Source organism: Neovison vison, chromosome 11 (assembly GCF_020171115.1).
Source record: "Neovison vison isolate M4711 chromosome 11, ASM_NN_V1, whole genome shotgun sequence".
Taxonomy (NCBI): domain Eukaryota; kingdom Metazoa; phylum Chordata; class Mammalia; order Carnivora; family Mustelidae; genus Neogale; species Neogale vison.
The window spans coordinates 67,653,592-67,796,289 of record NC_058101.1 but is presented as its reverse complement, the minus strand read 5'-3'; the positions used below and the strand labels follow the sequence as shown (position 1 = coordinate 67,796,289).

The window sequence follows — 142,698 nt, the reverse complement described above, 5'->3', positions numbered from 1 at the left end:
GGAAGCAGCTGGACAGGGGAGCCTGAGGCTGGTGGCTGGTGTACACAGTCGCAGGTGTATACCGTCCAGAGGACGGACTGTCAGGAGGGAACATGAAGAAGTGGGGGGCAAAGGACCGCCCAGCAGCGCCCTGAGGGGTGCAGGCGAAGGTGGAGCGCTGCGGGGAGGGGACTGCGGGGCTGCTGAGCCGGGGCGGGGGTCCAGGGGATGTCCCAAAACTCTGTGGGCAGGCTAGGATAGCCGAGGTCGCAGACCGGGCAGGAGTGGGTTCAAGAGAGAAAGGAGGGGGAAATGGATCACGGGGAGAGGTGCAGCCCAGGCGGGGCGGGGGCGAAGGACTCACTAGGCTTGTTTTCTTCGGAAATTAAAAAAAATCACAGGGGGGCGCCTGGGTGGCTCAGTGGGTTAAGCCGCTGCCTTCGGCTCGGGTCATGATCTCAGGGTCCTGGGATCGAGTCCCGCATCGGGCTCTCTGCTTGGCGGGGAGCCTGCTTCCCTCTCTCTCTCTCTGCCTGCCTCTCCATCTACTTGTGATTTCTCTCTGTCAAATAAATAAATAAAATCTTTTAAAAAAATTTTTAAAAAATTAAAAAAAAATCACAGGGGCGCCTGGGGGCTCCGACAGCCAAGCGGCTGCCTCTTGATCTCCGCTCAGATCTTGGTCTCAGGGTCCTGAGTTCCAGAGAAGAAAAAGAGATCACAGGCTCTTCCCTGGAGAGGAGGCTCCAACTGAGAGGGGAAAGCCGGTGCTCTGGGGACTGGACAGCAGCCCTGGGGGGATGGGGAGAGAGGGAGCTCCTCGATCCCCGCAGTCAAGACCCCCCGCAGCTCCGAGTGCCGCCCCGGGTCCCAGCCCCGACATCCCACGGCCCCTTGGTCCCCTCGGCAGGCGTGCGCGGTCGCGGCAGGAGGTGGAGGGTGTGTTGGGCTCCAAGGTCAGGCTGGACCGTGGGTTGGCCTGAAGAAGACCAGAAGAAGTCCCCCGGGTGCCGGGAGTGCGGGAGAGCCGGAGAGCGCACGCGACGCTGGATCCGCGGGGCTGGAGGCGTTGGAGCCCGGCGCTATTGGAACCCCCGGGACGCAGAGCACCGCATCCTCTCCCTACTAAGCAGGGAGCGCTGGACGAACCTGCGGCGGGGCCGGGAAGAGCGTGCTCCAGAGCCCCGCTGCCTGAGGTCTACCGGCGCCTTGCTTCTGGGTAGGCTGGGTCCCCCTCCGCACGTGGACGAGGCTGTGTGCCTGTGTGCGGAGAGGGTGACCGGCAAATGTCACAAGGGTGAGATGGAGAGGCAAAGAAAAGCCAACGTCGAACACGTCTTCGGTCCTAGGGGCCAGGAAGGCTGCAGCGCAGGGCTCCGCCCCGGGAGCCCCCCCCCCCCGCCACCCCGCCGGGAGGAAGAGCACGGAAACGCGCACGTCCGGGATCGCGGCTTGCAGTCTCCTCGGCCCAGCACCGCCCCACCCCCCTGGAGTCCGCCCTATGGGGAAGAGGAGACAGTGGCAGTCACGAGCACTGCCCCTTCCCTGGGTCGGAAAGGCCGCGTCCAGCCCGCCACAGCAGAGGCGAAGCCCTGCGAAGGGGGGCGGGACGTCGGGGCGCCGCGCTGCCCCGCACGGCTGCTGGGGTCTCCCGCACGCACGCGGCCGGGACGTGGGCTTGGGGCGCCTCCCCCGAGCTGGCTGGCTTTGCAGGGACCCAGGAGACGCCAAGTGGAGCGCGTCCTTTCCAGAGGGGCCGGTCGGGAACCTGAAACCCGCGCGCCTTGGGCGCCTCGGGGGAGCACGCGAGGTTCTTCGCTTCCAACAGCCCTGCGCCTTCACGAGGAAGAAAAGTGCACAGGAAAGCCAAGCGACCCCTCCAAAGTCACACAGCCCGGGAAGGTGGTAGGACCTCAAGGCTGGGAGAGGTGGGGCCAAAGGGGAATGACAAATAGTTGTCCACGCTCCGAGAGGTGTAGAGGAAGGACCCGGCCGGCCGGAGGGCTTCTCCCCGATCCTGAGGGTCAGGGGCGAGGCCGCGCGGGAGTGAGGACCAGAGAGGACCAGTGAGGACCGCCCCACAGTCTGGCTCGCTCCTGGCCCTGATCTCCTCCGAGAAATGCGACTCGACCCCACCGGACCCTAGCGGCCAGCGGGGAGCCTCCCCGGCCCCTGGCGAGCATAGAGCCCCTCCCTCAGGATTGGCCCGAGGGTCACCCCGAGACTGGGCACCGCTGGACGCCAGCAGCAGATTTCCCGCTTCCTCAGCTTTGCTCCTGCCCGCAGTGGCTCTGGAGGTTCTGCCCAGCCGCCGCCTCCTCCCGGCAGCCCTCCGGACTCCAAGGTCGGTGAGCCTGGTGGGGGTTGGAGGTGCAGCCCCCGTCAGGGCTGAGCCCTCAGAGTCTCGGAGCTTCCTCGGTCCCTTTAAACTGGTGGTTCTAGCAATCTGGGGTTCCCATGACAACAACGGCGGATGGGGGACCCGGGCGGGGTCCGGTCGGAGCGCATGCGCGGTGCGCGGCCGACGCAGCACGTCTTCCCGAGTCGCCGGCGCTGCTGTAGCGGGGTCCCTGAACCGCGGTGAGGGCGGGGTGGGGCGTTCGCGGGCCTGGGGGGCGGGTTACGGGGTTCCCTGAACTGGGGTGAGGGTGGAGTGGGGGTGTGTATGAACCCCCGTGAGGACAGGATGGGAGGGTACGCGGGCCCGGAATGGGGCGGGGTAGGGGGGCTGCTGAAGCGGGGTGAGGGGGGTCCGTGAACCACGCTGAGGGCGTGGTGGGAGGGGTTCGCGGGCTCGGGAGATGAGGGCGGGGTAGGGGGGTTCCGGGGCCCGGGGTGGGCGGGGTGTGAGGGGTTCGCGGGCCCGGGGGTGAGGGAGGAGTGGGAGGGTTTCGGGAGTCCCGGGTGGGCGGGGTGGGCGGGGCTCGCGGGCCTGGGAGGTGAGGGCCGGGTGCGGGATCCGTGAACCACGGCGAAGAGTTCGAAGGCCTGGGGGGTGCGGCGGGTGGGGGGGTCCCTGAACCGGGGTGAGGGAGGGGTGGGCGGGGTTCGAGAGGTTCACGGGCCCGGGGGGTCCGGGCGGGGTAGGAACGGGTCCGTGAACCGCGGCGAGGGCTGTGTTGGGGTGCTAGGGGTTCGAGGGCCTGGAGCGGGGGTGCAGGCAGCGTGGGAAGGGGTCCGTGAACCGCGGCGAGGGGTCCGCAGGCCCGGGGGGTTGCTGGCGGGTTAGGGGGTCGGTGAAGCCCACTGAGGGCGCCACTGATCCCCGCGGCTCGCTGCAGGGCGGCCCCGGCTCCCAGTGCTCGGCCATGGCCCCTCCGCCGCTGTGCAGGCTCCCGAGGTCGCTGCCGCCGTGGCTGCTGCTGCTGCTGAGCGTGGCGCTGTTGGGTTTCCAGGCCCGCGCCGAGCCCGCTGCCGGGAACGCGGTCCCCGCGCAGAGTACGTGCGTCGCGGAAGGTTCCCCACGAGGCCCCGATGCCACCGGGGCGTGCGAGAGCTCCGTGCCTCCCTATTGTTCCCAGCACCGACCCTGCACCCCTTCCGCAGTCGGGCTCCCGGGCCGCCCCTTCGGTGGGAGGTGCTGGGGGGGCGCTGGGCTAGGGTGACGTTCCCTCCGCTCTGATGCGCACCCTCGCAGGCCGTCCGTGCGTGGACTGTCACGCATTCGAGTTTATGCAGCGCGCCCTGCAGGACCTTCGGAAGACCGCCTACAGCCTGGACTCGAGGGTGAGCCCCTCTAGCTGGGAGGCAGCTGCCTGGGGGTGGGGGCCAGGACCCAACCTGTGGCACTGGCCGGTGTTCTTCCTGCCCTCATCTGGCTCCAGTGTTCAGAGGGGCATTTCCAGCCCCCTGGAGGGAGGGTGCCCCCTGCCCCAAGGCCAGGACCTGAGAAGGAACCGCCAGTCTCATTCAGCATCCCCCCACAGGGGGCAATGAGGCCCAGCGGCCAGCGGATAGAGGGGTCACTTTCCCTGGGTGAGAAAGGGTTGCGAGGTGGGAAGGGTTGGGCGAGAAAGGACAGCTTGGGCATGGTGGTCTGGGAGACTCCGCATCCCCCAGCCTCACTTGGGGAGGAATGGGTGTGCGCAGAGGGTCACCCCCCAAGTCTAGGAGGAACGCGGAGCCCTCCCACCCTCACCTGCGTCCTCACTGTGCCTTAGCTAAGGGAATTTTCACTTAGAACAGAGATAGGTACTCCTCTCCGGAATGCGGGAGAATCTCCAGAAGTGGAAAGGAGGGAAGACCCTACCCAGGTCCCCTTTCCTGGCCAGCTCCCCAGGGCCCAGATCGAGGTCTGGAGTGCTTCTAGTGTCTGGATCTCATTGAGTCTGAGGCCGGGGCCCTGAGAGGAGCAGCCCCAGCCCATCTTGGGGATGGTGTTTGGGGACCCTGAGAGGCAGCACATGGGTTGAAGAACCACTGGGAAGTAGTCCAGGCTGGGGATGAGCATATGCTGGGTCCGGGACAGGACAGCTGAGCCAGCAGAAACCACAGAGAGTCTAAAGGAAGAACGTGGGGAGGGGAAGAGGCCCCCAGGGTAGCAGAGGGTCTGACCATCAGGGTGTTTGGGGGGTTCTGAGGTTTCAGGAACAGTTGGAGAGGGTACGGCCAGTACCACCTGGAGATGATGTGCCCTCGGGAGCTGGCAGATGGAGTGCCCTGCCCTCACTGCCCCTATTGCTTTGCAGACCGAGGCCCTCCTGCTGCAGGCCGAGCGCCGGGCCCTGTGTGCCTGCTGGCCTGCCGGCCGCTGAGGCCCCTCATACGCCACTATTCCCCCATCAATAAACACGGGCCCCACATGCTGTGTCCTGTCTTCCTGTTCTGGCCACCAGAGCCTATCTGCGTCGCCCCTTGGGGTTCCTGGTGTGGGACTTGGTTTCCCCAGCAGTTCCGTGGGAGCCACACCAGTGCAGATGCTAAGCAGATATGCATGTCTAGCCTGGCATGAGGACCTGTAGCCGCTGGCACTGTGTGGCCCCTGCAAGTCCGTCTTCAGACACCTGCTCGCTTGCCTGCCTGCCCTTTGAGGCCAGGAGAGCAGAGAAGCTGACTTTGCCCCTGGAACAGCTGTGCCAGTGCTGAGTTCCCCTGACTCAGGCTCCTCTGCACTGCGTTGGGCATGGCTGTAGGGGGAGCTCCCTGCAGGCCCCGACCTGGACCCCAATGTCTCCTGGCCTGCGGTGGCTGCCTGGAGAGTCAGGAGGAGCCGGCAGCCAGGGAAGGCTCCTCCAGGAAGGGAGGGCTGGCCGGGTCCCCACAGCCTCCACCCAGCCTGCTGGGGACCTCCTCCAGCCCCAGCCCAGCCCCTGGGCACCAGGGAATAAGAATCTGGGCCCAGATACAAGTGTTGCATCTGTGAGTAACAGGCCGGTACTCATCCAAAGTGTGTGTGTAGCACCGGGCAGGAGGCCTCCTGGGGAGTCAGGTAACCCTCCCTCCGTCCCTCCATTCCTTCCATCAGTGTTTTGTAGTATCCAAGCAATGCTTTGCAACCTCCAGGAGCATGGTGGGGCCATGGCTGGACATGACAGCTGTGGAATACTTGGCCTTTCTGGAGTGTTCCCTGCAGCAGGGCGCTCCTGCTGCTCTTGCAGCAGAGGAGGATCGCCCACCCCCGGCTCACGCACGTTTACCCAGAGACTTCCTCCAGGCCTCAGCCCCACAGCACCTGCCCTGCCCTTGCTCCCACCCTAGGACCCATCCTGTCCTCTGGGCTATTCTGCCTAGAGGCGCCAGGCATGCAGCTTCCGCTCCGCGTGTCTGGACCACGGGGAACAAACCAGTCCTACCTTCGTCGTGGTGGGAGGTTGAGCTAGAGGTTGGCGGTGCGGATTCCTGTGAACTCTAAAGCAGGCCAGAGAGAGAGGAGGGAGTGCTGACGCCATGTGAAGCTCAGACCAGACCTCAGTGCTGGAAGTGAGCGGGGTACGCGATGGCAGGGGTCGGAATTCTGTCCTGGGGCTCCAGAAAGGAGCGGCGGGCGGACCGCGGCAGGTGCCTTCCCTCCCGGGCCCCGCCCCGACGGTGCTGATGTTCCATTGGTTGGCTTCCATCACGTGGCCGTTCCTGGCTGCCGGGGAGGTGGGGCTGGACTGCGTTCTCTGCCTGGGTTGTCCAATATAGCAAATGCAGATCTAGGACCAATGAATACTTTCCCCTAACAAAAGTACAAGTATTGGGGCGCCTGGGTGGCTCTGTGGGTTAAGCCTCTGCCTTCGGCTTACGTCATGATCTCTGGGTTCAGGGATCGAGCCCCGCATCGGACTCTGCTCAGCGGGAAGTCGGCTTCCCCCACTCTCTCTGCCTGCTTTTCTCCCTATTTGGGATCTCTGTGCCAAATAAATAAATAAAATCTTTTTAAAAAATAAAAAAAATTAAGTACAAGAACTTCTGGTGTAAGTACTCATTAGCATAAGTATGTCCCACCAGTATTTAGGATATTTGTACTAAAAATTATTCGCTTATTCAAAAATTAAACTTACCTGGGCACCCCATATTTTAAGGGCAGCCATGAGGCCTGGCACAAAATGGGGTTTCTATTACTCTGAAGGACAGGGATGGCCAAGGGCTTGTTTCAGAAAGCCTCTCATAGGAATATTCTTTGCGGGGAAGTAGGAGCACAAGCTCCCCAGACAGAGCCTGCAGTGGCTGGTGGAGGAGCCCGGATCCTGGCATGCCCGGCCGTGCTAGTGTTGAGGCCGGCCTTAGGCCCTTGAGCAGAGAGGTCTGGAAAGCAACTGGACAGATATGTGTGGAAAAGGGGCCAGAGGGAGAAAGTTAGGAACACAAGTGCTGGCTGAGACCCTTGCAGCCTGGGTGTGGACAGAGCAGAGGTGAGCACTAAGAGGGCAGAGAGGAGGAGTTCGAGAGGAGAGGGAACAGCTGCCAGGCATGAAGAGAGCTGAGGCAGGTGAGGGCTTTGGTTAGGAAGGAGGGGTCATCGTGCCACATGCTGCTGAGGTCAAGAAGGGCCAAGTCCGGACCACTAGGTTTGGCAGCACTGGTCATTGTTGACCTTAAGAACAGGGTTAATTGTGGGAAGGGAGCTAAGCAGTGAATTGGGAATGCATTATCTTTAGGAGAGCTTTAGTTTTTTCTGGACTTGATGTTTGCCTTAATGTTCCCACGCTGTCTGCCTTTATCACATCCTTACCTTCAAGTCACCTCAATGCCTCCTGCCAGGCCCTGGCCCTGCTGCTCCCAGCGAGTTCTGTCCATACTCCCCACTGCCCCTTTCACTCTTCTGGCTTAGAGTCACTTCTTCCTAGACCTCTTGTCATTCTTTCCATATTGCTTGTCCTCAGTATCTTTCTAGAAAACCCAGTGGTGTGTAAACTTTCTGAGCTGGCCTGTCTGAAAATATCTTTTTCTGGCATGTTAAATTCATATCCCCTCTTACCTCCGGGCCTTTGCACAGGCCGTCATCTCTCCAAGGATTTACTCACTTGGCCTCCTCCATGACCCACCTCACTCTTTAGTTCCTTATCCTACCTTGCTTTGTTTGTTTGTTTGTTTATTTGTCCCCAAGGGATACTAGAGCTTTGATCTCCTTTATTTATTTCTGGCTCCTTCCCTGCTGGATTGGAAAGCCTCAGGAGGACAGAGCTTTGTTCTTTTCAGGGCCCAGATAGAGGGTGGGCACTCACTGAGCCTGTGTGGAAGGGAGGGATGAGTGCTTGGTGATGGTCTCTGGGTGAGAAGGTTGAGCAGTTTGGGTCCACCAGCTGCTGGTGGCCAGTGCCTGTCAGGAGCCTTTCTCTCCCACCCCCAGGACACTCTCATGACTGAAGATGGACAGGCTTTAATCAGGAGTCTCAGGCCATTAGCCCAAAACAATAATCTTTATTATATTATCGTTGTTCCCTTCTCTTTTCTCTTTGGACAGCTGCTGTCAGTTGCACACTGGGCCTCCCATCTGGTCTGTTTTTCTTTTTTCTTCCCACCCCCTGGTATTTTGGTTCACTTCTCTGGAGACCCCTTGGTCTTTCTCCAGTGCTCCCACCCACCTCTGTTGCTTCCCAGGCCCCCTGTACTTCAGACCACTGATGAAGTTTGGGTCTCAGTCCCTAGTTCTTCCCCGGAGTGGACAGGTTGGCCCTCGCGGGGTCCTCGGAGGAGAGCCCGTAGGTCTGCCCTGGGATATCCCGTGGGTCCCTTCTTCACCTGGGATGAGGGCTTTTCTACTAACACGCCATCCTGTCTTTGGCACCCACCACTAGCACTGAGCAGGGGAGGCCCAGGGCTCCTAGCCTACTCCAACTTTGGCGTCGGGGAGGGGTCTGGTCTGGTGTACCCGCCCCCCTGCCATGGGCCCAGGCGTAGCTGCGAGCCTGGTACCCAGCCCAGACTGCAGGGGTGTGGGGTAGAACTGCAGGTGGTCAGGGCTGCCCAGGCGACTAGGGTGTGGGTGAGGAGGGGACCCGGAGCAGCAGAAGCCAGAGGAATGCATGCGAGACTGGACCCAGAGAACAGACCGGCCCAGCTTCAGTTTCCTTGTCTGTGAAATGGGTTCCTGATGCAGCAGAGAGTGCAGTGCAGGGGAGGGGACATGGCTTTCATGTCACCAGGGAGGGAACAGGCTCAGTGGCGGGCCTGGGAACCTGCTGCCTGGGCAGACTTCTCTTCCCTTTAAGGTCACCCCCTCTCAGAGCTCTAAAGCCAAGGCTGTGAGGTCACCAACATCTTCCAGGTGGCTGCCCCTGGGGTCTAGCTCTGTCCCTTCCAAGCTGAGTCTGGCTGACTTCCCCCCACCTCCTCCAGGTACTCTCCAGGGCCCTCTAGACCAGGATGCTGCAGTGCTAGGCTAGCCAAGCTATCTTGGGGGGGGGGGGTTCAAGGACTTAGGGCTGAAGGTGAGGTCAGGCCACCTGGAGGAAGGGACCTCTGCAGATGGAGGACCCATCAAAGTCAGGCTGAGTGGAAATGCAGATCTTTCCCTCCATCTATGTGCTTGACTGTTGGGGGCCAGAGGGGGGTAGTCTGGAGCTCAGGGTCTAGGGGTGGGTGGGTCGGGTGGTCTCCAGCAGAGGCTGTGGCCCTCTAGGGTCAGAGCCACTCTGCAGGGAGCAGCCTCTTCACACCCTGCCTGGATCAGAGGTCAGGGATCAGGACACTGCCCAGGAGCTCCTAGATCCTCCACCTGGTCCTCCCTCCTTCTGGCCCCCATCACAGAAAAGCACAATGTTTCCGAATCCCTGATCTGGTGCTCAAGGCCCACATCCAAAGCCCTATCTCCCCTTCGTCTGAAGCCCCCTGACTCCTCCAGGCACTGGAGCCACCCCTCCCCATCACTTGTTTTTCCTGCCTGGACGCCGTGCCTGCTGTTGGCTTTGCTGGGACACGTCTGCTCTCCACCTGGTCAACCTCAGGACCCCGGGAACCGGGTCTGCCACCGCTGGTCAGCGTTCAGGCAGCATGCGGAGTGATTTCTGAATGGATCTGTATGCTCCTTTGAGATTCTCCGTGATTTCACTTTCCTCTCCTGGAAGATGACAGCCAGGCCCCAAACAAATCCTGGCATCTGGGAAATATAGCGCGGGGTGACTTCCCAATTTGGCGGCCCCCTCCCACCATGGTCCTTGCACTGGCGATCCTGGCTGTGGACTAGTTCAGCTCCTGGGTCCGGCGTCCTCCCTACTCTGCCCGGGTCCCTTGATGTGATGCTGGCGAGGGGTCATCCTCTTCCTAGCCTCTAAGTGATGGTAGCTGCCTCTCTGGGCTCCAGGCAGGCAGAGGGTCCTTAGGCCTGGTCCCCTAGGTCTCGACTCCAGCCAAGCAGGTGAACTCAGCTCCAGGCTGCCCTGAGAGGTTACCGCGGGGAATGCGGGGCGATGCGGGGCGACGCGGGGAAGGGGTGCATAGCGGCAGGGGGTTGGGTTCATAAAGTGTTAGGGGAGGGATCTGGGATTACCTGTCCCCTACCCTCACCCTCACGCTCACCCCCCACCCCCGCTCCCGGCCCGCAGCGTCGGTAGGCAGGTAGGGCTCGCGGGTACCCGCAAGACTCAGCAAGAGCATCCCCCCGCCCCGCCCCCCCGCACCTGCACCGAGATCGTGGAGCGCATGCGCGGGCCGGGGAGGGTGGCGGGGGGGGCGAGCCAGGAGGGGTCCTACCGGTCCAGCGCCCCCCGTGTCCGATGCCGGAATTCGGTGTCGGAGCAGAAGGTTGCTGTGCTGCGCCCGGACGCGGGGGGCTGCGGGCGAACTAGGCATCACATTCCGCTGCGACTGCGTACCCGCGCGTCCAGCCCGCGTGGCCCCGGGCGCAGGTTCCCAGGGGCGTCAGGCCGGGGAAGCCGCGGCGCCTCTCCCCGGGGCCCCGGGCCGGCGTAGCGTTCAGACAAAGGGGAGGGAGCTGGAGCTGGAGCTAGTTCGGTGACTGCGCCCGGCGGCCGGCCGGAGAGAAGGAGGACGCGGCGCCGCGGACTGCAGCGGCGCGGCCCCAGGACCCGGTGCTCCCAGGCCCGCGCTGAAGGGTGGAGGTGCGGGGGTGCAACGGCCGGGCGGGAGGCGCCCTGCCGGGACCCCCCACGGAGCGCCCCCTCCGGGCCGGGGACCCCGGTCGCGCTCGTCCCTGGCCACCTCGCGGGGCTCGGCCGCTCCGTCGTGCCCCGGGCTGCCCGCGCCACCCCCACCCAGGCGCCCTCCCGCTGGCCGCCCGCACCCGGCCGCCGCGCAGTGCCCAAGTGTGCCATCGGGCGGGCGCGGAGGCGGCGTCTGCTCCCACCCGCGAGATCACATGGTGACCCTCGGCAGCCAATGCAGTGGACGCTAGGACCCTGCGGGACCCCGGGCGCAGCTACTGCACCGGCGCCGCTGCATTATAAATACTTCTCCAAAATGCGGCGCAGCTCCCTGCGCGCGCCCCGGCCGCCCGCCGCCTCCGCCCCGCGCCCCTGAGCCGTCGCCGCCACCGCCGCCGCCGCCGCCGCCACCGCCGCCGCCGCCGCCACTGCGGGTCCGAGGGCGCCGCGCCCTTGCCCTGGGCCCGGGCTGTGCCCGCCCGCAGCCCGGCCCACGTCCCCGCGCTGCGCCGCCCGGCCGGGTGCATGCATTGTGGGCCTCCCGACATGGTCTGCGAGACGAAGATCGTGGCCGCCGAGGACCATGAGGCGCTGCCGGGGGCCAAGAAGGACGCGCTGCTCGCCGCCGCCGGCGCCATGTGGCCCCCGCTGCCCGCCGCACCCGGGCCGGCCGCAGCTCCCGCCGCGCCCCCGCCCGCGCCCGGCCCCCAGCCCCGCGGCGGCGCTGGGGGCGCGGGGCCGCCGGGGGGGCGCGGCGTGTACATCCGTGAGTTCCGCGCGGCCGAGCAGGAGGCGGCGCGCCGCATCTTCTACGACGGCATCATGGAGCGCATCCCCAACACGGCCTTCCGCGGCCTGCGGCAGCACCCGCGCACACAGCTGCTCTACGCCCTGCTGGCCGGTCAGTGCGCTGGGAGCCCGGCGCGCTCCGCCCGGCCCCTCCGGGAGCAGACGCGCCGGGCGCCCTCGGCCCCGCTCGCCCCCACCTCGGGGCCCGGGCCTGGCAGCGTTCCCGTGCCCGTCCGGGACTCGGCCTGGGAGGGAAGCGGGCCCCCTCGGGGGGCCCCCCTCGCTCGCGCTCCGACGCGCACCCGCGCGCCACCGGCTTTCTGCAGCGGCCTGGGGCGAGGTGGCCAACGGTGGTGGCGTCCGGGCTCCCGGCCAAGGCGCGCCGGGCGGGGGCGTGGGAACAAGCGCCGGCGGAGGGGAGGGGGCTGCGGGCCGGGAGAGGGCCGGGGTCGCCGCCCGCGTCCCCATTCTGTGCTGCCCCGCCGGCCCGGTTCCTTCCCGGGTCATCGCGGGTGGGGGCGGGGTGGCGGCAGGTAGCGCCCGCGGCTGAGGCTCCGCGCCTGGCGCGTGAACTATATATAATCCGCGGGGCGGGGGAGGCTGCCTCGGCTTCTCCAAGTGCTAATTTATGAGGGGAAGACAGCCAGCTCCCCGGGGTGCCGGAGGAGGGCGAGCATCGAGGAGGCAGAGTGAGGGGGCGGAGGGGGGGCAGCCCCCGCAGGGGCTTTGAGGCCTTTCTTCCGAAGCCCCGGAGGGTGGTTGTCCCCATTTCACAGGTGAGGAGCTTGAGGCTGGGGCTTGTTACTTTCCCAAGGTCATGCAGCAAAAGTGACTTGTGCTGTAGGTTTATGGGCTCCGGCAGCCCTGATGAATCTAGAAGCAATCTCCGGCTTCCCTACCCCCTCCCTCCGGACCCTCCTCATAACCCCCGGTGCTGGCCCTGGGGAGAAGTTGGTCCTGGGGCCTTCTGCTGGAAGGTGTCCCTTTCCTCTCCCACTTTTGCAACGGTGAGACAGCCTACAGGGGCCTGGGAGCTTCCCATCTGGCTAGAGTGGCAAGGGTGTATGCTGAGCCCCTTCCAGGGATGGGGGCCCCTCCAACCCTGCCTGGGGCTGTTGCCTCTGGCCATTGAGGGCAGCCGGCCCAGAGGCGCCTGCTGTGCTCAGGACGTTCAGAAGTCCTGTGATGTCAGACTCCCAATCAGCCTGCCTATAGGGTAGCGAGTTTGGGAATAGGGCAAAGCAGCAGGAGCAGGCAGGCTTGCCTAGTGCTCCTCCAGGGGGACAGTCATAGCACCTCTGGCAAGGCCTGTCTGCGCCTGTGTCTGGCTGGCATATTTAGCAGGGAGCTGGCGGGTGGGGGGTCCCCCGGTCAGCCAGGCAGATGTCTGCCGCTCACCGGGCTGTCCTCCCCCTGCAGTGCTGTGTTACGCCCTGACCCGCTCACTGCTGCTGACTTGCCTGGTGCCAGCCGGGCTGCTGGGCCTCCGCTACTACTACAGCCGGAAGGTGGTCCTGGCTTACCTGGACTGCGCCCTGCACACAGACATGGCCGACATTGAGCAGTACTACATGAAGCCTCCGGGTGAGCCTTCCACTCCAGCCCCATCCTGTCCCCTCCCCTCGCTCCTCTTGCCCTCGAGCAGCCCCTCTTGCTGGGGGGCTGCCCTAATCCCAAGCACCTCAGACAGACAGGCCCCGGAGGGCAGGGATGAGGGGGGATGGCCAGGCCTGGGTGGGCCCAGGCTGCTGCACCCCTGGGACTTGCCTTTGGAGTCAGGGAGAGCTCTGGCTGCAGGTTGGAGGTGCAGCAGGTGGGCAGGGCGGGGGGAGTGTCGGCCGAGCTAGGTCCTGGGTGGTGAGGCAAGGCCCCTGAGTGTGCACCCAGACAGACCCTGGGCCTCTGTCCTGCCTCCTGGGAAGAGGGGCTGCCACGTGTCCCGGCTCTGCTCTCCGTACTGATTGTACGTTGCATTTCCCCAGAGCTCTCGGAGGGGCTGGGGTCTGCTGTACTTTGCCAGGGGTCGGGCTGGCCTGGAGTGCCAGGCGCAGAGGGCTTCCTGGTGGGGAGAGGGTTCTGGGGGTTCTCTGAGGGTTGGGAGCCCTGGAAGAGCAGGGGTGTTGAGTCCCCACTTCTGGTCTCAGGGCCACTCAGTGAGGCTGAGGGTCTCGGCCCAGCACCCTGGCCTTCTGTACAAGGAAGGGCTCAGTCTGGTCTGGAGCTGCCTGCAGCTCCTTGGGGGCTGTTCTGGTTGTCCAGGCTGAGCCCAAGGCAGGCCCAGTCCTAGGAGGCTGGATCCCAGGGTTTCTTTACGTCCGGAGCCAGAGAAGGGAGGCTTTGTCTCTGCCCTCTGGGATGTGAGGGTGTCCCAGGTGCCAGAGGGTTCCCAGGCTGGGGAAATGGAACAGTGTGAGCCCCAGCAGTTGGTGAGGGCATAGAGGAGCCTGCTGAGGGCCACAGAAGGACAGCGGGGGACAAGAGAGGCACAGTATACCAGTGCAGGGGTGCCCCACCTTGGCACTGCCGGCTCCCATGCCTGCTGGCTCCCAGGGAGCCGGCCCATCCTGCGTTACCCTGCCTGCCCTCCCATTCCCACCACTGCCAGGCTTTGGCACCTTGGGTTCTCTTTGACCCTCTCATAAGCTTGAACTCAGCTTATCAGCCTCCATGGAGTTGCCAGGGACAGGAGGGAGCGCGAGGGCCAGCCCCACCTCACTGGTGCCCAGGTCCAGACTGCTGAAGCAGCAGGGGGCTCAGGGTGAGGGCCAGGGGGCAGCATGAGGACCCTGCTCTTCCTGGGCTGCAGTCTTCCTGGGTGTGGGGCGGTGCTCGCCCTCCTGGGACGCCTGCTAGGTTGCAGGAAGGTTCCACTGAGGCAGGGAGGCTGGACCACAGCGGCCAGGGCCAGGCTGCTCAGGGTAGGAAGACTTGGTCTGGCCTAGGTGTGTGAGGGGAGCCAGAAACCCTGGATGGAGGGCAGGCCAGCTATTGGGGGGGTCCATTGGGGCAGTGAGCCCTCAGCCACTGCTGAGCTCGGGGTAAATGCCAGGTCTCCAGGTATGGTGGTGAAGGGGACAAGGGCCCTTTCTGCCCAGCTGATGCCGGCAGACAGGACAGTGGGGGACTCTTGGGGGTTGGGTGGAGGGGCAAGGTCATGTGCAGAACCTTGATGGGGGAGAGTATGGCAGCTTAAGGAGAGCAGGTGGGGGTGGTTGGTGGTAAACACTTCTGTGGGGGTTGGAGTGGCCGTGGGAAGGGCGAGTGTAGGTGGGGCTCCTCAGAGCAGGCACCCCTGTTGGCCAGTCTCTGCCTCCTGGGGCCCCTGGGCCTATGGTCAGCAGAGGTGACCAGACTCTCATGCCCTGCAGGCCTCCCCACCCACTTTCATTCTCTCTCTTCTTGCTTCTCTCCTGATCCCCCTTTGGCCATCCTCTTCCTCTCCCTGCCCCGTGTGGGACTGTGATTGGTCCAGGCCTTGGGTGGGGACAGCTGGCCTGGCCACTGGACTCCTGCCCAGGAGAGGCCAGGGTCAGTGGGAGGTATGCAGTGGTGTCCATCTGTCCCCGTTCTCCCCTTGGACCATCCTCGGAGCCTGCCAAGGGCCTGCTTCTGTGCCCCGATCCAAGCAGGCCACGGGGCTCCCAGGCTCCTCCTAACCCAGGAGCGTGGTGGCCACAGGACCTCCTGAAGTCCCTAGGGCATGGCTCCCAGAGGGATCCTGCTGCCCTGGCCTGTCCTCCCAGGCCCCCCGAAGTCCCCATTGTCGGGGTCCTTCTTGAGGTCCGCTCGTGGCACCTCTCTCCAGCTCCCTGGTGTGGATGCATGGGGACAAGTATGGTGGACCCCAAGTGGCTGGGAGCCAGGGCCTGTCCGTGGCCATTCACTGCCCATCCACGCATTGGCTCAGGGGTAGCTGGGCAGAGGAGGGGTCTGCGTGGCTGAGGGTTGCCCAGCTCTTGGCCACTGAGGGAGGGACTCTGGCCCTGTAGCTCTTGTCTGCCTGGCCTCAGGCCCAGGGCAGGGCCTCTGTGGATGACAGGCAGGTTGGGCCCAGCTCTTTCAGCACCGAGGGCCCTGGAGGGGCAGCTTTGTCGTGCCACAGCCCTGACTGCCATGTCCCTGCAGGCTCCTGCTTCTGGGTGGCTGTGCTGGATGGCAACGTGGTGGGCATTGTGGCGGCACGGGCCCACGAGGCAGACAACACGGTGGAGCTGCTGCGTATGTCCGTGGACTCACGTTTCCGTGGCAAGGGCATCGCCAAGGCGCTGGGCCGCAAGGTGCTGGAGTTCGCGCTCGTTCACAACTACTCGGCGGTGGTTTTGGGCACAACGGCCGTCAAGGTGGCCGCACACAAGCTCTACGAGTCGCTGGGCTTCAGACACATGGGCTCGAGTGACCACTACGTGTTGCCCGGCATGACCCTGTCGCTGGCCGAGCGCCTCTTCTTCCAGGTCCGCTACCATCGCTACCGCCTGCAGCTGCGCGAGGAGTGAGCACTGCCTGCCTGCCCGCCGCCCACCTGCCGCCCGGCCACCCCGTCCGCCCGTGCCCGCCTGCCCACCACCCGGGCCCGCTTGCAGGCACTCCCCTTGGCGTTTGTGGTGGGTGTTTCCTTTCCACCATCACGCGGTTCTCCGGCTGGCTTTCTGGGGAGCGTGGGGCCGCAGCTCCTGTGTGACATTCTCGGGACTGGTTGTGTGTAGCCCCGGCCCCACGCCCCTCAGCCCCCAAGCCTGCTGGGGCTGCGTCCTGAAGAGTGACAGCATGGACCGCCACGGGCCCACGTGGCTGTTCAGCCTGCGCGTGGGGCCCCTCCAGGCCCACCGAGCACAGAGCCTCTGTGGCACGGCCCCCACCCGGCAGATCCCCGGCCGCCAGCCAGGCTGTGGCCCCAGGAGACCAGACCTACTGGGCTGGCCGGCCATTGGCCCGCGGGGCACCGAGCTGGCCACGGGCCCCGCTTCGCTCCGTGCATGCTGAGGACATGGCCTGGCTGCCGCATGCCCACGGCCCTCTGCCCCGCCGCCCCCGCTCAGCCTGGGCCGACACCGGGCAGTGCCCCCGCCCAGCCTGCCAGCCAGCCGTGGCCGCCCACCTGCACTTGGGAAGGCTGGCCCTCCTCTCACCACCCCTGCTGCCCCTGCCCCAGCTCTGCTTTGACACCGAGTCACGAGTCACATTTCTTTCCTTTTGGTCCCTGCCCCTCCCCCACCCGGGCTTCACTGATGGCATCATCATCCAGGTGTGGTTCCCGCAGCCACCTGTGGCCCAGCCTGGTCAGGGTCTTTCAGGAGAGCAGGGTGGGGGCGCAGTGGTGCGGTCGCCTACCCCCAGGCCCAGCTGGATGATGGTGGCCTTTCCCAGACCTCCCTGAGGACTGCTCTGCCTCAAGGCTCATGGGCTCTGCCCTGTGAATCTTCCATAAGCCAGGCCGCTGCCCACACCACCGAGCCCACAGCTTCTCCCAGCCTGAAACCGACCTATTTTTTAATAAGTTATTTAGACAGAATAGCACTCTGCATGACTTTAATTCTTGGGACAAAATGGTAGTTGATACCTTAACACGCACGCACACACACACACACACACACACACGTGTGGTCTAGAATATGCACTATTTCTGGCCCAGTTTGGTGGGGGTGGGTGGCCGGGTGAGTAGAGTGTTTCAGATTTTGAAATCTGGAGTGAGACCCTAACATAGCACTCTTTCCCTCAAAGAGCATTTCTGGTGGAGGCTCTGGGCTGCTCCCGTCCAGCCTCGACTTGTGGGACTGAGGTCAGCAATGGCGGCAATTTCCCTGCTGACCCTGGAAGGAGTGAGTGCTGTCCACCTTGGCCAGGAGGCGGGCGTGGCAGCCTGGCTGTGCTCCTGGCCTCTCCTTTCGGGGTGGGCGGTGGCGGTCAGGTGTGGGGTGGCCTGAGTGGGTGGAGGAACGGGGTCGTTGGCAGTGGCCACGTGTCCAGCTTGTGAGCCTGGACCCGGCCGTGGTGGCAGGAGGGCCGTTGGTGCCCACTGAGGCCCCTTTATTTCGGGAGCTGGGAAAGGGGGGATGGCAGGCATTGTGGGCCATGCAGCTGGGTCCCACGTAGGGACACAGAGGGGACATTCTCAGGTGCTTCGGGAACAAGCAAATGTGTGAAGCAAGCCCAGTGTCCCGAGGGGCCTTTCTTGCTGTCTGCAAACGAGATATTCGTAGAACATTGTACAGACCCCGCTCTCCCCTGTACATTTCTCCCTGGTGGCGTCCGGTCCCTTCTTGGGGACGGGGGTTTTGTAGACTGTACAGAAATCGGCACCCTATTTTCTTGCAGCTCTCAGATTTTGTTAATCTGGATTATACAGACAGACGTAAAGTGTTTTAGCAAAATGGAAAACAAACAGTTGTGCCTTTTTCCTCTTTCTGTTTAGTTTGGTTTTGGCTTGGGGTGGCCTTGGCTGGCGTTGGGCGTGTTGGGGGCTGCGGCTGGTCTGAGGCCTGGTGGGGCAGGTAGGACAGGTGGGCGCCACGTGGGCCCAGCCTGGTGGGCAGTGTCTTGTCAGTGGGAGCTTGGGGGTGCTGCGGCTTCCGTTGATCCTGTGCCTTTGGAGCCTGGGGTCCCTGGTGTGGGGACATGTGGGTGGGGGCCAGAGCTGCCAGCATCTGGGTGACATTGGCCAAAGCAGGTGGCCCCAGTTGCTCCTGGGAAGACATGTGGCCCTCCCCTATCCTACTGGTGTCTGTCTGTTCATGTAGGATCTATGGGCTGGGGGGAGGGGCTGCAGTGTCTTTCCCAGTCTGGTGGCCCAGGGTGGCCTGTGGCACCGGCTGGGTGTACCCTGTGCTTGGGACAGGGCCTTTGCCTGGCCCATGTGTGGCTTGGCAGCCCCCAAGATTACCAGGGGAGCAGATCCCCCATCCTTTCCCGGGGCCAGAGGCTGGGCATACTCGTGGGGGATGCCTATCCCTGGCCGGCCACTTCCCTCCAGCCTGGGAGCTAATCCTCCACAAACGTGCACCGAGATGTGAATTTTATACATTTGTAGAAATTCTGATGTTACTACTTCTACCTCTGTGAAGCACCTGCCTGGGTTTCCACTCAGTGGTGTGTCTGGGCAGCTCTCTGCACTGTCAGGCCCTGGGCACACCACCCCCCCACCACTGCTGGCCTCCTGGGCCTCCCCCAGTGGCTCCTGCTGAGGCCTTGGGAAAGCAGGCCCCCAGACATGGCCCCCATGCTCAGGAGACAAGGCTCCTAGGACTTTTGGAAGCCTCTGTTTTTGGATGGGAAAGCGGGAGGTGGAGTGTTCCAGAGTGTTTTTGTTGGATGAGCCTGGAACATAAGCCCAGTGGGTAGCTCCGGGCAGTGGGATGCAGGGCAGCTGAGACCTCTAGCCTCTCGGGATGGCTCAGCGTCACCAGTGTTCCTGGGGCAGCACCCACTGCCCAGGGAAGGGGTCTGAGGAGAGCTGGGGTTGTTTGTGGATGCCGAGGTTGTTCCCCTCTCCCCTGTACCCGCTTCTAGCCAGGCCTCCCATTGCTTCCCTTGAGTGAATAGGGCAGAGAGATGGGCCAGCCTGTCTCAAGGAAGGTGGGGGGTGGCCCTACAGCTGGGCTGAGGACAGGAGGTCCTCAGGCAGCCCCCATTCTGGCCTGGTTGTCCTTCCTCAGAGAAGATCTTTCCAGTGGACAGGCTGGGGGCTGCTCTTCACATGGCTTCCTTGGGAATCTGGCAAGTGCTCAGGAGGCTCTTGCGCCACAGCGAGTCATGCTGGCAGTGTGAGTGCCCACCCCTACCTGCCCCGCCCCCTGCCCCGCTCCTGATTGCCCCTGCCCACCCTGCCCTGTCCCTGCCTACCCCTGCCCTCCTTGCACCCTGGCCTGGCCCTGCCCGCCCTGGCCTGCCCCTGTCTGCCCTAGCCTGCCCCTGCCCACCCTGGCCTGCTGTGGCCCACCTCTGCCCGTCCCTGGCCCGTGCCTGCCCGCCCCTGCCCGCCGTGGCCTGCCCTATGTGGCTTTGAGCCTGGGCCCCTCGCTGGGCTGGGACCAGGTCAGGGGCTAAGCAGCAGAGCCACCCCCCCTGTTTGTGTCCAGGGAATGGCTGACAGTGGTCCTCAAGCCTTGGGAGCCTGGCCCCCATCCCCAGCAGGTGGGCAACATGGACCCTGTGTCCATTTGAAGCTGCTTTCATGACTCTGTTTTGGCCACAGCCGGTGTTCCTGTGCTGGTGGGCCTTTGGCTGAGGCCTTCTGGGGCTTGTGTTCTGGGCTGGGTGTGGGGCAGATCCTGGAATGTTTGCTCTTTGGTGCCGCAGGTGGGGCAGCCCAGGGCCTGGGGTGGGGGAGGAGGGACTCTGACCTGTCATTGTTGGATGTATTTTTTTTTAATAGCAATAATTAGCCATTTTGAAGAAGGGGTGTGTCTGTGTGTGCGTGCCTGTGTGTGCCTGTGTGTGTGCACCATGCACGTGTGCACACATGTGTATGTGTGCTGCGTGTGCGTGTGCACACGTGTGCCCACGCATGCCTGTGTGGACCTGCACATGTGTGCACGCAAGTGTAAGTGCGTGGTGACAGGGAGGGGACCTCCTGCTGCTGCATGCATGGGCCAGCGCTAAGCCCCACGATGAACGGCAGGGTTCCAGCTGGGTGCTCTGCTTCCTTCTCCCAGGCCTGCCCCAGGGCCCAGGGGACCTTGAATGTAGTGCCCCCTACCTCCCGTGGAGGGCGCTGGACAGGTCTGTGGGAAGTGGGGGGCCCGGGATGAGCCTTTGCCTGGGTCTCTGGGTGTGTATGGGGGCTGGCGGGGGGGTGCACACTCAGCCAGACCAGCCGAGATCACACATGATGACGCAGTGTCCCCTGGGTCAGGCTGTTGGACCACAGCTGCTGCGGACGCTGTGTCTTTGGGCGAGCAGAGTGCAGATTGGGTCGTGGTGGTGGGGTACACTTCCTGTGGCTTACTGTCCATGAGCCCATGATTGCGGCAACTGTCCTGAGACCCCTGGGTATGCCATAACCCTCGAGAGGGGCGGAGACAGGCCACCAGGCCAGGGCGGGGTGGGGTCTCCGGCTTCCTGTGGGTGTGTGAGCAGTGGGGGGGCGGTGCTGTGGGCCCGGCTGCCTACTCGGCCCCCAGTGCTGCTGTTTTTCAATAAAACCAGAGTTGATGGAATTGGACTCCTGTGAGTTCTTGAAGCGCCTCCGCGTGGCACTTGGCCAGGAAGGGCTGCTTTTCTGGAGATGCTGGACTCCTCCTCGGGCAGGTGTGGGTGCCGGGTGCCCTCTGGAGCCGAGGCCACTGGCCCTGTGCTGGCCACCTTGGCCGGGCTTCACCTGCCCACTTGGCACCTCCAGGGAGCAACTCAGGTCTGAGGGGCCCAGGCGATGGCAGCAGGCCCACTTCCCTCCTGAGGTCTGTGAGGGAGGATGACATGGGGGGTGGTGCTGGGGACAGTGAGGTGCTGTCCAGCTCCAGACAGCTCCCTGCGGGGGCCTTTCCATTGTGGGAGGAGCAGCCTCTGCTATCCCATCCCCAGGGTCGGCCTCCTCCTGCAGGGAGGGCTTTGGGCAGACCCTAGGATCACTGAAAGCATCGTCTGCGGCCTTGCAGCCTGTGGAGCTGGCTTCTGCGGGCAGCTCACTCTGACCCTCACTACTGGGGGGCACGAGCTGTGTTTGAACATCAGCCTGGGGCCAGTGTGCAGCCCAGCAGTGGCTGTGTCTCTGAGCTGACCACGTAAAGACAGGCCCCCTGTAGGCAAGGCCACCCACACGTACACAGGCACAGGGACGTGCAACACAGGCCCACGGTTGGCATGGAGGGATCCAGCTCTCCAGATTCTAGAACGTTCCATCACACAGTGGTCAGGCCTGGCCATACAGGTGCTCATGCAGCCCATGAAGACAGTGACAATACCTTGAGGCCACAAGAAAAGTAGGGCTGGGCACAGTAAGCAGAGAAGTGGGCTCGGCACAGGAGGCTGAAGCCCAGCCACCGCCTACCTAAGCAGCTCTGGTGCCTGCTGAAGGGGGTGCCTCGCACATGTCCCCCAGCCCAACAGGTGCTGCGTGGGTCCTCAGAACCCAGACAGGGAGGCACGCGGGAGAGGAGACCCTGGGGTGCCTGGATGACCTGGAGGCCGGACCCACAGGGGACCTTTGCAGGGCTGTGCAGGGGAGGCAGCTGAGCAGAGGTGTGGGAATGGCTGGGCACCGACTACCCAAGTGGGCTTGTACAATGATGTAAACTTTCTGTCCCTCCGTGTCCCCACTGTGCAAGGAGGGCCACCGTGAGGCTATTGGGGTGCATGGTCTGGGAGAGCCACTTTGAGAGGAGAGTCAGAGAGCTGGCTGGCTCCCAGGGACTGGTCGGGCCAGCAGGAGGTTCGTGGGAAGGCTGGGGGCACCACGGAGCACTCACTCCAGAGGCCCGGATGGCCTGCCTGGCCTGACAGCACAGAACCCTTGCCCACCCCTCTGTGTTTGTTCTCTGCACCTTGTTGGCCGTCAGCGAGGCCTTGAAGAAAGGGGCTCTCCATGGCTGCGGGGAGCTCTGGCCAGCAAGGGAGGGCCTCCAGGCTGCTGGTAGCTCCTGGGGCACCGGCTAAGTGCTGAGCCGCTGTGGACCTGGTGGAATGCAGCCCGGGCTCTGTGGGAGAAGGGCCGGGAGCCCCCGCTGTGGGCCGGGCAGGCCGCTCCTGTCTCAGCCGCTCAGCTCTGGGCCAAGCAGAGTGGATCGGGGTGTGGGCATGGCATCTCCCATCCACCAGAAGAATTCATTTGCACAGAGACTCGGTCTGCTTTGAAAAGGCTTTTACTCCGGGGGACAGCCCAGGGGGTGAATGTGGCCCTCTCCACCACAGGCTCTCACTGGGAGCCCATGCAAAGCGCCCAGTGCTGACCTTGGGGAAGGCCACACAATGGACTGGTGGAAACCAGTTCTCTCCTCCCACTGTTGCCTGGGGCTACAGACAAAATGAAGGCGAAAAATGCAGGGGTAGGTGCTGACAAGGGGGCTGGCGGTGGCAGGGTGGTTGCTTGGAGACTCAGCAGGACGTGGGCTGGGCTGAGGGCCCGGTGCCCTCCTGCAGCGGCACCAGGTGGCCCCATGACTGGCCAGCACTCAGGCTCACCTTCAGGGGCACCTGTGGGCGGCAGCGGCGGTCAGTTCCAGTCCCAGGCTCGCCCTTCCCCCCACTGCTGGGCAGGGGTCCCCAGCTCCAGGCATCCATTTGGCCCGAAGACGTGATTTGACACAGCCACACACTCACAGGGACAGGCAGACAAGCACCCCCAGACCCTAATACCCCAACTGTGGCTGAGCTGCTCAGCTGACCTGCCCAGGCCTCTGCCAGGGAGCAGGCCTGCAGGTGCCTTAGGAGAAAGATGCCAAACGGGGTCTGGGAGAGCCCTCCCAGGGACCCTAACCCTGAGTGGGAACTTGCCAAGGCCCTGGACCATGGTGCAACAGCTCCCTCTCGACAGGGAGGGAGGACAGGGGCTGCCAGTTGCTGCAGTCTCCTGCCGGCTCTGTTCCCTGCAGGACTGAAGGCGGGGGTTGGGCCTCCGGGAACCACAGGGCAGTGGAGGAGACCAGCAGTCTGGAGTCTCGGGGGCTGCCTGTGCCCTCCATCCTGTCTCTTGGTCCTCTGAGAGCTGGACTCAACTCTTCTGTCTGGTAGGCACTGGCTGTGAGTGGCCAGTTGGAGGGAGCCTGCAGAGCTGCGTGGGACCTGCCTGCCTCCCCGCCCCTTCCCCCTCACCTGCAGCTGCAAGGCCGGCACGTCCTGCAGGGCCTCCATGGTCCCCCTGACTAGAGCTGGAACAGAGGGAAGAGGGGGAGAGGGGTAGCCCCAAGCCCTCTGGACAGAGATGGGGCTGTTATGGGAATGCCTAGGTCCCAGCCCTATCCTGGCCCCCAGGCTCTGCAGTTATTCCCTGAGTCCAGACGGCCAGCCACGCCGGTGGATCCAGCAGCCCTGGCATCACCTATGGCTGGTGCCACTGGCCACACACCCAGCACAAGCCTGATGGCACCTCAGCTGCCCTAGCTGTGGTTGCTGAGCAACTCCCCCCAGCCCCAGGCTCAGCCAGTGGGGGCCTGGGCAGTGGGGGGTACTGGAGGCCTCTAACTCTGTCCAGAGGCTTTGGGGCTGGGAGGAGGAGGGAACGTTGGGCCATCCTGGCTGACACAGAACAGGCAGGAGGACCCATGCTCCCACCAAATGCCCATGAACTTGCATGTGATGGTAAAGCCTGGAAGGTCAGCTGTGTGGTGCTGGTGGGCTGGGCCGGCCGTGTGGTCTCAGTTGCTCTCTAGCCCTAAGACAGGGAGCAGCCCAGGCAAGGGAGGGGTCTGCTGGCTCAATGTTTCTCTGAGTTTGCTCAGAACACTTTGTCTCTTTGATCAACAAATATTTCATTCCATCCTACTAAGTTATCTATAATTTTTGATACAGAGATTGTGACAGAAAGACCCCTTGAAGGAGTGGTTCTCCCCTCTCTGGCTGCGGGCTTAATGGGCCAGCTCCTTGGGGACCCGTCTCTGGGGGTGCCTGGAGTGGGCCAGTGGCTACTGAGGGCAGTGCACCTGAGCTCCGTGACCTTGTTTCTTTCTCTGTGCTGTGTAGATGGTTGGGGGTGGGGGCAGAAGGTTGGGTCAGAGGGTTGCTGGGTCCCTGGGAGGGAAGCATGCACTCCACCCCCAGCCTGGGCCATGCTGGAGAGTGCAGGGGTGTCCAGGTGCTTCCTAAGGGTGGAGGTGGACCCTGGTCCCCTCCCCCAACTGGGGAAATACCAGCTATGCAGGGAACCACCCCACCAAGGGAGGCAGTCCCGATGGTAGGATGGAGTCTGCAGTCTGGGACCGAGGGCCACAAAGCCAACAAGTCCAGAAGGGGAGTCCGTATTATCTAGGAGCCCTGATGCTGAGGCAGGCCCCACAGGGAGAACTAGGGCGTGGCCAGGGTGGGGCAGGTTCACTCAGCACGGGGCAGGGAGGGGCAGCCAGAGTGGCCTTAGCTTTCTGAGAAGTGGAAGGTGCTGTGTGTGGCCGGCTCACCTGCAAACTCAGGAACCTGTGGCTCTTCCACCTCAAACAGCAATTCGTCGTGAAGCTGGGCGACCAGCCTGCAAGACATGGCGGGGGCAGGGAACACCCTGAGCTGTGGCCTCGAGTGGCCACTACGGAAGCCTGTGACACAGGGCACTCCAGACCACATGACTGGGTGGGGCGTGGGACACCCAGCAGGACTGGATGCAAATGTCTCCCCACAGAGTGTAGGCCGGTGGCCCTCAGCACGTCCCTGTTTGGGAGCTTTGAGAGGGCTTTGGGTCAAGTGCCAGGGGCCAGCAGGGGTGCACGTTCTGTGGAAGGTGGGGTCTGGGCTGGCATAGGTGCTCTGGGAGGATGATGCCTGCAGGGGGCTGTGGCCTGGGACAGAGGAAAGTGGCTTGCCCTGTGTACTCAGGGAGGGGAGGCGTGGTGCAGATGACCCACAGGAAGGATGGGAATGTTGGAGGGGGGGACCTGTGTACTCTGCCCTGTGTGTGACTTGCTGAGCCCAGGACTGGGCCTTTGAGGTCAGAGACCACGTCCGAACCTTGTCACTTTGCAGGTGTGGTGTGGGAGGAACAAGGTGGCAGGCAGAGACACTAGGAAAGCTGGGCTGGAGAGATGCACAGAGCTCCCCCAGGTTGGTGGTCCCCTGGACTGCAAGCCCACCTGGGAAAGGGAGCCTCTCTTCCTACTGCGGGGCAGAAGTGAGTGTTGCCCGCAGGTCCAGGGGCCCACAGAGCTTCCTCCCGTCCATCTGTCTGTCTCTGCCTGCAGGGAGAGGATTTGCCCGACCTCCAGGCCGCCCTCTAGAAGCCAGAATGGGTTGGGGGCACGACGGTGGGACCTCCGCTCCCACAGGATCTTCGTGTTCAAGTGGCAGAAACTCTCAGGTTTAGCAGCAGCACAGTTCACACTTCTTGAAGTGACGCCTTGAGTTCTGAGCCGCCAGTGTGGCAGCAACCTAAGAATAGGCCTGAGTCGTTAGTCACTTACACACCGCTCCCACAGCTGCCAGCGACATTCCTGGACTTCCAGCTGGAAACTGGGGCACAAAAATGCAGAGACACCCATGTGGGGTAGCTGAGTGTGTGGGTCAGACCCCGCTGTTTCTGAGCAGTGGCTGCCCGCTGTCCCGCTGTCCTCTCGATGCTCTTGTGAATGAGGGCTGCAGCAGAGGCCGGCCTCCCTGGATGACACCCTGGCCCTGTCAACCCCCTGTCACCACCTGCAGCCTTCCTGCTTGGCCCTTCCCAGCGTCAGGAACAGTCCCATGGCTGCCCAGCCATCTCAGAGCCCAGGCTCATCCAGGCAGCTCCCCACTGTGTGGCTGAGTCTCTTGCCTCTCCTGGATCTCCGACACCTTCTCTGCTCATTCCTGAGGCCGGGAGATGGTGTTGTGCCCCACGGTGGTGAGCCACGCAGGGCCAGGAGACCAGAGGTCAGAGGGCACCCCTGGTGGCCAGCCGATGGCCCTGTCTTCCACATCTTACCGACAGTCCCTGTACTCAAGGGCAAGGGAGGAGGGGAGGGTCTGAGGAGGGAGCCTCCGTCCAGAGGTCCAGAGCAAGAGAACTGGGTGTCTCTCCCAGGCCTCTCGGTGGCAGGGGCAGGGGCACAGCAGGAGCAGAAGGAGCAGCTCTGTGGCTCAGGTGTGGAGGCCCAGCACTGGTCCAGCTCTGTACAGTCTTGGACATGGGTAGGCTCTGGGCCTCGGTTTCCCCTTGTCTATACTCAACGTTTCTGAAGCTTCTTTCTGGTTCTGACGTGTTCTGAATCTTAGAAAAGCCTTTTCACAGAAGCCCCATGTCCTGAGAGGCCAAGACAGGATCCCTGAGAGCTGACAGCTCTGCCAACAACTGGCAGTGGGAAGTTCGGAGGCCTTCTTGCTCTGGGCCCAAGGCTGCAGGCCTGGGGGCAACTGGAGAAGGCTCTCTGGGCACTTGCTCCACTCTGCACAACCACAAGCCTCTGGTGATGCATCTCATGTCCTCACACGTGGCTCATGGTGGCTTATTCTAACCTTGACCCAAAACTTCTCCTGTTGCTCCGGGAAGAACAGAGCAGAGTGGGAAAGGCCCCAGATTCCACACTGAACCGCTTCATGTTCTAACACATCCTATCTGCTATGGGAAGATTTTCCCAGAGACAGTGAAGCCTGAGAGGGGGCAGCGGGGTGCCAAACCCAGAGTGAGAACCATTTGTGCTGAGCTCTGGACTCCTCGAAGAAGATCCCGAGTCCTCACGGACCATCTTCCTTTATCAATCCCACAAAATGCCCAAATGGATCAGATATCTCTGGACTATGATATCACAGAGGCTGAACAACCCTGCAGCCTTCGGTTCCGGCCAAGGTGGTGAGCTACACAGGCTGCTCCAGCCCCTTCTGAAACGGACCCTGTGGAAAGCACACCAGGGAACCTGAGGGGCAGGGGACTGGAGGCCCAACACTCACTGGCCTGCGGAGGGCGGGGGGAGCAGATGGACATGGAGCAGGAGAAACCAAGAGGAAAGATTTCCCATTCTGCTTTCTCACCCCACAACCCCGCCCCTGCCCAGTGGCGGCAGAAACCAGAGACACAGCCCCAGACCCCTGTGCAGGGCCAGGAAACGGAGAGCAACAGATCTGACCCCTGCCCGCCCTCGCTCCTCCCCAGGCCCTGCTGGCAGCCACGGAGGCCCCCTCCTGAGGGTGGTTGGTCAGTGGGAGGCAGTGTCTGGGACAGGGGTTGCAGAAGGAGCTGTTGGGTAGCTCTGTGGGGCTTGGGGACAGTCCTGTCCCCAGTCCTTCACTAGGACACCACCCACGGTCTCTGCTGGGGCCTTTGCCCACTGAAAATTCTGCACAGAATTGCTGGAATTGCCAAAAGAACCCAGGTTCAAATATCAAAATGAACAATATGAAATCTGTGAAGTAGCAGAAGCCTTTTTAAGGAAAGATGAAGGACCTCAGATCAGGATGGAAATCACGCCTTGAGAAGTAGAACAGTATCAAAGCCAAGATGGAACTCAGATGGAGAGGGTCCCGCTGTGCAGGTGACCCCCCCAACCTTGGTCACAAGCTGGAGATGTGGCCACCCAGCCCTGTCACCTGGGAAGGGCCCGTTTGCAGGAACAGGCCTGCTCTGGCCTGGAGCCCACCCCTAGCATGGCAAACACAAGTGCATGGTGCCCAAGCAGGGGTCAGGCCTTCTGGCTCTGACACACTAACTTCTCTAGGGGACTTCCAGAGGAGCGGACAGGAAGGAGTCCCAGGGTTCTGGAGCAGAACCTGCCCCCTGCCACCTGCACTGGTGCCAGGACCTCGGGCGGCTGTGAGGCTGGGCCAGCAGAGCTGGACAGGGGCTCCTTGTCACCCAGCCTCCTGGATGCTCGTCCACGGAGGCAGAGACAGAAACTGGATAGAGCTGTAGACCGGAGGCAGTATAGCCCATGGCTCTGTGGACCGGGCTGGGTCTCCAGCACACTGGGTGGTGGCAGCCATAGGCCCTGGGGGTGGAGTGGAGTGTGTGGCGGAGTGGAGGGCAGTGTCTATGTCCTGACCTTGGGCTGGGCCCGCAGGTGCTCACACACACCTAGGGAGACACATTTCCGCACCAGCTGAACCTGGCGAGACTTCCTCATGCCTGCAGGTGGGTGGCCCCTTGATACTGCAGCGGCCGTGAGCTGGCTCCTGGGCACTTCGCTCAGCCCAAGCTGGGAGGCAGGCGCTGCCCTGGGAGTGCTGAGAGGAACCGAGGCTTGGGGGCCCCCTCTCCTTGGGGTTCATAGGAAGTGGAAGGCATTGCTTTGCTCCTGGGAGGTGCATGTGCGTGGCCCAGCCACGGTGTTGACCCACAGAACCACAGGCCTCCCACCTGAGCCCTTCTCAGGGTTAGGGGTCAGGCTGGGTAAGTGGCCACTCACTCACTGACCTGGCTGTCAAGGTAGGGGAAGCAGCCACGGCGGTGAAGACACGGATCATGGCCATCTTACAGAGGTCTGCAGCTGAGCCTGTGGGGACAAAGGGCTCTGTTTCACGAACGATGTGAGGTCCAGGGCCCTGCAGCAGGGTCTCAGCCAGCACATTCCGCCGAGCAGGGCTGTCTTCATTCTCTAAGCTGTGGAATGCAGGACCCCATGCCCTACAGGTGAAAACAGCCCAGATCTACCATCCCATAGTTCCTGCTGAGCAAGAACCCAGCCCATAAGCCTGGGTCCTCTGCTCGGGGCCTCATAGCCAGAGATCAGTGTGCAACCTGAACATGACCTCACGTGGAAGTTCAGTGAGGGAAGACCCACTCCCAAGTGACCCTAGGTCATAAGCAAAGTTCATTTCGTGCCGTGAATGAGCAAGGTTCTTGTGTTGCGGCTGGCTGCCAGCTGTGAGCTATGCATTCAGCTGCTAGAGGCTGCCTTCGGGTCCTTGCCGTAGGCCCTCAGTCAACAAGCAGTTGGCTTCTTCACAGCCACCTGAAGGGCTCCTGCTGCGGTGAGTCCCTGACTTTCACCCCTACACGGTCTTTCAGGGGCCTGCCTGATGAGGTCAGGCCTGCTGTGGATGCAAACCCCCTTTCCCCTGTGGGTTGACCTAAGCATGGGAATGATATCATATTCACAGTTTTTGCAGAATCTAGAATCCTGCCCGCTACACCAGCGAATAGACTGACCAGCCATGTGGCGGCTGGACTTCATTGCGCTTGGCTCTCCAGTGGATCACTTGGGGCGATGATAACGCCTCCTGGGTTTGGGGAGGGTAAATCATGGGTCGAGGCTGTGTTGGGCACTCTGCAAGGTGCTGGCCGGTGTAGGGGACATGCCCATTCCAGTGCCAGACACACAGCAGGTGTCTCAGGCATGGGAAACATGAAGTCAGATTTCACTGTGGTTTGAAATTGCTTTAGCTATTCATGGTTCCCAAGGTTCCTGAAGGGGTAAAGGTTGTTAGTCCATGGACTGCCTTCCTCCACTGTATGGCTAAGCCTCCAGAATATGGACGTCCCCTTCCTAAGAGTATGACAGGAATGCTGGACATGGAAGTCTGGCCTCTGAGGCCGGCCGGCTGGTGGTGAGGGGTCTCAGGTGGGGTGGGGGGCTGCCCTGGAGTGGATTGTCAGGAAAAGGACACAGAGCTGGAGAAACAAGAATGGGGGAGGCAGGAGGGGTGTGTGGGGAAGGGGAGGTGGATGCATCACGGCTGGTCGTATTGGCTGATGGGTCAGAGGCTGAACTTTCTCACGGCACTGGCCACTGCTTGCTCCTGGCACCTAGTTCAGCTCACACAGATTTCTGTTACGTGGATGGATGGCAGAGACACACATGTGCATGGAGGTCATATCCACGGTAGCTGGATATCCTGGCTGGCCTCTCAAACAAAGGTGTCTCCTGTGCAGGACTTTCTGGAAGGACTCTAACACAGCTTTGGCATCACTGAGCACATCCAGTGGACAGACATGCAGCCGTGGCCTGATAGCAGCCTCCTACGTGAAAACATGCCATCTCAGGACGTGAGGGCTGTCACCGTCCTCAGCTCCTGTCTGGCCAGTCATGTGGGTCCACAGGACTTCTGGAAGATTCTATACTGAGCCCAGATCGATCCTAGCAATTGTCCTGCCAGCTGCCACTGGGCCTCCTGCTGTCCACACAATGCACGGGGGGCTGAGTCTGAACTCAGGGCTGCCGTGTCCCCTCTCTGCAGGACTCACGGGGACAGGATCTCCACCCTGCCTCCAGTCCAAGCTGCCTGCTCCCCGTCTGCTGGGGTCCCTGGCCGCCTTCCTGTGGCAGAACCCCCCTCTGGGGGCAGGTGGTGATGTCCTGCCTCAGGCCTCATGTCTGGGCCCTGGGGGTCTCCGGTCTCCATCTGTGACCCACGAGTCACCAACAGGATGACACCTGACTCCCAGGCTGCCTGGGGCCTCCCTTGGAGAGCTTGTGGCCCATGGTGTGTGGAGCCTGTGATTATCGTTTTACCTCTCCACCTATATGCAGAGATGTGAGCTACTGGCGGCTGTGGCTAGAGACAACAGAAGAGTCTTCATGACCGGGGAAGACCGCGTGCCCTCGGGCCTCCCAGCTGCCTGCCACCAAGGACTGCGGGACCTAGGAAGGCCTGCTGGGTCTTGGAGGCCTTGCTGCAAGATCTTACCCCTGCCAGGCATGACAGGCAGGACCGAAAGCCCCAGGCCAAGAGTGCAGGGACTGAGTTCCAGATCTCGCCCTTGTCCTGGCCAGAGAATCTCCAAAAGCCTAAGGTCCCTCTTCAGAGGTCGGGATGGTGTTGCCTGCCAGAAAAGCCCCGAAGTCCTGAGTGCCCACTGAGCGCCAAGCGTTATCTTGCTTGGGCCTCCCCCATGAAGGCCAGGGAGCACAGGAGCAGGGACTGGTACCCTGATAATCCAGGCGTGTCACTCAGCCCTGTGGTGCCTGAGAAACCATGGCAGGTGGCCCGAGGAGCTCTGCATACCTTGCACCGCGAAGTTCACGGCCTGCCTCTCAGCTTGTGCCCGCAGCTGCTGGTCTTGTGCGTGGACCCTCGGCAGCAGTCTCCTTCTCCCCATGATGGATGCCACGTAGCCTGGGTCATGAGAGGGAGAAGAGGACACGAGGCAGAGATAAACAGGCTGTGCGGTGCCCTGGTGCTCACCTACCCTCTTTGGGCACGGCCTCCTCCACCTGGGGTTCAGGGGCCCCGGCAGGATCCCTCCTCACTGCAGCACTGAGCCCAAGTGTGGTGGGGAGCTCTGCTCACTGGCTGCCCGGTCTGTCTTGGGGGCGAGTGGGTTCGTGGTGGGAAGCAGAGCAGCCTTGTGGCGGCTCTCCCTCCTGACTTCCGGCTGCAGCCACAGCTGACAGAGGTCAGGGGAGGGCAGTTTGTAAAGGCTATGAAAGGCCACTTGCGGGGCTCAGGTGCAGAAGTCCTTCTGGACCAGGCAGCAGCCGGGATGGGGAGAAAGCATTCGTCTACTTTCTACTCAAGGAGGGAGCGGCCCTGCTCCCACAAGGTAGACCCAAGTTTTGTGGGGCCTGAAGTGTCATAATATTGCAGTCCTCTTCTTTTCTTTCTCTTTTGTGGACCCCAATATGGGGCTCCATCTCAGGACACTGAGGTCACCACCTGAGAAGCTTGACCGCCTGCCCGAGGTCCTCCTGAAGAAGACGGACACAAACATGCTGTGCTGGGTGAGTGTGTTCCTGACCATGAAGACCTGTGTTCTCTGAGGTGCTCGTGAGACTGAATTCACACTCAGGATCTCACATGTCTGAGGACGGGAAGACTTTCCCACGCACATCACAATTACAGAAATGACAGCGTACGGGGCATCTGCTGCATGCCAGGTGGTAACATCAAGTCTCTTAAGCAGAATGGGCAGTGAGGACAGGGAGAGCCCTTGCCTCTGCCTGAATTACTCAGTCTCTGCCTCTTTGCGTGGTTCGTGGTTCTGGGCTGGAGGCTGCATGCTGTGTGTCTTAGCTGCTGAGCATCAGCTCTGCTCTGCTGCCTTCCTTTCAAGGGTGTTTGGCGGGCCCGTTCCGAGCAGGTCATCTGCTGCCTCTGAGGCCTGTGTTTAAGCTTTGTCGGGGTAGGTTTGGAGGAGCCTTTAACTGGGGCCAGTTCAGACCCACGACTAGGGTGGGTCTCTTCTTGGCTCTTTCTTGCCTGTCGCAGATGTCCCATGAGGACTGTCCACTCCAAAGTTCAGAATGCAGACAGCTAGCGCTGTATGGATTCTGAAACGATCTAGCCTACTGCTTCCAGATATCACTCTGCTTCATCGTGTAGGGTTCCCCACTCAGTGTGTGTGTCCTGGTGCTCAAAACCAGAGGTGTTCCTCTCCAGACTGGTGCAGTGCCTTTTCCACTGGGCTCCCTGCTCTCTGGTTCTGTGCGTCTCCCATCCTGATCTTATCCCCTTCACTTAGTGAGACATCATCATCTGCTTGGGCTCCCTTCCTGCATGTGCTCAGGCTGCTCAGAGGCTCTAATGGAAAGAGGAGGGCATAGCCCATGATCCAGTGTCTGAAACAGCTGTCCCGTGCATTTGTCCAGCTTTCAAGTTGTTTATTGTGGGAGGAAAGTCTGAGCTCAGTATGGCCCTAAGTTGAAGTCCCTGCCTCCACACACTCCAAATCTTACTTCTGCTTCACCCAGTGCTCGCAGGGCTGGGCTCATCGCTCCCGGCCACACTGCGAGGTGACCCCCAGCCCTCACTTCATGTCACTGTGCTTAGGAAGTGGGCCAGGGGATGGAAGGAATGCTCTTCGAAGCCATTCCTGGGCCAGCACAGCCAGTGGCCCTCAATCTCACAGGGACGGAGGGAGAGACTGCAGAAATATCCACCCTGGAATCCGAATTAAATGGGTCGCCGACCTACCTTCCCCTCAGCTGGACTCCCAGACCAGCTGCTGTCCCAGCCTGGGTGGAAGAGCCAGCCTCTCCATTTTGCTTTCATCAACTGCATAGAGGAGCGGACCACATGAACACCTGGTAGGGCCTCTCCCCAAGGCCTTGGAAGGACCCGGGCCTCCTGCTCACAGTAGCCTGGTCCATCTGCTCCAGACCTAGCAGGGCGGGCATGCCTACATGGAGAGCTCCACGCCTGGGGGTCCGGGCCACCCTCAAGTCTGCGGTCCCTGTTATCTCCAGCGTCTCTTGCCCGCACTCTCCATCCAGTCCTCCTCAGATGTTGGCTGGAGCCCCATGCCTTCAGATGGCTCTCGAGGCTCCAGCTCACACTCTGGCCTCCCCTGCCAATCTTTCTCCCATGCTCATGAACTGATTTATGCAAAACAAACCCCGGGTTCTTCCTGTGGTGGGTGGTGTGCCCCCCAGGGTCTGGGCCTGCCGGCCTTTTCTCTGGCCTCTGGGCTGCCCTGGCCTGCCTGTGCACCCCTGCGCTGCTCCAGGCCCTTCTGGCCAGGCCTTTGGTGGTTCAGACTTCACCCCAGCGAGGCCGGGGTACACGGTGCTCTCCAGGTGCCTCCCTCTACCACTCCCTGTACTGGCACTGTGCTGGCTCCTATTGCCCCTACAATCCCGTCTTCTGGCTCCTTTCACCCCTACAGTGCCGTCTGCTGGCTCCTCTCACCCCTACAATCCTGTCTGCTGGCTCCTCTCACCCCTACGATGCCTTCTTTCTGACACTGTCTGCATGTACTTGCTTACTCGTGGGTTATCGTGGCTCTTGAGCTGTGGCCCAGAGACAATGAGGAGCTCGTATGCTGTCTGGTCCTCAACCTCTGTGTGTCAGAAATTTTAATGATCATTTGAGGATTTCTTCAAAGTGTTTACCCAGAAGTTTAGCAGCTGTGTTGAAGAGCACACAGCCCCACACATGGTCCTTCAGGAACTGAGGGTGAGGGAGGGAGGCAGAGGTATGCAGGGGAGCGTGCTGACTCCAGCTGGTGCTGCCCCTGGTGGGTCCCAGCCCGCTGCCACCTGGTAGTTGTGTGAGTTTCAGAAGCCACTTACCTTAACCTCTTGGTGACTCACTTTCTCCGTCTGTAAATTGGGCAAGGAGACTGCCGATGTAAGAATTGCAGTGAGGATTCCATGAGTTTCTTTATGGAGAGCCACGGAAAGCCTGCTGCACCTTCACTGTCCTCTGCCCATAGTGATTCTAACTCCACACTCTACCCCTCTTCTAACGTTTCCGAGTAGGTTAGGGTGCAGGTGGTCCTAGGCGGAGGCTCAAGCCCTGGGTCCAGGGAGCCTGAGGCCTGTTAGACACCAGCTGGGGGTGGGGGCAGGTTGCTGGCTTTCTGTGCCCTGCACCAAGGCTGCAGGGAGCTGGGCACTGCATGAAGTCAGGGCCCATGGGGGCCCTGCCTTGGGACTGGTGCCTGAATGCACGGTCAGAAGGCACCTGGGGAAGGGCCGTCGGGGGCTCCAGAGAAGAAGGTGGCCAGTGGGCCTGGCAGAGCTGGGACAGCCCAGACCCTGAGGGACCCCAGGGGAGCCTGAGAGAGTGCACCACAGCCACTCGGAAGGCTGGCCCCACTGGGCTGCTGCTGTTCCTTCCTTAGTAGCACGAAGGCCCCTCTCTACCTGGTGTTGCCTGCTTTCCTGTGGCCTGCTTCATGAATTCCTGCTCCTGCCAACTCTTCCTGCTTCATTTCACTGTGCTGCTCTTTTCCAAATATCTAGGGTTGAATACAACCCATTTCTGTTCACAAATTTCTTTTTCTGCTTTTTAAAATATGCTTTTAAATTATTCCTGCACTTCTGGGACACCTGGGTGGCTCAGTGGGTTAAAGCCTCCGCCTTTGGCTCGGGTCATGATCCCAGGGTCCTGGGATCGAGCCCCACATCGGGCTCTCTGCTCAGTGGGGAGCCTGCTTCCTCCTCCTCTCTCTTTCTCTGCCTGCCTCTCTGCTTACTTGTGATCTTTGTCTGTCAAATAAATAAATAATTAAAAAAAAAAGTAAACGATTCCTGCACTTCTAAGTGAAGGCTCGGTGGGGCCATGCCCCAGTTTTCATGGGAGATCCTCTCACTGTCATTTATTTCTGAGATGTTTGTAATGTTCTCAGGACGTCTTCTAACTCTAGATCATGAAGGAGTGTGATCTGTTCCCAAGGAGGCCGAAGGCCGGCCGTACATTTGGATCTGAGCTATCTTTGCATTCCCCTGTGGTCACTCATCTTGGGCTAGTTGATGTTCTTTGAAATTTGTGACCAAGTTGTGGTGAAATTTTGTAAATATACCATGTGCTTTTCGTAAGAACATATGTTCTTCACTTCTAGGCGCAGGCCTGTTTCTCTAGCTGCTCATCGATTTCTGACACGAGATTCTGACACATTTTCTGACACGAGATTCCCTCAAGCAGACCCTGGCTCTGGACCCTTCTCACACTGGAGCCTAGGGTCTCATTTTCTGCTCACCCTGTCCCCGCCCATCAGCCTGTCACCCCCCATGGAAGCAGGGCCAGTAGACCAGGGGTGGCCGTAGGTCAGCAGGAAGGGGAAGAGGGGCCTGCAAGCGCTTTGGCTGTGTCTGGCTCACCTGTCTGGCGGCACTGGGCAATGGTTGTTTGGACAAAGTCCTTGATTTTCTTGTACTTCTGCAAAAAAGTCTCCAAGAACAGGGCAGCCTCTTGCACAGTAACTCCAAGGCAAGCAGCAAGTCGCTCCTTCCCTGTGTAGACAGAAATGCTCAAGATCAGGGTCCAGCTCACACCTGCGGGGACCAGCAGCCAAGCTGCTAGGCAGCAGCAACCACAGCAGAAGTGAGCCTGCAAAAGGGCCCTTGGAAGACACTGTGAGTTCAGGGCCCACTGGCCCCACTTGTCTCTTTCTGATCAGTCAGGATGATGTTGGCTCTGGCTTTCTGGCTGAGGGCTCAGTGCCCTTCGCCTAGACCGGTAACAGTTAGATATCTATTCACTCACTGATATTAGCCGAGGGGCTGGCAGGCAGGTGGGTAAAACCGTGAGTAATATCTCTCAGCCTGTCCAGAGGGAGAGCTGACTCCAGAACTGGGCAACACCAGAGAAAGGCCCAGAGGAAAAGAGGAAGGGAAAGTTTCATTGTCAAATTGTAAGAAAATGGACTGGAGCTTGCATCCTTGAAATCTTCATTTTGAGACTAACGCTTCTGGTCCAGATCAGTATTTGTTTCCTGGAGGATGCAGGTGTTCTTGTGAGGTTTTTTAGAGCAGGATCTCTGGTCAGAACAGCACCCTGAGGCCCAGCCCAGCCTGCAGGGAGCAGATGCTGAGGCCACACGACCTGGGTCTGAGTCCAGCTCTGTTACCCACGGGTGGCTCCGTGTGGCCTTGGGGAAATTACGAGACCTGCGATCAATCTGTTTCTTCACCTATGACTCAAGAACACTAGTCCTTACCTCAGAGGTTGTTAAGGGGACACCTCTGAAGGGACTGACTGAGCTCAGATCCAATCTTCTCTTTAGCCTGAGTTGGCCAATGCTTCCAGGAGTCTGGACAAAAACTGTTCCCATCTTGGGAGATTGAAGGGGCAGATGTTTGCTTCCACTGCTTGGCTAGGGAGAATGGGAAAGGCTGTGCTCCCCAGAGTCTCTCCTGGCAAAGAGAGCTCTTGGAGCCCTCTGTCCTTATTCTCGTCAGGCTTGCCAAATTATCCCATGTCAACAAAAAACTCCAATTTCTCTATTAGGGCTTAATTAAAGACCATGTGATAGCTTCATGAATACAGACCACTGAAATTTTCTGTCTCTAAGTCTTTGTTTCTAGGACATTCCAATCCCTGCCCCTCTGCTACATCACTCTAGTGGAAACCTCCATGGGCTTTCAGAAAGGAATCAGATGGTGGTTAGACCCCTCTGGCCCATCTGGCTCAGAGGGACCCTGAGTCTTCTCAGCTAAGTCCTTTCTCAAGTCTAATCTACTGGTAAGCTGAATCAGTGTTTTATTTCTGACATTGTAGTTCTCAGTTTTAGAATTTCTGTTTGGTTCTTTCTATTTTCTGAGATTTCCTTTTATTTTCATTCATTAGGGGCATGTTTTCCTTTATCTCCTTTGGCATAGTTGTAATAATGGCTTTAAAATCCTTGTCTGCTCATTTCAGTATCTGGGTCATCTCAGGATTTGCTTCTATCATGGCCTTTTCTTTTGAGTGTGGGTCAAATTATTCTATTTCTCCCTATGTGTAGTAATTTGGGATTAAATCCTAGATATTGTGAATGAAATACTGTGGACACTCTGGATTCTTTTATTTATTATTTTTTTAAGGAGTATTGATTTTTTTTTTAAAGGAGGGAATTAATGTGGCTGAAGTCAAACTTTGAACTCTGTCCCTCTGCAGTGGGAAGCAGCTGAAATCTTCGAACAGTCCCTTTAGCCTTAGCTGGGCTAAGTCTGAAGCCTGCCTGGGGTCACCAAAGGTTTGGGCAGAGTTCATATCCAGAATCTGGTGTTCTTTGACTCCTTTGGCTCTCTTTTTTCTGGAATTTCTTCCTCATTTTCCAGATTCTCTGGTTGCTTCAAACTCTGTCTTCTGTTTTCTCAGGGAAGTGAGACTCTGCATTTCTGTTGGAGGGTCAGCTACCCAGCACACTGACCGAGGCCTGTCTTCAGTGAGGAGCTATAAAAAGGGGAACTCAGCCTGAACCAATCCTCCTGAAAGTCACTTTTCAGTACCTTTCTGGAGTTTTTTATTATATATTTTCCATAATTTATAGTTGATACCTGTGAGAGAGGAGTCTCCTGGGGCCTTCTTGGTCATTGCACCTGTCATACTTCTCTTCTTCAGTACGTGTGGCCCAGAAAGGATTCCTTTGCTGTATTATGTAGAGATGTTGGGAGATCTGAAGGATAGTGATTGGCTGAGGCCCTGTATTTGAAAAAGCCTGCTTACCAGAGGAACAAATAACGCAGCAACTGCTAAAGAAGAAGACAAGGCCTAGGAAAAAGATGGAGGGCCCGGCCGGTTCTCTGATCCCTGTTCCCATGCCCTCCCCATGGGTCTGTCACATTCAGAGACCCCCAGGCAGGATGGCCATTGATGCCATGCGGGCTTGTGTTCCATGCTTCACAGAGACTGGTCCCTTTCACACAACTGTCCTCCGTACTTTGGTTCACATGTTGGGGTTTTTGAGTTGTAATTGCAGGCAGGCTTGTCCCCCTGAAAGCAAGCATCCCCTGGGGGCAGCAGCAGCATTCCTCAGCTCTGAAATCCTAGATGGATGCACCATGGGTCTTGCCCCACAGATGGCTGATTACACCTTACACCGGGGGCTGCTGTGTTGCATGGTTAGCTTCAGGAAGACGATCCCCACTCCCTTTTCTCCAACTGTATGATTGTATGATCCCTCACATGATTGCTAATAGTTTCTCCCTCTTGTCTGCAGCTCTGGGGCCTCATGAGCGCAGGGCACACTGTGGCCTCCGGGGGGCCGGCTAGTCTGATCAGAGCAGACCCAACTAACTCTCTGTGTCCTTCCGAACAGGCATCCTGGCCCACCTCTCCTGGCCCTCTTTGGCACCAGAGATTCTGGGGCACATGTACTAGTCACTCAGTGCCATCCTCCTGGGCCCACTTGCACATCTCTGGTGACAAATGTCAGCCTCTGGGAGCAGGGGGTGCCTGCTGATTGAATGTGATTGGACGTGGAGGCAAACTTAAATGCTGAACACTTTGAGGAGAATCAAGCGGACTCCAGGAGCAGGAGGAGCTCAGGGCAAGACTGGAGGAGTCAGGAGGGGCCTCCTGGAGGCTGTGCATCTGGATGGGCTCAGAGGGGTCGTGAGCAGGACAGGGCTAGTGTGCACTGTTAGCTGGCAGGTGGCTGAGGGAAGGGCAGTGAGCTGGCGGGTCCCCCTTTGCACGAGATCCCTGGGGAACTGTGGCTCTGTGGTCACCACCATTCTGGAAGGGATGGCCCTCCTGGCAGAGTCTGGGGGAGTTGTGGGGACCAGGCTGTCCTGCCTGTGGGCTGAAGTGGGGCTGCCCAGATGTGAAGTCCCTCTGGAGCGCCTTCTCTGCTTGCGTCAGTCCTGCTTCTCCTCGGCTGTCTCTCACTATGGTCCTCATGCCAATCATGCTGACCCAGCTGGTGCCCCCAGCGTTGGGAGCAGCAGCTTGCTTTCAGACCCCCCCCCACCACCCCGTGAAAACACTTCATTGCAACCATGAAAGCCAGCCGGTGGGAAGCTTCTGGGCTGCATTTCTAGAGCTCCCAGCAGACCAGGAGACCTGATGGGTTCGCCCGTGGGAAGGACAACCCAGCCCTGTGCAGACAGCGGCAGAGGCATGGCAGTCTCCTCTTGAGCGGGCCGGTGACAGCGGGAATAGCAGAAACGGAGGCTCAGGGTGGGAACATTGTCACCATCTGGGCTAAAAGCAGCCAAATTACTCTTTTCACCAACATCACGGCTAATGACTCACTGCTTATTTACCAAGTGGAGCTCTTTCCTCTCCAGCAAAAAATAGAGTGCATGGTCCAGAAGGTGCCAAACTGGTGTTGGGTGCATCCTGCCATCAGCGTGAAGCTGCGCTGAGGGCCCTGTGTGCTCCTGCCCCTGTGAGCGCCCAGCCAAGGTGGAGCCCCCCCCATGCCACCCCCTCCTTTCCCTGCGCATGGATGCCCATCACCTGATGCCCAGTCTGGGTGCCGGTGTGGTGGCTGAGGCCAAAGATGAGAGCCGGCTGGTGCAAGGCACCAATGCAAGGAACCAGCTCCTCCCCGACTGGGAGGTGACTGGGGCACGAGGTGGAAGTCTCTGCAGAAGGTCACCAACCCCAGAGGGACAGACTTAGGACTCCAGCCCGGGCTGCCTGCCAGGAAGTGGAGGCAACATTCTGCCCGCAGAGCCTGGATCAAGGACTCGAGGCACCGGGATCTAATATAACGGGGTGGCAGGCTGCTCTCCCCCTCCCCCACCCTCGACAGTGATCCAGAAGGTTCTGGAGCACCGCAGAGGGAGGCAAAGCCGAGGAGCCAGACTGAGCCGAGTCTGAGTCACCCTGCTCTCACCCATTGAGTTCAAGTCTTTCAGTTTCTTAGCCTGTTTCCCAAAAACTGTACACAGATTGTATGCACAAGTAGGGTCAAAAGACTACGCAGTTCATGAGTTTGTGCAGTATTTATGGTGTGCCTGCTATGGTGTGCCTGGCCATGGGCAGAGCCAGAAGAGCTCCTGCTTCACGGGGCTCCTTGGGCTGGGAGAATGCGCAGTGCTCCGGGAGAAGCAGGGTGCTTCATGGAGCAGGAGGGTGAGACAGGCACTGTATGGGACCCGGGACCCAAGCTTGGAAAGGGGTGTGCGGCAGAAAGACTCTTGAGTGGCCTCCGTGGTCCTGCCTCCTGGTCTTCACGCCTTCCTGTGACACTCCCCTGGGGGATGGGCAGACTTGCGTCTGAGCGGCAGCACAGTGACGGTCGCACGGACTTGGGACCACTAGGAAGCATGCAGCACTGTAGGGCCAGCGCTGAAGAACATGGGCAGTGGCTCTGCCTACACTGGGGGCCCTCGAGGCAAGGCCTGAGGGCTGCTAACGTGCTCCCTGGTGGAGCTGCCTGTGAGACCATGGCCCCTGCTACCCATTGATGCCGGGTGACCATGAGTGTGTTACCCGGAAATGGATCACTGATACAGCAGTGACGGCCGAGAAGGGGACAGCAGAGCCAAGAGGAAGGCGTGAGGGTGAGCTCTGTGGACGGGGGTCCAGCAGAGGAAGCGGCGTGCAGGGCCTGGGCTGGGAACCAGGCTGGGTGGCTGGAGGCACATTCCAGACCTGTTGTATGCAAGTTGCTCATGCCCCAGCACCACGGTTACATTGCCGAAGTACAAGGTGGGTCTGACAGATAATTGATGACATGTCTGCCCCGATGTTCTTGCACTGGAAGCTGATCCCCTTTTGCTGGTTTTCCTTAAATGAACAAAGGTTCTCTGTGGCAGGGAGATAAATTCTGCTCTCAGTGACTTTGCAAGAGCCTTGTTGCCCAGACAGGACTGATCCAAAGAAGGCGGTTGGCACAGGCCAACCAACAGCCAGATGGACCCTTCCTTCAGGAGGGCTGGCTGGCCCACAGCCCCTTTTCATCCTCTCCCTTGTTGTCCTGAGGGGACGTGATATCCCACTGGTTCAGCATGGGAGTTTAAACAGAATTTACAAAGCCATGGTCAGGAGGTTGGAGGGACAGGGAGGGACGGTGGGAGGGAGCTGAAGGCCAGCTCTGCCTCAGGTCCTGGGTGGTGGGGTGGAGGTCAGGGTCAGGATGAGGTAGCATCTCACAGCCCAGAGATGGCCCCCCAGCACAGCCATATCAGGTAGGGGCAGGGCTATACCCTCGGGCTTCGGCCCTGTCCTGTCCCTCCCAGCTGGGCAACTGTGGTCTCCATTCACTTCTGTGCCTCTGTTCTCTCAGCCGGTGGGACACTCAGTGAGCTGATGGCTCTCAGTGGTCTGAATGGTTTCTAGTACATCCCAGATGTCCTCAGGCTTTTGTAAATGACACTCAGAAACTCACAAAAGTGAGCTCCGGGGGCCAAGAATGATCTCTCTAAGGCACAGCCACATTTAAACCCAGACATGGGATAAGAACCAGCTCCATCTGGCCAACAGGTGACACTGAGACCGGTCCGCAGCCTACCTGCTCCATAGACCGCTGAGTACACCACCTTCTTGGTCTGCTCTCTGTCTGCATGCGTCACTCGCTCTGGGGGAATGTCCTTCCTGCGTGGAAACATGGCATGTGGTCAGTGCCCATCAGTGTCATGTCTGCAGAGGGGACCATGGAGTCCAAGCTGCGCACCACCCACCAGCTCTTTCTCTGCAGGCCCTTAACCATTTCAGGGCCTGCAGAGAAAGGCGCAGGTGTTGGAGGGTCCAACACCTGCGCCTTTGCTCATGGGTTCTCTGCACAGAGGCTGACTTGGAGGCCTAGCGGGTGCAAGCTGGCCACACTCCCACGTGCCGCACACCAAAAACAAAAAGTGCTTTCACCAAAGGAGTACAACCCAACCTGAGGAAAGCCCGCTCCCAGTGCTGGGGCCTCTGGGCCCAGGAGCCCTGAGGATGCTGCTGTGGGCAGAGAAGGCTAGACGGGCAGCCTCAGCCTTGCCTTGCAGAGATGGAGGGGCAGGTGGGCGAGCCCACCCTGAGGCTGCTGGTCTAAGCTCCTGAAGGTGCAGTCTGCAGAGGGTAGAGCCAGATGTGGGAGCTGCCTGAGGGCTGCTGCGCGCTTGGAGCTTCCTTCTCCTTCCTGCTGACCACACCCATGCAGCCGTGTGGCTCAGGAGCACAGGGATTGCTGACTGAGTGGGCTTTTCAGATCCAGGAGGGAAACAGAAAAAGAAAAGGGAACCTGTCCCAATCTTTGTGGGTCACTCAGCTCTGGGTCGTGAGCAGCGCTGCCAGAGCCTCCACTTCCAGCAGGCACTGGGCCTAGACACCAGCCCCGAGCAAGCCTGTGGTCTTCTTGGGCCTTCTCCCTGTGTGTGAGCTTCCTGGGCATGCGTGCTGCTCTCTCAACCTCCTCCTGGACATGGGCGGCTTCAAGGGACCAGGGAGTTGTTTTTGGCTTTTTCTTTTCTTTTTTTTTTTTTTTAAGATTTATTTATTTACTCTGGAGGGAGGGGGAGAGAGAGTGTGTGTGTGCACGAGTGGGATGGGCAGAGGAAGAGGGAGACATGATCTCCAGCAGACTCCCCACTGAGTGCGCAGCCTGATGCAGGGCTCGATCCCACGACCTAGAAATCACAAACTGAGCTGAAATCAAGACAGGGCCGCCTGACACCTGGTCCCCCAGAAGCTTTCCCCAGCTATTCCCCAGCAAGCATTCCGCGTCCGGGTATCTGCCTTGCCTGTCATCCCACACCACAAGTGGTTTCATGCCATCCACCTCACGGTGCCTTCCCGCAACACCCTGGCTTGTCTGTTCCAAGGGAGTTCTGAGTTAGGAGAAACCGTGCCCGTCCTCGGTGCTTCGGGCAGTCCCCAGGTTTGAACAGACTAGATGCAGAGCTCTGCACATGAGGGCTCTGAAAGCAGGCCCTGGGCCCTGCGCGGCGGTGCGCTAAGGGCAAAGGCCACGGAGCGCTCCCACAGCCTGCAGTTGCCTTTTTCTTGACTCAGCATTTCCTTGGTTGCTGTCAACTGTTGACTGCTTTCCAGAGTCCTGACAAAGTTGGTTCTGGCAGTGTTTGCTAGATTTTTTGATGTTTCTGCTGGGCGGACAGACCTTCAGGGATGCCCACTTCACCATGTTCACTGGCATCCAAGAGTTTGCTAATTTTTACCACATGATTTCTAAGTACCAATGTATCCTTTGGGTGTTTCCACTGTGTTAAGATATTTTGCCCACTTGTTTATCTCACCCTTGAGCTTGATACCATTAACTGCTTTATTTAGATATGAAGCAAAAAGCCAACATGCATTCATGCTCAGGACAAATATAATGTCACTCCTAGGTCACCGTCCCTCCTCCCTCCCTTTATCTGGGAAATCCTACAGGTCACCAAGCTCACTTAACAAAGACACTGCTGAAAAACATGCAGGGGCTGATTTTCCTTGTTTCTTGCCCGGGACCATCTGTGAAAGGGGGTCAGACAGACCTTTTGATGGCAGCTGCGGGGAGGGAAGGAGTGAGTGTTCAAGAGCAGGGCAACCACAACCAAGCATGCGGGTCACCTGTCCTTAGTGCTGTCCAGAGTCAAGAGTTGCCTGACAAAGCAACATTAAACTCTCCTGGAACCTGCTTCTTCCCAAAATATGATAAGATCCAAACAGCATAATCAATCAATAGGTATCACGGACACATATCGAAACTATGCTCTGATGATAGGGAAAATACTTTCTTCCTGAGTACATACAGCACACTCACAATAACCCATACATTAGGACACATGAAAACATCAAAAGTTTGCACAAAGCAGAAATATTAAAATAACATTCTGATCACAGTGCAAGACAATTAAAAGTTAAAACCAAAGCACCCCCTCCACATGCACAAAAAACAGAACAATACAAAAAAACCCAAACCAAACCCCATCTACCTAGAAATAAAACAAAAACACTTCTTTCAGATGACTTTTGGGTGAAGAAAATACAAACAGAAATTATGTAACTTCTACTGAAAACATTGCATGTCAGACCCAGTGGATTACATTTAAAGCAGTGAGGAAATTTCATAACCTTAAGCACTTATATTAATAATAACAAAAGAACAAAAGTACAGTTGGCTCTTGAACAACACAGGGGCTAGGGATGCCGATCCCCTGCACAGTCGAAAATCCACGTTTAACTTCTGACCCACCCCCAACCTTGACTACTAATAGTCTCTTGTTGACAGGAAGTCTTACCCATGACCAATCAACACATAGTCCTCATGTTACGTGTATCATATACTGTATTTTTACAATAGGGTAAGTCACGGGAAAAAATGTTACTAAGAAAATCATAAGTGGGGTGCCTGGGTGGCTCAGTGGGTTAAAGCCTCTGCCTTTGGCTCAGGTCATGATCCCAGGGTCCTGGGATCAAGCCCCACATTGGGCTCTCTGCTCAGCGAGGAGCCTGCTTCCTCCTCTCTCTCTGCCTGCTTCTCTGCCTACTTGTGATCTCTGTCTGTCAAATGAATAAATAAAATCTTAAAAAAAAAAGAAAATCTTAAGGAAGAGAAAATACACCTACAATATTGTCCTGAAGCAAAAAAATCCTCGTGTAAGTGGACCCATGCAGTTCATACCTGTGTTGGGGGTATAGCTCAGGGGTAGAGCATTTGACTGCAGTTCATACCTGTGTTGTTCAAAAGCCAACTGTACACCAACTAAGTTTTAATTCAAAAAACAAGGGAAAGAACAACAAAGCAAATGAATAGAACATACAGGAGGGAAATAATAAACTAGAATAAATACGGGAACGGAAACTGATCAAGTAGAGAACAGCAAAGCACTAGATCAAATTAATGAATGAAAATCCTGGTTCCTGTAAAAAATAAAATAAACCATTAGCTGGTTTAATCAAAAGGGAACAAGCACAGATATACAAAGTATGAAACAATAAGGGAAGGTAACTATAGATATGGAAGAAGTTAAAAAAACCTTAAGAAGTTATTTTGCAGAATTATATGCAAATAAATTAAAATATTTAGTTTGGGGGTGGAGTCTTTTGGGTTTTCCATATAAAGTACCATGTCATCTGCGAAGAGAGAGAGTTTGACTTCTTCATTGCCAGTTGGGATACCTTTTATTTCTCTTTGTTGTCTGATTGCTGTTGCTACAACTCATATAGCAATTCAGTAATGTGGCAGGATACAAAGTCAATGTACAGAAATCAGTTGCTTTCTTATACACTAACAATGAAAACACAGAAAGGGAAATTAGAGAATCGATTCCATTTACTATAGCACCAAGAACCATAAGATACCTGGGAATAAACCTCGATCTGTACTCGAGGAACTATAGAACACTCATGAAAGAAATCGAAGAAGACACAAAAAGATGGAAGACCATTCCATGCTCTTGGATCAGAAGAATAAACATTGTTAAAATGTCTATACTGCCTAGAGCAATCTATACTTTTAATGCCATTCTGATCAAAATTCCACTGGTATTTTTCTTTTTTTTTTTTTTTAAAGATTTTATTTATTTATTTGAGAGAGAGAGACAGTGAGAGAGAGCATGAGCGAGGAGAAGGTCAGAGAGCGAAGCAGACTCCCCATGGAGCTGGGAGCCTGATGTGGGACTCGATCCCGGGACTCCAGGATCACGCCCTGAGCCGAAGGCAGTCGTCCAACCAACTGAGCCACCCAGGCGTCCCTCCACCGGTATTTTTCAAAGAGCTGGAGCAAATAATCCTAAAATTTGTATGGAATCAGAAGAGACCCCGAATTGCTAAGGCAATGTTGAAAAAGAAAAACAAAACTGGCGGTATCACGTTGCCTGATTTCAAGCTTTACTACAAAGCTGTGATCACCAAGACAGCATGGTACTGGCATAAAAACAGACACAAAAAAAGTGGAACAGAGCAGAGAGCCCAGATATGGACCCTCAACTCTATGGTCAAATAATCTTCGATAAAGCAGGAAAAATTATACAGTAGAAACAAGACAGTCTCTTCAATAAATGGTGCTGGGAAAATTAGAAAGCTGTATGTAGAAGAATGAAACTTGACCATTCTCTTACACCATACACAAAGATAAACTCAAAATGGATAAAAGACCCCAGTGTGAGAAAGGAATCCATCAGAATCCTAGAGGAAAACATAGGTAGTAACCTCTTCGATATCAGCCATGGCAACTTCTTTCAAGATATGCCTCCAAAGGAAGGGAGTTGAAGGAAATTGGAAGGGGAGGTGAACCATGAGAGACTATGGACTCTGAAAAACAATCTGAGGGTTTTGAAGGGCCGGGGGGTGGGAGGTTGGGGGAACAAGGTGGTGGGTATTGGAGAGGGCACGGATTGCATGGAGCACTGGGTGTGGTGCAAAAATAATGAATACTGTTATGCTGAAAAAATAAAAAAATAAAAAATAAAATAAAATAAGTAAATTAAAAAATAAAAGATATGTCTCCAAAAGCAAAGGAAGCAAAAGCAAAAATGAACTCTTGGGACTTCATCAAGATCAAAAGCTTCTGCATAGCAAAGGCAACATTCAACAAAACAAAGAGGCAACCCACGGAATGGGAGAAGATATTTGCAAAGGACAGTACAGACAAAAGGCTGATATCCAGGATCTATAAAGAACTTCTCAAACTCAACACACATAAAACAGATAATCATGTCAAAAAATGGGCAGAAGACATGAATATACACTTCTCCAATGAAGACACGCAGATGGCTATCAGACACAAGAAAAAAAGTTCATCATCACTAGCCATCAGTGAGATTCAAATTAAAAACCACATTGAGATACCACCTTACACCAGTTAGAATGGCCAAAATTAACAAGACAGGAAATAACATGTGTTGGAGAGGATGTGGAGAAAGGGGAACCCTCTTACACTATTAGTGGGAATGCAAATTGGTGCAGCCAATTTGGAGAACAGTGTAGAGATTCCTTAAGAAATTAAAAATAGAGCTTCCCTATGACCCTGCAATTACACTACAGGGTATTTACCCCGAAGATACAGATGTAGTGAAAAGAAGGGCCATCTGTACCCCAATGTTCATAGCAGCAATGGCCATGGTCACCAAACTGTGGAAAAAACCAAGATGCCCTTCAATGGATGAATGGATAAGGAAAATGTGGTCCATATACACTATGGAGTATTATGCCTCCATCAGAAAGGATGAATACCCAACTTTTGTATCAACATGGATGAGACTAGAAGAGATTATGCTGAGTGAAATAAGTCAAGCAGAGAGAGTCAATTATCATATGGTTTCACTTACTTGTGGAGCATAAGAAATAACACGGAGGACATGGGGAGATGGAGAGGAGAAGGGAGTTGAGGGAAATTGGAGGGGGAGATGAATCATGAGAGACTATGGACTCTGAAAAACAATCTAAGGGTTTTGAAGGGGTGGGGGGTGGGAGGTTGGGGGAGCCTGGTGGTGGGTATTATGGACAGCACATATTGCATGGAGCACTGGGTGTCATGCATAAACAACGAATTCTGTTACACAGAAAAGAAATGAAATTTTAAAAAGTTTAAAAATTTAGGTTCACATGGACATTTCTTAACAAAACACAGTTAGTAAAATTGGCCCCAATAGAGACAAAAGTTAAACAGATCAGGGAAAAATGTCTAAAGAAGAAAGAGAAAATCATTAAGGAACTGACCCACAAAGCCCTCCAGGCCTAGACAGTTTCAAAGGGGAATTCTATCAAACATCAGAGACCAGAGAGACCCCATGCTGTCTAAATTGATTCAGTGTATTGAAAATGAAGGAAAAAATGTATTTTATTAAGTGTGTATAACAGTTATACCAAAACATGATAGAGTATAACAAAGGAAAATGACAGACCCTATCTCCCATGAGTACTGATTGATGTAGTAATCCTAAATAGAATATTGGCAAATGGAGTCCAACTCTCTATTAAGAAAATAGTACTCATGGCCAAAAATAGTTTATACCGGGAAAGCAAGGTTGGTGCAATGTTAGGATATCTATTAACATAATTCACCACATTAATGGAACTAAGGAGCAAATTACATGATTATCTATATAGTTGTTGAAAAAAATCCTCTGACAAAATTTAAAACACACTCTTAATAAAAACTCTTGGGAAAATAGGAATACCTGGACACTTCCTTAAAATTATAAAACATACACCCCAATCCTAAAGCGGGCATCTCACTATATGGGGGAGACACCAGAAGCATTCTTATTAAGATCAGAAGCAAGCAAGGGTGGTCACTACCTCCAATACCATTTAACATTGCTCTGGAAATATTAGCGAAATCATCAGAGGCGTAAGAATTGGAAAATTTGAAGAAACCTATCTCTAGTTGCAGATGACAAGGTAGTGTTCTGGAAATCCCTAGAGAATCAATGATAAAGTAATTCATAAAGTAGAAGGAAATAAAATTAGCATAGCAAGGCAATAGGCTTCATGTACTCCAATAATCACAGAATGAAGACACAATGGAAGGGAGGACCTCATTTACAACTCCAATGAAAAAGATAAAATACTTAGGAATAAACAACAAGAAATGTGTCACACCTATATAAACACCTTTAAAGCTTCCTTGGGGCACCTGGGTGGCTCAGTGTGTTAAAGCCTCTGCCTTTGGCTCAGGTCATGATCCCAGGGTCCTGGGATCGAGCCCCACATGGGGCTCTCTGCTCAGCTGGGAGCCTGCTTCCCCCTCTCTCTCTCTGCCTGCCTCTCTGCCTACTTGTGATGTCTGTCAAATAAATAAGTTAAAAAAAAAAAAAGCTTCCTGAAAGTCACAAAAGTAGACGAGATTGAATGGAAAGGCATCCCTTATTCTTTTTTCTTTTTTATAGATTTTATTTATTTATTTATTTGACAGAGAGAGATCACAAGTAGGCAGAGAGGCAGGCAGAGAGAGAAACAGGCGGAGAGAGACAGGCTCCTTGCTGAGCAGAGACCCTGATGTGGGGCTCCATCCCAGGACCCTGAGACCATGACCTGAGCCAAAGGCAGAGGCTTAACCCACTGAGCCACCCAGGTGCCCCAGGAGTCCCTTGTTCTTGAATGAAATGTTGCAACATCATCAGGAAGTCAGCGCTCCCTACGGTCATTTGTGTATTTAAAGCAATCTCAATAAAAATGCCAACAAGCTTTTCCCTGGGACTAGATGCTAACGGTTATGCGGGCTAGAAAGGCTCGCAAACAGAAGAGCCACCCAGATGTTAAGATGGGCAGCAAGCTCTGTATAGTGTGGGGAGGCGTGTGAAGAGCATGAGTACCAGAGTAGGACAGAGAGCTCAAGGCCAGACTTGATGACCACCCACAAAAATCCCCTGGAGCAAAGACGGGCTTCCTGGTAGACAGTTCTGGGACAGCTGGAGAGCCGTTTGGAGAAGGGCTCCAGAAAACACGGCAGTGTCCTCTGTCTCCTGGGTATAGGGAAAGGCTTTCTGACTGAGACTTGAGTCTGGATGCAGAGAAAGGAAGGGTGGTTAGACCACCATCACCACAGCCACCATTCCTAACCCCACGTCTTCTGCATGGCATAAGATACCGTAAGTGAAGAGAAAAGACAAACAAGAAACTAGGAGAAAATATTTGTAACATGGATCAGAGACAAAGGACTAACACCCTAACGAAACCCAACATTCCTACGAAAGGAGGATGGAAATGCCCGAGAGACAAAAGCCAAGTTCAGTGTGCAGATTTCCGCTGGCCGTGGTGGGGCATGGCCCCCACTCCTGGAAACTCAGAGGGATTCTGTTCTCGCATCTGCTTGTTGGGTGACAGGATAGTGAGCCACCGCCATACTCCGCCAAGCCCAGGTCAGCTGACCCTTCGGGGTGCAGGAGAAGTGTGTGAAGGGGCTTAATACAAAGTAAGATGACTGACAAAGTAAGATGACAGCCAGCGATGCAGGCTGAAGGCTAGCTTGTGAGTGGAGGTTGGTGTGGTCGGCAGAGAGAGTGAGGTCTCCTGGTGTTTCCTTTTATTGTTTTCCAAAAATTAATTTATTCAAGTATAGTTAATGTGATAAATTGCACCCAGTTTTAGTGTACAGTCCAATGACTTTTAAAAAATGCATACACCTGTATCACCACCAGCACAGTCAAGATACAGAACATTTCTATCATCCCAAAACATTGCCTCGTGCCCTCTGAAGTCAAACCATCCCCAATTATGCAGCCCCAAGCGGGTAAAGATCCAGTTACGGCCACTGTAGATGAGATCTACCTTCCATCTTATATAAATGGAAGCATATGATACATATGCTTTTGTGTTTGGCTTCTTTCTCTCAGCTTAATATAGTTTAAAATTTTTTATTATTGAAGAATAGTTGACATGTAATGTAATAATGTAATGTTAGTTTTAGATAGTGATTCAACAAGTCCATGCATCACACAGTGCCCACCGCAGTAAGGGGAGTCCTCATTTGTCACCAATGTTATTACAGTGCCATTGACTATATTCCCTGTGCTGTACTTTTCATCCTGTGACTTATTTGTTTTATAATTGGAAGTTACTATCTCTTGATCCCACTCACCTGTTTCATGCATCCTCCCATTCACAGCCCATCTGGCTGCTACCAGTTTGTTCTCTACTTATGAGTCTGTCTCTAGTTTTTATTTGTTTGTTTGTTGGTTTGTTCATTTGTTGTTGTTTTCTTTTTTAGATTCCACATAAAAGTGAAATCATATGATATTTATCTTCTCTGTCTGACTTATTTTAATTAATTTACTACCCTCTGGGTCCCTCTATGTTGTCATGAATGGCAAATTTCATTCTTTCTTATGTTTGAGTAATATCTTTATGCATTTATCCACTGATGGACAGCTTGGGAAGCAGCTGTACCTTTGTTATTGTAAATAAGGCTGCAATGAACAGAGAGGTGCATTGTCTTCAAATTAGTCTTTTCCTTTTGTTTTGGTAAATATTAGGAGTAGAATTACTAGATCATGTGGCATTTCTGTTTTTAATTTTTTGAGGAATCTCTATACTGTTTTCCAAAGTAGCTGCACCAGTTTGTATTCCCACCACCAGTGCACGAGGGTTCCCCCCTCTCCACATCCTCACCAACACCTGTTGTTTCTTGTCTTTTTGATTCTAGCTGTTCTGACAGGTGGGACGTGATATCTCATTGTGGTTTTGATTTGCATTTCCCTGACGATGAGTGATGTTGAACATCTTTTCATGTATCTGTTGGCCATCTGCATGTCTTCTTTGGAAAAATGTCTACTCAGGTCCTCTGCCTATTTAAAAAAATGGATTTTTATTGTTATTTTTGGGTACTGAGTTGTATAAGTTCCTTTAAATTGTGGATAGCAACCCCTTATCAGATATATCATTTGCAAATATTTTCTTCCATTCAGTAGGTTGCCCTTTCGTTTTGTTGGTGGTTTCCTTTCCCGCACAAAGGCTTTTTATTTTGATGTAGTCCCAATAGCTTATTTTTGCTTTTATTTCCCTTGCTTCAGGAGGCATATCCATAAATATGTTGCTAAGGCTGGTGTCCAAGAGATTACTGACTGTGTTTTCTTTTAGAGGTTTTATGGCTTTGGTCTTGCGTTTAGGTCTTTAATCCATTTTGTATTTACACTTGTGTATTGTGTAGGAAAGTGGTCCAGTTTCATTTTTCTGCATGTGGCTGTCCAGTTCTCCCAACACTATTTGTTGAAGAGGCTGTCTTTTTCCCATTGCATATTCTTGCCTTCTCTGTCGCAGATTAATCAACCATATAAGTGTGGGTTTATTTCTGGGCTCTCTATCCCATTCCATTAATTGATGTATCTATTTCTGTGCCAGCTAGCATAATATTTTTGAGACTTGCATTGCTGTGTATATCCTCAGTTTGTTTCTTTTCTTTGCTGAGAGTTTTCCATGGACACAATTAGTGTATCAATCTTCTGTTGATAGACATGAATTTTTCCAAGTTAGGGCTACTGTGAATACAGCTAGAAGGAACTTTGACACAAGTCTTTGTTTACATGTGTATGTTGATTTCTCACAGATAAATACCTAAGAGTGGAATTGCTGGCTTGTATGCTACGTGTGAGTTTATCTTATAAGAAAAGGATTATTTTTTCCCAAATGGTTGACAATTTTACACTCCCAGCTGCTCCGTATGAGCGTTGTGGTTGCTTCACATTATTGCCAACAGTGATTATTAGTCTTTTTAGTTTTAGCTGTTCTTGTGGATATGGAGAGGTATCTAATTGTGGTTTTAATTTGCATTTCCATGATAACTAGTGATACTGAACATATTTCCATGTGCTTATTGGCATTCATTTTATGAAGTGTCTGCTTAAATCTTTTGGGAGTTACTTGTCTTCCTATCATGGAGTTGTAAGAGTTTTGTATATATTTGGACAGTCATCTGCTGTCAGAGGTGTGTACTGTAAATATTTTCTGCCAGTCTGTTGCTTGCTTTTTCATTGTCTGCAGGTATTATACCAGAGAAAGTCTTCTAAATTTTGATGCAGCCCAATTTACCAATTTTTCAATTAAGTAGTTGGTAATTCTGGTGTCCTATGAAATCTTCATCCCGAAGATGAAAGGACTTTCTCTCTTATGTGTTCTTTTAGGAGGTTTATAGTTAAAACTTTTATGTTTAGGTCTATGATCCATTTTGAGTTGATTTGTACATATATATGGTGTGAGGTAAGAACCAAAGCTCATTTTTTCCAAGTGGGCATCCAGGTGCTCCAGCATCACTGGAAAGATCATTCTTAACCCTCTGCAAATTACATTAGCACCTCTTTTGAAAGTGAATTAATCATACATGTGAGGGTCTGTTTCTGGACTTTCTTCTCTTTTAATAATCTATGTATCTATTCTTATATTAATAACACACTGTTTTGATTACTATAGCTTTATAGCAAGTTCTGAAGTCAGGTAAAATTCTTCAAAATTTGTTCTTTCTTTTCAAAATTGTTTCAGTTATTCCAAGCTCTTTGCATTTCCATATAAATTTTAGAATGAGTTGTTAATTTCTGCAAGAAAATCCTGCTAGGATTTTGGTTGGGATCATATTAAATTTACAGGTTGATTTAGGGAAAATTGACAACAGTATTTTCTTCTAACCTATGACCACAGTATATGTCTCTCCATTGTTTAGGTCTTTTTTTTTAATTTAAATTTTAATTTTTTTAAAAGATTTTATTTATTTATTTGACAGAGATCAGAGAGCAGAGAGAGGGAGGAGGAAGCAGGTTCCCCACAGAGCAGAGAGCCCCATGTGGGGCTCGATCCCAGGACCCTGGGATCATGACCCAAGCCGAAGGCAGAGGCTTTAACCCACTGAGCCACCCAGGAGCCCCTGTTTAGGTCTTTTTAAGATTTTTTTTTTTTAATTTATCAGAGAGAGAGGGGGGGAGACTCAGACAGAATGGCAGACAGAGGCAGAGGGAGAAGCAGGCTCCCTGCCGAGCAAAGAGCCCGATGTGGGACTCGATCCCAGGATGCTGGGATCATGACCTAAGCTGAAGGCAGCTGCTTAACCAACTGAGCCACCCAGGCGTCCCTAGGTCTTTTTAAATTCCTCTCACCAGTGTTTGTAGTTTTCAGTACGTAGGTCACACACATATTTTGTTAAATTTATCCCTGAGTATTTTTGCCTTTGGATGATACTGTAATTGTATTGTTTTACTTTAAATTTGTTTCCGTTGTTTATTGCTACTATTTATAAACATCACTGATTCTTTTTTGAAAAGACTTTATTTGAGAGTCAGGGAGAGTGAAAGAGAGAGAGTGAGAGAGAGCATGAGCAGGGAGAGGGGCAGAGGAAGAGGTAGGCTCCCCACTGAGCAGGGAGCCTGATGTGGGACTAGATCCCAGGACCCCAGGATCATGACCCAAGCTGAAGGCAGACACTTAACTGACTGACCCCTAAATACCATTGATTCTTACACATGAACTTTGTTTCCTATGCCCTTGTTGGTTCTAGTAGCATCTTTTGTCAATCTCTAGGATATTCTTTGTACAATATGATGCTTTCTGCAAAGAAATATAGTTTACTTCTTTCTTTCCAAATTGCATCCCCTTTATTTTTATTATTATCTACTTCTGCTTTATTGCATGGGCTAGAACCTTCTGCACAATGTTGAATAGAAATCATGGGAGTGGACATTCTTGCCTTGTTCCTATTCTTTGGAAAAATAACTGAGCTTTTCACCACTAACTAAGATATTAATTATAGGTTTTTCATCTATGCCTTTTTTCATATTGAGGAAGTCCTCTTTCTATTTCTGGGTCACTAAAATTTTTTATATTTTTATAGTGAATATATCTTGAAGGCCATGTCCTCATCTACGAAGATAATTACATGGTTTTTCTCCTTTATTCTCTTACTATCATCAATTACATTGATTAATTTCTGAGTGCTAAACTAATAGTACATTCCTTGGATAAACTCTCATTGGTCATGGAGTATTGTCCTTTTTCTATATTGCAAGATTTGATTTGTTAATATCATGAAGAACTTTTGCCTCTGTGATCATGAAGTCTACTGGTCTGCAGTTTTTTCTTTGTGCAGTATCTTGTTTAGTATGAAGGTAATTTTGGTCTCATGAAAACACTTGAGAAATATTCATTCTTCTTATCTTTTCTGAAAGTATTTATAAAGGATGGAATTACTTTCTTAAATGTTTGATAGAGTTTACTAGTGAAGTCATATAGCACTGGGAAGGTTTCTATTACAAATTCAACTCTTCTAATAGATAAAAAGCTTTCAAGTTGTTTCATATTTTATCAGTTTTGGTAATTTGTATCTTTCAAGAAATTTGAGTTATCAACCTTATGGACATAAAGTTGGTTATTATATTTCCCTATTATTCTTTTAGTATCTGTAGAGTTCATGTTGATGTGATCTTTTTCATTCCTGATATTGCTGCTTCCTCCCACCCCCTCCCCAGTCTCCCTAAGGGTTTATCAGTTTTATTCCTTTTTTTCAAACACTCTGCTTTGGGTTTTTTAAAAATTTTCTCTATTTTTCCATTTTCCATTACACTGATTTCTGTACCTTCTATCTTCCTTCTACTAGGGATCTAAGTTGCTTTTATTTGTCTAGCTTTTTAAGGTGGAAACTTAGAGCTTTGATGATTTACTGTAGACTTTTCTTATTTTCTTTTTTTTTTTTTAAAGATTTTATTTATTTATTTGACAGACAGATCACATAGGCAGAGAGGCAGGCAGAGAGAGAGGAGGAAGCAGGCTCCCGGCTGAGCAGAGAGCCCGATGTGGGGCTCGATCCCAGGACCTGGGATCATGACCTGAGCCGAAGGCAGAGGCTTTAACCCACTGAGCCACTCAGGCGCCCCCTTATTTTCTAATATAAGCATTTAATGCCACAAATTTCTGAGTACTTCTTTAGCTGTATCCCGTTATCCCATAATCCCATAATTTCTGATGTTGTATTTTTAATCTAGCTCAAAATATTTTCTTTTTTAAAAAGTTTTCTTTATCATTTTCTTTCCTTTCCTTTTTTTTTTTTTTTGGTAATCCCCATGCCTAATGTGGGGCTTGAACTCACAACCCTGAGACTGAGAGTCATGCACTCCACTAAGGGGCCCTGAGCTTAAAATATTTTCCAGTATCCCTTGTGACTTTTTTCTTTGACCCATGTATTGAGAAATATATCCTTCATTTTCCAATTCTTTGGAAATTTCTCATGTATATTTTTTGTCTTAATTTAATTCCACTATTTTATAGGACGTTTTCACTTGATTTCAATTCTTCTAACCCAACTGAGACTTTTATTTAGATGAATGCTTCCTTGTGCACTTAGGGCCATGTTCTGTGGTAGCTGGTGGATAATGTTCTCCAGCTTCTGATTTTCCCCATACTTGTTCTTGTCAATTATTGAGAACACAGTGCTGAGATCTCCAGCCCCGCTTGTGGGTCTGTCAATCCTGTCAGGCTTGCTTCATGGCTTTGAAGCCCTCTTCTTAGGACTGGTTTTTCTTCATGAAAAGTCCTTCTCTGTGCCTAGGAATATTCTTTGTCCTGATGTGTCTGACACTGACACAGCCATGTAGATTTTCAACTGATTGGCCTTGGTTGCCCGGTTTTCAATGTAGGTTCTCCCCACTGGACCACACACTGTCTCCCATCACCAGTTCCAGGTTTGGGGAGCGTCCAGGGCCTTTGTGAAGAGCAAGTTTTTCTGCCTCCTTGTGGTCTGGCTTCAACACAATGACAGGGAATAACATCACCTGCATTGTGTCACCTTGCATATCAGGAAAAAAAAAAAGTGTGAGATCTTCATGAGCTGTGTTTACTTGATGAAGTGGCCATTAATAAGCAGATACAGAACAGACGTCCCATGAGCGAACATACCTAGAGCCTGGAGGAAGTTAGAGAGATTGGCTTATGTGGTAGTTTCCTTTGGTTGCTGTCACAGTTTCTGGAGGCTGCTGGCATTTCCACCCCTAGTCTTTCTTTCTCTCTGTCTCTTGTACATATGCTTTCGATTCCTATGACTTTCTCTTTTTATTCTTTGTTTTCAAAATCTGGTCTCACTGTGTACACATCTTAAATATTTTATAGTTCAGATGTCGTGGTAGTCTGAATAATGGCCCACCGAATCCCTAGAACTTGTGACTGTTACCTTATATGGAAAAAAGATCTTTGCAGCATAATTAAGTTAATGGTTTCAAGATGAGAAGGTTATACTGAATTATCAGAGTGGGTTCTAAGTGCCATCCCTGTGCCCTAATAACGGGGAGGTGGAGGGAAGACACGCAGACAGGAGGCCATGTGACCGTGGGACAGAAATGGGAGAGGTTGCAAGCCAAGAAACGCTGCTCCAGCTTCTCAGCCGCCTGGTTGGCTCAGGTGGCAAACTCAGGCATCGGTTCCACAAAAGATTTAGGCGGAGTTTCACTTACATCATTTTTACACAAATCTTTTCCCATTTTCTTGCTGGCTGAACAGGAATTTAGTCTGGGCTTTATTAGAGAACCTTTGACCTTTTGCACACCCTGGACTCTGGGTACCCGCTGTGACTGTGACCCTCTAGGGCTGGTTGGCCAAGGGTATGTCTGTGGGGCATTTCATTCCTCATCTGACATCCAAAGCTCTGTTTCTACTTTACACGTCAAAGATTGAATCTCTAATTAAAAGAATATGATAGACTAGACTGGAACTATGAGCCACTTACAAATATAAGGGCACAGAACAATCAAAAGTAGAGTAACAGCAGGGGGAAGAGCAGGCAAGCTCCACCCAGAAGAAAGTTGCCTTAGCTGCACTTATATCAGAAAAAACAGTTGTACGTTTATACATGTCTAATAAGATAGCTCCAAAAATATGAAGCAAAACCGACAGAACCGAAAGGAGAAATAGACAAATCTATAATAATAACAGGAAACCTTAATTCTACTCTCTAATAGCTAGGAGAACAACTACTCAAATATCAGTAAGGACACAGAAGATCTGAGCAACATGTCTTCAGACTTGACCTAACTGACATATGCAAGATACTGTACCAATAGGCAGAGAGTACACCCTCATCACACGCACAACGGTGAAACAGACCTCATGCTGGTCTGAAAGGCCACTGAAAACACGTTTCAAAGGATACAAATCCTGTAGAGAATGTTCTTTGACTGTGGTGGAATTAAGCTAAAAATCATCAGCAATAACAACAAAAACTAGAAAATGCTCATATATTTGGAAACTAAGCATTTTACCTCTAGGCCTTGGGTCAAAGAAGAAATCACAATGGAAGTTAGAAGATATTTTCATCTGGATCATAGTGAAAATAGACATATCAAAATTTATGAGATGTAGTTAAAGTCATGCTTAGAAAGAAATCCATATTAGGGTGAAGAAAGGATGAAAATCAATGATTAAATATCCATCACTAGTAGCTGGAAAAAGAACAACACAATAAATCCAAAGAAAGTAGAAAGAAAAAATAATAAAGAGATGGCATTAATACAATGGAAAACAAACATATAATAAAGAAATTTAACAGTAACATGATTCGTTCTTTGAAAAGAATAATAAAATCAGTAAGTTCTCAGGAAACCTGAATGAGAACAAGAAGGCACAAACTACCAATCTGAGAATGAAGATGGAGTGTCATTCCAGACCCTACTGTTATCAAGATAAAAAAAAAAAAGAGGCTAATATGAGCAACTTCATGCCAATAAATTTGGAAATATAGATGAAATGGACAAATTCACCGTAAAACTCAATATACTGAAACTAATAAAGGAGGAGCAGAAAATCTGAGCAGTCATATGTTTATTAAATAAGTTTAATCCCACACAAAAAAATCACAGTCCCAGTTGATTCACTGATGATTTCCTCCAAACCTCTGAGGAAGAAACAGGACCACTTTCATATAAACTCTTTCAGAGAATGAAAAAGAAGAAATACTTCCTAACTCAAAAACCTGACAAGGAAATTAAAAGAAAGAAAAGTTATGGCCAGACTTCTTGTAAAAATTTAGGTACAAAATCTTAAACTAGCAGAAGAAAATATGATTTATACAACTGAAAATAGGAAAGAAAGAATAGTGCATTTAAAACATAAGACAGAAAAGGGTTAATTTATCAGTAACTATTACAGATGTATGTGAGCTAATTCACCAATTAAGAGAATGGGACTCACAGATTGAATTTTAAAATTTTAATATTGGGGCACGTGAGTGGCTCAGTCAGTTAAGTGTCTGTTTCTTGATCTCAGCTCAGGTGTTGCTCTCAAGGTCATGAGTTCAAGCCCTGTGCTGGGCTCCACACTAGGCATGGAGCCTACTCAAAAAAGATAGTCAATTATCATATGGTTTCACTTATTTGTGGAGCATAACAAATAACATGGAGGACATGGGGACATGGAGAGGAGAAGGGAGTTGAGGGAAATTGGAAGGGGAGGTGAACCATGAGAGACTATGGGTTGAAAAACAACCTGAGGGTTTTAAAGGTGCGGGGGGTGGGAAGTTGGGGGAGCCTGGTAGTGGGTATTAAGGAGGGCACGTATTGCACAGAGCACTGGGTGTGGTGCAAAAACAATGAATACGGTTACGCTGAAAAGAAATTAAAAAAAATTTTTTAAATACTGTGTACAAAAAGACACAGAAAGGTTAAAAATAATAGGAAAAGATATATAAGACAAATATGCTCCAAAAGAAATCTCAATATTGATCAAAATTTAATTTAAACCAAGAAAAAGTCTTCAAAGACAAAGAAGGAAATTATATTCTTTTGGAAGTAAACCAAGAAGCCATCGTGAACATATAAACACCTAACAAACAATTCAGCCTCAAAGCCTGTTAAGAAAGAACTTAAACCCCACTGGGAAAAAACTGATCAGCAATTATAATGGGAGATTCGGGCATATACCTTTCAGAAATGAGTAGGTCCAACAAGCAAGCAAACGGAAAGCATGGAAATTTAAGATCCAAGCATAGCAGTCAGCGAGTCGGGGGTGCCAGTATGGACTCCACAACCAATAACGTGAGGACATACGCTTGGTCAGACACGAAGCCTCGTTAGATACTGAGGGCCCCGTCTCACACAGGTTATCTTCATAACCATCCTACAGTACACTCAGAAAGTAATAAAAACATAAGAATTGACATTTTAATTTTCTTAATCTTTTCTATTTTTTCTCGATTTTAAAAAGTTCTGCCTTTTATAAATTATTTTTATTAAATGCTCGTTTTTTGTGTGTACTTGGATTTGTTGTTCTTTTTCCACTATATTGAGCTGAATACCTAACTTGTTTTTAATACGCTCTATCTTTTGATAAATGTGTTTAGTTCTAAATTTCCCTCTAAGTACTGCTCTTCCTGCATCCCACAAACGTTGACATGTTGTGTGTTTTTTTTATTATTGTTGATTTCCAATTATTTCTTAATTTTCTATAATTTTCTTCTTTTTTTTCTTAACACCGAAGCTATTTTTACAGTGTATTATTTTGTTTACAACCCCATCGAGGGGCCTACCCAGGACTGATGATGATAGCGTGTTACTCACTGCGGATGTGATCACCCCAGCTCTTGGGCCGGGAAGCTCCACAGTGAACACAGGTCCCTGCTTATCACATGGGCTAAGGAAATTCCATGGGGACCAGACATTTCAATACAACAAATAAAATAATAAAAGACAGAAAATATAGGTGACTATTTATATGACTTGGGGGTAGGAAAGAGTAAAAGATAATATCAAACACAAGCAATAAAGGACAAATTAATTCAATGGTATAAAATTAAAAACATGTGAACATTATAAAGAGTTAACATAATTAAAAGCCAATAAAAAAACTAGGAGAAATATTTATTTCATAATTGTCAGAGGACTAATAAATTTATTACAAAAGTATCTCCTGAATAGTAATAAAAAACCCAGAATATCTTGATATAAATGGGAAAATGATATAAAAGACGATTCACAGAAGATAAACAAATGATCGATGAATAAATGAAGGTTCAGCTTCCATTGATAATTAAGCAAATGCAATTTACTGTATCAAGGGGCTTTTTACTTATCAAATTGGCTAATGTTGACTTTTTTCTTTAAAAAGATTTTGCTTATTTATTTGACAAAAAGAGAGCACAAACACAGGGAGCAGCAGAGGCAGAGGAAGAAGCAGGCTCTTTGCTGAGCAGGGAGCCCAACGTGAGGCTCGATCCCAGGACCCTGGAATCACGACCTGAGCCGAAGGCAGATGCTTAACTGAATGAGCCCCCCAGCTATCCCCCCTTTTTTTGAGAGAGAGAGAGAGAGAGCAGGGTGGGGAAGAAGGACAGAGGGAGAGAGAATCTCAAGCAGGATCCATGTCCATCACAGAACCCAACACAGGGCTCAGTCTTATGACCCTGATATCATGACCTGAGCTGAAATTAAGAGCTGGACACTTAAATGACTGAGGCATCCAGGCACCCCTAAATTGGTTAACATTAAACAAAACTGAAATACATGCTCTTAGCAGGGGTGCAGGGTGAAGAGCATTCTGATATGATTTCCATGGAGAATAAATTAGTATAACTTTTTTGAAGGCATTTGGGGAGTATGTATCAAAATACTTAGAACGTGCAAATATACCCTGACCCAGACATTCCTCTTCTAGGAATTTACCCTAAGGAAATAATAAAATGTGGTTTAAAGATATTCATTAAGAAGACATTTGGGAAACTGTTTAAGTTAGCATATAACATGAATGTTTAGCTTCATACATAATGCCTTATGGCTTCATACATATGGAAACATATGGAAATATTTTAGATACATATGTAAACATGCCGGTTAGCACACACAGGTATCTCCTTGCTCTGTTGGCTGAAAGAGCTTAGAAGCAATGACACCTCTATAGCAAAGAGCACACCTACCACCTAGACCTTGGCTTCTAATACCATTCTCTCATAGAAGCGACCAGGGTGCCTTGAGAAATGGCTGGTTCTAGGATGGGGGCAGGAGACAGACAAGATGAGCCTGGAGCGTCTTGTGCCAGAGAGTAAGGAAGTGACACACACACACATACACACACACACACACACACACACTAAAGACCGTAAGTCAAAGGGACACAGGATCCAACTGAAAGAGCTCCTGGTGACCAAAGCTGTAACAATTTAAGAAAGAAAATAAAGTAGTTGAGTTATAACCCAAAGTAAAATGAATATTCATGAGTCCACAGATATAATAAGTGATGGAATAAATAAGTAAGTGGGAGAGAATAGACAGTTTGCCTGGGTGGAAGAATTCCAAATAATTTAGATAAATAACTGTCCGTAAGCAGATGGAGCATAACCCCCAGCTCCATCTGTGGGCTGTGATTAGTGACTTGTTCTCAAAGGTACGGCATGGAAAAAGGATAAAAGAACTTCATGGTTGAGAACCCTGACAAACACCACATTGGTCAGGGGACTGAGGTCAATGCCACAGTGACAGGTCACATTCACAAATGATGAGATGAGAAGGGCACTTCACCTCTGTGGTCTTCCTCCCCCAAAACCATGACCTTGGTCTAATCACAGGGAAGACATCAGACAAATCCAGAGAAACCCTCTAAAAAAACACCTGACCAACGCTCTTCAGACATGTCAAGGTCATTGACAGTAAATCGAGAACTACCACAGTTTAGGGGAGTCTAGGGACACATGATCACTTAGTGCCCTGGGAGGTTCTGGATATGGTGCTGGGACAGAGCACACACATTGGGGAAATATGGAGGAAATCTGAATAATGTATGAACTGCAGTTGATAATAATGTATCAATATTGGATTCATTAATTGTGACTGATGTACTGTATTATTGTAAGATGTTGGTAACAGGGGAACCTCAGTGTGGTATATATGGGAACTCTTTGTCCTACCTTTGCCACTATGTACATCTAAAACAGTATTTAAGCTTTTATTTTAATTTCAATTTTTTATTTTTTTAAGCTTTTTTTCTAACCAATGAACATTCTGGAGAAAAATTAGATCTTAAAAAAACCCCACAGTAGGGGCACCTGGGTGGCTCAGTGGGTTGAGCCTCTGCCTTCGGCTCGGGTCATGACCTCGGGGTTCTGGGTTCGAGCCCCGCGTTGGGCTTTCTGCTCAGTGGGGAGCCTGCTTCCCCCCCCCGCCTGCCTCTCTGCCTACTTCTGATCTCTCTCTGTCAAATAAATAAATAAAAATTAAAACAAACAAACAAACAAAAAACCCCCACAGTAAATACAGAATACTTCCTTGCCAAAATGTGACAGAAGAGACAATAAAAAGGCTGCACTCACCATAGGCAGTAAAAAAAAACCCCAAATGCCTGACAATAATTTTGAGAAGAAATGTGCCAATCTTCATGAAGGAAGGGACATGAGGATACATGGAAGATGAGCCGCACTCCAGGACTGGAGGTGACGCACTGGCAGATGTCATCGTCCCCATGCTGAGTGATGTTAGTGCAGTTTCACCCAAGTGCCAGTGGGATTTGGGGGTGAAAACTTTATAAAGTGATTCTAAGGTCACCTGAAAAACAGCCCAAAGGAGAAGTCAGGAAGATGTTAAAGAGGGTGAGCAGTGAGGATATGTGGGTTGTGCTGGGCATGGAAGGCCACAAGTGACACTGATGTAGAAACGGAGAAGTCAGCGGAAGGAGACAGAAAGCCGCAAACAGGCCATAGTACATATGAAAACACAGTCGACGACATGGCATTTCAAATCTACATAGTGTTGGAATTGATTGTTTGGAAAATTACAAAGTTAAGTGCCTATTTCATATCATACACAAAAATAGAGAAAATTAACATAAAACAAGGTATCATGGAGGGATAAACACTTGTATGGAATGGAATGGAAAGCCTGGCAGCAGCCCCATTCCCACAGGCCTTGGTGTATGACAGAGGGAAAGCCATGGGCACAGGGCAGACATTCCCAGACCCTGCACTGGGATCACAGGCTTGCCATGCTGGAAAAAAATCAAATTAGACCTTGGTTTTTATGTATCACAAAATAACAAGATCAGAGCCCAGATGCATTGAAGGCCTAAACAGGAAAAAAAAAAAAAGCAAATCTTAAGTGCAATTAAAGAAAACAAAGGCAAATACAGGTTTCTGCAAATAAGATTATTAATGAAAAGACACACACAATACAAACCATAATCAGGAATGAAAAATAAGTAGTCTACATCATAATTTTAAAATCCTGTATGATAAAAAGCATCATAAAAAATTCAAGAGATAATTAACAACTATATGCTGGGCATATAAAGGAGAAATAGGGTAATACTCAGAATTTATAAAGAACATCTACAAGTCATTAAGAAAAAATAAAAAACTGGCCAGAGGATATAAAGATAATTTCTAGAAGGGGAAATCAGAATGGCTAATTCATAGAACATTATTTGTCCTGTAAAATGCAAATAAAGGCCACCTCACTTTCCACAGAATGGACCGGCAAAGATGAGGTCTGACTGTATGTTATGATCACAAAGATGCAGGGAAACAGTTCCAGCATGCAGTGGGGCAGCTGCCTGAGAGGGGACTAGGGGGAGAAGTGCAGACCTTAACCTGCTATCAAGTTCCTGGAAGCAAAGCCGTACTTCTGGTGGGGGTCTCTGTGTTGCTGGAAGCAGGAGACCTGACGGCCCCGGCCATCCTGTTTGGAGGCCTTGGGATACACCTTCCCCTGGCCGAGCCCACAAGGCAGGCAGAGAAGAAGTTTGGCTTCAGAGAGAATGAGGTGCAGAGAGTGGGGAGACCCACATGGCCCTGAGCCCAGCAGTGGGGCTACCACGGACCTGGTCGGACCACACTTGATGGTTCCATGGCCTCTGTGGCCTCAGGAGAAAGCAGGGCCCTGATGGCAGATTAGTCATCAGCTCAGGGATCAGGGCTGTCCACTCACTGGGCTCCTGGGCCCCAAGGGGCATCCCAGCCAGCGGTGGGTGGTGCCCTGAGCTCATGCCTATTCGGGGGAGGTGAGGGCTGTGCAGGGCTGCAAGGGCGGTGATGAATCAGACTGAGCCCCAGAAATTTGCATGAGCAGGGCACACACACATGCATACACGTGCACACAGCTGCAACCCTCCCTAGTGCACTAACAGCTGCCAGCTCCTGAGTGTCTGCCATGACATCCCAGACCTCCTTCCGAGCTCGGGCTACTGAACCTACCCGCCTGGTGCTCTCTGTAAATGCAGCAGAGACTCTCCAACTGCACAGGTATGGATTGGACTCTTGGGTCCTCCCCCTGGACCCCCTCCTCACCATGCACCCAGGCCTGACAGCCCCCGACTCCCCCCGCCCCATATCCTAAACCTTATCAACTCCAACCTGCTGGTTCTGACCCCTCTACTGACTTCTCCTGGTTCGAGCCTGTCAGCCTCCCCGAGACGATGTGTGACCCCTCTGCCTTGCAGCCACCTTGCCGAGAGCCAACCCACAGGGCCCTAGTTAAGCCCTGTCTCTGCTCCCTCTTGAGGCTCTGCTGAAATAAGGCAAAGGAATCAAAATAAATCACCAGAAAGAAGGGAGCAGGAGAGGGGCTACCAGCAGTAAGGGATTCCATTTCTGCACATTTATAAAAGACGGTGGGGGCGGGGGAGGCTGGGGTGACAGCTGAGAGAACAGGTGATACCCAGCGCGGGGAGAAGGGAGGTTGAATGTAGGAGTGCCCCAACTCCCCAGCTGTCACCCCCCTCAGGTCCCCTCGGTGTGAGCCTGGACAGGCCTATACAATCCCAGACAGATGAGGACGAGGAGGACAATGAACTAGAGGATTCCCAACCAGAGGGAAGGCCCTGGAAAGGGACCACTGCCTCTACCTGTGGGCATGTCCCCAGTGTGGTGTTGTGAAGGGAGGTCTGCCGGCCGAGGACCTCTGCTCACTGGGCTGAGGGCTCTGAGCAAACCGTCATGGCCCCACTCTGAACGGTGGACAGACAACCACGGGCCACCAGAGCCCCAGGATACCTGAGTTCTGCACCCTCCAGTACTCCAAAGCCCGCTCAGACACTGGCCCTCGCACTGTTGAACCTGGTGACCCCTCAGACCCAGCTCGTGGGGACACCTGGAAGAAAGCAGGGCCTGACTGTGCACTTCCCTCCTGCAGCCCCAGCTCCTCTTCAGGCCCTTCATTTCTTCAGCCAAGTTCATCTCTGGGCATCTGTCTTTGGTTTATAATGCTAACTAAAGAAATTGCAGAGTCTGGCCTTAAAAAGGCAAGTCTTCATAGTTTAAAAAAAAAAAGTCAAAGAAATAAGTGGAGATGTTCCTCCTGCCTTGCAGCTGTGGAGAAAGAAACCTCTTCAAGACCCAATTTGAAAAAATCTCACATGGGGAAGTCCATGCAAACTTACTTCCTGGCTTCCCATGCATGTGAACACTGGGCTGGACAGCCTTCCCTCCACTGTCCTTCTGAATCTCCCTCAGGATGTCCACAGGGCTCCCAGGCTTCAGAATCTACGCCATGTCCAGGGAGTGGGCTCATCTCAACAGGCCCCAGTAATTCTGATGAATTGTCGTACTTGACATTTGCTTTAATGATGCGAACGCAGGCCACGTAAATGAAAGGCTCGCCTGCTGGGCGAGAATGCCACCATGGTCCTCCCCCAGGACATAAGGCGCTCGCTGGATAAAACGCACTCTGTCAGAGGATTTTGAATAGATCATTCGAGAGCCTGTTTTTCACTTAAATTAGTATTTTTAAAATCATATATTAATTTATATCTATATGTGGGTCTATTTTTGGACTTCATTTTTTTCTATTGATCTATTCCATTTTGTACCCATACCATAATGTTTTAGTAACTGTGGCTTTATGTTTTAGTATTTGGAATGACTTGGTCTTCCTTACTGCTCATCTTTAATATTTTTTCATGGTTATTATGGATTATTTTTGCACCATTAACTGCAGGTTTGTCTGGTTACTAAAAAGAAAAATTCCATTGACTTTTTTGGCATATTTACATAGGGCACATCTATATTTTATGCATTGATGTAAAGACAAGACATCTTTTTAAAATTGAGATTGCCTATCTTTTGAAATTTTAATTTTTTTTTATCTAGATCTTGCACATTTTTGCTAAGCTTATCATAGTTCTATCTTCCTCCCTGCATCTTCCCCCATCACATCTCATAACTGGTTGTGTTGACCAGGAAGCAGTTTCTGGGTGCTCATTTACTCCTAGACTTCTCCAGACTCTGGTATGGAGGGGTTTCTTTTCGTTGATTCTCTTGGTTTCCTGGTCAGGCAATGACGCTGTCTTCATGAAACGATCCTTCTCCTTCTTTCCAGCTGTGATGCTTCTCTCTGTAGGACATCAAACAGCTCAGCCGTGAATGGTGGCAGCATCAGCCGCCTCTCTTGCTCCTGGCTCTCACAGGTGGGCCTGCCAGGGTTTGCCGGCTGGCAGAGGGGGAGTCTTATCAGCCAGTGAAGGCCAAGAGGGGTCACGCGGCCGGGCCACATCCTAGCGAGATAAGGCGGTGGCCATGGGGAGGATGTGAAGTTGGTACAACAGTAGATGTGGCCGTAGGAAGGGCCTGAACTGAGGTCAGGAAGGGAAGAGGCCCCAAGGTAACACCAGCATGGCTGGAACCAGGGTATGAGAAGGAGGAAGGGTTGGGTGAGGCTGGCCCCCGCAGGGACTGAGTGCTGGTGCGGACCTCTTCCAGACATGCTGAGTTCTCAGTGTTTGTGGGACAGTTGTGGGGGCTACCACCAATACCTAGAGCTGCTGGCCTGGTGCTCAGACCAAGAGGCACTCTGGGACGGCCGCACCGCCACGTCCCAAGGCTCCCACACTCTGGGCACCTGGGCCTCACCTTCGACACTGAGGGCCTTGTGCCTTCACTGCCACTGGCCTGTTGCCACCTTCCCTTCTCTTCTGGACATCTTCTTGCCTGAGAGCTCAGTCACCCCCTTCATGGAAGCCTCTCTGATCATGGGCTAGGACAGGGCACAGTCCATTATTCTCTCTGCACTTGTACTTCTCTTTTATGACCTTTTAGAAAATGTGATGAAATATTCAGTTGCATTGCATAAGGTCCATCCTTCCCACTGACGAACTGTCTTCACGGCTGAATCATGTGATTGATGTTCATGTATTTATTGAGTAGATGAGTGGGATCATCGTGGGAGGTAGACATCCGTATCCCCATTTTATAAATGAAAAAAAAAAAAAAAACCTCATCATACTAGCAGCTGATGGCACAGCTGGATCTGGAGCCCAGGTGGAGACAGGGAAGGGAAGAGGTCGTCCTGAGAACAGGTGGATGATGGGAAAAGGGTGCTGGGTAAAGCGTCAGGAGCACTTACACTGGAAGGCAGAAGGTGCAGGGTCCTTGGCACACCAGCTCTCTTGTCCCAAGGGGAGGAATGACCTGGCGACTGCTCAGCCCCAGCTCCGATACGCTGTCTGCCCTCCCTTGTGGTGAGTCCTGCCCTTGCTGGGCAACTTCTGCAGAATGGGGCTAGGTCCAGTTTGGGGGCAGGCAGGAGTGGCCCATCTGACCACGCCACCAGCCACTTTCCACTCCGGCTCCATCAGGGCTGTGGAGTCTGTTTCCTTGACATGCTTCTCTGTAGGTTTCTGCATGGCATTTCCCATTCCTACCTCCTTGAGTCCCCATGCTGTCCTGTGTCCTGAGGAATTGGACCCTGATGCACTGCAGTTTCACCCTGGGAGACCTCAGAGGGTGAGAAGTAGGGTGTCCTTGCTCCTCTTGGGGGAGCTGTGGCTGTGGCTGCATCTGTGACCTCATCGATTCCATATCTGCCTCCAGGAAGACTGCCTAGACCCTGGGACTTGCTCCTCCAAGCGTGTCCACTGGGGCTGGTGTGCAGGGCTTCACCCTGCACATCTCTTCAGCTGATAATCCCAGTGGAAGCCCTGTCAGTAGGAGGCTAAGGAAGAGAGTGGGGAATTTACTCCCTAACCTCCCAAGGGTTAAGGGCTATGGCTCTAGAATCACGTACTGGATATGGATCATGGGGCTTAGGCAGCGACTGTGTGACTTTGTCTGTTACTAAAACAACCTCGGGTTCAGTCTACTGAAAAGATGGGGGAATAATACTATTATTAGGTTCTTGTTGGTATTAAATGAGTATAAAACAATGCAAGGCATAACAGTGAGTGCTGTCTGTATTGTCAAAGGGACATAAAGCAGAGAAGAGAGAGAGATAGAAGCCTTCTGGGCACAGAAGAGAGGATGTGCACAGGCCATCGGAACAAAACCAAGTTCTGCCAACTTTTCTTCCAAATCTCTATAGGGCTCCAGAATAAATTATTCATTGCATTACATGTAATGAAATCCATTAAAATTTCAGAATACTCTAAAGGGAGTATTATCCTAATTCTTCCCTCCTAGTTTTCTCCCTGCAAGGCATGCATTGTGACTCTGTGTGTTGCCCAAACTCTGGAGCTCGGCTGTGGCTGACCAGAGATGTCCCTGGTGTTACCAGAGGTTGGTGGCTGACATTTACTGCTTCCCCCCCAACGGCCCATTCCCCTTTTGTATGAAGCACTAGTCTTCAGCACCGCAGTGGGAAAGCAGCAAAATGAGCATGGTCATCAGACACGCAAAGCCACTCTCCTTTTTGACAAGAAAAAGCAGTGAATAATCCACTCCCACTGGGGATGATTCCGCTTATCAACAGGACTTGACCATCTCGCGGTGTTCATTAACCTGCCTATGTCATTCCTGGGATGTTTTAGAGAACAGGTAGCCTTAGGAAACTCTGAAGGCCCATAAACCACGGAGTTGTTTAAAAATTGCCAATTCTTGGGGCACTTGGGTGGCTCAGTGGGTTAAAGCCTCTGCCTTCAGCTCAGGTCATGATCCCAGGGTCCTGGGATTGGGCCCCGCATCATCGGACTCTCTGCTCTGCGGGGAGCCTGCTTCCTCCTCTCTTTCTCTCTGCCTACTTCTGATCTCTGTCAAATAAATAAATAAAAAATCTTTTAAAAAATTGCCAATTCTTGTAGGAATATTGGAAAGAATTAATCACACCACAGAACCGCTCAACCTCTTAATAGAAGAGTCTGGAAGATCAAACAGCACACTTAGAAGAAAATGACTGGATAAGGAGAAAGAAAAGAAAAAATCTCCAAAGTGAGAGGAGCCTTTACTGTCATCAGTCATCGCAGCAGAACTTTTGTACAGAAGCACTACATGGAGTCCAGGAAAAAATAGTAATGTGTGATAACCAGATGTTTGCAATGCATGTATCTTGAAATCAATGCCATAATGTGTCTCCTAAAGAGTAATAGTATGACATCTTAATTACATATTTATTGAACTTCATTTAAAAATACATTTCGCTTTGGGAAAAGCAAGGGCTGTTTCAGTGACTGAATAAGTAAAATGCATTCTGTTTCTCTCTTTAGTTCTGTCAATTTTTGCTTCAAGCTTTTTAAAGTTCTCTTGTTAGGTACATTCAGGTTTAGGATGGTCACACCTTCTTGATGATTTTGTCTTTTATCACCATGAAATGTCTCTTTTTATTTCTAGAAATGGTCTTCATTTTGCAGTTTAAACTTCTCATCTCAGTATTTTAGTTTTGTTTACACCATTTGCATCTTGTTCTCTGTTCCTCCTTTCTTGAATTATTTTGGGTGAATCACATTTTTTTAATTTTTATTTTTAAAGATTTTATTTATTCATTTGAGAGAGAGAGAGAGCAAGTACAAGTGGTGGGGAGGGGCAGAGGGAGAAGCTGGCTCCCCACTGAACAAGGAGCCCTGACACGGGGCTGGATCCCAGGACTCTCCGATCAGGACCTGAGCTGAAGGCAGATGCTTAACTGTCTGAGCCACCCAGGTGCCCCAAACCACATATTTTTAATATCCCATTTTATCTCCTGCACTGACTTGTCCAGATATTGTTTTACAGGCTGCCCTAGAAATTACAACACCCATCCTCAAGTCGCCAGTCTGCCTTTAGATACGATTACAGTGCAGCACTGGCAGTGTGAGAACCTTGAAATAACATAATTCCACATTCTCACCTTCCTCCCCATTGTACTTTTTATGTCTTACATTTTCTTCTTTTTAAATTTAAATTCAATTAGCTGCCACACAGTACATCATTAGTTTCAGATGCAGTGTTCAACAATTCATCAGTTGTGTATTAACACCCAGTGCTCTTTACATCACATGCCCTCCTTAATGCCTGTCACCCAGTGACCCCAGCCCCCACCCTCATCCCTTCGGTAACCCTCAGTTTGTTTTCTGGAGTTAAGAGTCTTTCATCATTTGTCTCTCTCCTCTGATTTCTTCCCATTCAGTTTTCCCCTCCCTTCTCTTACGGTCTTTTGCCCTGTTTCTTTCTTTCTTTCTCTTTCTTTTCTTTCTTTCTTTCTTTCTTTATCTCTCTCTCTCTTTCTTTCCTTCTTTCTTTCTTTTTTTGGTAGCCAGTACGGGGCACGAATGCACTGTTTCTTATATTCCATGTATGAGTAAATTATCCTATGGTTTCACTCATATATAGATTCTATTTTATTTCTACACTGTAAACTTAAAAAACTGTTTAAAATCTTTTCAAGAATTCAAAACCATATATAAGTCAGATGTAGAACTATACAAAATATTTAAAATAAACTGTAAAATGAAGCTAAGCAAGTTTCTGTATCTGTCCTCACTGTCTCCGGTCTCTTTATTCCTGCCTGTAGCTCCAGATCCAGTGGCCTCATGCTCTCCAGCCTGAAGGGGTGCTTTTGGTATCAAAGTAGAGCAGGTCTGCTAAGACACGTTTGTTTATTTTACTTTGCCTTCATTTTGGGGAGATAATTCTGGATACAGAAATCTAGATGGACTCTCTCAGCATAGCAAGGGTGTCATCACTTCATCCTCTGGTCTCCACTGTTTCTGGGAAAAGTCAGCTGTAATACGTACTCTTCTATCTATATAACGTGTCTTTTTCCCTCTGCAGCTTTCAGGGTTTTTTCTTTCTCTTTGGCGTTTGTGAGTTTTACTGTAATGTGCCTAATGTGTGGTTCTCTTCATGTTTAACTTATTAGGGATTTGTTGGGCTTTCTGGATATGCAGATCAATATCTTTAATCAATTTTGCAAAGTTCTCAGCCATTTTACCTTCAGACTCTTTATTCTCCTCATAAGATGCCAAATATACACAGGTTAAACCACTATATTGCCTCGCATATCTTGGACTCTGGTTGGTTGGGTGGTTTTCACTTTTTTCCTCTTTTTGTTTCATCTGGGACACTTCCTACTGGCCTGTCTTCAAGTTGATGTTTCTTTCCTACACTGGGTCCAGTCTGCTGTGAAGCTATCTATGGATTTTTGGTCTTGCCATTGTATTTCTCATCTTTTACATTTCTATTTGAGTCTTTTTATTGTTTTCACATCTCTATTAAAATTAACCACCTCTTAACACATATTGTCTACTTGTTCATTTAGATACTTTGGCATTTTTATAATTAAAAAAAAATCTCTTCTGATAGTTCCAACATCTGGGCCATCTCTTTGGTTGACTTATATTGCTGCTTACTCTCTTGGTTGTAAGCACATTTTCTTATATCTTAGGTCTTAAAATGTTAAAAAATTATTTGCTAGACATTTTTCACAAAAGGAAAGTAGAGACTGAAGTACATACATAGTTCCTATGGATACACCACTTTTTTATATTGGGTCACTAGAGCTGGGAGCAAAGTCAATTTGATTTGTGGTTGGTCTGGGTCTGGACTTTATTTAACTTTGGTATGATTCAGTTCATTATTGGCTTGTAATGTTCTGCAAGTGGGACCAGAAATATCCCTTCCAGGGGTCAGCAGTCTGAGAAGTGGCACAATTGCCAGGATTTCTCGGAGCTTCACAGTTTACACTGTCAGTGTTTCAGACCATAGTCAATCTCACTTTGTGTTACCAACCCGCTGCCAGCTTTTTGGGTTGCTAGGAATTTCATCTTGCCCTCCTGTCTCACCCAGCTTTTCACACTGTGGGAGAGTTCTCCTGTACTAGAATGCCTGTTAGAGGGCTGTGGGCTCTCCCAGACTTCCACCATAACCCAGCCCTTGGTGGCTGAAGGCCCTGGGATGCTGTGAGTTGACTACTTTCAGCTGCACCTGTCCTGCCCTCAGCCTTGATATCTGCCTCAAGACCCTCTGTGAAGACTTGTGGGACAGAGGTGTTAAGTGATGGGCTCTGTAGCTGGGCCACTTTAGAATTCTGTCACACCAACCCACATGTAATTAAGTTTAGCTGGTCTCTTCCTCCCCATTTTAAGACAAAGTCCTCCTCTGCTGGCCCTCCACTAGTGATGAGAAAAGCCTTGGGTTTCTTCATTTCTGTGAAGGGCTCATCTCTGTCTGGAGTTCTATTCACTTAGTTATATCCTCAGCTTGCTGGTAAATTTAGAAAAACTAATTTTGTACTTTATTAATTTTGGTTTTAGTGTTAGGATTAGAACAATAGTCTCTTGTGATCTTTCCTTTTTTTACATCTTAACTAGAAATTTATTCTTTAATAGTCTCATGAATTAAAACTTAAAAAACAGCCCCACTCAGATAGCCACATGTTAGGACATCTAGTATAGGGTGAGTTGTGCACAGAAGAAAGTTGCAAAGGGGATCATGTAACTTTCCAGAGGATGTGGCCTATAAGGTTGGCTCCTCCTTCATCTGGCAGTGTGCCCCAGGAACCCAATCACAAGGTTGCAAGGAGGTTCTTCAGCACTGTTAGTGGTAACCCAACAAAACCCCTCTAAGTTGTTCTTGGCCTTCTAGGCATAGAACATCTTAGGCGGTCATGGAAAATCAGCCTGGAGTAAGCCTGGAGTACCCAGAGCACTCAGAGATTACTGAAGCCTGGTATAAACTTACTAAAGAAGCAGACAGCACCACTGTTGTGGCAAGGATAGGCAAGGCTGTAGTCAGAGACCTACCCGAGAGAGGACTGGTCCTTGTTCACCAGCACCCCTGCCGTGGGTCTGCTGAGGTTCTGCCTCATGTGACCTATATCCTGTGATTCAGGAGTGCAGCCCAGCCTGTATCTGGAACAGTGATGGCTGTCATGGCAGAGGAAGAAGACAGCCTGGAGAACCACATGTGACCCAATGGTGACAAACATCACTTCCATTCACATGCCATTGGCTGCAGCAAGTCACTTAGCCAAGCCAGAGTCAACGGGTGAGGAAGTATACTCTTTCTCTGGGGAGAAAAACAAAGATTTTTGAATAATAGTGTATTGTACCACGGTCCACCCTTCTGGTCACACATACATGCTTTCCTCCCCCTTGCGAAGGTGACAATCCAAAGTCCCATCTGAGCAGGCCATCAAGATTTTGTGATCATCTTTATGTCAGGTCTTGATGTGGCTCCTCTTGCTCTGAAGGCTGATGGGCTAAAAAGTCAAGGCTCTTTCCTGGCACACGGGTGAGGTATGGCTGTTGGGCGGCACGAGATGACCGAAGCGAACACACCTGTCTGGAAAGGGGAAGAGTGAGACGCAAGGCAGTCAGTGGTCCACAGCATTCTCATTGGGTACGTGCTGAGAAGATCCTTCTCTGGGAGTGAAAGAGGGTCCTTGAGGAGGCCCTGAATCTGTTCCCCAAGAGTATATTCCTAGTCCACTGCTCTCCATGACCTTTTATCCATCTCCTGGGATTTCCTCTTCTATTGTATTTCTTGGCTACATATAAGAGGGCAGTGAGATATCTTCTCTCCCTGAGGTTGAGCCTATTTCCCAGATGACTTCTTCCCATAGAAGATGTGGGGTTGCAGGGTTTAAGTCTTCAACAATCGACGCCTCTTTTGTCCAGACTGGTGGTCCCCTGGGAAGTACAACTCTCAGAAACATAATCAGTTCCATTTGACTACTTTCAGTTCCATGTGCCAACAGACCCATCCATAACTCATTTGGAGGTGTATCCTCTCTCTAGGCTTTACTGCAGGTACCTTGAGTTTAGCAGGAGTTTGTGGGAAAACCACTGCTAGTCTCTTTTTGTCCAGAGCTATGTGGTCTAACTAAAAACTTCTGGGTGCCTCCTTGATTCTTTCAGAGTCTATAACAGTAGGCATTAAGGCCACACCTTTAATTTGCTAAAGGCAACGTTTTAATTGGCCTTCGTTGCTCAAAACCCTTTTCAGATTCATCTTTTACTAGTTAGAGACGAAAATCATTTCTATATTCAAATGCATTAAAGACTCCAATTTTCTGGAATTTCTCTTCCCTTTCATGCCTACTTGTACACTGGCCAATTCTTCTCTTGAGTTTGTTTTGTACAGTACCTTGTCACATGCAGACAAGACCAACCAGAGCATGTCCTAGTGTTCTGCTGGTCCACTCTGCCTAAAGCCTCAGCTCATTAGGGTATCACTTGCCTCACAAATGATCACAAAAGACAGTTTCACTGAATGTTATGCCATTTACCAAATGCCATCCTCCAGCCTCCAGTGGGTGTCTCCTCATTGCCTGCCACCCCTCTCTGAAGCCACATGTTTTAGGATTTGTTATATAACCTCTTACTTCTGGCACCAAGTCCTATAGATCCTAGGATAGGCAAAGTGATGCTGCCATAATAAATTACTCCCAAATCTTTCTGCTTATAGCAAAGAAAGTTTATCTTTCCTCTTCACTACGCTTTGCTCCCAGGCTGCTCTGCCATATATAATGCAGGATGACAGAGTGGCCTCTATCAATGTGGCCAGCTATGGTGACAGAGAGAAAAGAAATCAAGAGGAATCATGTGTAATTTCTTAAAGCCTCCGCTCAGGAGTGACACATGTCACTTTTGCTTACATTTTGTTAGCCAAAGCAAGTAACAGGCCCAAGTCTGACATCTGCTGGGTAGAGAAGCACCATCTTTCCCCAGAGAGGGGGAGTAGCCCACAACACTATCTACCACACTTGCCTTATGGAAGAATATCTCAGAAAAGCAACCCAGGAGGCCTTAAGCAGAAGAAAAATGGATATATTCTGCAGTGAAAAATTCTTTTTCAAGTTTCACTCTGAAAAATTGAGTTGAATGCACAGCCAATAAGGAAAGGTGTTCACCTGCATTTTGTAAAAACTGTTAGAAATGGGGCAAATATGTAATGATTACCCTGTAGAAAGATGCCTTGTGGCCTGTCTCGGACCCACAGTGTAGAATGGCTGTCTTCCACATGCATTTGGAAATACTGAAGCTGGTGGCAGTGGCTCTAAGATTGGTCCCAGCTCTTGGGGTCTCAGGATTTCATTGACCAAATCACAGCTTTACAGAAAACTTGTTCTGCATCTCCATTTTTATATGTAATCTGTGTATCCTTAAAAGTTTTTCAAGGAAATTGTAAGTCTTTGAAATGTTATTAAATATTCCACAATAGGGGTGCCTGGGTGGCTTAGTGGGTTAAAGCCTCTGTCTTCGCCTCAGGTCACGATCCCAGGATCCTGGGATCAAGCCCCGCATCCGGCTCTTTGCTCAGCAGGGAGCCTGCTTCCCCTCTCTCTCTCCGCCTGCCTCTTTGCCTACTTGTGATCTCTGTCAAATAAATAAAATCCTTAAAAAAATATTCCAAAATAGAATATCAACTTGCCTGTTTGCTTTTTGAGTTTCAAACAATAAGACATTTGCAGGAAACAAACATTTTTAAGCGTATACTTGATCTTGTGGCTTTTTACCATGTGCTATTCTAGTCCTCTGTTTGGAACATAAAAATCATTTCCACAGCAACTAATTATAGTCTAAGTCACAAGTGTGGGGAATTAGAGGCAACCATCATGCAAATATTAAAAGCTTCTTATCTTTGAAGTTCTCTCAAAAACTAATACAAGCTAATAAGATGCAGAAAAGACACAGACAGTATCCAATGTAGACACGAGCTTCTCAAGTTGGGTTTTGGGTGATCAGCTTAACCATGAATCTGAAGAGAATTATTTTCTGCCCAGTACTTCAGACCTTTTTCAAAAATCAGTTGAGCATATTTGTGTGGGTCTATTTCTGGCTTCTCTTTCCTGTTCTGTTGGTCTCTGCCAACACCCCACTCTCTTGATTACTGCATATTATATCTTCATATCAGGTAGTGATTCCTCCCACTTTATTGTCAAGATTGTTTTAGCTATTCCAGGGCCTGTGCCTTTCCACATAAATCTAAACTAAGCTAATTTGTGTCTACAAAGTACTTCTTTCAGTTTTCATGGGGTTGGAATTAAGCCTACATATAAGTCTAGGAAGACTGGACACATTTACCACGTTGGGTCTTCTGCTGCACGCGTGTAGTATGTCTGCACTCACTAGGTTGTCTTGGACAGCTTTCCCTGCTCCTCTGTCATCTAACACAGGGGGATCCCGTACATCCTTTGTTAACAAGTTTTTAAGTACTTCATTATCTTTGGATACTTTGCATATGACTCCATTATCTCTGGAGTGATTCTAAATTGTCTTGTGTTTTTAATTTTGATTTTCTGGATGTTCATTGTCAGCTTATAGAAATGCACTTGGATTTTTATGTGTTACTATTGTGTCTTGTGACCTTGCTGAACTTCCTTGTTCTAGAGGTTAAAAGAACTCTTTTCTTGTATGTTCTTTGAGATGTCTATATAGACAACTATGTCATCTGCAAACAGAGACAGTTTTATTTCTTCCTTTCCAATCTGCATACCATTTGTGTCTTTTTCTTGCCTCATTCAGTGGCTAGAGCTTCAACATTCAATACTAACAAGTTGTTCCTGATCTTAGAGGGAAAGCATTCAGGCTTTCACCATGAAATGTGCTGTTAGCTGCAGGTTTTTTGAAGATGCTCTTTATCAAGTTGAGGGAGTTCCTCTCTCTTTCTAATTCCCTGAGCATTTTTATCATGAATGGATATTGGATTTTGTCAAATGCTTTGTCTGAGTCAATGGATATAATCACATTATTTTCATTCTTTAGCTTAATTACATGTGGATTATATTAATTGATTTTCAAATGTTTAGCAATCTTGAATGGCTGGAGTAAATCCCACTTGGACATGGTGAATAATTATTTTAGACATTGCTGGATTTAGCTTGCTGATATTTTGTTGAGGGTTTTAGCGCCTAAGTTTGTGAGTGATATTGGTCTGCAGAGGGTTTGGGTTTTGCTGTTGTTGTTGATTTATTTAGCTTTTATTTTCTTTGGTTTAAGCATCATATTAAATAACAGCTTCACAGAATGAAGTGGGAAGTGTTCCTTTCTCTTCTATTTTTCAGGAAGAAGCTATATATAATCAGGTGTTAATTTTTTAAAAAAAATTTTATTTATTTATGAGAGAGAGAGAGAACACAAGCAGTAGGGAGGAGCAGAGGGAGGGGGAAAAGCAGACTCCCTACTGAGCAGGAAGTCTGATGGGGGGCTCGATCCCAGGACCCTTGGGATCATGACCTGAGCCAAAGGCAGCTGTTTAACCAAATGAACCACCCAGGCCCCCCAGGTGTTAATTCTTTAAATGTTTGGTAAAATATTCCAGGGAAACCATCCAGGCCTGGAGCTTTATTTTTCAGAAACTTAAAAATTACAAATTCAATTTCTTTAATGATTGTAGGACTATTCAGATTACTTATTTTACCTTAGTTGGGATTTGGTAGTTTGTGGTTTTCAAGAAATTGGTCCATTTCTCCTAAATTGTTGGATTTTTTAGCATAAAGTTGTTTTTCATATTCCTTTATTAGCCTTTTGATGTCTCTGGGATCTGTATTAATATCTTCTATCCCATCTCTGATACTGATGATTTGTGTGCTCTTTTCTGTTGTTGTTGGTTTATGAATTTTATTGATTTTTTAAAGAATCTGCTTTTGTTTCATCGATTTTCTCTATTGTTTTCCTACTTTTGATTTTATTGATTTCTGCCTTTATCTTTATTATTTTCTTCCTTGTCCTTGCTTTCCATACCTCTGGAGAGAGGGCAGGGATGTAACCAAATCTATTACATGCTTAAAAAACTCTGTATTATGTGATCTCCTCACTAGAGGGAGAGTGAAACATAAGAAGAGACATCTTCGGGGAAGAAGCTGGGTCAGCACCTCTGTTCCAGGTGCAGAGGAGGGGAAAGAGGCAAAGATAAAGCAAAAAGGATGAGCAGGAAGAGGAGCTGAGCCTACTTGGTCATCAGAGAGTGCGAGTCAGACCCCAGGGAGACAACACCTCACACCCACCAGGATAGCTGGAACCAAATATACAGATAATAGGAAGTACTGAATTGGAACCCCACAGCTGCTTGTGAGACTGTAAAGTCGTGTCGCTCTTTTGTTCCTCAAAAAATTAAATACGGTTGCCATTGATTTGTACATTTTAAAATGGCCAAGATGGTAAATCCTATATTATTGTATTCTACCACAAGGAAAAAAAGTTAAACACAGACTTACTCTATGTACCAGCGATTCTGTTAGGTATCTACCCATTAGAAATGAATCCACATATTCATGCGAATACTTATATGTGAGTGTTCACAGCAGGATTAATGCCCATCAACTGTGAACGGATAAACAAATGGAAGATTATTTGCTTGTTTAAATCAAAATATACAGAATATATGATTCCAGATCATGGAATACCATTCAGCCATAAAAAGGAATGAAGTACTGATATTTGCAACCACAAGGATGAAACTTAAAAATATTACGTTCTTTGAAAGAAGCCAGACACAGGACGCCACATATTGTATGATTCCATTAATGTGAAAAATCCAGAACAGACGGATGTAGAGAGACAGAGGAGACTAGCTATTTCCAGGGGGGAAGGAAAAACGGGGAGTGACAGAATGTGAGTCGGGAGTGGGGTTTCTCTTTGGAGGGATGGAAATGTTCTGGAAATAGGCAGTGGCAATGGTTGCAAAACCTTGTGATGTATTAAAGAATGCTAAATTGTATACTTTATGGTGAATTTTATGGTATGTAAATGATATCTCAATTTTAAACAGAACCGATGGAGCCCACCAAGGAGAAGGGCAACTCCCTAGAGCAGTGGGCAAGGAGAGAGTATGGGACTTGGAGGTGCCCAGGGTCAGTGACTGACCCCTGCAGAGCCTTTGAACTGGGGGTTGCAGGTGGGCAGTGCCTGAGCATGCTCATGCTGAAGCTGTGGACTTCAGCACTGACTGCACCCCAAAGAAAGGTAGTCACTGTCTTAGATGGGAAGGAGTTCTAGGCTCCAAACTGGAAGAAGAAAAGCCTAAGTGGGTAAAGTGAAAGTTTATTCAAAAAAGCAAGAAGGAGCCAGCAATGAGAAAGAACAAGGAGTAAGTGTAGACTTTCTTTTGTACTTAAACAGTAACTAAAGGGCTCCAATGGGTTTGAAAATAGGATTTCCCTGAAGGCAACCCTAGACAGTTGTTGTTTTCAGTGGGGGCAGGGGGAGGTCAAGTCAACAAGGGGAAATGAATAATGCTAGAGTAAAAATGGAAAATAAAGGGAATCCACATGAGGACTGCCATGTAAAGTTGTACTGGTTGTGCACTACACAATTCTAGGAGGTGCCATTCACACTAATGTGTAAATGTGTTGCATTACCTAGAGATGTACAATGCGCAGTCCTGATTTCTTTCTTCTTTTTTTTTTTTAAAGATTTTATTTATTTATTTGACAGAGAGAGATTACAAGTAGGCAGAGAGGCAGGCAGAGAGAGAGAGAGGAGGAAGCAGGCTCCCTGCCGAGCAGAGAGCCCGACGCGGGACTCAATCCCAGGACCCTGAGATCATGACCCAAGCCGAAGGCAGCGGCTTAACCCACTGAGCCACCCAGGCACCCCCTGATTTCTTGATTTTGGCAATAGAGGATGCTTTCTCTTTTGAGACAGGAAACTTTGTAGACTGGGAGGAGGACCTACAATGACACACTGAGGCAAAGCGGGAGGAAGTTCAGGGGCTCATGTCTGAGGCCCCCTTCTTTGTCATTCATGTAAAAGATGAGGTTCTCTTTTGAGATTAAGAGAGAAAAGTAGACATTTGTGGCAAGTCTAAAAACATTTGGAGCAGCTGATGAGAGACTAGTAAGGGTCCCTCTCAGGTCAGATGACCCAAATTTATGGTGGACTCACTCACTTACCACTTCATGGCTTCCTGTAGCACCTTGGGACTGGGCACTAGGAAAGGAGAGGATGGGATCACCCGGGGCTGGAAACATGCAACCAAGGAGGGGAGAAGTAAAGAGAATAGTAAGTCCTACATGGGCAGCTGATGGAGATCGATGGGGAGGCACGGGTCCATCATGCTCTCGTTTACCTACCTAGTGGTCATCCAACAGGTCACAACTGCATGCCTAGGCATGCAGGAGCCACAGAAGGGGAGTCTCGGCTGCATCCCAGGTGGGACTCACAGAAAGGGAACCCACAAAGAAGAGGAAGCCTGGGTGGGCTGGGGGTATGAGGGGGCCTCAAGATAACAGTTGGGAGTTGAGGAGCAGCTGGCAGGAGAGGAACCCAGACCACAGCTCTGTGAGGTCCCAGTGTGAGACGGGCCCCATCTGGCAGGTTGGCCCATGTCGGGGGAGGGACAGCGCTTAGGACAAGGAAGGGATACAGAGAGAAAGCTCCCACTCAGGGCCGGATGGAGGCTGCTGGAAGAAGGCAGTGAGCCTGACCATGGCAGACTGTCCTGCCATCCACATGCTGATCCCCTCGCCTGGCGTAATGCTCTGCTCTGCTGTGAAGTTTGTTGCTTTCACCACGCATGCCGCCATAACCCTAATACCCATAACCACTCTTTAAAGCTCAGTTCAGTGTATGGCAGTATCCTCCTTCTTCTGTCACCTTGACAACAATACTTCTTCCTGATTTTTTAAAAAAATTCAACTAAGTCTTGTGGTGGGGTGGGGGGTCTGGAGAGGAGATGCTTCCTGTCTGACAGGACTGTTTGGCCCACATGCTAGGCCCTCATTCATTGGCAGATGCTCGTGGAGACTCCACAGCCCATGAGCACCATGGGGGAAGTGGCCAGGTGGCCATGCGTCCGTGAGCTGACATTCCAGTGGGACAGGCAGGATGGAGACCATGGAGAGACATGCCGCAGCAGGGAGGGCAGGTCCTTGACGGAACCCGAGGCATCCCGCACTGAGCTGAGGGTGAATCACAGGGACACTCGGGGAAAGAGCTTCCTGAGCCGGGGGAAGGAAAGGCCTGAGTGAGGCGTGCACCTGGGATCCAGTGGCTCAGTGGGGCTGAGGTAGAGAGGGGCTAGTGCCCATGCTGGATGAGGGGACATGGCCCTGCCCTCACAGGGCTCACACGCCTTCAGAAAGACAGTGAGGGGGACAGAGAGGGATATGTGGTGGCCCAAGAACACAGAGGCCAGCCGTCGCAGAGCAGTGCCTTGAGGGTGACTCTTGAGGTGAGCGAACGTCCAGATAAGGTGGGATGGGTGAGGAGGCCGCCAGAAGGGGCAGCCTGGAGGAGAGGCCTGCAGCGGGATGGAGGGAAGGGATGGACAGCAGGCACCGTGCCTCTTCTTCCTCCTGGCACAATACCGACTTAGTTCCAGGCAGCAGCGTACCTGGCCCTGGTGGCTATTGTGACTAGAGAGTGGCCATTACCAGCCTCCCTTGCAGCCTCATAACGCTGCTCCAGCAGGGCCTTGGGCAGGACTCCCGTCCCCGGCAAGGGCGGTCTCGGGGGGAGCCCACTCCTTCCCTCTTTGGCCCGCTCTGCACAAAAGGCAGCAGGGGTTCAAGCACAAGAGCCAGGATAAGGAAAAGTCACATACTAAGAACACCGAGGACACACAAGGACACTCAGGCGTTGGAAGACACTGCCAAACTACCCCACAAAACCCAAGGCTGTCTGCCTCCAGAATTCTCTGTGAGTGCAGGTCACTGTCAGGCAGGGACTGTCCCTCCCAGCCTGATGTGTTCCTGGCCCTGAGGGGGGCGGGAGTATGGGGAGGACATGCCTGGGCCCACCCCTACAGCTTGCACACCCGCGTGGAGGAGCACACGCTCCCACCTTGGACTCTTCCAATATCTCTATTACGTTCTCTAGCGATTGGCTGCATTTTTGGTGAAGAGCCATTGGTTTTTTCATAATTAGAGAAATCTTGGCATTCTAGTTACCCACTCCTCTTTTCAAAAGGATTAACTACTAGAGAAAAATATCATTTCCTTCTTGTGAAAATAGCCTTGGAAAGACTTCAGGCTTTTAAAATCATGTCAGCATTCCTACAGATCTGATAATATTGTGAGCTCATGTATCTTACCACTGTGAAGTCAGGGTGGAAAATACATCATCTCTTTCAGATTCCCGGAATAACTTCAAAAGTTCTGGATCCCCAGATAAGTGTGTAAGAATGCGCAATTCAATCTGTGAAAAGTCTGGGGGACAGAACCCACATTAATTCTTAATCTACCAACAGCGTCCCTCATCATTGCTACCCACGCCACAGCCCGCCCTCAGCCTTCTGTCCCCATTGCAGCATCAAGGGCAACATCCCCCCCTGCCCCCCGCCAAGGTCCTCTGGCCTCAGGTCCACTGGCCATCCCTGGGTCTGCAAGTCTAAGGGACTGGTCCTGCCTTCTGTGAGGCCCACAACACCTCTGGGGAAGGCCATAGGCACTCCTCTGTTCGTCCTGTCCATCACAAGTTTAGAGGGGCCTGCAGGTGCCTGGCAGTGTGACTGGGATTTGACAGTGAACAAAACAGACAGGCGTTTCTTCATGGACCCCATGTTCTAGGAGCAGGAGACAATGTGCATGAGTTATCTGGTCTGTCAGAGGATGAGAAGTGAAGTGGAAAAGACAGATCAAGAAAGGAGGCTCAGGAGGGAGAGTGTGGTCAGGAACACCTCCTCAAGAAAGTGACACTGGAGCAAAGGCACAGAAGAGGCAAAGGAGGGAGCAAGATGGTGACCAGTGAAGGGGTTCCAGGAGGGCATGAGGTGGGACTGGTCCAGGCTGGAGGCCAGCCCATCTGCAGGGAGCGAGCAGGGCAAAGCAGCAAGCATGATGAGGGCGAAGAGGAGAAAGGAGGGGCAGACTAGGTGGGACCATGAGGGGGCACCTTGGGTCTAGAGAAGGTGAGGAACCATCGAAGCACATCTGTTCTTATTTACTGTGCACAAGAAATCTTTCCTTCAGATAAATATTTGCTTTAGGATTTGCTCTAAAGGAGGAATTCTGTAAGCACCTTTGAATTATCTACCATCCAAGTATTTGAAACATGAAATGTGTAAAGTGAGCCACTGTGACACAGGGCATCTGTCCGGCATGGTTTGCACATACCTGCTGCCAGGAAGGTGTGGCCATCGGAGGCAACGAACATGCTCCTCGGGGAGATGGTGAGCACTGTGCCTTCTAGACCTGAAACATTATTTTAAGAGTACTTGGTGAATTTGGTCATAAGCTGATTCATAGCCATTGCTCACATGGAGTTTAATATCATTCCAAAGTCAAGAGTCCAGATTTCTGACTTTTCTGAATATTTTTATTAATATAATTTAAAAGCAAATGGTACTGCTGAGAGTAAAGTAGGCTCTTTGTTGTTAAAATTTTACATTCTGTCTAGAATTCTTGGTGAGGAAACAAACACGGACCATTGAACATACTCTGGTAAGAATGTTCTGGAGGCCCCCGGAGCCTCACCGCCTAGAAGACAGGGTTTGGGGAATCTGTGGGGTCCCATGATGCATAGCACATGTTTTGAAGGGCAGTAGGAGACAAGGGTGCTCATGGTCACCTCCACGGGTCCTGCTTATGGGCGACTGTGTATTTGAAAAGGACCCCAGTCATGCATCACTGTTTCGTAGTGACCAACGCAGCGAGGCAGGAGCACCCCAACAAGGGTGCAGGAGTTGGGGGATGGGCCACAGAACCCAGTTTGCTTAGATGTGACCTTTTTCTTTTTTAGAAATCTGTCAGCATTTCAGTGGAAGAGCTCAGAAGAAAGAACAGTGTTAGTATGCTTTTATAAATATTTCCAGTAGGTTTCAGACTTTAATAAAAGCCAGTTCTATTGTATGTTTGTTTGTTTGTTTCTCTATTGGGAAGTTGGTGGGGGAGAAATGGTGGGAAGGGAGCTACTTTCCTTGTATAATTATCATCTATTTTAACTTGTAAACTGCTGAAAGGGAGGTGCCTTATCAGTTTAGCTGTGTTTTATTTTTCAATGTGTATTTAAATCTTGGTCATGCAAATAAAGAGAACTTGAGGAAGACAAATAAGTTAGTTATCCAGAAAAGCAATTATAAATACTTGCAGGTTTTTAGGAAATGTTACCCAAGACTTCAGCAAGGTAGAGAGAAATGTGTTACCTTTAAAATCCTGTGGTTTAGTAATCTGAATTGGGTGCCTGGAGATACCTTGGATATTCTGTTAATAATAAGAGGAGAATAGTTTTAGTTGAAATATTTACTCGTAAATTAATCTATATCATTTGATTGGTATTATCATTACTTTTTAAATTTTTTTTTTTAAAGTAAACTCTATTCCCAACATGGTTCTTGTACTCATGGCCACAAGATCAAGAGTCACATGTTCTGTACCACTTAAGGGCATTTAAAACGTGTCACCTTGGGGCACCTGGGTGGCTTAGTTGCTAAGCATCTCAGGTGCCTTCAGCTCAGGTCAGGATCCTGGGGTCCTGGGATCGAGCCCCGCATAGGGCTCCTTGCTCAGCAGGAAGCCTGCTTCTCCTTCTCCCACACCCCTGCCTGTGTTCCCTCTCTTGCTGTGTCTCTGTCAAACAAATAAATAAAATCTTAAAAAAAAAACCAAAAAAAAACAAAAAAATGTGTCACGTTTTATTAAACCTTAACAAAATAGCTAAGCCAGTGTATCATGCATAAGCACATTACTATACAATACAAGTGTCTGATACTGAAACATAATTTTGGTGATTATACCACTAAGTATAGTCAGCAACTGTGAGACAATTCTTTTTGACTCCAGCCTGTTTGGCCCTTATCGTAATTGTATACAGCATGCTAAACTATAACTTAAAAATTTCTATATAACATGCTAAACATAGATTTCTGTGAAATTTATATACTGTAATTTCCCCTTAAAAACACATTTTAAGATGAAACTTCCGGTCTCTCTACCTTGACCACTGCTCTCCCTTAGTGCTCTTGGCACTCAGTACTGGGCTCAGTCTTGGCATGTGCAACAGCCCTGTGGCCAGTGGCCAGTGTGTCCACATCCCCTGAAAAACCATGTGACAGCTCACTAAGCATCTTCACACCCTCACAACTTGGACTGAACAGCCACTAGCTTCCCTCCTGTTACAGCCATTCAAATCAGGAAAACTTCTGCGGCAACATCTTTTATGCTTGGCAGTACCTTCTACAAAGACACCCTCTTCTACCTGGGAATGTTCTACTTGGGCATTGGTTGGGCTCAACTCCCTGACTGGATCTGGAGGCTGCCGGATGTCTCAGATCCCGTGCTTTGGGCCCAGCAACAGCACATTTGGTAAGGCAGGCGCTGTCACCCCATTTTTAAAGGTGAGGACACCGAGGCCCAAGGTATGAAGCTAGTGGCTCTCAAGTTTTCTCTACAACAGAATCACATGCTGTCTTAAAACAACACCAAATAGTCACATGATAAACTCAATAACAGGTCAGAGATGACAAAAAATGAGAGCCAGTGAACTTGAAGATAGTAGAAACTATCCAGCAGAGAGGAGAGAAGAAAAATTTTGAGGAAACATGAACAGAGGCTCAGTGACCTGTGGGATAATACTAGAACTACAATACAATTATTATTTCAGTCCCTGAAAGAGAAAAAAGAGACCAGTGTTGAAAAAATAAAGAAGTAATGGCTAAAATTTCCCCAGATTTAGTGAAAGACATATTTTTCAATTTCAAGAACCTGAACAACCTTAAATAAGATGAATTAAAAGAAAATCGGGCCCAGAAATACCACAACTGCTGGAAACCAAAGCTGGAGAACAATCTTGAAAGCAGCGCGAGCAAAATGACCCAGGACACTAGAGGAGTGGCCCCGTGGGCGGCCGCCAACTTCGTGTCAGGAGCCATGCGCTCAGACCACAGTGGGGCTGACCGAGGGCACTGCGGCAAACTGCGTCCTCTGGGAATGAAGGTGAACTGAAGCTGTTCTTGGATGAATAAACGTGGAGAGAACATATCCTCAGGGGGCCTGCTCTGAAAGGAGCGCTAATGGAAGTTGCTCAGGCTGAAGGGAAAGGTCCCAAGGAAGCCTGCAACATAACAAATGGAGGATGAGCGACAGACAGGCTCAGTTCCCGAAGAAGCATAAGGACTATTCTTTTCAAGCTCTTTCAAATATTTACTACTGTTAAAAGCAAACACGGTAATATTTCCTGGGGTGTTTACAGTATGTGCAGATGTAATGCATGGCAGTGAGGACAAGCTGGTGTTCGTAAGGCTTCCACAACTTACTGGGAGTGGTAAAACGTCAAATCCAAAACTACACTGAACATGGATATGTCTACTATGACCCCTGCAGCCATCACTAAAAAACATATCATGAGGGGCCCCTGAGGCCCCTGGGTGATTCAGTCAGTTAGTTGGTGAACTCTTAGTTTCGGTTTGGGGCATGATCTCAGAGTTGTGGGATCAAACTCCACATTGGCTCTGTGATCAGAGGCGAGTCAGCTTGAAATTCTCCTTCTCCCTCTGCCCCTCCCCCTCCTCATGCTCTCTTTCTCTCTAAATAAATAAATCTTTAAAAAATATTATACAGTGTGGGGTGCCTGGGTGGCTCAGTGAGTTAAAGCCTCTGCCTTTGGCTCAGGTCATGAACTCAGGGTCCTGGGATTGAGTTCCATGTCGGCTCTCTGCTCAGAGGGGAGGCTGCTTCCCCCACTCTCTCTGCCTGGCTCTCTGCCTACTTGTGATCTCTGTCTGTTAAATAAATAAATGAAATCTCTAAAAAATAATTATACAGTGAAAGGTAGCAAAAGGGCCAATACACAAACTGAAATGGAATTCTAAAAATTATTCAATAATTCAGAGAAAGGCAGGAGAGAGGGAACAGAAGAACAAAAACGGAAAGAACTAATAGAAAACCAAAATGGCAACCCAAATCCAACACTATCAATAATCACATTATGCTTAAATACTTTAAACACACCAATTAAAAACAGAGTTTGAATGCATGAATGTAAGACCCAACTACTTGTCTACAAGAAATCCACTTTAGTAAGGTTTAGATGGATTACAAGTAAATAGGTGAAAGAGGAGATGTCATGCAAATACCGATTAGGAGAAATCTGGAGCAGCTATATTAACATAAGACAAAGCAGCATTCAGAAGGGAATTTACCATGCATTCAGAGGATATCACAGAATGATAAAAAGGTAAATTTACAAGGAAATTTCAATTCTAAATGTGCACACATTTAATGACAGAATATAAAAGTACACAAAGCAAGAACTGACAGACCTGCAGTGAGAAACAGACCCACAGTTACACTTAGAGTTGTAAACACACTCCTCTCTCAGTAATATGTAGCAATGAGAGATAAAATCAGCAAGGATACAGAAGACCTGAATACTACCAACCAGCTTGACCTAACTGACGTTTATAGAACACTAGATCCAGAGACAGCAGAACACACATCCCTTTCAAGTAAGTGCACATGAAACACTGTTCAAGATAGATGATACCATAGGTTGCAAAACAAGCAATTTTAGAAAAGTTAAAATCACTCAAAGTATGTTCTCTGACCATAATGAAGGTAAACCAAGAATCAGTAACAGAAAGCTATCTGGAAAATTCACAAACAGTTGGACATTAAATAACATACTTCTTAATTAGCCAGAAGTCAAAGTAGAAGTCTCAAGAGAACTTAGAAAATATGTTGAACAGAATGCAAAAGAAAGACATAGTATCAAAATCCATGAGATGTAGCTAAAGCAGTACTTACAGGGAAAGTTATAGCATTAAATGTTTATACTGGAGAAAAAGAAAGGTCTCAAATCAATAATTTAAGTGTCTACCTTGAAGAACTAGAAAAAGAAAAAATTAAGTTTAATACAAGTAATGGAAAAATAATAAAGATCTGAAATTAATGAAATTTAAAACAGAAAAGCAATAACTGCTGACCCTTAGACAACACAGGTTTGAACTACACAGATCTACTTATACAGGGAATGTTTTTGAAAAATATGGACAGGGTGCCTGGGTGGCTCAGTGGGTTAAGCCTCTGTCCTCGGCTCAGGTCGTGATCTCAGGGTCCTGGGATCGAGCCCCGCATTGGGCTCTCTGCTCAGTGGAGATCCTGCTTCCCTCTCTCTCTGCCTGTGTCTCAGCCTGCTTGTGACCTCTCTTTCTCTGTCAAATAAATAAAAATAAAATCTTAAAAAAAAATACGGGAGAGTACTGCAGATGTATTTTCTTTTCCTTATGATTTTCTTAATAACATTTCCTTTTTTTTCTAGCTTACTATTGTAAATTAGAATTATTTTAAGAATACAGCATATAATGCATAATACATACAAAATATCTATTAGTCAACTGTTTATGTTATCAGTAAGGATTCTGGTCAACAGTAATTTATCAGTAGTTAAGTTTTTAGGGGCCCAAAAGTCATATGTGAATTTTCTACTGTGCAGGGGGTCAGTGCCCTAACCTTTGTGTTGTTCAAGGGTCAACTGTACAGAAGAACCAGTGAAGCCCAAATCTGGTTCTTAAAGAAGACCAATAAGATTGACAAACTTCTATGTAAACTGTTCAAGGAAAAAAAGGCAAAAATGATCAATTTCAGGGTGCCTGGGTGGCTCAGTGGGTTAAGCCGCTGCCTTTGGCTCAGGTCATGATTTCAGGGTCCTGGGATCGAGTCCCGCATCGGGCTCTCTGCTCAGCAGGGAGCCTGCTTCCTCCTCTCTCTCTCTCTGCCTGCCTCTCTGCCTACTTGTAGTCTCCCTCTGTCAAATAAATAAATAAAATCTTAAAAAAAAAAAAAAGATCAATTTCAAGAAATGAAAGGCAGATACTACCACAGATCACACAGACACTAGGCACAATAAGGAAACTCTATGAGCATAATATGCCTATAAATTCAACAAGATGAAGGGGGCCAGTTCCTGAAAAGACACAAACTACCAAAATTCACTCAAGAAAAGAACAGAAAATCTGGATAACCTATGTCTACTACAGAAATTGACTCTGTAGTTAAGGATCTTTCTACAAATAAAATTCCAAGTCCAGAGAGTTTCAATGGTGAATTCTACCAAATATATAAGGAATAAATAATATCAATTCTACATGATCTTTATTAGAAAATAAAAGAGAAAGGAATATTTTCTCACTCATTTTATGAGGCAAGTAATATCCTAATAGCAAAACCAGACAAAGACACTTCAAGAAAAGAAAACCTCAGACCAATATCCCTCATGAATATAGACAGAAACAATCAATCCGGCAATAGGACAATCTGTCATGATCAAGTGGAGTTAATCCTACAGATCCCAGCCTTGACTGGTTCAACATTTAAAAATCTATCAGTGTCATTCCTTATATAAATACATTGAAGAAGAAAAGTCACATGCTCTTAATAGATGCAGAAAAAGTATTTGACAAAACTAGATATCCATTCATGATAAAAAAACTACTCTCAGTAAACTAAGAATAGAAAATAATTCTCTAACAGGACAAAGAGAATCTGTGACAAAACCTAAAATGAACATTATCCTTGATGGTAAAAGACTCAGTGTTTTCCTTTGGGGATCAGGAGCACGGCAAGGATGTCTACTCCCAGGGCTCTATTCAACACAATAGAAGAAGTCTGAGCCAGCACGATAAGGCAAGAAAAAGAAATAAAACATACAGTATAAAAAGAAATAAATAAAATGGCCATTATTCATGGCAGACATGATTGTCTATGTAGAGTAACCCATGGAAACTATAAAAAAAGCCTGGGACTAATACATGAGCTGACCAAGGTACCAGGATATAAAGTCAACCTACAAAAATCAATTGCATATCTACAAATTACCAATGAACAGCTGGACATTGAAATTAAACAATGCCATTTGCAACAGCACTGCAAAGTAAATAAGTATAAATCTGTACACTGAAAACTACTAAATCCTGATGAGAGAATTCAAAGCCCTAAATAAAAGGAAAGATGCATCATGTTCTTGGATGAGAATACTCAATATCAAATGCTAATGACCCCCACATTGATCTACAAATTCAACCCAATCCCAATAGAAATTCCAGCAGGATACTTCGGAGCTTTCAATGAACTGATTCCATAATTATAGATCATAGGTCTAAATGTAAAACATAAGACTCGAAAGCTTTCAGAAGAAAACTTAAGAGAAAATCCTTGTGATCTTAGGATACACAGAGAGTTCTTAGACACACACCAAAAGCATGATCCATGAAAGAAAATACTTGAAAAATTTGACTCCATCAAACGTTTAAAAACCTTTGTTTTGGGAAGAATGTTGTTAAGGGAATGAAAAACAGCCTTGTACTAGGATAAATTTTTTGCAAATCACATTGGATTCAGTATATATAATATATTTGCATAATATATATAATATTAGTATAATTATATAATTTTAAGTATATATTTATATATAATTAGTATAACTAGTATAATATATATAGTTCTTTATAAACATATAAAGAACTCTTAACAAAACTCAAAATGAAACGTACTTCTAGTAGGGCAGAGTGAGGAGCTTGCCAAATCCTTCTACAAGGTCAGTATTACCCTGATACTGAAGCCAGACATTAAATAAAACACTCTCCATAAGTAAAAATACAAAACTCTCAACCGAATATTGACAAACTGACCTAACAACATACAAAAAGGATTATATACCATGACCAAGTAGGATTTATCTCAGGAATGCAAGGTTTGTTTAAAATCTAAAAATAATTACTGTAATATCTCAGATTAGTAGAATAAAGGACAAAAAAAATCATCTTCACAATAAAACATTTAGAGCAACTGCCAAAATCCAACACTCATTTATATGAAAATATCTCAACTAACTAGGGAGAAAAAAAGAAATTTCTTGATCTAAGAGCATCCATAAAATTTACTCACTTTGAGTAATCTCAGTGTCATAGCTGTATAAAATAGGATCTGTTCTCTACCCAATGGAAAGTTAAATCAAGACCAGGTCAGACTGTAACTAATTCACCCAGCTAAATGCTCCTGGTTTCAGGGTCACCCAGCAAACAAACACGCAGTTCCTAATATCATTTTTCCCAGGACCCATGAAACATTAGTTTTAATGAAAGTCACTTTACCAAAGACAGAGAGAAACAAGTTTCCCCTTTGTCCTGAGAAAGCAGTAATGTTAAGTTTAAATGGATTATTTTTAGATGAATATGAAAGAAATTTTAATAATTAAATGCCAATTTTTATGTTTTACAATATAAAAAATAACAGGATAATAGAAGCTTGACTAAATACCTAACTTAAAAAAAGCCTGCTTTGTTAAATAGGTTCTTTCACAGAACAGAATCCTGAGAAGGATGCTGGCCCATGCCAAGCTCTTCATGGATAGTGACTTCCCCATTGCTGTGCTGCACTGTGTACCAGGCAGGTCTTTGTCTGCTCATGTACCTGGCTTCCTGTTCACAGCTGTGCACAGGAAATGTCACAGAGCTTCTGTGCTGGCCTCTGTAATGAAAATAACAATTGGGCAGTCCTGTCCCTAAAGCCTCATGCACACATGAAAGCTCACACCTGTCTGTGTCTGTCAAGGGGAGTCACGAATGTACTCGCATGTGAGTTATCCCTAAAGACCAAGGGTGAAATAAAGTGACTGTGGGGGGCTGTGTGACAGCTAACAAGAGCCCGAGACATCTGGGAAGGAGTCAGATCCCATTCAGCAAACTTCTGAATGTGGCAAAGCCTGGTGGCAGCACCCAGCACACCGGGATATAGATGGAAGCACGACTGTGACATGCCCATGATGGCGTGCAAGTCAGACGTAACTTAGCAAATGGATGCTGCCCAACACCAAAACCAGATTTTACTATGAGGAGGAGCTGGGCCTTTCTGAGGAAGAAGAAAGAAACGGCAAACCATTTGCAGATACAATGCTGTCAGGTGGGGTTGGACTCCCATTAATCTCCTCAAGGGAGGGGCTGGCCCTCTCACTGACATGAGAGGAGAACATCTGAATGTTATGGTGTGAAAGCAGTATTATTGGAATACGTGGCTTCTTAGGGTCAGTCACTGGTGTTTGACATCAGCTAGTCCCCTCATGTTGACCACTCAGTGGTTAAATTGTATGTGATTAACATACAATGTTATATTAGTTTCAAGTGTGCAACAAAGTGATTCAACAGTTCCATATATTATCCAGTGCTCATCATGACCAGTGTAGTCCCCATCTGTCACCAGACGTTATTATGATAGTAATGATTATAATCCCCATGTTGTACTTTTCATCTGCATGACTTATTTTATAACTGTGGGTTTGTACTCGCAATCCCCTTCATCTATTTCATGCATCTCCCCACCAATTTGTTACCTCTATTTAAGAGTGGGTTTTTTTGGGCAGGTTTGTTTGGTTTTTTAGATTCCACATATAAGTGAAATCATATGGTATCTGTCTCTGTCTGACTTATTTCACTTAGTTTAATAACCTCAAGGTCCAACCACATTGTTGCAAGTGGCAGGATCTCATTCTTTTCTATGGATGAGTGATACTCCATTGTATACAAGACCATGTCTTCTCTATCCATTCATCTGTCGATGGATACTTGGGTTGCTTCCATATCTTGGCTATTTTGTAAATCATGCTAAAATGAACACAGGGATGCATGTGTCTTTTCAAATTAGCGTTTTCATTTTCTTTGGGTAAATATCCAGTAGTAGAATTACCGGATCATATGGTATTCCTAGTTTTAATTTTTTGAGGAAACTCCATGCTGTTTTCCACAGTGGCTGCACCAATTTACACTCCTATCATCAGTGCATGAGGGGTCCTTTATCTTAGCATCCTCGTCAACACTTTTTTCTTATCTTTTTTATCTATTCTGACAGGTGTGAGGCAGTATCTGATTGTGGTTTTGATTTGTATTTCCCTGGTGATGAGGGATGTTGAGCATCTTTTCATGTTGGTCATTTGTATGTCTTCTTTGGAAAAATGTCAGTTTGGTTCTCTGTCCATTTTTTATTGGACTTTTTTTGGGGGGGGCATTGAGTTGTGTAAGTTCCTTATATATTTCAGCTATTATCACTATTGGATATATTATTTCCTCTCTCCATTCACTAAATTGCTTTTCCATTTTGTTGATGATTTCCTTGCTGGGCAGAAGCTTTTTATTTTGGAGGAATCCCAATAGTTTAATTTTGTTTCCCTTGTCTCAGGAAACATATCTAGAAAAATGTGGCAACAGTGGATATCAAAGAGATTACTGCCTATGTTTTCTTCTAGGATTTTTATACTTTCAGGTCTCACGTCTAGGTCTTTAACCAATTTTATTTTGTGGTCCAGTTTCAGTCTTTCACATGTAGTATCTGTCTGTCTTCCCAGCACCATTTATTGAAGAGACTTTCCCCCCATTGGATATTCTTGCTCCCTTTGTCGTAGATTAATCAACCATGTAAATGTGGGTTTATCTCTGGGCTCTCTATTCTGTTCCCTTGATCTATGTGTCTATTTCTAAAGATTTTTTTTTAAAAGATTTTATTTATTTGACAGACAGAGATCACAAGCAGGCAGAGAGGCAGGCAGAGAGAGAGAGAGAGGAGGAAGCAGGCTTCCCGCCAAGTAGAGAGCCCGATGCGGGGCTCAATCCCAGGACCCTGGGATCATGACCTGAGCCGATGGCAGAGGCTTTAACCCACTGAGCCACCCAGGCGCCCCTATGTGTCTATTTCTATACCAGTACCATGCTGTTTTGATTGCAATAGCTTTGTAATATATCTTGAGATCTGGAATTGTGATACCTTCAGCTTTGTTCTTCTTTCTCAAGAATGATTTGGCTATTTGGGGTCTTCAGTGGTTCCATACAAATTTTGGTATCATGTGTTTTAGTTCTGTGGAAGATGTTATTGGTATTTTGTTAGGAATTGCACTGAATTTTTAGATTTCTCTGTGTAGTATGGGCATTTTAACAATATTAATTCGGGGCGCCTGGGTGGCTCAGTGGGTTAAGCCGCTGCCTTCGGCTTGGGTCATGATCTCGGGGTCCTGGGATCGAGTCCCACATCGGGCTCTCTGCTCAGCAGGGAGCCTGCTTCCCTCTATCTCCCTCTCTGCCTGCCTCTCCATCTGCTTGTGATCTCTCTCTGTCAAATAAATAAATAAAAAATCTAAAAACAAAAAACAAAAAACAAAAAACAATATTAATTCTTCCAATCCATGAGCATAGTATATCTTTCCATTTATTTGTGTCTTCTCCAACTTCTTTCATCGATGTTATATAGTTTTCAGAGTACAAGTCTTTCACTTTCCTGGTTAAGTTTATTCCTAGGTATTTCTTTTTTGGGGTGTGCAATTGTAAATGAGATTGTTTTTAAAATTTCTCTGCTACTTGGTTATCAGTATATAGAAATTCAACAGGCTTCTTTCTTTCTTTCTTTTTTGCAACAGGTTTCTATATGTTAATTTTTGATCCTGCAACTTCGCTGAGTTCAATCATCAGTCCTAGTAGTTTTATGTTGGAATCTTTAGGGTTTTCTATATGTAGTATCATGTCATCTACAAATAATGAAAGTTTTACTTCTTCCTTATCAATTTGGTTGCTTTTTATTTCTTTTTCTTGTCTGATTGCTGCAGCAGGGACTTCCAGTACTATGTTGAATAAACACTCAGTGAAAATTTTAATCTCCTGGGCCCCCCTAATTTGCAGTAGTCTGGACCAGGCCCATAAGTCTTTTGAGCACTGTCAAGCAGAATGCAGAGTGAGCACAAAGCAACAGGACCATACGTCAGAGTGACTGTTTTAAATTTCCCAAACGATAATAAGTAAAAATAAGTTGGGACTTTAATCTCCTCTAGGTTACAAATTTTTCTTTAATGTACAGATCACAAGTGGTATGAGAACTACTTCCAAGCCCTCTGTATAAATTAACACAGCCAGATTCTCTGGGACACTGAGACCCTACAGGAAACACCCTGTACTTTGTACCTGATTCTCTTTTCTCAGCTTCCATCAACAACTTTGGCCCCCATTATGGGTGTGGAGAAAAAGTGCTAACAATAAAAACTGGGCCCACACTTAGCATTTGTTTTCCTGGTGAACTTTGTTGTGCTTAAAAAAAAAAAATAAGAGCACTAATCTAGAAAAATTAAAAGTTAACAGCCTTTATTTCACATTCAGCAAATGGCAAGGTGCAGAGGTGACATTTTAAGCCTACAATTTGGCATTTGTTAAAATGTCAGTAGTTGTAAGTGAAAATGCCAAGCAAGGAACAGTTTTCTCTAGGAGGGAAGGCAGTTGCAGCTAAGAGGCCTGTTGTCCAATGGCCCTCCTGCTCATGTACTATGTGGGCCTGGAGATGGCCACCAGCAGTCCTCTGCAGTGTGGACAAAGGGTCCAAACTCTGGGTTCACTACAAGGAGGCAGCAGAAATATAGCAACAATGATGGCAGACCTGTCTCTAGTATACATCCTTGGAGCCTCTAGAATGAGGCCAAATGGCAGTGATAATCACAATGAGGGTCACAGCTGGCTTCCCTTGTCCTGATCTCTGTGTGACAGCAGCAGCAGCTTCCAAGCACCACATGAGTGCCTCTGATGGGCTGTCAGGAACAAAGGAACAAACTTGTGCTCCAGCAGGATGTGGCCTCCTGAGGGCAAGGCCATGTCTGTGGTATTACCCCTGAGTCCTCAGCACATATGACCCTTCCTATTAGTTGAATGAATGAAATGAAAAGGAAATAATCTTCCCAATAATCTTGCAAAGAAGACATTATTTTTATCATTTCATGGATGGGAAAATTGAAGTTTCTAGCTAGAGCTATACTCTTAGCAATTGAGCTGGAATTTGAAATCAGGTCTACCCCAAACCAGTGTTTAGCTGCCTCTGGAGTTCTGTCAAACGGTGCCAGATAATTCCTGAAATCATTTTTCTTAAGAATATGAGGGAAAACAAGACAAGTAAAAGCCACGGCAGCAAAACCATAGAAAGGACAATTGGTGAAGAGAACAGGGTAAGAGCCACAAAGACATACCCAAGAGAGCAGTTCACACTGAGCTAATACTCCTGCACTTGGCCTGATCTGCAGCCCCAAGACCAGCATGAAGCCCACCTTGTGTGGCACTGGGGACTGGGTGAGGGGCTCAGCTGCACCTCCCCACACCTCTATGGTCCCAGGTAGCCCACTCCTTCACCTGAGAGCTTTAGTTCGGTCCCCACCTCCTCCATCACTGCCTCTCTGTCTCCCCTCATGAGAATGTCTTCCCTGTGCTTTTGATCCTTGCCCCTGCAATTTTGATCCTTTCCCCTGTATTTTCCGCAACATTTTATCGTCTTTTCATATTAGGATTTATTCAGTATTTTTGCCGTCTGCTCGTTCCCTCCAGTCCCCAGACTCCCCAAGGTCAGTGATTGTGATGCATTCAGCAGAAACACCTTGAACAGCCTGACATGTAAGAAGTGCTCAGTGAACTGCTGAATGAATGAATGGGCAGTAGGAGGAGATTGGGAGAGGGAAGCAAGGGTCAGAACACCAAGAGCCCTGGACATGAGGTACAGAGAAGAGAATGTGGCTGGCCTGTGAGGCTGTCTGGCTGCTGGGCAGGAGAATGGGAAGGCCCACAAAGACAGCCAAGGTGAGTGGGATGAGAAGGGTAGTGGAGAGCAATGTCCAGGAGCAACACTCCACAGGACCTGGCGATGGGGCTAGAAAACCAGGCCTCCTACCCAAGCCACCAGGGAAACTGAGGCAGAGCTGGCATAAAAGGATGAAATCACTGTAGCTTTTTTTTTTTAAGATTTATTTATTTATTTTAGAGAGAACAGAGGGCAGAGGACGAGAGTGAGAGAAACTTAAGCAGACTCTGTGCTGAGCATAGAGCCCGACGTGGGGCTCAATCTCATGACCCTGATATCATGACCTGAGCCAAAGCCGAGAGTCACAAGCTCAACCAACTGCACCACCCAGGGGCTCCCACTGTGAAGTGATCCTTGGAGAATGAGGGGAATGCTCCTTTTATTCTACATAGAAATTGGAAAATACTTAATCCTTGAAATAACAAAGTATACAGGTAAAAACATCTTATTTGGGTTTTATGAGACTGATGCACTGCCTACTGCGCTAAGAGGGCGACTTTTATTTGGGTTTTAAATAGTGGTGCAGAGTTAGCAATAGTTACATGACTTATGAAAATCTTGATAATAAATAATTTGATAGCATAATGATATTATTTGAGAGATCCTCATCAGATAAGCAGCAAAATCACATGCCAACAATGTAAAGACCCTGAATAGAATTAGTTCAAATTAACTACTTTAACATGTATATAGGTAATGATGAAATAGGGCTTAAATATTGTATCTGGAAAACAAGACTCTTTATTGGATGGTGCTGCCTGAGCCCAAAGGCAAATTTTCTAAGAATCTTTAAGGAGTAACAACTGAAGAATGGTGGGCACACTGAAATCAGAACAGAACATTTCCTGTTAGAACAATACTTCTCATATGTGCTGATTGCTAGGAAAAAACCATAATCTTGTTGTAAGGGTCTGCCCCTCCCAGAGGAACTTGCTTGTGGACCCTGAATGTAAGGGTGGGGCAGACTGCGTGGAGACATCCAATCAGTAAGCCGTATGTATATCCACTGGGAAAATTGGAATTCAATTGGCCACCTGTGTAGGGGCGGGGCTTAACCACCCCCATAAAGGTTACTCTGCCAGGCTGTCAAGGGGGGGCTGCTGCAGGAGAGCAGCGGCTGCTGCAGGAGGGATGGAGTCTGCGGAGAGCAGTGAAGTCGGCGGAGAGCGGTGAAGTCCGCGGAGAGCGGTGAAGTCGGCAGAGAGCGGTGAAGCGGTGCGGAGAGCGGTGGAAGTCGGCGGAGAGCAGGGGAGTCAACGGTGAATAGAAGAGCTGTAACAGCTCTTGTAAGAGCTACAACCGTGTTTGCAGTCTCCAGCCTCCTGCCGGCCCCAAGCCGCCGCCTGCAGCCTCCAGCCTCCGGCGGCGGCCCCGAGCGCCGCCGCCTGCAGCCTCCAGCCTCCGGCGGCGGCCCCGAGCGCCGCCGCCTGCAGCCTGCAGCCTCCGGCGGCGGCCCCGAGCGCCGCCGCCTGCCGCCTCCAGCCTCCAGCGGCGGCCCAGCAGTCCAGTTGTCAGCGGTCCCTCGACGCCTGCGGTCCTGAGACATCTGCGGTCCAGTTGTCGGCGGTCCCTCGACGCCTGCGGTCCTGAGACATCTGCGGTCCAGTTGTCAGCGGTCCCTCGACGCCTGCAGTCCTGAGACATCTGCGGTCCAGTTGTCAGCGGTCCCTCGACGCCTGCGGTCCTGATGCCTACAGACCCTAGATGCCAGCAGTCGGTCCTGACACCTGCAGCCCCTAGATGCCAGCGGTCTGGAGGCGTGAGCAGCCCTGAGATGCCAACGGCCCCTAGACACCAGCAGCCTCGCTGCAAAATGCCTCGCCACCCCGAACCACAAGTGGCCTTGTCCGCAGTGGTGGCTTCCTCCGGGTGGAAGCCTGGTCAGAGTAGCATCGTGGGGAGCAGAGTCTGTGTCATCTGGGTTGTCCTCCTTGTCATTGTTGCTTCTTTGTCATTGGGAGTGGCCTCATCCAGGAAATGGTCTTGTCCAGAACAGCCTCTTCTTGGGAGCGGCCTTGTCCGGGGAGCAACTTCATTGAGCAGTGGCCTTGTCTTGGGAGCGGCCTCTTCTTGGGAACGGCTCCAATCATGGAGCGGCCTCATCTGCGGAGCAGCAGCGTCATCTAGAGCGGCCTCGTCCAGAGTGGCCTTCTTGGAAGTGACCTTGTTGGGTTCATCATCACCGCCTTTTCGTAAGAGGTAGCTCTGACTGGTTGTTTGATTCCTGATGCTTGGCGCGAAATAAAGTTTTGCTTGACCTTCGCTTTGTATCAGTCTCGTTCCTTTGATCACGGACCCTAACACTTGTCACATGTGGAGACACTGGCTTCTGGGGCCACGAGTATTCTTTTCCTTCTTCCTTAGAAAAAGACACTCAAATTGTTGTTAAGGACCCCCACCTTTAAGCCAGCCAGCAGAGGCTATCTTGTGGCCACGGTGACTAGTTTAAGGGTGGCTTAGACTATTTCTGAAAGATGCAAGGAGATGCTTGCTGAGGGCATCTGCAAAAGATGCTTCCTTCTCCTTCTATGGAATTGACATGGAGAGATGTGTTCAGAGTACGGAGCAAATAAACTAAGTAGTTTTTGCCAAGACCTGCTGGGATGCTGAGGAAGAGAAGCTGGAAATGGGGACAGAAGCTGGACCTGCTGTATAAGTTAGACTGCCAGATCAAATCTTGCCTGAAGCTTGGACTTCCAAGTTAGGTAAGCTGAGAAATACCTTGATAGTTTAGATCAGTTTGGGTTTGATTTTCTGTTGTTTGCCACTGGACGTATTTGGATGAATACTTGGATAAGCAGTAACTTAATCACCCGGTGTAGACGTGTAGGCACGTGGGGCAAAGCACTAAGTGCTGACCCTCCACACATGCTCCTCCGTCTCAAGGTGGCAAGGGAGGGGAGGAGGCTGCTCTCTTGAGCCAAAGGACAGGAAGGGGACAGCCCAGCAAGACAGAAAACCTACTCTAAATACCACAGTCAAATACCTAGTCAAAAACCTAGTCAAATACCACAGAAAAGCACTGTGGCTGAGTTTAGCAAGTGAATTAGCATGAATTCCCCCCACCCTTCATACCTGGACAAATTCCTCCTATTAATTTTCTACCCAGTGACTCTGTCCACATCCCTACTGGCCGTAAATTCCCAGGTGCCCTTGCTGTATTTGGAGTTGAATTCGATCTCTCTTCCCTATTGCAATAATCTTGAATAAGCACTTCCTTGCCTGTTCAACTCTCTCTGGTGCAATTTTTCTTTGACAAAATACAACATGTCAACATTTGTGGGATATAGTTAGAACTGTGGGGAAGAATGAAATTTTATAGCACAAAAAATGTACACATGAGAAAAAAGGAAAAATCTTAAATAATAAATCTAAAATTGCACCTTGAGAACCTACCAAAGTAAAGAAAAATAAACCCAAATCAAGCAGAAGAAAGAAAAGAATAAAGAACAGAAATCAACAAAATTGAAAACAGAGAAAACCCACTGAAAAAAATAGCTGTTCATTGAAAAAGATCAATAACACTGATAAAAGTCTGTCTAGACTGACAAAGAAAAAAGACACAAATTACCAGTATCAGGAACGAAATAGGGGACATCACTACAGATCCTGCAGACATCAAAAGGTTAAGGGAATGCTACAAACAACTATATGCACAACAATTTCACAAATAAGGCAAAATGGACTAATTTTTCAAAAAAATACAACCAAACAAAATTTACCCAGTATGAAACAAGATAATACAAATAACCCTATATGTTGGTAAAATCAAACACGTGATTTTAAAACTCTCCAACAAGAAACCTCCAGGCCCAGACAATTTTATTAGCAAATTCTACCAAATTTAAGGAAGATCTTTTTTTAAGATTTTATTTTTAAGTAATCTCTATACCCAATGTGGGGCTTGAAGTTACCACCCTGAGATCAAGAGACACATACGCTAAGGACCGAGCTACCCAGACATACCTATTTAAAGAATTAACACAAATTTCACGTGATATCTTCCAGAAAATGCAAGAGGAGGAATATTTCCTATTTTGTGAAACTAGTGTTATCCTGGTATCCAAACCAGATAAAAACAGATCTATATTTCTCATGAGTATATACACAAAAATCTTTTTAAAATATTAGTATATATTGGCATTAAAATAGACACGTAGGCCAATAGAACTGAATAGAGAGCCCAGAAATAAAGCTCTGATTATATGGCCAATAAATCTACAACAAAAGAGGCAAGAATATCCAATAGGGAGAAGACAGTCTCTCTGGTAAATGGTGTTGAGGAACCTGGACAGATACATTCAAAGGAATGAATCTAGACCACTATCTTACACCATGTAAAAAAAATTAACACAAAATGGATTAAAGACTTGAATCTAAGACCCAAAGGCATAAAAATCCTCAAAGAAAACATAGGTGGTAAGCTTCTTGACATCAGTCTTAGCATTGATCTGACTCCAAAAGCAAAAATAAACAAGTGGGAGTAGATTTAACTAAGGAAAAAAAAAAAAAAAAAAAACTTCTGCAGAGGGAGGAAAAAAAGGCAACCTATTGAATGGGAAAAAATTATATATCATATATCCTATAAGGCATTAATATCCAAAATATATAAGGAATTCAGACAACTCAATAGCAAAAAAAAAGAAAAAGAAAAAAAAATCTGATTAAAAAATGAGCAGAGGACCTGAATAGATGTTTTTCTGAAGAAGATATGCAGATGGTCAACAGGCACATGAAATGATGCTCAACATCACTCATTATCGGGGAAATGCAAATCAAAACCATGAAGAGATATTATCTCATACCTGTCGGGATGGCTATTTAAACAAGAAGTGTTGGCAAATATGTGGAGAAAAGGAAGACCTTGTACACTGTTAATAGGAACGGAAATTGGTGCAGCCACTGTGGAAACAGGGTAGAGACTCCCCAAAGATATAAAAATAGAATTATCATATAATGCAGCAATTCTACTACTGGGTATTTGCCTGAAGAAAACAAAAGCATGAACTTGAAAAGACACATACATCCCTATGTTTATTGCAGCATTATTTACAATAGCTAAGATATGGAAGCAGCCCAAGTGTCCATTGATGGATGAATGGATTTAGAAGATATGGCATGTATATATTATGGAATGTTAGCCATAAAAAGAAGGAGCTCTCGCCATTTGTGACAGCATGGATGAATCCTGAGGGCATTATGTTAAGTGAAATAAGTCAGGGAAAGACAAATACCATATGATTTCACTTATATATGGAACCTAAAAATAAAACAAAAGAACAAACAAAACAAAATTAAGCTCATAGATACAGAGAACAGGTTGATGATTATCAGAGAGGTAAGGCAACTGGGGAGTAGATGAACTAAGTTAAGGGGGTCATGACAGAGGGTAATTAGACTTAGTGTGATGATTAATTTTATTCATTATTTCAAAAACATTTTGTGACCACCCATCATATGGTAGACACTGAGCTCATTTCTGGGATAAAATGTTGAGACAACTTGAAGAGTGTATAGAAGGAAGGCAAACACTACAGCAACGGAGTAAGTGATATTGTAGGTTAAGCTGAGGATAATCTGCGGATGAACATTTCCAATGAAACTATCTTAAATTAAAATCATGTAAGAATAGACAAATGGGGGCGCCTGGGTGGCTCAGTGGGGTAAGCCTCTGCCTTCGGCTCAGGACATGATCTCAGGGTCCTGGAATCAAGCCCCACATTGGGCTCTACTCAGTGGAGAGCCGCTTCTCTCTCTCTCTCTGCCTGCCTCTCTGCCTACTTGTGATGTCTCAAATAAATAAATAAAATCTTAAAAAAAAAAAGAATAGACAAATGGACCAAGGGCACAAAACTGAGAGCCTAGAAACAGACCCAGCATCTATCAAAATTCAAGGATAGAGGCACTGCAAATTACTGTAAGTTATTCCAACAGCTTACTGTAACCAGAGTTATAACAAGCAGTTATTCAGATGGGAACATAATGGGATCTCTCCCTTTCACCTGTATAAATGCAAATTCCAGAGGGACTGCAGACCCAATGTAAAAAGCAAAGCCCTAAAACAATTAAAAGAGAATTAGAGTATCATGAGGATCTCTGTGTTAAAAAAAAAAAGTTCTTTAAAAGACACAAAGCATTAAAACCATAAAGAAAAGAGTATGAAGTTGATATTAACACAGAAAACACCTGTGATTCAACTTCATCAAACACAACATAAAAACATCAAACACAGACTAAGAGAAGATATTTATGTAAGTAAATGAAAGACTAGTATCCATAAAATATAAGGAAATTTTACAAATTAATAAGGAAAGACAAACTGTTAAATTGAAAATGGGCAAAAGAAATAAGCAAGTCACTGAAGAAACTGCAAAGAAACCTGAATCTTAAACCACAATAAATACTAATTCACATGCATCCAAGCGGCAAAGACTAGAACGTGTGGAAACATCAAGAGCAGCAGACATTGTGGAGCAGCATGGAGCTCTCTCCAAAGCTGCAGGTGGGGGTGCCTTTCCACCCCCTGGAGAGTGCCAGGTGATGTCAGGAAAGCAGCACCCAGCATGCCCTCCGGCCAGGCAACACGAGTAACCAGGAGGGGAAACCCTGGCATGTGTCTAAGAATATATATCACAGCATTATTTTTAATTCTTGCAGTATTGTTTCTAATAGTGGAAGTCTGGAAAACATCTAGTATGTTTATACAATGAAGTACTATATAGTAGTCTAGATAAATGGACTAGCCCTACTTCAGCCAGTGTGGATAAATCTCAAAAACATAACGTTGAATGAGAACAGCAAGCTATAGGGAACTAGGCTGACTCAGTTGGTTAAGCATCTGCCTTCCACTCAGATTGTGATCCCAGGATCCTGAGATCCAGCCCTGCGCCAGGCTCCCTGTTCAGCTCTCTCCCTGTTTCTCCCTCTCCTTCTGCCCCTCCCCCCGCTCCTGCTCTTTCTCAAATAAAATATTTGAAAAAAAAAAGAGAAAAAAGAAAACAGCAACTTATATAAGTACGAATTGATACCATTTATATAAAGTTTAAAAACAGTAAAAAAATACAATTTAGAGATATATATGCACACACATATGTACATATACATCCATCTATTTAAGTGTGTGTATGTGTGTACACGCACACGTGTGTCTATTTGTAGTACAGACTGGACAGGATGACAAACATTAACTTTAAGGTAGAAAGAAACTGGGGGCGCCTGGGTGGCTCAGTGGGTTAAAGCCTCTGCCTTCAGCTCAGGTCATAATCCCAGGGTCCTGTGATGGAGCCCCTCATCGGGCTTTCCGCTCAGCAGGGAACCTGCTTCCCCCACCCCTTCTGCCTGCCTCTCTGCCTACTTGTGATCTCTGTCAAATGGATAAATAAAATCTTTAAAAAAGAAAGAAAGAAAGAGGGCGCCTGGGTGGCTCCGTGGGTTAAGCCGCTGCCTTCGGCTCAGGTCATGATCTCGGGGTCCTGGGATCGAGGCCCACGTGGGGCTCTCTGCTCGGCGGGGAACCTGCTTCCTCCTCTCTCTGCCTGCCTCTCAGCCTGTTTGTGATCTCTCTCTGTCAAATAAATAAATAAAATCTTTAATAAAAAAAAAAAGAAAGAAAGAAACCAACCAACTTGGGAAAAGAGCAGAACAGGAGCTTTAAATGCACCCAAGTAACATTTAAGCTCTTAGAATGAAAGATGGACACACATGTGTTCATTATATTGGTGCCATGCCTTTTTCACAGGGAGAGGGGCCTCCTGCTGAGCTTTGGGTTGGGGGAGGCTGTCAGATGATGCTTCCTGATGGACATATTCCCTGAGCTGCTGCCAGAAGAGCAGGCAATGACCAGGCCAAGAAGGTCAGGCTGCAGGAAGATGTGTTCAGGGATCAAGGGGCAGAAAAGGGACCTAAACAGAGGTAAAAAGAATAGCCTTAAGGCAAGGAAAATCATGAGGGGTCAAGGAATCACAAATTACATCAAAGCGTTCACCATTATATAAAAAAATCTTAACTTGTCTCCAACTCAGATACCAAAAAAGCTAGTGCAAACATGCTAACAAGATAACAGACACAGAATTAGGAAAATGAAGAAACTAGGAGGAAGAGTACTCACCAAGGAGCCAAAGCTAAATCATACATGGATCTCTAGACTCCCAAACAATACATTTTAAAGCTGTAACATTTTAGGAACTTTTAAAAACTAACCTAGAAGAAGACCGAAGAGCCAGGATATTAAAGAATTTATAACAATACAATGGGTGAGGTCAGATATTTTGAATTATGAAACGTGGGTGAATTCAGACCCAGAACCACTCAGTGCAAGCAGCACTGTGGGGACACGAGGACAGTGACAAAAACTAGCCTGTTGACACAGAATGTTTCTGGAGGGGCATCTGAAGCCACGACCAACAAGAAAGTATTAGGAGATGAAGATACGGTGAGAATGTGGCTCCTGGCAAGTGCGAGGGAACAGAGAGGTCCTCTGCCCCTGCTCAGAAGCAGGCCTTCGTAAAAATATGTTGGGTCCAAGAGAGACACACAAAACAAAGATGGACAGGCATGAACCCTAAAAGATCCAAGTCAAGGGAAGAGGAGAATTGAGGTTCTTGACCAGCTCCCAGCTAGGGTAGAGAATGTGACTGTCCTGCTCAAGGAAGAGGCTGGGCCTACACTGTTAACACCTGCAATCCCAATGATGATCCCATACCATGTGACTTTGAGACATAGGAGGGCAACTCAAGAGTGGCTCACTTGTCCAGGTTCTCACTCAGTAAGTACTTGGTGCCTACCAGGTGGGTTCCAGGTACAGAGCCAGGCCTGGGGGGTAAGTCAACAAAAGAGGTAAAAAAGTCCCCGTTCTCATGGAACATACAATATAGTGGGGTAAACAGAGGTCAAGAGGCAGTTAAACCCCATGCAGTGACCATCAGGCAAGTACAGGGAACATCTAGGATGGCACTAGACTGAGTTTTGATAAAGCAAATACTGAACAATGAAGTGCTCAATGCTAAGAGAACACAAAGAATGAGGGTTTTAGGTGGGTGAAAATGACCAGATGGGGGCTTCTACTTCCACTCAGGATGGACACAGTTGGAAAGAAAGTGCTCCCACTAACAAAGAAGGTAAGAAACACAACTCATAACATAAAGCCCTAAAAATACACATATTCTTTGACTCAGGAATTCCATCTTTAGGAATCCTATAGAAATCATTAGAAAAATGTTCCAAAAATATACATACAGGTATGTTTGTGGCATCTCTGTATAAAATAAGTACAACTGAAAACAATCTAAATGACCATCACCAGGGCCAGTCATCAAGGGGAGTATAAAGCAGCTGTTAAAAATGAAGATGTGGACTTCAAGTGGAAGGTAGTGGCAAAATGCATGCATTATGTTTATACCTTCTCCTTCCAAAAATTCATTTGAAAGGATAGAAAATAAATAAATAAAACAAGAATGTCACTAAAAAGTGCTACCCATAAAACAGAGGAGTGCTACCCGTAAACCAGAGGTACTGGAGATTTCTGGAAGAGGATAAAACACAGCAAGATATTAATCTGGAAATGAGATAGAAAATACAAACTTACAACTCCGTATAGGCACCAGCAAGGACCTCACAAAGGGGGCACTTTCACAGTAGAACTCCGGAATTACTCTTTGATGAGAAGCAGCAGCAGCTAAGAGAAAGGGTGCAGCAGGCACCTGCCTTCAGAGGAGGCACCAGTGTTAGTCCTGCTCATGGTAAGCCAAGACAGACCACAGAAGAGGTCTCTAAAATGGGGCGTCCAAAGAAAAACCTTGCTAAGGTGGGTGAAAAGTCCAGAGAGCATAGGGCCCTGAGCAGGGCTGCAGCTCCTGCCATGTGTGAGTCTGCCCAGCTCCGCACCACCACCTGTCATGAGCACTGGATACCCACACACGTAAACGTCAGGTGAAGGTTGGAGAGACGCAGTCCAGACCCATGACAGGGCACCCATGGGGTAGACAGACATGTTGTGAGGGGAAGGAAAGGGCATCGAAATGTTTTATTCTACATACATCCAAAGTATTTGAATTTGTCACATATATACTCATATGTATATATTTTTATAGTGCATATTTAAATAATTAATGTATTTAATTCATATATTTAAATAATTCAAATGTTTAAATCTAAATATAGATTCAGGTCAATATTAATGTATGATATCAAGACATCATAAAGAAATTGAAAAGTATAAAATTAAAGTGGGGTTTTATTTTGGTAGAAAAACAGTATTTTATAAATATGAGTACTTAGAAAAAAATATACGAGTACTTAGCAAAAAGTCAACAAAGATAGACTCCAAAATGCTAACCACAGTTAATTCTGCATGGTGGGATAATAGGAGACTTTTACTAGTTTTTGTTTATTTGTTTGTTTACATTTCTATACTTGAGGAAGTGGTCTGCAATGAAAAATCAGTAATGAGTCATCTTTAATTAAAAAATATAAAGCCATTTAAAAGCTAATTGCTTTGAGTATTATTAGAGCTGCATCATAAATTCAAGGGTATTACACTTTTTTCATCAGAGACAGCCTGGAACAACAACAAAGAAATGGAGGAGGTCATCAGAGCATCAGACATCTCAACACATTTTTGGACTTCAGAAGCCTCCCGTCCAGTCCAAGTTTGAAGATAAGCAAGGGCAAGTGGGAACAGGGTGTCCCTTGGGCCCTCACCCCCAGCATGCATGACTCTCTGGATGGAAAGGACCCCTTACTAACTCAACACTTTGTGAAGGCAGGGAGCACATGTCTTGTTCCCCCACTCTGTTCCCCAAACACAGCAGGTGCTAAATGAGGATCAGCTGAATGGGTCAACAGAGCAAAACACACCCATCAACATGGGGCCTGCTCTCAGAAAGAGAAGGCAAATCCACAGATAGGCAGAAAGTCAGCTCTGAGGCACCGAAGCTGGCATCTGCCAAGGAGTGCTAACTTACCGGGTGGCGGGTTGAAAGTCTTCCAGTCACAGTTCCCGTCTGATTCCACGTAGAAGAAATGGAACCCTTTGTCAGTTAGGAAGAATCAGTTTCAGTGTGGGCAATGCCGTGTGAAGTCAAGAATACACGGGCCCACGGGCCCTGCTCACAGTCTCCCTGCTCACAGCACACAGCACTCACTGCTCTCCTGCAGACATCCATAAGCCGCTGGCCCAAAGCCCTCAACCCTGAGAGGCCCCTGGGCATCAGCCAACTGCTGGCCAACAAGAAGGGTCCTCCACCCCAGGCAGAAGCAGCAACAGGACATGTGGGTCTTTGGGTACCTTCAAGCCCCTGAGCATGGGGAGAGGAGGGTCATGTGCTGTGGGGACACCACATGGACTCCAAGCGGGGGTCTGCAGCCTGCATGGGGGCCCAGACAGAACACCTCTGCTGGCAGCCTCCTCCTCCTGCTTCCCTGCACTGGGTGCGGGCAGAGGTGTGGTGACAGGTGTCACAGTGCCTGGGCAGCCCCAGGGCTCCCGCGTACATGCAGCTCCAGGCCTGAAGGCATGATGCCAACTCAGGCTATAAAGAGACCCGCTAATAACAAATCACGGCTCACAGCTCAAGAATATTTGGTGATTTCATTGTTAACTAAAAATTTCAGGAAATTGTATATGTCTCTGAGGCCCCATGGAAACCACATTCCTGAGCACAGGATCTCGTTTAGCTCCGTTACCTTTCTCATGCAAGCTAGTAATCCATCCACAAAGGCTGACTTGGTCTTGTGAACCTAGGTAACACAGACAGAAGTGATCACTTTCTTGTTTAAGCATCAAGCAGGAACCAGCGTCACAGACGTGTTTCACAGAGTGCTGGGCGTGCACCGCTCACGTGTCCACTCCGATGACGTCAGGAGGCCCTGCAACGGCCTGGTGCGGGACCCAGAATTAAACAACAATGATGCACAGAGAAAGATGGCACCCTAAGCCCTTTTCTGGAATAATTCTGGAATCATTCTTCTCACAGAAATGTTGCAGAGATAAATGGAGCGTCGTTGTGGGTACCTGTCCTCCTGCGTCCCCTAGGGTGCCTTTAGTTCTCCTCTAGTCGTTTCGTCCCATCAAGAGAAGGCTGTTTGGTGCCATGACCAAGCCCTGTCAGCTGCCATACCTCAGGAGAGCAGCAGGCCGCAGGTTCAGGGGATGGCAGACTGATGGTACAGGCGGCGGCCCAAGTTATGGCCACGGCTCACCAACAGCAGAGAACACATGCAGGTGCATGGACAGAGGAAGTGCGGGCTGCTGAGGAAGAAGGGGGCGCGCCAGCGAACGAGGGCACCACCATGCTGAGAGAGATGCGGGGAACCTCACCAGGCCCAGGGCTGGGGAGTAGGCGGAGGCCCTCAAGAAGCTTCTGAACTCTGCTGGTGGAGTCTAGCCCACAACGAAGTCACCTGATGAAAACACACATCCCCTCCCCGCCTTCATCCATCCTCGTCCCATGGGACCCGGTGGCTCCAGCCGAGTGGGGTGCATGAGAGCAGTGCAGGTACCAAGTCACCTGAATGAGCTCTGTCCCCCTTGGAACACTGCCAGCGCTACCGCCATGATCATGGACTGATAGCTTTTTTCAGGGCCGGTGCCAGATGGCCCCCTCCCTCACCAACTCACTCACTCACAAAGGAAACTTACCCGTCTATATTCCAAAATTATCTTGGGTAATGGATGAAGGTCCTGCAGAGCACTTAACTGAAAAATGAGGATAAATGTCACCAATATAATTCCTTCATTTAATTTTAACATTTTGAACACTTATTTTCAGCTGGAGAAAGTCCTAGTAATAAATGGTCGTATTGACCATATTTTCCAAAGTGAAGATTCATAATAAATGTAGTTTTCAAGTGTCTTAATCTAAATCCCTTATAAAATCACTGCCGTCCATATGGGAGCTAAAGCCCCTTAACACAGGCTTGGAATAAGATTGCTTCCAAGATTAAATTCATGGACTCCAAATCCAGGATATGCAAAATACCATACAGGAGAATACACTAAGAAAATACCTCCAAATGTGTAACTCAAGAGTTTAGGAACATCCAACATTTCAATCACAGTTATCCGGGCATAATGTCAGGGAGGTAATCTCAGAATAGGATTACGGATTTTAACTAATTTTAAAAGGCCAAAATATGGGGCGCCTGGGTGGCTCAGTTAGTTGAGCAGGTGCCTTTCGCTCAGGTCATGATTCCAGGGTCCTGGGATCAGCCTCGCATCGGGCTTCCTGCTCAGAGGAGAGCCTGCCTCTCCGCCTACTTGTGATCTCTATCTCTCTGTCAAAATAAATAAATAAAAATCTTTAAAAAAAAAAAAAGGCCAAAATATTACATTCAGGATGACTCAAGATCATAAGAACATGATTTGTTCAATTACCACAAAGTGAACACGCTGGGTAAGGCCATGCACACAGAACACTCCAGGTGCCCGGCGCGTCCCGCTCCTCCTCTGTAGGTAACCACCACCCTGACCTCCACCATGAAGGCCACTTTTCCCAGCTTTCAAACTTCGTATCAAAGGAAGGGGACAGAGTGAGGCTTTTGTTCAACATGGTGGTTTTAACATTCATCTGTGTTGTATGAAGCAGCATTTCATTTACTTGTACTCCTGTCTTCAACTGTGTGAATGTAGGACAACTAGGTTTTGTCCTTGATGGATACTAATAACTTGTTTACAGGCCATAATGACTAGTGCTGCTGTGAACACTCTGGAGCCTGGATTTTGGTTAACATAATGTCCATGGTTCTGCTGAGTAGAAACACAGAGGAATGGAATCGCAGGGCCAATCACAGCAGAGACACCACCAGCCAGTTCTCCCAAGTGAAGGCACCCGTCTGTACCCTGTCAGTATGGTGGGTGATCCAGTTGCCCCACATCTTTGCTAACACATGTCCCAGTGTTAATGTTAGCCACACTGGTAATTGTGTTGTGATACTGCACAGTAGTTATGTATTTCCTCAATGACAACTGTAGTAGGACCATATTCACACACTCATTGACTAAGTACGTATCTTCCCTCATTAAACCCCTGTTCATGTCTGTTGCCCATTTAAAGAATTGGTTTGTGTGTCTTTTTCCCCCCAACGATTTGTGGGTATTTGTTATTCTAGACAGCAGTTTCTTCAGCCGATTAAATTTACTGGAAATCTCTCTGCCCTCTGTGACTTTCTTATTTAATTGTTTAATGGAATCTCTCATTAACAGAGATTCTAAACTCTACTCTTGTCCAATGTATCCGTCTTTTACTGCATGGGTAATGTATCCTGTATCCTTCTTAGGGACATTCACCTACTGCAGGGTCTTGAGGATGTTCCCTTATGGTATCTTCTATAGTCTTTGTTGTTTTTGCCTTTCATATTTAGATGTACAGCTCATTTGGAGTTTATTTTTGCGTATGCTGTGTAATAGGGCCATTTATGGAATGAGCCGTCCTTACTCACTGCTCTGCAGAGCCACCCTTTCAGAGATCGTGCCTATCATACGAGGGTGTGGACTCCCCACACAGGGTCCGCTGGTCTATTTGTTCATGCTCCTGTCGACACTACACTGTGCTACTTAGTTCCTGGCAATCCCCATTGATTTAGGGTTAGTCTTGAGGTCCAATGGACTAAGTCCTCCAGACGTGCTTTCCAAGATCACACTGGCTCTTAGTTTTTTGCATTTCTGTGGCAATTTTGGAATCAGCTTGCCAGCTTCTCCAAAAAACTGCTGCCAAGATTGTTCTGAATCTAGGGGCGCCTGGGTGGCTCAGTGGGTTAAAGCCTCTGCCTTCGGCTCAGGTCATGATCTCAGGGTCCTGGGATTGAGCCCTGCATGGGGCTTTCTGCTCAGCAGGGAGCCTGCTTCCCCCCCCCCCGGCCTGCCTCTCTAGCTGCTTGTGATCCCTGTCTGTCAAATAAATAAAATCTTAAAAAAAAAAAAAAAGATTGTTCTGAGTCTATAGACCAGGTTGGGGTAACTGAGGCCATACACTCCTCTAACAGTGTAAGGCATAAAGTTGTATCATGGTCTGTTTGAATCAAGACTGAGGACCCAAGGGTTTTGGCTGGCCACAGTTGTAAACCAGAGAGCTGGTGCTGGTGCCATGGGAGTAGGCACTGCCCCGGGTGCGGGGGGGGGACCTGAACTCAGTGTGATCCAGAATTGCCCTTTACTTAGCAAAGTTATCCCCAGGGGCATGGAAGTACATGAAAACACTTAGTAAAGAAAATTGCTTAAGATGGACTAGCTCCCCTTATCTGGATACCTTACTCACAAAATAACTTTCTAACCACAGTCTCTCTGTATATCTCTACTTGAGCCGTCTGAGAACGCTTGAAAGATATAAGTATTTGATCTCATCCAACCGTGGAGCAAGCCCTACCAGCGCTGGTTTGCGATCAGCGCTGGTTTGCGATCAGAGGCAGTTCTGCAGCCACGGACTGCCCAGGGAGCTTTATCACATGCTCCGTGTTGGCTCCTGACAGCACATTCTTCTCAGCTCCCTTCTCCCCATGGCCACTCCGTAGTCTCTTGTGCGCGCCTCCTCTTTCCCTGACCTCTAAGTGTCAGTTTCTCAGCATTCGGTTCTGTGCTTATCAATGTTGGCTGGCTTATGAGAAATAGCCGGGAGCTTCAAAAACATGCTTGGGCCTGGCAGACACAATTCTATGGTTCAGTTGTCAGCCTGGTCGTGAGTGTTTTTCCAAAGCTCTGTCCAGGGTAGGGGACTACCATCCCAGGGCAATTTTACTAAAAACTGGCTGACCACTTCCAGCACAAGACTAACAGTGGACCCAACTGCTCCCTGTCACTGCAGTGACAGCTTATTTTTTTTATAGTCATTTTCAGTATGTTGCATAATTTTTCATTTTTCTTCAATGAATTTGTATTTCATTTTTTAAAAGATTTTATTTATTTGTGTGTGAGAGAGAATGCGCGTATGCACAAGCAGAGGGGAGCAACAGGCAGAGGGAGAATCAGGCTCCCCGCAGAGCAGTGAGCCCCAAAGTGGGGCTCAATCCTAGGACCCTGGGATCATGAACTGAGTTGAAGGCAGGCAGGGCTTAACCACTGAGCCACCCAGGCATCCCCAGTGACAGCCTATTAACAAGACTCCTGCCTTGTATGTCCTGACTTTTCAGGACATAGCTCACATCTGTTAGGACAGGCAGAATCCAAAGCCCTGACAACACCACATGCTGGCAAGGGTGTGAAGCCATAGGAACTCTCATCCACCTGGTGGGAAGGCAGAAAGGTATAGTCACTTTGGGAAGTAGTTTGTCAGTTTCTTACAAAATTCAATATACTTTTGCCATACGATCCAGCAATCATGCTCCTTGGTATTTACCCAGAGGAGCTAAAAACTTCAGTCCACACAAAAACCTGTACACAGATGTTTAGAGCAGCTTTCTTCCTCGTTGCCAAAATTTGGAAGCAACCAAGATGTCCTTCAGTAGGTGAAGGGGTAATAACTGGGGTCCATCCAGACAATGGATCATTGAAAAGAAATGAGCTATCAGGGGCGCCTGGGTGGCTCAGTGGGTTAAGCCTCTGCCTTCGGCTCAGGTCATGATTTTAGGGTCCTGGGATCGAGCCCCGCATTGGGCTCCCTGCTCAGTGGGGAGACTGCTTCTCCCTCTCTCTCTGCCTCTCTGCCTACTTGTGACCTCTGTCAAATAAAATAAAAATCTTAAAAAAAAAAAAAAGAAATGAGCTATCAACTAGGAAAAGACATGGAGAACTTGAAATGCACAAATCTGAGGGAAAGAAGTCAGTCTGAAAAGGCTGCACACTATATGGGTTCCATCTACAGGACATTCTAGAAAAGGCAAAACTATGGGGACAGTGAAAATATTGGGGCAGGGGTGGGGTGAAGGGGGAACATGTGGAGCACGAGGGTGTTTAGGGCAGTGAAGATACTCTGCATGATATCATAGTGGCAGACACCCGTCATTACACATTTGTCCAAACCCATAGAATGTATGACACAAAGGGTGACCCTGGAGATATAGTATGGACTTTGGATGATGATGACTTGTCAGTGGAGGTTCACTGAATGTAACAAATGGTCCCAGGTGCTGACAGGGGGGTGCTGACAGTGGGAGAGAGGATGGCGGGGAGGGTGTGCTGGCCGTGGAAAGGCAATATATGAAACTTTTCTGTACCTTCTGCTCAATATTGCTGTGAAATAAAATATAAGATTTAATAAAAATAAACGTCTAATAAAACCGTATCTAAGATCATAGTTGTGCTCTTATTTGAACTGTTTGAGGCTACACATTTCACCTGAAGTCCACATCCCTCCCCACAGGAAGGGGAACGGAAAGGATGAAGGAAAGAAGAGAAGAGTCTTCATTTTGAATTTGGAACCATGTACATGTGCTCCCTAGTAAAAGTTCATCTTTTTAAAAAATGCACAAAGTAGTATGCCTTGGTCAGTTAAATAAAAGAGGTTAGTATGATTTACCTCGATCATGTCTTTGTAAAAAATCTATGAGAAAGCACACCAACACCAGAGGAAAGTTCCATCTCCTTAGTTGCCAGGTGCCTGGAAGCGCTAAAGAGCAGCAGAGGGAAGGGCAACACTGCCAGCTGGTGCCAGGATGGAGAATAAATCAGCCTGAGACCCTCAGCTCCGGGCCCCATGAGGCCAAGCATTCGGCTTTCCCAGCTACCGCTGCTGCTCCACCTTTCAGGAGGTGGCCCTCTGCCATGTGGGTGTGAAATCCAGGCCCGAGTCTCCCTGGCGGGATGGAGCCTGCTCCATGCGGTCCCTGAGCTCCGTGAGTTAACAGCAGACAATTATGCTGGTGAGGGCTGCTTGGCTCTAGAGAGGCGACAAACGGTCAATCTTGGGCTTGGATCTGGAGCTTATAGCCTCGAGCGACAAGCCCACCAGGAGCTAAGGTAACTTTAGGCATAGGAAACCAGTCTAGGGGAAGACACAGGTCGTGCCAGGGGCCTTGCTGCGTCTGTGTGGCCTGGGGAGGACTCCCTGAAAGCCACATTTGAGCTGCCAATCAGAAGCCACTGCACAAACTCCAGAAAAGGCTGCAGACTGGCACAGGGCCCGCGCGGAACCTGCGAAGAGCAGTGTGCTGCTCAGGAGTGCTGGGAGCGAGGGGGCCTGAGAAGGCGCTATGGACACACTGGAGGGCCTGGACATGAACCTAGGGGTCACAGGAAGCCCCTGGCATGTACATCAGGGTAGGCTCTGCCTGGACTTGACGCATAAACAGCAGGGGGAGAGCAGTTGGGAGGCGGCGGAGGGGGCCGTGCCAGGCTGTGAGTGGGAGGTGACTGAGGGGGTGGCGGCAAGGACTGACAGAGCCAACTCCAGACTGATGTTTGCAGGCAGAGACGGTAAGGCTTGCTGCAGGTGAAGCTGGAAGAAGATCCAAGGTGACTTGTAGGTTTCTGGATGAAGTAGCGGATAATTACAGTCAGGACTTGATGGTTTCTGAGAGCTCATGTCAGGCATGGTCCTAAGGACTGCTTCACACACAGGCACACATACACACACTTGTTGAAAACTCAGAAGATTGCTGTAGGGAAAGGACTGTTATTATCCTTCTTTTACAGATCAGGACACTGAGGCACAGAGGAGTCAGCATGCCCTAACCATGCAAGAGGATGTGGTAGCCAATGCCACTGTCCTTGCTCTGCCCCCTACTGGCTCCCAAGGATGCGGAAGGATGAGGGGTCTCCACCGAGGGGGCACTGAAGGAGGCAAATTCAAACCCCTTTAGGGACACATCACTCTGCAGATGTCTGTGACGCACAGAACTGCCCCCAGAACCCCAAGGGCTGCACAGGGGGACTGTCAGAAGACACAGGGCTCCAGCAGGGAAGACATGGGCAGAACGTGCAGGGCTGGACTGGCCATGTGCATAGGGAGGGAGGCTGCGGCTAAGTCTGATGCTGAATGCAGCACGCAGAGCACAAGATGCGCCCCCAGAGCTGGCTCTCACTGTAGCAACCCAGGTCCAGTGCAGGGGCACCTGGGTCAGGATCTCAGGGTCCAGAGATCCAGCCCCACCTCCTGCTCCCTGCTTCACCTCTGCCACTCCTATGCCCCCAGTCATTCTCTCTCTTTCTCAAATGAATAATAAAAAAAAAATCGTAAAAACAAAAACAACAAAAACCAAGTCTACTTATTGATGCCCACTCTGCATGCTCTCATGAATCTTACTCACTGGATTCTGAACATCTATTTAAACTCGTCCATTTTTTTTTTAAACATTTATCTTTTAAAGATTCATTGATTGAGCTTAAAGAACGAGCAGAAGAGGGAGAGACAAAGAATCCCAAGCACATTCCTCCTGAGTGCAGAACCCAACTGGGGGCTTGATCCTACTACCCCAAGGCCACGACTTGAGCCAAAATCAAAATTGAGGACTACTCAACCCACTAAGCCACCCAGTGTCCCATACTCAGCCATTCCAACAGAGCAGACTCTCACTCCTCCCTGTTTATCAAACAGGCTCTTCTTAAGGGAAAGGTAGCTCAAATTTTCTAAAATAAATCTAGGGTGATGCCTGGGTGGCTCAGTTGCTTAAGTGCCTGCCTTTGGCTCAGATCATGATCTCAGGATTCTGGATGAGTCCTGAAGCAGACTACTCCCTGCTTCTCCTTCTGCCTGATGCTCCCCCGGCTTGTGCGCTCTCTCCCTCTCCCTCTCCCTCTCTGACAAATAAACAAATAAATAAATAATCTTTTTTAAAAAAAAGGAAAAACCTTCCACATCTCTATTTTTTAAAAAATAAATATATCTAGGGGCACCTGGGTGGCTCAGTGGTTAAGTCTCTGCCTTCAGCTCAGGACTTGATCTCAGAGTCCTGGGATCGAGCCCCACATCGGGCTCTCTGCTCAGCGGGGAGCCTGCTTCCCCCTCCCCCTCTCTGTCTGACTCTCTGCCTACTTGGGATCTCCGACTGTCAAATAAATAAATAGGATCTTTAAATAAATAAATAAATAAATAAATAAATAAATCTAGGAAAGGAGTGGCAGCCTTTAACTTCTAAGAGGCTATGATTGGACTGACAACCATTTGTTTTCAGAACAAAATTCTACCTTGTCCTTTGCAGATGACGAAGTTGGTGGATTGCTTCCAGAAAACTGTACTTTTTCTCATGGTTCAAACTAGGAGGGCAGCCCTGCGGGGTGCACCTGCTGCACAGCCCACTGCAGGGGGACAGGCAGGCCTGAGGGTGACTCACACGTGGTAGAGGCATGCTACTGTCTCAAAAACAAAGGGAACAATTCTTGAACTTACCACAGCTTCTGACGTGGATGGGAGTTTCTGCAGCCCTGTTCTAGGAAGAGTCTCCCTGGGACTCCGCAGGTGCAGTTTTAGCTTGCCGAAGAGGATCTTCAACAAAAGCAGGGACACGTGATGGACGGGTCTCAGCTTTGAGAGAAACTGAACATCACAGCCACAGAAGGCCCACCCAATTAGATGCTACAAACACTCAAATTCTGATCTCATACTGTTCTTGGATTTGCAGGCTTTGAAAGAATGAATCTCAATGTGAGAAAACATGAACAACTTACATACTTTCCAGATAATAAACATAAAATAATATTTATAAATTAAGACTAAATCTATCTTTAACCCCTAAGAAGTATTTTTTTTAAAGATTTTTTAATTTATCTATTTGATAGACAGAGACCACAAGAAGTCAGAGAGACAGGCACGGAGAGAGGAGGAAGCGGGCTCCTAGCTGAGCAGAGAGCCCGACACGGGGCTCAATCCCAGGACCCTGAGACCATGACCTGAGCCGAAGGCAGAGGCATTAACCCACTGAGCCACCCAGGCACCCCAGAAGTATATTTTATAAGAAACAAAATTTCCCTTTACCTCTCGAAGCTGATTATTACTTGTTATATGAAACCGCTCTCCTGCAACAAAATGGGCTTCTTGCTCCAGTTCCTTGAGACGAGACTGTGAATGTGATATATAATCTTAATAATGGTTTTCACAATCTAAGATTATTTTATTTGCTCGTCAAATAGTTCCCAATATAAGTTATTATAAGAATAAAAAATAGCCAAATGTTTACCAAAATGTATATTAAAAATATATCCTTTGACTCACAGTGGAAACCTCAGGCTCACAGAATCATCCTCTCCCAAACCTCAGGAAGCAAAATGAAAGAAGCAAAATAGGAAGTAACACACCAAAATAAGGGAAGAATGAATTCTCTAGGAATATTACTCCTAGAAAAGGGATCTAGCATCATACCACCAACTTGAAAGCATCCAAGGTATCCCACGGTAAAGGAGTTAGGACCACTGACCTTGTAGGTCCCTCCCACCCAGCGGAGAGAGCAGTCACAGGGGACACCAGGGACCATGCTCTGAACTGCCACATCCAACTACACAGAACACAGCCTGGCTTGAGGTGGGGGAGGGATGGATGGTCCAGGTGAAAAACAATCTAAGCATGTCCTCTGCATCAGCTGACACAGTACAGGGTCGGGGGAAGAGCTGAATTTGTAAGCCCTCACCCCCTTGCCACTTCTATCAGAAGAAAAGTAGCAGACAGCCAGGACTTAAAAACATAATTGTAAAAATGGGGCACCTGAGTGGCTCAGTGGGTTAAGCCTCTGCCTTCAGCTCATGTCATGATCTCATTGGGCTCTCTGCTCAGCCTCTCTGCCTACTTGTGATCTCTGCCTGTCAAATAAATAAATAAAATCTTAAAAAAAAAAACATAATTGTAAAAGAAAACAGAGCAGGGGTTAAACCAACCCATCCCGGTGAACTATCACTTGCATTCTCTCCTTCATCAGACGAGGGCGGCCTTGAGGCTGACATTTTGAAAGAAGTTACAAAGAGGGTCCAGAGAAGTTAGGAACAGAATGAACCTGATACAAAAAAGGAGTATCTAGGTGAAAAGAAGAAGCCAGAAGCACGTGCCTCGGTTAAAGTATGCCAGAACTCTGTTATCAAAGAAAGAAATGAGAAAAAGAAACCAAGGAGTAGAGCATTAAAGGACAGATAATGGATTCCTTCAGGAGTAAGCCATACCTTAGGGAACAAAAACTCCAGCAACAAACTGTGTGAGCTTCCAATTAAAACGGCACAGTAAACTTGCACGATGATGCACCCGTGTTCAGGCACGGGAAGAAATGGATAAATAAACAGAGAAAAACAAAAAGATAGTTTCTTAAAAGAAACAAAACAAAACACAAGCATCTCTTCAGAGCGGGAATAGATACACACTGCAAACAGCAGGAAGAACAAGGGGGAAGCCCAGTGGGGCTGTGGGGCCAGAGGCTGGAGGCCCTGTCAGGCCACAAAGCGGGCATGGCAAGCCCTCCTTTCAGAGAGGAAGCTGGGCCAGCTTGTATCAGTTACCTGCTGCCGCATGACAGAGCACACTGGAGTGGATCAGCACCTCAGGTGGGGCTCAGCTAGGCGCAGGTGCTGGCTGCATGGCCGCATGGGTAAATTCATTTCAAATTGTCACCCATTTAAAAGTTATGTTAACTGGTTTTTTCTTATTGATAGTAGTTCTCTATTATAGTCTGCACAGGAGTCCTTTGTCATATGCATGAAAATACAATCAAAATCCCAACAGGATTTTTTAAAAAGTAGATCAAAGAATTTTATATGGCCAATGCAAAGAACTTAAAACTAGACAATACCATATAGAATAAACACAAAGATGCAAGACATACCATAGGGTATTAAGACGTATTATTACAAAGCTACCATAACTAAGGCAGGGCAGTATTAGCACAGGATAGACCAAAAAACCCCATGAAACAAAACAGAGTCCAGAAAAAGATCCACATTACAAAAATCAAACATACACTGAGACCTGCCTTGAAAATTCTCTAAGCAGACGAAACCCATGTTGTCCTACAAGTAATGCTCCATTTAGTCTCTTTTGGGAGATCAGCAAGGCTAACTTGATCTGGGTTGTTTCTTGCTTGTGCCTCTGAAAATCATAAGTGAATCTCAAATTGTGCTCCCCAAAATCCTACTGCTGTAGTCCACCACTATGAAGAATAACCAGTCTTTGCCTCCACACCATATAAGGGGCTTATGACATCAGACCTCTGAGCCTCGCTCCATGGCTTGTTTTGAGTGCTCCTGGTTTGTAAACTGTCTTTCTGTGTACAATTAAGTTTTGCTAATTACTACTTCAGTGCTCCAGCGGTCTTACTTCTGCTTTTCTCTGAACTTCTGATAGTATTGATCTGACTTATGACACAGATGTTACTGTAATTCAGTGAGGGGAAACAATGGCACTTTTAATCAACTGAAAAAAACAGAAATCAACTTGGGGGGAAAAATCTTAATGAAACCTGATACCATATAGAAAAATCAATGTGAAATGGATGATATGCTGAAAATAATACAATTTATAGAAGAAAACACAGAAGAATATCTTTACTAGAAGGCATACAAAAGAGATCAGCACATAAAAATTCTTAAACATTTGAAAAAATGGTTCACCGGACTTCATTATAATAAAGAGATTCTGTTCACCAAAAGATACCACTATTAAGAGAGTGAAAAGACAAGCCACAGACACAGACTGAGCTGGAAAGTATTTTAGGTTCTATGGGGCACATATGGCTTCTGTCACGTATTCTTCTTTATCTTTGTTTATGTGTTTGTCTTTTAAAACTGTAACAACCACTCTTAACTTGTAGGCCATATGAAAATAGGCCACAGGATAAATTTGGTCCAGACTATTGTTTGCCAAACTCTGGACTGGGAGAAAGGATTTTCAATATATATTACAAAAGACTTACATATAGAATTTATTACAAGGACTCACATACAGAATATATAAAGAACTCTTACAAATCAATACGAAAAAATCAGTTAACATAAATTTCAGAGTGAGTGAAATCTTTTCAAAATTGATAACAAAAGAGTACATCCAAAATACCACCAAACGTAGGGAAAGGTCCTCAATATGATTAATCATCAGGAAAATGCAAACTAAATCCACAATGTAAATCCACACAATCCACTATAAATATACAATGACAGACCCATCAGATCAAGTAAAGTGAGAAAGACTGGCAGTATGCATGGTGAGGATGTAGCAAATGGAATTGGAAAAGGTCATGACCAATTCCAAGAAGTCTTTGGAAGTACCTATTACCACCTACACACACCCTATGTTCTAGCAATTCCACTTCCAGACATAAAATCAGGAGACAGGGGCACTCACGTTTATGTACATGAATATTCACAGCCACTGTGATCACAGGGCTTACCGATGAGAAGGATGTAAGGAAGCTAAGACACGTTCTAAAATGGGTGTTACACAGCAAGTCTCATTGGAACACACATCTGCTAAACTCACCAAACAAGTGAATCCCAAAGACAGAATGTGAGTAAAAAAAGACAGAACCAAAGATCCCACATTGTGTGGTTCCATTTACATGAAGCTCAAAATCAATGAACAGAGTCAGATTAATGGCTCTCTCTGGGGGTACAGATGAGGAGGGGACAGGAGGAGGAGCCTTCTGGGTGCTGGAAATATTCTATATCTTGCTCTGGGTGGAGTCACATGCATGTGTATGTGTGTAAAAATATGTCAAGCTGCGCACTTAAAATTTAAACCAAGGAGATTCTGGAAAAAAGTAGGAAGCACATGTGAGAAACTGCCTCCCCACCTGGACCACAGCTGCAGGGGCAGAAACCATCTGATGCAATGACCATCCCGGACTCAGGAGTCTGTTGACCGCTTGCAACTTCCAGGCTTGGAAGGTAAATTATAGCTACTTTTGGTCAATTTCAGCTCTTAGCATGGTAGCAGCTACCCATCCCCATCTTCCACCACCAACCACACTGCAGGCAATCATCCACGTTTCTGGAACAGTGTGCAGAAGCCAGGGTGGGCAAAAAGACCCTGTCCTGCAAAGAACAGGGATCTGGGCTCTGACTGCTGATTTTTTTTTTTTAAGATTTATTTATTTATTTGACAGATTGAGAGAGAGAGAGAGATCACAAGTAGGCAGAGAGACAGGCAGAGAGAGAGGAAGGGAAGCAGGCTCCCTGCTGAGCAGAGAGCCCGATGTGGGACTCGATCCCAGGACCCTGAGATCATGACCTGAGCCGAAGGCAGCGGCTTAACCCACTGAGCCACCCAGGCGCCCTGACTGCCGATTTTAATAACACACATTCAGATAAATAGGCAGGCAGCCATGGTTGTAGCCCCTCCCCACATTGTTGTAAGACCCTCCCTCTCCAGCTGAACAGACTTCCAGGGGAATTAAAGGGCCAGCACTCTTTTGCATCTCCTTTCATTTTTTATTTTTCCTCCTTTTGAGAGCCAGAAATTAAAGACAAGGATGTTCAAACACTATTGCTTATGCAGGGAAAATTAGAAGCAGACCATGTATACCCAGGAAAAATTTTGGGAAAAACATGAGAAGACCTTAAGCTTGCCCCTCAGTCTGATCTTCAGCACAGAGACACCCCATGGCAATAAAAAAACCAAAACCAAAAACACTAACATAGAAGAGCAAACCCTGTGGTGGGGGGGAGAATATGATTTCCAGAGCTACCACATTATCAGATTCAAATGTCCAATGTTCGATAAAAAATGTCAGGGCAGGGGCGCCTGGGTGGCTCAGTGGATTAAAGCCTCTGCCTTCAGCTCAGGTCATGATCCCAGGTTCCTGGGATCTAGCCCGCATCAGGCTCTCTGCTCAGCAGGGAGCCTGCTTCCTCCTCTCTCCTCTCTCTCTGCCGGCCTCTCTGCCTACTTGTGATCTCTGTCTGTAAAAAAAAAAAAAAAAAAAATGTCAGGACAGAGATGCCTGGGTGGCTCAGCTGGTTAAGCAGCTGCCTACGGCTCAGGTCATGATCCCAGCGTCCTGGGTTCAAGTCCCACATCAGGCTCCTTGCTCGGCAGGGAGCCTGCTTCTCCCTCTGCCTCTGTTTGCCAGTGCTCACTCTCCCTCTCTCTCTCTGACAAATAAATAAATAAAATCTTAAAAAAAAAATGTCATGGCATACAAAGAAAAGTACCACATTCAAAGGGAAAAACAAAACAAAACAAAACAAAACATCAACAGAAACTGTCCCTGAATAAGACCTAATGGCAGATCTACTAGACAAAGACATTAAAACAACTGTCTTAAAGATGCTCAAAGAACAGGAGGAGGATGTGAAGAAAGTTAAGAAAACAATGTGTGAGCAAAATGTAAATAATGACAAAGAGAGAAAAAAACCTAAAAGGAAATCAAAAAGAAATTCTGGAGCTGAAAAGTATATTAACTGAAATAGAAAATTCTTTTGGGTGGCTCAACAGCAGATTTGAGCAGGCAGAAGAAAGAATCAATGAACTTGAAGGCAAGATAATGGAACTTACTGAGGCTGAGGAACACACAGAAAAGAAATTGAAGAAAAGTGAACAAAGCCTAAGGGACCAGTGGAACATTGTAAAGCAGATGCATATGCTTTGCATATGCATTGTGGGCATCCCAGAAGGAGGAGAGAAAGAAAGAGGCAGCAAAAATACTTGAAGAAATAATGGCTGAAAACCTCTCAAATTGGATGAAATACATGAATATAAACATCCAAGAAGCTCTACAAACTTCAAGTAAGAGGAACTGAGATCAACACCAAGGCATAATGTAATCAAGGTTTCAAAAGCCAAAGGTGAACAGATAATCTTAAAATTAGCAAGAGAAAATTGTCCTCACATATAAGGCATCCTCAATAACGTCAGTGAGCAGATCTCTCATCAGAAACTTTAGAGGACAGAAGACAGTGAGCCAGTATTTTCAAACTGCTAAAAGGAAAAACTGTCAACCAACTATCCTGCATCTGGCAAAACTGTCCTTCAAGGCTGAGGGAGACACTGAAATATTCCCAGATAAAGAAAAACTGATAAAGATGTGATCACTACATGTGCCCTGGAGGAAATGCTCCAGGAGTCCTACAGGGTGACATGAAAGGACACTAGACAGTGTCTCAAAGCCATATAGAGAAATAAAGATCTCAAGAAAGGTGACTATGTGGGCACTTATATAAGCTAGTATTATAATAACAATCTGTCACTGCACTTTTTGTTTTCTCCATACTTAAAAGAAATTACGAGTTAAAATCTAGTATTACTGTAATGTTGGTTTATAATTCCAAGTCATGTTTCCTAAATAGTTTAAGAGACTAATGCACTTAAAAAATTATTAGCTTATGTTTGGGGCACACAATGTATAAAGATATAATTTTGTGGCATCAACAACTGAAAGGGGTGGGAATAGAGCTGTAAAGGAACAGAGTTTTTGCATGTTATTCAAGCTAAACTGTAATAAACTCAAATTAGAGTGTTATAATGTTAGGATGTTAAATGTCATCCCCACGGTAACCACAAAGAAAATAGCTATAGGATATACACAAAAGAGAATGAGAAAGGAATTTAAATGATTCACTACAAAAAAGCAACTAAACACAAAGAAGACAGTAATTCAGGAAAATGAGAGGCAAAAAAATGTATAATGCACATAGAAAACAGCACAACGAGGTAAGTTGAGTCCCTCCTTATCAGTATTACTTACATTTAAATGGATTAAACTTTCCAATCAAAAGAGAGAGATTGGCATAACAGATAAAAACATATGGTCCAACTACATGCTGTCCATAAGAGGCGAACATTATTTTTTAAAAGATTTTATTTATTTATTTGAGGGAGACAGAGCATGAGCAGAGGGAGAGGGACGAGCAGACTCCCTGCTGAGCAGGAAGTCCAATGTGGGACTCGATCCCAGGACCCCAGGACCATGACCTAAGCCAAAGGCAGATGTTTCACCAAAAGAGCCACCCAGGTGTCCCAAAAGACAAACTTTAAATTCAAAGATACAGACAGGTTGAAAGTACAAGGACAGAAAGAGATATGCAAATAGTGACCCAAAGAGAGCAGGGATAGCTATATTAATACCAGAAAAAATAGACTTTAAATAAAAAATGGTTACTAGAGACAAAGGATGACATGTATGTGACACATACAGCAACTGTCATACAACACTTATAAACACTTACACACCTAATGACAGACCATCAAAATATATGAAGAAAAAAATGACAGAATTGAAGGGATAAATAGACAATTCTACAATAATAGTTCCACTCACAATAACTGGTAGAACAGCCACAGAGAAGATAAGGAAACAGAGGACTTAAACAGCACAAGAAACCAATGAGATCCAACAGACACACAGAGCACCACCCACAACAACCACATACACTTACACATGGGACATTTTCCAGGACAGACCATATCTTAGGCCACAAATTAAGGCTCAAGATATATCAAAAAATAGTTATTATACCACGCATCTTCACTGACTACAACAGGATGAAGTTAGAAATCAATAACAAAAGGAAAACTGGGGGGGGGGGTGCCTGGGTGGCTTAGTGGATTAAGCCTCTGCCTTTGGCTCAGGTCATGATCCCAGGGTCCTGGGATCGAGCCCCGCGTCAGGCTCTCCTCAGCAGAGAGCCTGCTTCCCCCTCTTTCTCTCTGCCTGCTTGTGATCTCTCTCTCTCTCTCAAATAAATAAATCCTTAAAAAATTAATTAATTAGGGGTGCCTGGGTGGCTCAGTGGGTTAAGCCGCTGCCTTCGGCTCAGGTCATGATCTCAGGGTCCTGGGATCGAGTCCCACATCAGGCTCTCTGCTCAGCAGGGAGCCTGCTTCCTCCTCTCTCTCTGCCTGCCTCTCTGCCTACTTGTGATCTCTCTCTGTCAAATAAATAAATAAAATCTTTTAAAAAAATTAATTAATTAAAATAAAATAAAGCTTTGATTAAAAAAAAAAAAAAAGGAAAACTGGAGGGGCCCCTGGGTGGCTCAGAGGGTTAAAGCCTCTGCCTTCGGCTCAGGTCATGATCCCAGGGTCCTGGGATTGAGCTCTGCATCGGGCTCTCTCCTTGGTGTGGAGCCTGCTTCCTCCTCTTTCCTCTCTGCCTACCTCTCTGCCTACTTGTGATCTCTCTCTGTTGAAAAATAAATAAAATCTTAAAAAAAAAAAAAGGACAATTGGAAAATTCACTAAACTGTGGAAAATGAATTATTTTAAAATGATCAAAGGATCAAAGAATAAATCAAAAGAGAATTTAGAAATTATTTAGAGATGAATGAAAATGAAAACACAATATATCACAACTTATAGGATGCAGCAAAAGCTGCAATAAAGGGGAATTTTTTAAAAATTTTATTTATTTACTTGACAGAGATCACAGGTAGGCAGAAAGACAGGCAGAGAGAGAGAGGAGGAAGCAGGCTCCCCGCTGAGCAGAGAGCCTGATGTGGCGCTCAATCCCAGGACCCTGAGATCATGACCTGAGCTGAAGGCAGAGGCTTAACCCCCTGAGCCACCCAGGCGCCACTAAAGGGGAATTTAATAGCTATAAATATTAAGAAACAAGAAAGACCTGAAATCAATAACCTAACTTTACAACTTAAAGAACTGCAAGAACAGATTAAACCCCAAGGTGAAAAAAAGAAGATGATGATAAATATCAGAATAGAGATAAAGGAAATAAATAGGGAAACAGTAGAGAAAACTGATAAAACCAAAAGTTAGTTTTTCAAAAAAATTTTTAAAAAATTGACAAGTTTTCACTAGGTAGACTAAGAAAAAAAGAGAAAACTCAAAGTAATAAAATCAGAAATGAGAGTGGGGACTTTGTTCTACAAAAATAAGAAGAATTACAAAAGAGTACTATGAATTACAAAAGAGTACTATACACCAACAAATTGGATAACCTAGACGAAACATAAAAGTTCAATCAACAATCACAAAACCCATCAAGATTAAATCACCAAGAAATAGAAAATCTGAATAGCCCTAAAACTAATAAGGAGATTGAATCAATAATTCTTCTCACAACAAAGAAGAGCCCCAGATTATTAACTTCATGAGTGAATTCTACCAAACATTTAAAGAAGAACCAACACCAATCCTTCCCAAACTTTTCCAAAAAAATGAAGAGGATGGAACACCACTTCCTAACTCATTCTGAGGCCAGCATTACCCTGATACCAAAGCCAGACAGAGATACAAGAAAAAGATAGACCAACAACCCTTATGAATATCGATGTAAAAACCCTCAACAACATAGTAATAATATTTTAAAAGGACTATATACCATGACCAAGTGGGATTTATTCCTGGCATGCAAGTATGGGTCCATACCTGGAAACTGATCAATGTAATATGCCACATCAACGCCAGGAGGGAGGAAAAAAAAACAGAGGATCATGTCGAAAATCATTTGACAATATTTAACACCCTTTCATGATAAAAAAAAAAAAACCACTCAGCAAACTAAGAACAGATGGAAATTACCTCCACATAATAAAAACCATATAAGAAAACCCACAGAGGGGTGCCTGGGTGGCTCAGTGGGTTAAAGCCTCTGCCTTTGGCTCAGGTAGTGATCTCAGGGTCCTGGGATCGAGCCCCACATCAGGCTCTCTGCTCAGCAGGAAGCCTACTTCCCTTCCTCTCTCTGCCTGCCTCTCTGCCTACTTGTGATCTCTGTCTGTCAAATGAATAAATAAAATCTTAAAAAAAAAAAAAAAGAAAAGAAAACCCACAGAAAGACTGAGAGCATTTCCTCTAAGATGAGGAACAAGGCAAGGTTGTTTGCTTTCACCACTTCTATTCAACATGGTACCAGAAGTTCTGGTCAGAGCAATTAGGCAAGAAAAAAAAAAAGGCATCTACATTGGACAGAAGAAGTAAATTTATCTCTGCAGACGATATGATTTTATGTATAGAAAACTCACCATTTATGTGTAGAGTCCACACCTAAAAAAACAAAAACAAAAAACAAAACAAACAAAAACAAAAACAAAAACAAACCCTCCAAACAACTGTTAGAACTTTGTAACTCAGCAGCGTAGCAGGATACAACATCAACACACAAAAATTAGCCATATTTCTACACATGAACAATCTGAAAAGGAAATTACAAAAACAATTCTATTCATAGTAGCATCAAAAAGAATAAAATATTCAGGAATTAACAAAGAAGATGAAGGACTCATACAGTGAAAACAATAAAACACTGCTGAAATCAATTTAAAAATAAATAAATAAATGGAAATACATCTCATGTTTGTGGATTGGAAGATTTACCAAAACTACTCAAAGAGATCTACAGATTCAATGTAATTCCTATCAAAATCCCAAAGACCTTTTTTTAGAAATAGAAAAATGCATCCCAAAATTCATACAAAATCTCAAGAGACCCCAAATAGCCAAAACAATCTTGAAAAAAGAACATATGTGGAGGCCCCATACTTCCTGATTTCACAAATGACTACAAAGCTACACTAATCAAAACTGTGTGTACTAGCATAGGACAGACATAGAGACAAAGAGAATAGAGTCGTGAGCCCAGAAACAAACCCTTGCAAATATGGTCAAATTATTTTGGACAAGCACACCAAGAACATTCAATGGAGAATGTAAATGAGAGTGGGGACATTGTTCTACAAAAATAAGAATAATTACAAAAGAGTACTATGAATTACAAAAGAGTACTATACACCAACAAATTGGATAGTCTAGATGAAACATAAAAGTTCAATCAACAATCACAAAACCCATCAAGATTAAATCACCAAGAAATAGAAAATCTGAATAGTCTTAAAACTAATAAGGAAGTCTATTCCCAGATAGTGCTGGGAAAACTGGGCATTCACAAGCAGAAAAATGAAGGTGGACCCCTACATTGCACCATTTATAAAAATTAACTCAAGGACCTAATCAAGGTATCAAGGACCTAAATGTAAGACCTACAACAATAAAACTCTTTGAAGGAGACACAGGACGAAACTTCACAATATAGTATTTGACAGCTATTTCTTGGATATGACAACAAAGGCATAGGTAACAAAAGAAAAAAAATTTACATTGGACTATGAAAACTTAGAAATTTTGTGCATCGAAAGACACTATCAACAGAGTAAAAAGGGAACCCATAAAAATGAGGAAATATTTAAAAATCATATATCTGAAAAGGATTACTATCCAGAGTATATAGAGAATTCCTAAAACTCAACAAGAAGAAAAAATTAACAACCTAATTTAAAAATGGGCAAAAGACCTGAATAGGCGTTTTACTAAAGATGATACACAGATGGTCAGTAAGCACATGAAAAGATGATCAATATCACTAAACATTAGGGGAATAAGAATCAAAACTACACTGAGATACCACCTCACACCCATTAGGATGGCTATTATACAAACAAAACAAAACAAAAAACTGAGAAAACAATAGGTATCAGTGAGGATGTAGAGAAAGTGCGCTTATGCACTCTTAGTGGGAGTGCAAAATGGTGGAATAAGTACAGTGGTTCCTCAAAAAATTAAAAATTACTGTAAGATCTAGCAATTTGCCTTGGGGTATGTACTCAAAAGAACTGAAAGCAGGGCTTCACAGAGCTCTTTATACACCCGTGTTTATAGCAGCATTACTCACAATGGCTAGAACACGGAAGCAAACCCAGTTGCTTGCCTCCTCTGGCAGATGAATGGTAAGCAAAATGTGGTACATACATCCAACCTTGAAAAGGAAGAAAAGTGCAACATGCTAAAACCAGGAGGAATGTTGAAGACATTATGTTAAATGAAATAAGCCAGTGACAAAAAGATAAATTCTGTGATTCAACTCACGTGAAGTACCCAGAGCAGTCAGATCATAGAGACAGAGAGCATAACGGTGGCTGTTGGGAGCGGTGGGGAGGGGCGAGTGCGAAGTGACTGGGATGGATGGCAGTCATGCCGCACAAGCACACGAATGTATTTAATACCACTGTACTGTCTAATCGGAAATTGCTAAGATGGTAAGCTTTATGCTAAATTTTATCACAATAATTAAAAATATTTGTACTATTCACTGTAGGAAATGTCTTTCTCAATTAAAAAAGTACATAAAAAGAAAAAATCAGGTGGATTATGAACCTAAATGCAAAGGCTAATAAAAACGGCTTTTAAACATAACACATGAGAATACTTCATGAGCTTGACGTAAGGAAAGCTTTCTTAAACAGTACACAGAAAGCACTAACCATAAAGACAAAGATGGGTAAATTATGCTACATTAAAAATTAGGAACTTCTTATTTGTCAGAAGACATCATGAGGAGAGTAAAAAGGTAACACAAAGAGGGAGAAGGCCTCTGTGACAGGCTTGTAACTGGAGTTTATCAAGATGTCCTATAAATTAGTCAGAGAAAGACAGAGCACTCCATATGAAAATGGGTAAGAAACCTGAAAAAAGATCTTTTACCAAAGAGAAACTCCTAGTAGCCAATGATGACTTAAAAAGCTATTCCATCTCATCAGTAGTCAGGAAAACAGAAACCAAAATTCTACCGAGATACCATTATGTCCCCGCCAGAATGGTTGCTCTGAAAAGCCTGGGGTCCCCATGTAGGTGAGGCTGTGCAATGGCAGGACCCTCCCGTGTGTGCTCCCAGTGGTGTGACTTTGAAAAGCAACTCAGTGCTGCTTCCTGAAGCTGAGGAGACCATCCTGCGCCCAGGGCCCAGCGGACATGCTCAGTGGAGCAGCGTGCCACACCCCAGATGCTGTCCACAGTGGGACGCGGGCGAAGGAAGACAAAGCCCGAGCCACACAGGACAGTGGTAGAGCTAAGACTTGGGGTGGAGGGAGTGCATCAGACAACCCCTAACTCATGGTTCCAAAGGAAAGCCACTGAGGCACTGAGGTGGAAAGGAAACCAAGGCAGTAAGTAGTAACTCCAGAAGTCAGGGCAGAGGTTACTTTTGGCAGCGGGAAGGGGTTCTGATGGGGAAAGGGCACACAGCACTTCTGGAAATTTTACACTATGACACAGGTGATGGTTATACCAGAGCTTCCCTTAAAATAACTTATGTGAAGCATTTTAATGCATTTTTTAATGCATCTCCATGCACCCTCTGTATTTTTAATTTTTGACATTCATTTTTAAAAATTTTGTTCTTGCTTTTTATTTATTTTTTAAAAAGATTTTATTTATTTGCCAGGGATAGAGAGAGAGAGTACACACAAGCAGGCAGAGAGGCAGGCAGAGAGGCAGGCAGAGGCAGCGAGAGAAGCAGGCTCCCTGCTGAACAAGGAGCCCGATGCGGGACTCGATCCCAGGATCTTGGGATCATGACCTGAGCCGAAGGCAGCGGCTTAACCAACTGAGCCACCCAGGCGTCCCTTTTTCTTGCTTTTTAAAACGATTTTATTTATTTGAGAGAGAAAGAGAGAGAGAGCATGAGTAGGGGGAGCAGCAGAGGGAAAAGCAGACTCTCCCCGCAGAGCAGGGAGCCCAGACCCCAATGCAGAATTTGATCCCAGGGCATTGCGATCATGACTTGAGGCAAAGGCAGATGCTTCACCGACTGAGCCACCTGGGTCCCCTATTCTTGCTTTTACCAAGAACCCAAGAAATCCATGAACTCCCCTCACCAAACTATAGGTGGTGTCCCTGTGAGAAGAACCTGACTTTTCAGAAGCCGGAGGACCCATGATATCCTGTGTGCGCCATGGAGCGAGCTCCCAGCTACGTGCCTGTTTAAGGCTGGTCAGGGCCCAGTGCTCCCTGAACATACATCCAAGCCAGGTGAGCGAGGAACGGAGAAGAAAGGGGGGAAGGACTTACAGGCAGGAAAGAGCTAACAGGCAGCCTGGCTCTGAAATAAAAACGCACCCCCAGAAGGGCTGAAGTCCTCTCCATCTCTCCTCTGTTCACCCGAATGCTGTGGCTCTCCATCACTGTGATTCAAACACCAAAGCAGATCAAACTTGCATCAATGAGTTATTTCCACGAAAGCCTCTGGGTCGGGGAGCAAGACTTACTCCCTCACAAGGACAATAATGACAGTGCCTGCTGCATCCCACCTCCACAAACGATCTGTGAGGGTCAATGCTGGAGCCCAGCAGTGGCGGTGGGGGCCGCAGGGGACAGTCCCTGAATGGCCACATGGGAAGGAGTCATCTCAGGCCAGCCAGGCTGTGGAGCACTGGGCTGGGCTCGGCTCCCCTAGTGCCCAGCAGGACCTGGGCCAAGTGGGGGCTGTGAGGCAAAGGCAGAGGAGGGCTCGCACCCCCTGTCCTAGGTGATGTCCCAAAGGGCAGGACTGACAGTACACCACCAGGACGAACAACTGCTGTGCAAAACATGCCACAGGCTCGTTCCACACTGCTGCTCTGAGGAGCGTGGGGCTGCCGCTCGGCCAGGATGCAAAAGGGACCTTATGTGACTGAGAGGTCAGAACCGTCTCGTTCTTCTAGATCAACAGGTGATGCTCTCCACCCCCTCTTATTACAGAGAGGGGAATACAGGGCTTGCTGCCTCGCAGCACTCCCATGACACACTGCCCACCCTAATAAGAGAGAAACAGTTGCTCTCAAACAGTGTCAAGAATTCCCTAGAAACACGACTGTCTGTCACCTTTATGGTACCTTACCTGCCAAAATTGGTATCAGAGGAAGCTCCAAAGTACAAAATAGTTGCCATAATCCATAAACCTGTTTTGTAGGAAGAAATGATACCAATGTTACTTTTAAATTATTTCTGTCTGCACTGGGCTGAACAGCCTACTTGATAGCACTGAGGTGGAATCCAGGCAACTTCCACCCAACAGCCACCCTCCTGTCATCCTCCTTCCTAGTAGAACTCCTATTTCTTTCAAATATCCTATTTCCTTACCAAGACCTCACAGAGATATTTAGAAATATAGGGTAGGCCAAGCCCCATTCCCAATTCTCTTTATCTTTCTCATTTTTAAAAATTTTAAAAATATTTATTTGAGAGAGAGAGCACATACACACAAGGGGAGCAGCAGAGGGAGAGGGAGAGGGAGAAGAAGACTCCCCATAGAGCCAGGAGCCCAACGAGGGGCTCAATCTCAGGACCCTGAGATCAGGACCTGAGCCGAAGGCAGACACTTCACCAACTGAGCCACCCAGGGCCCCCAAATCTTTCTCATTTTTAAGTGTGATGAAGGTATTGTAAACTTTTTTTTTAAAGATTTTATTTATTTATTTGACAGACATAGATCACAAGTAGGCAGAGAGGCAGGCAGAGAGAGAGTGGGGGAAGCAGGCTCCCCGCCAAGCAGAGAGCCTGATGTGGGGCCTGATCCCAGGATCCAGAGATCATGACTCTAGCCGAAGGCAGAGGCCCAACCCACTGAGCCACCGAGGCGCCCCAGTGTTTTAAACTTTTAATCTTCCATTTAACTTCAGAATAGGTTTACTGAATTCCCAAAAGTATAGCTAGAATTTTCATTGGTTTTTTAATTGGCTTTAGAAATTAATGTGGGGAAAGGTGAAATCTTTATATGAGGTCACCAGGTCACCTCCTCCCAGAGTATGAAACGTCTCTGCATTTATTCAGACTGTCTCCATGCCTCTTCTCAGGGCTTTTGTCATGTGTGTCCCTTCCTGCTGCCATCCAAAAGCCCTCTGCCTCACCTGCACCTCCACCGTGCCCTCACTAGAGTTCTCCCGGCCCCAAGCCCTGAACTTTGCCCCAGCCCTTTCGGGGAAGGGCTGACGTGCTCCAAGCCACCACCTAGCTCCTCCTCAGTTCTTGGGCTGTGTCAGTAGGGAAGAAAAAAGGGCTTCCTCTCTCCCGCTGGACCCCTCCCAGCAGCCCATAGTCCTGGGCCTGCGGCCACAGTGCCTCAAGCCCAGCTCCTGACCAGCAGCCTCTGCAGGGCCTTGACTCTCCCCGGAGCCTGGTGACAGATTCCCCTCCAGGCCCAAAGGTGGAAAAGCTTCCAGGCAGTGCCTGTCCCCTGATGCTTCTCTGTCCCTTACTGGCCCTTCACTCCTGGCCTTGCATCCACACACAGTCCCTTCCTTCAACTCTTCTTGACTGTTCCTGTGAATGCCCTCTTCTTCCCAACGAGACTGAGGAGAGCTGTGTCCATCTTACTATTAAACTAAAATAAATGCTCTGCTTTTATGTCAATGGCAACATTAGAAACATTCCAGCTGAGGAGCACCTAGGTGGCTCAGTGGGTTAAACATCTGACTTTGGCTCAGTTCATGATCTCAGGGTCATGATCACAGCGTCCTGGGATGGAGCCCCCTCAGTGGGGAGTCTGCTGGAGAATTTTTCTCCCTCTCCATCTGCCCCTCCCCCTACTCATGCACTCCCTTTCTCTCTAATAAATAAATAAATAAAAACTTCTTTAATAAAAGAAATATTTCAATTCATTTGGTAGCTTTTTAAAAATGCTACAGTTAGGGACGCCTGGGTGGCTCAGTTGGTTGAGCAGCTGCCTTTGGCTCAGGTCATGATCCCAGCGTGCTGGGATCGAGTCCCACATGGGGCTCCTTGCTCAGCGGGGAGCCTGCTTCTCCCTCTGCCTCTGCCTGCCATTCTGTCTGCCTGTGCTCACTCTCTATCCCTGACAAATAAATAAATAAAATTTAAAAAAAAATGCTACAGTTATTAGCCTACAGAAAACATTTTTTAAAAACTCTAAGTCCGGGGCGCCTGGATGGCTCAGTGGGTTGGGCCTCTACCTTCGGCTCGGGTCATGATCCCAGGATCCTGGGATCGAACCCCACATCGGGCTCTCTGCTCAGCAGGGAGCCTGCTTCCTCCTCTCTCTCTGCCTGCCTCTCTGCCTACTTGTGATCTATGTCTGTCAAATAAATAAATAAAATCTTTTTTAAAAAAGTTTAAAATACCTTCATCACACTTAAAAAGGAGGCAGAGGCCTCCTTGTGATCTCTTTCTGTCAAATGGATAAATAAAATCTTAAAAATAAAATAAAAATAAAAACTCCAAGTCCTTGGGGCACCTGGGTGGCTCAGTTGGTTAAACAACTGCCTTCGGCTCCAATCATGATCCCAGTTTCCTGGGATCAAGTGCCACATCAGGCTCCTTGTTCAGTGGGAGCTTGCTTACCCCTCTCCCTCTGCTGTTGCTTCACCTGCTTGTACTCTCTCTCTCTCTCTCTCTCTCTGTCAAATAAATAAATAAAATCTTAAAAAAAAAAATACCCCTCCAGGCCCCATCATGTGGCCTGTCCTTCTATGAGTGAGGCACAAGTTTACTTGGCCTGAGAATTCACTGCTCTGTTTTCTGTACAGCTGTGAGCATGGATGGGAGTAAAAGATGCTCTTGGGGAACAGTGAGCAAGAGTGCCTGCCGACCCCAAGTTACGAGATGCCTTGCCTTCAGCTGGGAGCAAAGGCCCATCGTAAGTCTGTAGAGTGTCTTCAGGTTCACACGTATATTCTGATTCTTTAAAAGATCAAAAGAATGAAAGATTAGGCAAACTTGCAGCAATGTTCATCGAAATCCAGGGAGGGACACAACCCACAGAAATGGGCACTAGCTAGGTGGCATGAGTCTTTCCATGGCAGACAAGCCACTAGCTAGGTGGCATGAGTCTTTCCATGGCAGACTGCCATGGCAGTCTTTCCAAGGCAGAATCTTTCTGTTGGCAGCCTCACCAAATACCTCCTGTGGGCAAGCTCCCACGTTACACAACAGCCTTCTTACCAGGCAAGTGCCAGCTACCTGGAGCCTCTCCCCCAAACCCGGTTTTTTCCTCATTTTGCAGGAACTGCAGAGTGTCCACGGTGCAAAGATCACATGGTGGGAGAGACAGATGCATACCCCCCACATGCCCCAGTAGGCTGAGGAGCCACGTGGCCACCCTCAGCATCCGTCCTCACCCAGACGTCAGCCCCAGAGGCCTGAGCATGGACGATCAGGGCTGCAGCCCACGACACACAGCCTGACTCTCCTTGCCGGATCACTTGCTCTGCCAAACAACTCCCCACACTCCACTTTTGGCCTCAAGGCCCCAAGCCAGAGAAACCCCAGGATGAGGAGCCAGCAGTGGGCTGATGTAGTCTGGACTTTGCACTCTCCTCATCCCCAGCCTTAGCTCTCACGCACGACTGGTATCAGGGCAGAATGTCTACTCCTGCCTGAATGAGCTTCCCACAGGACAGACCTCATGATGAGCCTCCCACTATGAGTGGTTTTCCAACCAGGGCTCCGCCAGGACAAGACCGAGCTCCAAGGGGGACCAGCACCTTCCCAAAAGAGCCCCTGACACAGCTACCCTTCTACCCCACACCTTCCTTCGAAATCTCACCCTTCCCTCCAGCTCCCGTGCTGCTCCCTTGGCCCAGACTTCTCCTGCATTCTCTGATAATTCCCATCACCTCTTCAGCCAGCACAGAGTGGGCCTGACTCTCCCCTCCCACCCCTCACGCACTGCAGGCCTTCACAGTGGACACATTTCAAGTCAAGAGATTCAAGTGCAAGTTTGCAGGGGCTGCTGCTTTTCTTCCTGCAGTGTGCCGAGGGCCCTGGGTGAGGCAACAGCACACGGGCAGTGGTAGGATGGGCAGGGTCCCCAGCACCGTGAGCAGCTGCTCCAGCCTGGGTGTGGGGCCCTGGCTCCTTGACAGGGAGAAAACACCTCTGTGGCTGCTGCTCTGTTACCGTGGCTACTCCCGTCCCCAGATGCACTAGGAAGAAACTAGACTTTAGAGACAGAAGCGCACACTTTGAACCACAGCCTCAACTTGACTTTGGGCAATGTGCATGCACATTGACCTTTCTGCACCTTGGTTTTCTCCTCTATAAACTGGAACTGGTAGTGCGGAGGTGGGCACATCCCTATTTCAGGGATAGTGTCTCGGCTACTCTTTGAGGAAGCTCCCCTCCCAGCATCGTAAGATCAGAAGAACTCACCTTCATGTCCTATACCCCCACCAAGGGGCACACATGTGGCACAGTGAGGTAACTCCCTGTGGGTCCTCAACAAAAGTGACAAATGGCTCACTGCTGGGCCTGGGGCCTGAGGGCTCGTGTCTTCTGCAGCCTGCTACTGCTTTCCCTCTGAGTCTGTGAGCTCCCCCATATTCCTCTGACACATCTTCAAATTAAGGCGCAGTAAGTTTCTGCATTTGTGCCTTCAAGTCCTCATATGACTCAGTTCCTCCCTCACAGATGGCACAGGATGAAGGGCAGGAGCGAGCAGACCTCCCAGAGGCTCAGGGCCCTCACCTCACCAGCCACTCTGCCCCAGTGATTCCCAGCCCACGGCCAGCACTTGTGCTCCCTGAGCCCCTGTACACTCACCCACTCGTGCGTCTAGCATATTGCTGTTGATTTGCACACAGGAAGCCTCAACAGAGTGGCCCAGCTGGGGGTCCCCTTCTCGGGGACTTTGCTCCAGAGCCATGAGTACCATGGCTTCTGCAGACGTAGTTCCTAACAAATCGGTGTGTCTCCAGGACAGGCCTCGGGAAGACCCATCTGGGCACATGGAGTGAGGTGTGGCCAGAGCTTCTGTGTGGTGGCCGGGCCACCAGCACTACGAGCAGCTCATGGACACAGAGCATGTGGCTCGCTGACCCCAGAGAGTCCTTTTAGAAGAAACCTGCTGTGAACAGACTTCCCAGGGAGTTAGTTCCATGAAGGAACAGAAGTCACCCATCCTAATTCAATATCCTCCACCGGAAGCATCAGAGTAAAAAGCATTTGTACAGAATAAGTGAAAATGAATGTCAGCAATGTTCTTTTTATTACAGGACTGTGTGAAGTGGAAGAAGTTTCAAGGAAAAAATTTGGTTGACTAAGTTGGTAAACTGATCTTAACACAACTCACCACAACATTTCTTGAGGAATTCCCGTATGTGCTGTTCACGTTAACAGAGATGGAGCCTTCAAGGTATTTTGCCACTAAATCTTCAAAAGAGGGTGCAGCATCCCCAGGATCTATAAGCCAGGCAGCAATTCTGGGATCAAGCCCTACAAAATGAACAACTACAAAGAAAAAGGCCATTTGATCACTCCACAAAAACTGAAGAACCATCCTTTTCTCAAGGGTCAAAATAATAATAATAATAGCATTGCCATCTAGTTATGGAGCTGAGTGCCAAAATGATGCTCCACCATTCCTGAGGAACTCAGAGCCTTTGGTATGAGCAGCCTCCACGACCTAGGTCCCACACAGGCAATCCCCATGGGGAATTGACCCCAGACAGCCGAAGAGGGGGACTAAACTAACATGGAACTTGGACCTCTCACAAATGTTCAGAGGTGGTGATGAGAACCCTCCGGTACTCTTCTGGCCTCCTCTCCTCCATCAGGCCCCCGCCCCTGCTCCCCAGCTTTCCAACCCTGCACCTCTCACTGGGCTATCTTCCTAGGTGCTCCTAACCCCTCTTCAGGGTGTCCAGGAGCCCAAGTCTTGTGAGCTGAAGAAAGAGCATAAGTGTCCTCATTGTCAAGTTCAGGGGTGCAGAGCAGTGGGCAGTGTATGTGAGGACAGAGATGCCTGGCATTTGGGGCATTTCCCCTGATGAGAGGAAAACCTGAGAGACCCCCCCAGATCCCTGCCACACTGGGGTATGTAAAACAATGCCATCCCTGGAGCTTGGGCTGTTACTGCCCCTAAGTACTAGATTTCTTATCCAAAAACCCAGGGAAGAGGTTACTGTACATCTCTGTGAGACATATGGGAAGATGCTTTGTGAAAAACAAAAACGACATTTGCTAAGTAAGTTTTAGTGCCAGAGTATTTTAAACATTGACAGGCAAGCTATAAAAGGGGGGAACTAATAAACTGAGAGATGAATCTGAATTCTAAGAAACTGTGATTTTAAGTTACTTTACATTTTCTAGATTTATTTATTTATTTTAGAGAGAGAGAGAGAGCACAAGCAGGGGTAGAGGGAGAGAGAGAGAGAATCCCAAGCAGACTCTGCACTGAGCATAGAGCCCAATCTGGGGCTTGAACTCAGGACTCTGAGATCATGACCTGAGCTGAAATTGAGACTCGGATTCTCAACCAATAGAGCCATCAAGGTGCCCCAACTTACTTAAACATTTTGAATAATGCTACATAAAAACAAGTAGTTCGCTTTTAAACAAAATTATAGTCTTAGATCACAACACACTAAATATTATATCTTCTGGCATCTTTAAATTATGCTAAGAGATTTCTGTTTGTCAATGGATCCGGTATTGTGACTTTTTTATTTGATGTCTGGGAAGTCCCCAACGTTTGGAACCTTGGCTGGAACAACATGAGCAAGTGCTCTGGGAACTGCACCCACATTGGCTGCCCATGGTCTGACCCAACACCATGTGGCCATGCTAACTGACCTGGCAGACTAGTTCACTCTGCTTGCCTTTTCAGAGCTCTAATGGTCCAAAATTAAGGCCCTGCTAACATTCTTGAAAAGTCCTAGGGAAGGTGTGATGGCACGGGAAGGGCCTGGGAGCTGGTTCCTGTCAAGTCCTCTGCCTCACATACTCAAGCCCCCAGGACAAGACCCCACATCGAGGAGAAAATGCCAGTAGTTGAAAGAAAAAGGCCAAAAAGACAGATTTAAAAAGAGCTAAGAAAATCTGAGAAAATGATAAAAGCAATGAAAAATAAATAAATCAGAACTACAAATACGTGGAAATGAGAGGGCTTAGAAAAATAAGAACTGAACAAAGAAATGAAAGGGTTCAGGAAATAAAACAAAAAAATTCATAAATAGAAACTGAAAAAAATAAAAGTAAAAGCTGAACTGGTAACACACTAAGGCAATTGATGTGATACAGATGATGGGGAAGAGGGATATAAAAGAAGAAATGAGAGGGGCACCTGGTGGCTCAGTGGGTTAAAGCCTCTGCCTTTGGCTCAGGTCATGATCTCACGGTCCTAGGATCAAGCCCCGCATCAGGCTCTCTGCTGAGAGAATGCTCATCTGCTTCCCCTCCTTCTCTCTCTGCCTGCCTCTGCCTGCTCCTGATCTCTGTCTATCATATTTAAATAAGAAAAAAAGAAATGAGATTGGAAATAGATTCTAGATAAAGTGATAAATAGAAAAGAGCACAGAGGTAGATTCAACATATGAAATGAGTTCAAACACCACAAAAGAGGTAAACAGCCAGATATCATGTATCTCCGAAAGGAGGACCCATTACTACCTAGGGTCAGGGTCAGGGTCAGGGTCAGGGTCATGACTTAGTTTTGCCCTCCCCAAAATCAGGCCTGAAATCTGATCAAGCCTCTGGATCCAAGGGCCAATTTATAAGAAATAGAAGGGCAAGGGGCGCCTGGGTGGCTCAGTGGGTTAAAGCCTCTGCCTTCAGTTCAGGTCATGATCTCAGGGTCCTGGGATCAAGCCCCACATCAGGCTCTCTGCTCAGCAGGGAGTCTGCTTCTCCCCTCTCTCTCTGCCTGCCTCTCTGCCTACTTGTGATCTTTCTTTCTCTCTCTCTCTCTCTGTCAAATAAATAAATAAAATCTTAAAAGAAAAAAAAAGATTGTTTCTCCCACAAAAAAAAAAAAAAAGAGAGAGAGAGAGAAAGAAACAAGAAGCATATCACACCTACCCCAGCTTCAGGGTAATCTAACCCTAACTCTTGTTTGGATCCCAAGTCACATAAACCATAAGAAAATAAAAACAAACACAAATGATATTTAAAGACAAGGGGGGCAGCACACACACTGACCAGATATATCTAGTAACACTGGAAGATTACCACTAATCTGGGGGAGATGATGACTGCATCATTTTAAAAATGAAATCCTCGGGGCGCCTGGGTGGCTCAGTGGGTTAAGCCGCTGCCTTCGGCTCAGGTCATGATCTCAGGGTCCTGGGATCGAGTCCTGCATCGGGCTCTCTGCTCAGCAGGGAGCCTGCTTCCTCCTCCTCTCTCTCTCTCTCTCTGCCTGCCTCTCTGCCTACTTGTGATCTCTCTCTGTCAAGTAAATAAATAAAATCTTTAAAAAAAAAAAAAAAAGAAATCCTCATGTTCCATCACATAATTGAAATATTTACAGAGGAATCATAAGATGCTTGGAATCTACTACAAACTAACCCAGGAGGCAGGGGTTTGGAATTGTAAGGAGATACAGAGGAAAGAAGACTGGACATAAGTTGGAAACTGTTGAAGCTGGATGATGGGTACCATGTTGCCTTCCAACACCATCTCTGGCACCCAGCAAGGGCATCTGACAGTTGGCACCCCTCTGACACTGGCTACCGTGAGTGCAGAACCTGCAGGCTGAGGACTCAGCCTCACAAGACCACCCCTGCTTCAGATGCCTCCCATACCTCCCACCCACTGACTACAAATTGGGGTTCCCATGACCTCCTGCTAAGGCTTGCAGAACTGTGGAAGCACCTGTACTAACTCATGACCCATGTATCATGAAGGACACAACTCAGGATCATCCAGATAGAAGAGACACGCAGGGCAAGGTGGGAGGCAGGGGGCACAGAGCTCCCACCCGCCCAGCCCTCAGACATGCTCCCCAATCTGGGAGCCCTCCAGTTCCCCACTATCCCCTGTGCGGGGGCAGTTTATGGAGGCTCCACTGCCCGGATGCAATTGATGAGATCACTGGCCACTGCGAAAGACCACCTCTCCATCACTTCTCTGTCCCTGGGGGGTGGGGGTGGGAAACTTGAAGTCCAACTGACTAAGCCTGGCGTGGTCATTCTGTCCACTGCCCCATCCCAAAGCTGACTAGTGGTCCCCAGCTCCTAGTCCTCTCATTAGCACACAAAAGACACTCTTAGCACTCTGGGGACTGTGAGGGCCTTAGAAACCATGTGCCAGGAAGCAGGGACAAAGACTAAATATACATTTCTTATTGTATCACAGGTAATTCTGTACATGTTGGAAATTTTGTATAATCAAAACAATTTTTTTTCCTTAACCCACTGAGCCACCCAGGCACCCCTGTTTCTTTTTTTAATCTATATATTCTCTCTCCTGTATTTTTTTTCCTATAAATAGATTATAAATTCCCTACAAATTAAACTGAAGTCTAGGGGCACCTGGGTGGCTCAGTCAGTTAAGCATCTGCCTACGGCTCAGTTTTCTGAGTTTTGAAGAAAACTTTGTAGGGACGCCTGGGTGGCTCAGTTGGTTAAGCAGCTGCCTTCAGCTCAGGTCATGATCCCAGCGTCGTGGGATCGAGTCCCACATCGGGCTCCTTGCTTGGCAGGGAGCCTGCTTCTCCCTCTGCCTCTGCCTGCCTGCCTCTCTGTCTGCCTGTGCTCGCTCTCTCTCTGACAAATAAATAAATAAAATCTTAAAAAAAAAAAGAAAAAGAAAACTTTGTAAACAGTCTTCTACAGTTTGTCTCTTTTCCCCCTTTGCTTGTTTGTTTCTTCAATACCACATAGGAGTGAATCATATGGTATATGTCTTCCTCTGACTGATTTCACTTAGCATGATACTCTCTAGCTCCATCCACATCATCGCACAAGACAAGAGTCCATTCTTTTTCATGGCTGAGTACTATTCCACTGTGTGTAGCTACACCACATCTTCTTCATGGACACTTGGACTGCTTCAGTATCTTAGCTGTTGTAAATAATGACGCTATAAGCTTAGGGCTGCATGAATTCCTTTGAATTAGTATTTTGTATTCCTTGCATAAATACCCCGTAGTGCAACTGCTGGGTTACAGGGTAACTCTATTTTCAACTTTTTGAGGAAACTCCGTGCTGTTTTCCACACTGCCTGCACCAGCTGACATTTCCACCAGTGCACGACGGTTCCTTTTTCCATATCCTCACCAACACCTGTTGTTTCCTGTGTTGTTGATTCCATCCGTTCTGACAGGTGTATCTCATTGTGGTCTCATTGTGGTTTTGATGATGAGTGATGCTGAGGATATTTTCATGTGCCTGGACTTTACTTATTTTTCTTTTTTTTTTTTAATTATTTATTCATCAGAGACAGAGCGCGCACGCAAGCCGGGGAGCAGCAGGCAGAGGGAAAAGCAGGTTCTCTGCTGAGCAAGGAGTCCGATTCGGGACTCAATCCCAAGACCCTGAGATCATGACCTGAGCT

The 142,698-nt window shown here is 48.3% G+C and overlaps 3 protein-coding genes across 4 annotated transcripts; 2 read left to right on the top strand and 1 right to left on the bottom strand.

Moving 5' to 3' along the window:
• The first annotated feature begins 1,526 nt into the window (after window positions 1–1,526).
• C11H4orf48 (chromosome 11 C4orf48 homolog) lies at window positions 1,527–4,781 on the top strand. 2 transcript variants are annotated; one of them, XM_044225685.1, is made up of 4 exons: window positions 1,527–2,323; window positions 3,261–3,417; window positions 3,617–3,705; window positions 4,668–4,781. In XM_044225685.1, the coding sequence occupies exons 2-4, from the start codon at window positions 3,288–3,290 to the stop codon at window positions 4,731–4,733; spliced, it is 285 nt and encodes a 94-aa protein (XP_044081620.1). In that variant the 5' UTR covers window positions 1,527–2,323; window positions 3,261–3,287; the 3' UTR covers window positions 4,734–4,781. The 2 variants fall into 2 exon arrangements, with proteins under 2 accessions (XP_044081620.1, XP_044081621.1); XM_044225686.1 differs by lacking the exon at window positions 1,527–2,323 and adding an exon at window positions 2,515–2,559.
• Window positions 4,782–11,005: 6,224 nt separating this feature from the next.
• NAT8L (N-acetyltransferase 8 like) lies at window positions 11,006–17,673 on the top strand. Its single transcript, XM_044267931.1, has 3 exons — window positions 11,006–11,406; window positions 12,714–12,878; window positions 15,420–17,673. The coding sequence occupies exons 1-3, from the start codon at window positions 11,031–11,033 to the stop codon at window positions 15,785–15,787; spliced, it is 909 nt and encodes a 302-aa protein (XP_044123866.1). The 5' UTR covers window positions 11,006–11,030; the 3' UTR covers window positions 15,788–17,673.
• A 4,646-nt stretch (window positions 17,674–22,319) lies between these two features.
• POLN (DNA polymerase nu) lies at window positions 22,320–136,581 on the bottom strand. Its single transcript, XM_044225950.1, has 15 exons — window positions 136,576–136,581; window positions 132,308–132,368; window positions 131,548–131,612; window positions 117,709–117,792; window positions 117,124–117,219; window positions 84,439–84,496; window positions 83,411–83,488; window positions 82,390–82,504; window positions 41,380–41,462; window positions 35,312–35,443; window positions 30,774–30,884; window positions 28,243–28,321; window positions 24,335–24,402; window positions 23,037–23,092; window positions 22,320–22,418 (listed from the first exon to the last, which is right to left on the bottom strand). Exons 1-15 carry the CDS (start codon window positions 136,579–136,581, stop codon window positions 22,320–22,322), a joined length of 1,191 nt encoding a protein of 396 aa, XP_044081885.1.
• Between the last annotated feature and the right edge of the window lie 6,117 nt (window positions 136,582–142,698).

Bases quoted from the DNA above. Each gene is read 5' to 3' on its own strand.
- NAT8L (XM_044267931.1), top strand. From the start codon at position 11,031: ATGCATTGTGGGCCTCCCGACATGGTCTGCGAGACGAAGATCGTGGCC. The intron at 11,407-12,713 runs GTCAGTGCGCTG...CTCCCCCTGCAG, and splicing joins GCTCTACGCCCTGCTGGCCG to TGCTGTGTTACGCCCTGACC. The intron at 12,879-15,419 runs GTGAGCCTTCCA...ATGTCCCTGCAG, and splicing joins GTACTACATGAAGCCTCCGG to GCTCCTGCTTCTGGGTGGCT.
- C11H4orf48 (XM_044225685.1), top strand. From the start codon at position 3,288: ATGGCCCCTCCGCCGCTGTGCAGGCTCCCGAGGTCGCTGCCGCCGTGG. The intron at 3,418-3,616 runs GTACGTGCGTCG...GCACCCTCGCAG, and splicing joins GAACGCGGTCCCCGCGCAGA to GCCGTCCGTGCGTGGACTGT. The intron at 3,706-4,667 runs GTGAGCCCCTCT...ATTGCTTTGCAG, and splicing joins CCTACAGCCTGGACTCGAGG to ACCGAGGCCCTCCTGCTGCA.
- POLN (XM_044225950.1), bottom strand. The intron at 84,497-117,123 runs GTAAGTTCAAGA...TATTATTAACAG, and splicing joins CATCCACGTCAGAAGCTGTG to AATATCCAAGGTATCTCCAG. The intron at 35,444-41,379 runs GTAGGCTGCGGA...CTGTCTACACAG, and splicing joins CTCAGCGGTCTATGGAGCAG to GGAAGGAGCGACTTGCTGCT.